This window comes from Aotus nancymaae, unplaced genomic scaffold, assembly GCF_030222135.1.
Source record: "Aotus nancymaae isolate 86718 unplaced genomic scaffold, 86718_ANA_hifiasm-v0.15.2.pri h1tg000022l_1, whole genome shotgun sequence".
NCBI classification, from domain to species: Eukaryota; Metazoa; Chordata; class Mammalia; order Primates; family Aotidae; genus Aotus; species Aotus nancymaae.
In genome coordinates, this window is record NW_026988435.1 from 42,532,724 (window position 1) to 42,656,053 (window position 123,330).

General features: G+C 43.5%; 2 protein-coding genes across 2 annotated transcripts; both read left to right on the forward strand.

Moving 5' to 3' along the window:
- The first annotated feature begins 8,977 nt into the window (after nucleotides 1–8,977).
- Nucleotides 8,978–12,639, forward strand: B3GALT5 (beta-1,3-galactosyltransferase 5). Its single transcript, XM_012445155.3, has 2 exons — nucleotides 8,978–9,062; nucleotides 9,713–12,639. The coding sequence occupies exon 2, from the start codon at nucleotides 9,713–9,715 to the stop codon at nucleotides 10,646–10,648; it is 936 nt and encodes a 311-aa protein (XP_012300578.1). The 5' UTR covers nucleotides 8,978–9,062; the 3' UTR covers nucleotides 10,649–12,639.
- On the forward strand, nucleotides 8,987–112,559 carry IGSF5 (immunoglobulin superfamily member 5). Its single transcript, XM_021669439.2, has 12 exons — nucleotides 8,987–9,062; nucleotides 20,562–20,736; nucleotides 28,677–28,777; nucleotides 45,754–45,965; nucleotides 73,244–73,322; nucleotides 75,854–76,171; nucleotides 81,441–81,740; nucleotides 90,373–90,573; nucleotides 98,231–98,255; nucleotides 102,147–102,238; nucleotides 103,448–103,527; nucleotides 111,641–112,559. The coding sequence occupies exons 4-12, from the start codon at nucleotides 45,942–45,944 to the stop codon at nucleotides 111,734–111,736; spliced, it is 1,215 nt and encodes a 404-aa protein (XP_021525114.2). The 5' UTR covers nucleotides 8,987–9,062; nucleotides 20,562–20,736; nucleotides 28,677–28,777; nucleotides 45,754–45,941; the 3' UTR covers nucleotides 111,737–112,559.
- Nucleotides 112,560–123,330: the final 10,771 nt, after the last annotated feature.

Below are 123,330 nucleotides of genomic sequence, written 5' to 3' on the forward strand. Positions count from 1 at the left end.
TGAGCCGAGATTGCGCCACTGCACTCCAGCCTGGGTGACAGAGTGAGACTGCATCTCAAAGAAAGAAAAGAATAACAAAAAAGAAAAGAAAAGCCTGTGTGAAAAGCCTTAGCATTAGCACTCCTGGCAGAAACAGCTATGGTGTGTGCCTCTGCTTTCGCAGCTGTTTGATGTAGGTGACAGGCGGACAGGAGAACAATCGAGCTTTTTCTTCTGGTTGAATTTGAGTTTCCTCTTTCATTTGTGGGTTATTGTTTGAAAAGAAGTGTATGCACATTCTCCGCTCTGTCAGCATCTTCCTTCCCAAGTTTTGAAGCGTGTCACAGATTGCTAGGAGACAGCTGAACTTTTTAAAGCTTTTTATTATGTGTGCTTGAAGACGGGGAGAGATGCTCCTTGTTGAGGGAAAAGTGCTTAGCATTTGGCAAGAGAAGATGGTGCCTGCTTCCCCGACCTTCCCACAGCTTTTGAGGCTGGTATGCAGGAGGAATATGAGTTTTCCCCGCTCCTCTCTGTGGTTGACTTTGTAGTAAAAATCTTGTGTTCTTGTGAAAATGATTGACATGGACAGTTTTGTCAATCAAGGAAAATGACCAAGGCAAGTCTCAATCATTTCAGGTGTATTTGCTTAAGTTAAGGATGGGTGCCTGGGAGACAGGTCTATGCCTTTCTCCTAAGTTGATTTTGAGGTCTTCAGTATTTACAGGGGAAAGGGCAGGATATTAAGAAATATGCAATTTTCATGTGAGAGGTGGGTAAATAGTCATTCATGCCTTTGTCTGGCTCGGTGAATCTGCATTTCTACATAATAACATAGACCATAGGGCAGAGGAAACAATCAGATATGCATTTGTTTCGGGTGGGCAAAGAGATGACTGAGTTCTGTCCTATGTCCCCCGCACCTGTGAAGATAAACTGTTAATTGACATTACCAGGTCGAACTTTAACAGAAATGTTTTAGGGTAAAGAACTTGGGGCTCACAAGGAGTTTCCTTGTGGGCAAAATATGAGGGAGGTATGTAGCTTTTCATCTTGGTTGCCGTCTTATTTAGCGACCCAAATGGGAGGCAGGCTTGCATGGCCCAGTTGCCAGCTTGACTCTTCTCTTTGGCTTAGTGAGTTCGGGGTGCAAGATTTATTTTCCTTTCACAGTTTCATTGCAAAAAGTGCGAAGGTCACAGTGATGGGAGACAGAGACAGCTTCTGCGGCTTACGGAGCCATTGCCTGACCTTGGAAACGATGGCGTATATTCCTAGAGAGAGTGAAGGAATGTCTTGTGTTCTTGTAACGCACAAGGAGGGAAAGGAAGCTGGCATTTATTAGCCTCCTGCTGTGTGCCATGAATGCGTTCATTTCATTCTCACATCGCCCTTCAGATTGGGCATTGTGATCTTTTAAAAATGAGCGCTTGGGTTGGGAGGAAGAGATGATTTGCTAAGATTATCCAGGAGTGAGTGGAGGACCCCAGCACTGGCCTCCCCAGGGTCACAAGCTTCTGCCTCTGCACCATGCTGCACTGAGTGTCTGGTTGGGGAAGGATGTGTGTTGACTGGCCCACCCCCACTTTCTTCTCACTCTTCTAATACTGCCTGGGTTGGGGGGTGGTCATGATGTCAGATGATTGGCCCAAATTATGATGCAGTCACAATCATGAGCATGAGCCCCAGGGAATGGAGGCATCAGGCATGACCTGGTTAGCAACATGCTCCCTAAGTCATGGCTGGTAGACTCCATGTCTTTCTCCCCTGGCCTGTGTCTATTCACCCTGCTGCTGATGTCTCTATTGTGCCCAAAATGACACTTTCCTGACCGTTCCCAGAGCCTTGTTTGGTATATAGGCAGTGGCCATATAAAGGCACAGTTGCCCTCTTCCTACCATGCGGTTTGGTCCAGGAACAGAGACAACTTTCTCAGCTGATGTTTTTGTTTTCTCTTCTCATTTTCCCGGAGTCTGACCCTCAGGTCTCAGCCTGAGTGTGCAAGCTTTTCTTTGCCTTTGGAGAGAGGCAGGAAATTCTCCTATCCTTGTGAACTCAGCCAGAGATGGCTTCTTTTTTTAAGTTCTTCTTTATCAAAATTTTCCCAGCAGGAGATAGTGGTTCATGATGGATGAGTTGGTTTCCTCACATCTGGGAAATAACCAGTGGGGACGGCCTTAGCAGTGGTTTGGTGTGTGTGGAGCGTCTCTGTGGCTGACACCACATGGCGTCTCTGCATTTCATATCTGTGCAAGGTGGCTCGGACATGCCGAGGTGCTGCAGACCAGCAGCACCACCTCCTGGGCTAGCTCCTGGCAGAATCTCTGCTAGCTGAGAGGCACATTAGGGGAGTTATGCTGGACTTTGGATAGAAACCTATTGTCCTTGTTCCATTTGGGGCAACCTTTGAGAAATACCACACCCCAAGGACAGGCAGTGGTCAAAAGGGGAGAAGAATAATTCACTGTCAGCATCCCTGTTAGCCCAAATGTCTCGACCCAGGGCAGATCACTTTGTTAGTATAATAGTTTTTACTCTGTTAAGCAAAGGTCCCCACATTAAAACGTTCCCAGTGAAATCTTAGGCTCAAACGCTGATCCCGCAGCCGCCCTCTGCCTCCCAGCACGGGTGGGATGCTCTTGGTTGGATGCATTTACTCTTGCCCCTTGCACGGTTGGAGTAAAGTACTTCTGAAAACATCTTTTTTATTGATTCTGCAATACTTTTAAAAATTCCATTTCAAGAACAAGAACAGAGAACGCATGGTGTGACCAAAAATCTCCCACTGGTGTGGAAAGGTAGCAGGCTGCCTTTGCAGCTTTGCTCAGGAGCTGGTGCCCTGGACAGCAGCTTCTCAGCACTCCGGAGGAGCTCCCTCTGGCTGTAATCACCCACCAGCCTCCTCTGTATGAACAGCCGGGGTGAAACTCTTGACGTTACTTCTTCCTCCACTGAATACGCCAGATTCTCTATCTTCTGAGGAATAATTGAAGTCTTAATGCAGTGTACGTAAGCAAAATTACCTAACACTCTGAAATTTTTCGTACAACAGTTTCATCTGGAAGACAGGCCATTGAAACTCAGCATTTGTGTTCAAGGAAGAAAATGTATCCAAGTCACAAAGAAGTATAATTTGGGTTTTGGAGACACGGGCAGCTTCGTTTCTCATTTGTTCATTCAGAACTCTCCACTGGGCTTCTAAGTGCCGCACCCTGTCCAGAATGATGAAAGATACAGAAAATGGTCCCTGCTGACCTTCTGGAGTTATTGACTAGTGAGGAAGGTAGGTGATATTCCAAGGTTTCTACCAAGAATTAATAAAATACAATCCCAATAATTAAAGTGATACAGTATAATGCAAGGTGCTATGAGTAGCTAATAAGGAAGTGAGGATTAAAGGTAAGGAAGAGTTAGCTGAGCAGAGAGGGAAAGAAGAAAGCAAAGCCAGGAAAGAGCAGGAGGGTCAAGAACTGAAAGGGGGCTGTGTGCAGTGGCTCGTGCCTCTATTCCCAGCACTTTGGGAGATGGAGGTAGGCGGATCCCTGGAATTCAGGAGTTCGAGACCAGCCTGGATAACATAGCAAAAACCCGTCTCTACAAAAAATACAGAATTTCACTGGGCGTGGTATGCATGTCTGTAGTCACTTGGGAGGCTGGGTATGCAGCCACTTGGGAGGCTGAGGCAGGAGGATTGTATAACCCTGGGTGGTGGAGGTTGCAGTGAACCAAGATGGCACCACCACACTCCAGCCTGGGTGACAGAGTGAGACCCTGTCTCAAGAAAGCAAAAAACAAAACAAAACAAAACAAAACAAAGCTCCATACAGCTGAAAGGGAATAAGGATGTCCTGATGGTCGAGAGGAGGCAGGGGAGTCACCTGGAACAGCAGGACATTGCCAGCCAACTGAAGGAGTCTTTGGTTCTCATCTTAAGGATTGCTAAACTTGTTTGTCAAGAAGAAAATCTCTAGCCTTGTAGAGTTAAGATGGCTTCACGTAGCACAGTTAAATCTGAGAGCTGGATATTGCTTCCATTGCCCCTTGTTTAGGATGCCTCATTTAAATTGAAATCCAGCAGGCCAGTTTCTAGAACGATCATACTCCCTTGTTTTAATAATTAATTAAATATTTGGTTCTAGGGCCTCAGTCTCCCAAGTGGCTGGATTACAGGTGTGTGCCTCCACGCCCAGGTAATTTTTGTATTTTTTGTAGAGACAGGGTTTCGCTGTGTTGGCCAGGCTGATCTTGAATTCCTGAGCTCAAGCGATCCCCTGACCTCAGCCTCCCAAGTGGTGGGATTACGGGCGTGAGTCATCATGCCCAGCCTCTTGTTTAAAATCTTCCTCTTCCTCCCCCAACCCTTTGCCTGTGGTTTGCATGCTGAATTCCTGTCACTCTCGAATTCTTCATGGATACCTTACTGAAGCAGCCTAGAGTCTAGGGGTCTACCAGTAGGGCCACAAGCTTCTGGAATAATCTGGGAGAAGATGTTCTTTGGGAGAAAGCACTTGTCTTTATTTCCAGGGTGTTTTATGTGGGGTTAAAGATACCAACTTCCTTCTATTTCTCTAGTTATAGACAGTTACAAAGGTTTTACAAAATTTTCAGGGTTTTCTAATATGGCTGGTTGCACAGAATAATCAACAGCCCTATTAATGATGTTCTGGTGATCCTCTTTTGCTGTGGTATTAATTTGTTTTGTTTAGTTTTGGGTCAGAAGAAAGACCTCAGTGCTTTGATTCTTAGCTTATGGGGTAATCAAAGGCTTACTTTTAAAAAAAGTCCATTGTAGACTGGCCTTCCTAAATCTATGAACACCATATTTTGGCACTGTGGACAAAGTTGTTCAGTAAAATCGTTCAGTGTTATTTGAGTTATTAATCAGAAAAGAATGCATCAGAGATTTAAATGCATTGGGTTATAAAAATACTGACTGCTTTTGGCTGCTCAGAGATTGGGAGCTGCAAGTAAATGTACAAGTTAAACAAAATAAAACAGAGCTTCAGCAGGGGTAGATTGTAGAGTGAGGTGAGGGGACAGAGCCTGAATCGGGGCCAGATCCTCCTAGCATGTCCACCTTCTCTTTATTGTCTGAATCCGAGTCCCAAGGCTGGGTGAGGTGTTCTCCATATCAGGGGAGAATAAGAGTCTAGGAGGTGGCTGGGCGCGGTGGCTCACGCCTATAATCCCAGCACTTCGGGAGGCTGAGGTGGGTGGATCGCAAGGTCAGGAGTTCGAGAGCAGCCTGACCAATATGGTGAAACTCCATCTCTACTAAAAATACAAAAATTAGCCGGGCATGGCGGCGGGTGCCTGTAGTCCCAGCTACTTGGGAGACCGAGGTAGGAGAATTGCTGGAACCCAGGAGGCAAAGGTTGCAGTGAGCCAAGATCATTGCCACTGCACTCCAGCGTGGGTGACAGAGTGAGACTCCATCTCAAGAAAAGAAAAGAGCCTAGGAGGTTAAGTGTATCCTCCCAGCCTGAGGCGCAGTGGATAGGTTGGAAGAGCGCAGCACTTCCGTCTTGTGGTGAGTTCTGGGGGGCAAGTCTGGCCCTCCATACAGTTGAGGGAAACCCCCATGGCCACTCTCCATGACCAGTGCCATACCGTACACAGCAAGTGCTCAATAAATGCTGGGAGATGATCTTTGCTGTGGACTGAATAGTGTCTCCTTAAAATTCCTACGTTGAAGCCCTAACTCCCAAAGGGATGGTGATTGGAGATGAGGACTTTAGGAGGTGAGTGGGCTCAGTGAGGTCCTGAGGGTGGAGGCCTTGTGATGGGATGAGAGTCCCTGTGGGGAGAGGCACCAGGGCTGTGTCTCTGCCATTGTGAGGACACATCTGCAGGAAGCCCGGAAGAGGCCCTCGCCAGAACCCGCTGTGCGCTCTGCTAGCACCCTGATCCCAGACTAGTCTCTAGTGCCGTGAAAAAATACATTTCTGATATTTAAGCCACCCAGTCTGTGGTATTTTGTGGTGGCAGCCTGAGGTGACTAAGGCAATTCTGAAAATGCCTTCCAGGTCTAAATTAGTCAGTTCTGAGACCAGCGATCACGTGTACAAATCCCTGTTGCTTTCCTCCCCCGTCACTTAGTTTGATTGGAGGCTTCTCTGTTATATCGATGAATGGGATAGAGAGGCCTTGTCGGACTCCAGACTCATGGGCCCACAAAACCCTGACAAGGACCGTGGACCCCTTGATGTCTTCTGCCAGAGTCCACACTGCTCACATGCTCCTCTAGGCCGCTCTGAGCTGCCCTGCCTGTCTCCAGCCTCCTTTCCCAGCTTTCCCTCTGCACACCGTGCTGTTTCTGGAACCCACAGGGCCCTTCTGGATTCCCTGCCTCTGGCCGCTGGCCTCCCTGAGGCAGGTCTCCCTGAATATCCACAGGTGGGACCTCTGTTCTCTCCCCTGACCCGTTAAAGAAAAGCCAGAGCTGGACAGGAGGTAGAGGGTGAAGACAGATTCTATTCAGGAACTATTGCAGTTGGGGAAGGAGACCTCAGTATAGAGCCAGGCTGAATTCTGAATACAGCATGGACAAGTAGGCAGCCCAGAAGCAGGCGGAAGGCTTGGCAGGTGGAAAGTTTCTAAGAGAAGATCCCAGGGGCGAGGAGGATTCTGGCTAAACCCACCTTGCAGGAGCCAGACCAGGGTGGCCAGACACCAAGGGTAGAAGATGAGAAACTGATCAGATAGTGACGGGGGGATCTGGAGGCAGACCAGTGTGGCCAGATACCGAGGGTGGAAGATGAGAAACTGATCAGATAGTGACGGGGGGATCTGGAGGCAGACCAGGGTGGCCAGACACCAAGGGTGGAAGATGAGAAACTGATCAGATAGTGACGGGGGGATCTGGAGGCAGACCAGTGTGGCCAGACACTGAGGGTAGAGCATGAGGAACTGATCAGATAGTGATGGTGGGGGATCCTGGCCAAACCGACTTTGCAGGATTCCTGCTAAAACTGGGCAGTGCACAGACAGACATGGAGATGCAAAGGTGGAGGCCTGGTTGGGATGAGGATCCAGAGCCGCCCGCCTGGAGTCTCTGTCAGACCTCACGCACCACCCTGCTGTGTCGGGCTCCAGTTACTGCTTGGCTCATGCAGTGAACCCTGAACCCCGCAAAGATTTGTCATCATCATGGAACCCCCTAGCACCTGGACCCTCCTGCCCCAGGGGAGGTGGTCGAAAGAGGCTTCCTGAGGCAGTGGAAAGGCCTGGGATGAAGGTGCAGGCTCTGTTCCTCAACTGAGGGACAAAATAAAACAAATGCAAGTGATTTCTCTCGGTAGCCAAGTCACAAGTGCCACTACCGTGGGTCAGGGCTCCCTCCTCAAAAATTCCTATTGAAGTCCTAACCTGCACTATCTCAGAATGTGACCTTATTTGAAGGTGACAGCTGCAGGTGACATGAAAGTCCTTCCAATGGGGTGGGTTCCTGCCTTCACCGGTCATCTGTAAAAGGTGGGCACAGGCTGCTCCCGACGCTGCGTGGCCAGGGCAGTGCCTCATGGAGCTTCCTGTGGCTGCAGCAGCAGCATCTGTGAGCTTGAAAGGGGATGATGAATGAGACTTCTGTCCACAGTTCTTGGTGGAGCTGCCATGAGCAGATGGGAAAGGCTGAGAAGGAAACCATTCCTCCCTGGGTGGGGATGCTTGAAATTCCCTTCTAGCCAAGGGGAGGCCACAGGCACCCTGTTCACACCTGCATGCCGATGCCAGTGCCTGGCTCGCTGGTGACCAGCAAGTGTCCCAGCTGAGCCAGGGGCCCTCTCCTGTGGTCCTGGGCGAGCGGCCACAGGATGCCAAGGGATGGTTCAAACATCAGTTAGATGGGGGGAGTGGTGGAAATAGACTTGACAATTTATTTTGCTTAGTAGAAAAATTTTAAAAATTGTCAGCTACTTTCACCATTTTAAAATAAGATTAAAACATGTATTTTCAAAAAAAAAAAAAAGTAAAAATGTGCAGCTCACCATGTCCTACTTCTGCCACCCCGGTGGAGAGTGAGCTGGTTCTAGAAAGCTCCATTATTATTTCATGTTGCTTTTGGTGAACGTATTTAGAACAGAATTTTGACAATGAAATTTTGAGGTGCTCTTTTGGCCATCACAATAACCAGGTCTTGGCTGGGCACAGCGGCTTGGCCTTGTAATCCCAGTGCTTTGGGAGGCCAAGGCAGGGGGCTGCTTGAGCCCAAGAGTTTGAGACCAGCCTGGGCAGCATAGTGAGACCCCGTCTCTACAAAAAATACAAAATTAGAAGAGTGTGGTGGCATGTGTCGATGGTCACAGCTACTTGGGAGGCCGAGGCAGGAGGATCACTCAGCGCAGGAGTTCAAGGCTGTAGTGAGCTATGATTGTGCTACTGTGCTCCAGCCTAGAAGACAGAATGACATCTGGTCTCTGAAATAAAAGTAAAATTAAAAAACCCAAACCAACCCTGTTTTCACTCTGTCAGTTTCATTTCTTGCTGTCCTTTCTGCCCTCTCACCCAGGATAACATTTCAAAGGTGTCGCTATTGAGTTAAGAATTGGATTTATTCTCTGTGTTAGATTCTCTCAGCATTAACTATATATTCTGTTATGTAAATAAGATAAATTATCAGGGTAAGAGGTTAGATTCTAATGTATGAGTTTACCGTGTCTCTTTAAAAAGCTACTAGGTGCTATCCTAACTCATTAGGCCTGAAGGATTCTGGAGATTGGCGTATTGTTACTGTTTTGGACTTTGTTTGCCTCGATCATACCCATTTTACAGATGAGAAAAGTAAGGCTGGGATTGGGGCTCAAATTCATGCTCAAAGTCACATAAGTAGGTGGGAAGGTGACACGATAGACACAGTAAACTCTGAAGGCCTGCTAGTAAGGCACGAGTGATTTGAATGATACTCTTTTCTTCTTCTTTTTTCCTAGTGATTCCTGACAGAATCGTCATTTTTGGTAAATAAACCAAGCCCAGAACCTGATAAGTGTGGACCATGCTACGCTGACAGTTCTTTGAAACAAATTTCCTCTTGGCATTTACACTGTGGCTTTAACTTTCAAACAGAGGTTCCTCTTACCCAGCAAAAAGTGAGTTATACGCTTTCTTAATGTTATAACGTTACCATGGATGATCCTGAACCTGCCGAGGATAGCAGAGACGGGTGGGCAGAAGAGGAAAGAATCAGATCAGAGACTGTAAAAAGTCACGTAAAAAAATAATAATTCTGGCAGAGACGGAATTTGTAGGTACTTGTGCAAATCAGAACCCTAGACTTGCTTCTTTTTGGGAAGGGAATGCCACTTAATTAGATCAGGGAAGAATGCAGGCAGCCCGTACATTTAGTCCACAATGCGTGCTTTCCAGACTTGCAGCTTGTCTATTTGTGCTTCATCGTGGAGTCATAGAAGGGCAGAGCTGGAGGACCCAGTGAGGGGCCTGGTCCCATCTCCTTACAGACAGGAAATCCGAGACTCCCATACACGAACAGCTGCTGGCTGAGAGCCAGGACCAATGCCCAGAATCTCTGAGCTTTTTATCGTACACTATGAAGTGACAGATGCTAGCAGATGTCACACCTCTGTGCTTAACCGTTTAACCACAGCACTGGACTTCTGTATTCAGTGAGGTTCTAGAGTTTCCAAAACACGGGTCTCCTCTCCCATCTCAGCTTCCTAGCATAAAACTAGACACATCCTCATGCTTTAGAGGTCTATTCATTGGATTTTGTTCCTTTCAGATGGCTTACCCGAAGATGAGATTGATGTATATTTGCCTTCTGGTTCTGGGGGCTCTTTGTGTGTATTTTAGCATGTACAATCTGAATCCTTTCAAAGAGCACCCCTTTGTTTACAAGAAAGAGTACAGGAGTTTCCTTAAGCTCCCAGATACAGACTGCAGGCAGACACCCCCCTTCCTTGTCCTGCTGGTGACCTCATCTCACACACAGTTGGCTGCGCGCATGGCCATCCGGCAGACGTGGGGGAAAGAGAGGACGGTGAAAGGAAGGCAGGTGAAGACATTCTTCCTTCTGGGGACCACCAGCAGTGTGGTGGAAACGAAGGAGGTGGACCAGGAGAGCCAGCGACACGGAGACATTATCCAGAAGGACTTCATAGATGTCTATTACAACTTGACCCTGAAGACCATGATGGGCATGGAGTGGGTGCATCACTTCTGTCCTCAGGCGGCGTTTGTGATGAAAACAGACTCAGACATGTTCATCAATGTCTACTATCTGATCGAACTGCTTCTGAAGAAAAACAGGACAACCAGGTTTTTCACTGGCTACTTGAAACTCAACGAGCTTCCCATCAGGAAGCCATTCAGTAAGTGGTTTGTCAGTAAATCTGAATATCCGTGGGACAGGTACCCGCCATTCTGCTCCGGCACGGGCTACGTGTTTTCTGGCGACGTGGCGAGTCAGGTGTACAACGTCTCCGAGAGCGTCCCGTTCATTAAACTGGAAGACGTGTTCGTGGGGCTCTGCCTGGAAAGGCTGAACATCAGACTGGAGGAGCTCCACTCCCAGCGGACCTTTTTCCCAGAGGGCTTACGCTTCTCCGTGTGCCACTTCCGGAGAATCGTGGCCTGCCACTTCATCAAGCCCCGGAATCTCCTGGACCACTGGCAGGCCCTAGAGAATTCCCGGGAGGAAGATTGTCCGGCTGTCTGAGGCGAGCCCAGAGGCACATCTGGACAAGTTTCAGATAAACTGTGGGGATAGTTTTTGCAAGATTTTGGAAGGAGTGGGACAGAGGGTGCTTTTTTTAAGTGCTGAAATCCACGCCAGAATGAATGTCGGTGTTCATGAAGCCACTGAGTAGTTCCCACTTGGTGTCCCAGGCAATAATAGACCCCGTCTCTTGGGCGCGCACACTCTACATACTGTTTGACATCCACCTGCATTTCTGCATTTCAGGGGCCAGTATCCTATGACATGATGGGTGTTACCATCCGAATTTTACAGGTAAGGAAACAGCTGCTGAGAGGTACAGAAACTTGTCCCAAAGCTCACAGCCAGCAAACATAAGAGCAAGAATGAAAATCAAGCACTGTTGGAATCTGACTTGGACCACTCCAGCATGCTGCCTCCCTTAGGAGGGGACAGTGATGATGACACCTCTGAGCCAGCATCCTTCTGTCCCTGTCCAGAGTCTCCTGCACCTCAGCTCCCAATCCTTGTGCTTTTTAGAGCTAAGCCTGGGATGACGAGACTCATCCCAGCTCCCTCATTCATGGGGCTGGATGTAGCTGGGCACCAAGTCCGTGTTATGGGCTCAGTACTCAATGCAACCCAAATTTTATCCCAGGAAATGTCCCCACAGTGGATGCAGCTCACACACTGAGGAACGCCAAGCTCTGGGCATTACAGCGTTCCTGAAAATGCATAAATTAGGCTCAAAACCACTGCAGTCTGACCTGCTATGCAGACTGCCCACACTGCTGACCTTCTTAGTGAGCCGGATGTCTTTTCTGCGCCATCTGCTGCACTCTGGTTTCTTCACCTCAGCTGTCCCTTGATTTCAATCAGTGGGGACCAGCTGCTGCCCCAGGAACACTGTAGGGCTCTCAGTTCAAACTGAAGGGCAGTTAGACTCAGACACGGTTCACGCGGGAGTCTGGGAGCCTTCTGGGAATTCAGCTGGATTTACGTCAAGATGCTCTCAAGGACCCTTTGGACACAAAGCCCCAAAGAGGGCCCTGGTGAAGCGGGGTGTTCCTGTGTCCGCTTCCCAGGCCTGACCCAAGCTCATCTTCATTGCGTTTCTCGTTTGGCCGAGGAACAACTGAACTTTGCGGTTTGGTGTTTAGCCTGCAGTTTACTCCGCTGCCTCCCGCCCAGAGGTTCGTGCGAGCCTGTCCTGCAGGGTTGTGTGAAACCAAGGCACTTCTTTGCAAGAGGTTTTGCCCAGTCAGCCACGGTCACGTGACATGCAAAGCAATCTTGCTGCTCATTATAGAAATGATTGTTTTATTTTTTTATTTTTTACTTTACCAGGCATTACTTTGTACTCAGAGAAGAGGCCTCACATGGCTGTGTCACATATAAATGTTGGACTAAACTCTTACTTGAACTCAGGAAAAGTTACTTGCTGCAAAGTAGTTTTGACCATGTTCCACTGCAAAAGTAGGTCTGGCGTCCTATTTTGCATACCATTTCTTGTGTCTGGATTAAGCTGCTTCTTTGCAGGTGTGTTTCCTCATCCTGGCTGCTCTGAACACACTGGGTCATGTTCAGAAAAGCCTGCTTCTCAGGTGGAAAAAATCAGGGACTGAGCTTGTCTTTCAAAGCCCAGATTCAAGAGCCATGCCCCTTGGTTCCAAAGGATGGGCTGCCTCTCATTCTGAAGATGACTGTGCTTTGAGGGGGAAGAAGTCTGTTTGGCAGTAGGGTTGGATCTGGGTTTCGTGGTCTACCTTGTTAGGTGTGTGTCTGTGTGGCCACTGGTCTCAGTGGGTGAGGCTGGTCCACCTCTGTGTGGCTGGCCCTGGGTCTGGCCTTCACCATGTCAGCCCATGGCTTCCAGCTCCAGGGACGAGTGAGGACAGGCGTGGGTCCTCCCTACTGCTTCTGCGTGTTCTTAAAGGATTTTCTTTGAAACCCATTGTTTTCCCCACTGTTTTTCTTCCTCCCCTTCCCCTTCCCCTTCCCCTCCCCTTCCCCTCCCCTTCCCCTCCCCTTCCCCTTCCCCTTCCCCTCCCCTTCCCCTCCCCTTCCCCTCCCCCTCCCCCTCCCCCTCCCCCTCCCCCTCCCCTCCCCTCCCCTCCCCTCTCCTCCCCTCCCCTCCTCTTTTCTGAGACAGGGTCTCACCCTGTCACCCAGGCTGGAGCATAGTGGCCCGATCTTGCTGCAGCCTTAAACTTCTGGCCTCAAACAAGCCTCCTGCCTCAGACAGTGTATAGTTGGGGTTACAGGTGTGTATTTCTTTATACAATAAATAGTTCTTTTTCTTTAGGAAAACATTATTTCATGACTCTAGAACTTGAAGGAAACTTAGAGCTCATTCAGTCCTGCCACCTGTTTTATGTGGGACGCAAACAAGGCCCGGAGAGACCTACTGACTTGCCCAGGACTTCCCAGCTAGTTGGTTGCAGAAGGCAGGTTCCAGCTCAGCGTGGGTTTCATGGTGCTGTCTTGTCTGCATGTGAGAGTGAGAAACGATGGGAAAGCCTGAGTGAGGAAGAAGAACCTCCCCTTTAGTTGAGTCCCCTGACCTGTCCTGTCCTGGCCAACCCTGTCTTGAGGTCATTCAGGTTTCCAGGTGGCGGCCCCAAAAACGTCTGGCTTCAGAAAATGAACTCTTCAGTCCAGCCCACTTTCTGCATCTCCCTTTCTAAAGCCCTTGCAAAACAAGCCCGGGGCTCAACATTCGTACCGTGTGTGCGTGTGTGTGTGTGTGTGTGTGTGTGTGTGTGAAAGGTAGATGGAGACAGACAGATCCAAGTGTGTGTGTGTGTGAGAGAGACAGATCCCGAGTGTGTGTGAGAGAGATCCAAGAGTGTGTGTGTGTGTGAGAGAAAGACCCGAGTATGTGTGTGTGTGTGTGTGTGTGTGAGATGGACAGACAGATCTGAGTGTGTGTGTGTGAGAGAGAGAGTTGAATAGAGACAGATCTGAGTGTGTGTGTGTGTGTGAAAGGTAGATGGAGACAGACAGATCCGTGTGTGTGTGTGTGAGAAAGAGACAGATCTGAGTGTGTGTGTGAGAGATCCAAGAGTGTGTGTGTGAGAGACAGATCCAAGTGTGTGTGTGTGTATGTGTGTGAGAGAGATCTAAGAGTGTGTGTGTGTGTGAGAGAGAGAAACAGATCCGAGTGTGTGTGTGTGAGAGAGAGAGAGATGGACAGAGACAGATCCGAGTGTGTGTGTGTGTGTGTGTGTGTGTGAGAGAGAGAGAGGGAGAGACAGACAGATCCGAGGTTCTAATTAGAGATACCATGCTCAGTGGAAGCTGGTTCTGATCAATGTCAACTGCCCCACACGTATCCCTGAAGGGCAGTGAAAGAGCGAGGGGCAGTTTTATTACCTGGGATGCACAATAGCAGGCAGCCCCCTGCCTCAGCTGTTGGGGTGGCAGGGTGGAGTTGCGGGCCTCACTTGTTCTCACCTTTGCACCATCAGTCACACATTTGTTATATGACAGCCATGTGCCCCGCACCCCCGTTCAGTAAGTGAAGCCAGCCACAGGTGTGGTCCACAGTCACATCCTTCAGAGATGTTCCAGTCATCTCTGAAGGATGTGACTCCAACTTTCAGGCGGAGCACTTAGAAAGTGTGCAATAAAGTGAAATAGATCAACCAGCCTATTGAGTATGGATGCATTTTTTACAAGCAAGAACTGGGGAGGCAATATTATTTAGAATCCTTGATACACAGTTCCCAAAGAAAAAAAATCCAGGCTTTGGTGACTCTCATGGGCCCTCCATGCCAAGAGCCTATGGCTCTGTGATAGAGTAAATAATTAACAAGCCTGATTTAATATAGCAGCTGCCATGTACCCTGATTTTAAAAATAGATGAGACAGTGTTTACATCTTCTCTACGTTCCCCATTCAGAAGAGTCTTAGTTTGCTCTGTGTTGCTGTAACAGAATACTACAGACTGGGCAATTTATAGACAATAGAAATTAATCCGGCTCATGGTTCTAGAGGCTGGGAAGTCCAAGAGCATGGCACTGGCCTCTGGTGAGGGCCTTTGTGTTGTGTCGTGGTGGGCAGGAGGGCAAAAGAGCAAAACTTGCTTTGATGAAATCACTCTAGCAATGACGGACGCTCCTCTGATAATAACATTAAATCCTTCATGACAGCAGAACCCTCCTGACCAGTCACCTCTTAAAAGGTCCCACCTCTCAACACTGTTGCACTGGGATTAAGTTTCTTTTTACACATGCACTGTGGGGGACACATTCAAACCGTAGCAGCAAGTATTTGCTTTCTCGTAACATTTTTATAAAGAATTCATTTTCAGCGTTTGTTACATCAGAATGGACATTATAGCAATTTCCATGGCTGTGTCTCTCCTGGCAGATTTTAAAGTTCCTCCAGCCTGACTCCTCCCTCTGTTTGGGTCTCTGGCATGGTGCCTGCTGGAGAGTAGATACTTGATAATTATCTATAGGGTCCTAACGGGATCTCCCAAAGGTAGTATTCAGGCACCCTCAAGGCAGCTCTCATCACTAGAAAGAATGGTGGCCTGGGAGTGAGCTATAAGGTTCCTTCAAACACCAATTCCTGAAGCATCTTTTATTCATTATTGTTGGGACTTGTTTTTATTTCTGTTTCATTCTATATGACCCCAAATCTCTATATGAACACTAGGAAGCTTTATCATGGGCTGAGGTGTATCTGAAGTAAACTCTCAGCTGTGTCTCTGGGATATGAAAGGTGCTTGCATTCTCTGTTGGGAATGTGGAGAGAAGGATTTGCAGCATGTGGCCCCGGGAATACAGAGGCACGGCATGAGTTTCTGTTTGTTTTCCTGCTGTTGAAATATGATGCTAGGAATGGAGCTCTTGCTCTCAGATTGGCCTTGAAGCTGAAGGGGACCTGTCCACGCTCCGCACAGGAGAAAGAGCCACGCCCAAAGGAGGAAGCTGGAGTGCATCTTGGCACCTGCCACTCAGAAGACTGACAAACAAGAGAATTAGTGTTTAATTAATTTAAAAAATGATCTTCCTACTTATCAGACACAATCACTTTTCAATACGAGCAGAAGAATGAACTCCACAGCCAAATGTAATGTTGTGTGTCATGCTCTTCCCATCATCTCTTCTACCTCCATTCTCTGGTCAAAGAAGTGCAGAGTTGAGTTGGCCAGTGTGGCATGGACCCAGCCAGGCTCAGACCCTCCCGCTGGCAAAGCCAGCGTTAGGCCTGTTGGCTCAGGGGTCCAGTCCTTTAGTCCCCGAAGAGGTAAGCCAAAGACACAGTGATACTCTCAGTTCAGTTCTGCTCCAGAAAATATCAGATGGGAAATAGGTGACTTGTTTCACCTGCTCAAATAAGACATCAGTAAAATCTACCATGACTGGAAATTACTTAATGCTACTGGAGGAGACTTTGTGGTCAAATTTTGCTTTTCCTAAACGACATGAAATTAAATTTACATGTCACCGGATGATATTTGGAAGTGTCATTTCCTTATATGTTAGGGGCTGCGCTGGACTCTTAGGCTATCATATTTTGGAAATGGGTGTATGTACTTATTATCAGTTAATAATCATATTTATTTTTAATAAAAATTAAATTATGAAAATAATGCACTTAACTGGGTGAGTTCTGGGTTGTAGACTGATGTGATCATTCACTCTTCCTGAAAGTCTGGCAAGGTGTGGTCTAAACTGGAGAGTCCTTTTGTTTTTACATTGATGTTTTCTATATTTATTTTGTATCTGGAAAAATATTTTTTTAAATATATTTTGATTTTATATGTGTAGAAAAATATATTGAACAATGTTGACATGCTTATTTTTTTAAGAGTTGGGTACTTCTTGATCCCCTTGGATTGTGGAAGCAAAGCAGTGGGACCCTACACTTCAGAGTCTTGTGGGGTGGGGCAGTGTCCATTGAGGTGTCCCGTCGGGAATGACAAGTCCAGGGTGGATTATAGGGCGGACATCCTTTGGAGTTTTTCTCCTCTCAGGTCTATTTTAACTAAAGGCTACCATTTAAGTTTAAGAAATCAAGTCTTGTGAATTGACACGATGGTACTTCCAGAGTCTTTGATGATAACTTGTCTTTGTGGTACAAATTGGCTCCTGGATCTTTCAAAGTGTCATTTAAATGGAAATAAATGTCTGAAGCAGATGTGTATTTCTGACTTCATCATGCATGTGTCACGGTTCCTGCAGTACTGCGGGCCTGGAAATCTCTGCCCACTGAGGCTCCTGGCAGCTGCATCCAGGGCCTGCTCAGAAATGAATCCGGAGTTGGAGGCGGCAGGGGAGGGAGGGGTGCAGCGCTGTGTGTGGGGAAGTGGTGGATCCTGGAGGTGGGTGGTGGGGGGTGGTGGTGGTGTGCCTTCAGAGAATGAGGGTCCCTCCAGCTCCCTCCCCATCAGCTGGCCTTGCCCGCCACTGTGGCAAGGTAGGGGCTGTCCCTGGTCCCTGGGAGGCTGGTCCCTTCTCGCTGACTGCTCCTTCCTCCGGGACTCCATGCCCACCATCATCTCCTCTCCCCCAATGGCCACTCCTCCCTTCTAGAAACTTCCACAGCACACAAGCCTGCTCTCACTGCCCACTCACAGATGACTTGCTGGACTTCCCTCTTTTCTAGTAGTGCCTCTCTCTGTCTTTTTTCCCTTAAGGCTAAAGCTCCTCCCAAGAGCGGCCTCCCCTCTGCTGCTCCCTTTTCCTGAAATAGCTCTGGGGGCCACATCAGCACTTGTGTGGGGTCAGCACCGTGTTACCCTGGGTACTTGCCTGGCTAGGCCTTGGCAGCTTCTGGCACTGGAGCCTGCCCTGTTCCCTCCCACACCCTCCTGGCTCCACGACATCACATCTCAACCTGCGGCCTTTCTTCCCCTCCCAGCAGCTCCCTCTGCGCTTTTTGGCTCATTCCACTTCCTCTTCCCGCCCTCCCCCGGTGGAGGCCCCAGCTGAGACCTGAGGCCTCCTCCCCGCCGCCAGCACTGCCTCTCCGTCGGAGCACCTGCCTCTTCACATTCTTTTTGTTTTAGGGCTATGAAGGCTTCACCATTTAGCTGAAAAGAGATGCAACAGGAATTTATCTTCCCACGGTCCTGGAGGCCAGATGTCCAAGATCAAGGTGTCGGCAGGACTGGCTCCTCCTGACGCCTCTCCCCTTGGAGTGTGGATGGCGCCTTCCTCCTGTCTCTGCACCTGGCCTTGCCTTTGTGTGTGTCTGTCTTCGTTTCCTTTTATATTTTATAAGGACGCCAGCCACACTGGATCTGGGCCCACTTGATTGACATCATTTTAACTTTACAAGGACCCTGTCTTAGGCTACCGGATGTTGGAACATCAGCAGATGAATTTTTTTGACAGGGGTCACAATTCAACCCGTAACATCATGGGTTTCAGTTCCATCTCTATGTTGATGGCGCCTAAACATGGCTCACAACTTCTGACCTTTCACTGAATCCCAAACCCAGAGCATAATTTTGATGTAAAATGGACAAAGCTGAACTCTTATGTTTCCCCATCAGACCGGCCTCTCTGCCACCTCGATTATGTCTGCTGCCAATGCCTTGTGCTCAGGAGTCCTCTGTGGTCCTGTCTTTCCTCCAGGTCCTGCAGCAGCAGGTCCCGAGCCTCCTCCTTGGAGAAGAGCCTAAATTGGGCCACTTCCACTGTCCCAGCCCCCCACCCAGGCTGCCATCATCCCTCACCTGCACTTCTGCGGGAGTCTCCCTGTGCGTTCTCGGGATCGTGTGTGGACCGATCTGCACAGAGTGCTCTGAAATGCATGAATCAGATCATGGACCACTGTTGCTCGTCCTTCTAAAAGTTTTTATTTACCTTCAATGTGACTGTGAGGTCCTTACCATGACTCCCAAGACCCTACTGCCTCTGGCCCCTGAACGCTCCTGCAACTCCCCACCATACCTGCTTTTCACCCGAGCCAGCACATCATGGCCCTTGCGCCTTCCTCCAGCCACCCCAGCCCCTCTGGCCCGGGCACTGTCACCTGCTTCCCCAGGACCTTCCCATGGATGCCTCTAATGCCATAATAGGGTGCCACAGACAGGCGACGTCAGCCACAGACCTCTGTTCTCTCACGGTTCTGGAGGCTGGAGTCCATTATCAAGCTGCCGCAGGGCTGGTTCCTCCTGAGGCCTCTCTCCTGGGCCTGCAGATGGCATCTTTTCCCCATGCCCTTGCAGGGCTGTCCATTTTGTGTCTGTGTCCTCATCTCCTCTTCTTACAAGGACACCTGTCTGATAGGGTCAGGGCCCACCCTGATGACCTCATTTTACCTTGATTACTTCTTTTTTTGAAGCAGAGTCTTACACTGTTGCTTGGACTGGAGTGCAGTGGTGCGATCTCGGCTCACTGCAACCTCTGCCTCCCCAGGTTCAGGTGATTCTTCTGCCTCAGCCTCCCAAGTAGCTGGGATTACAGGCACTCACCACCGTGTCCAGCTAATTGTTTGCATTTTTAGTAGAGACAGGGTTTCACTATGTTGGCCAGGCTGGTCTCAAACTCCTGACCTCATGATCCACCTGCCTCGGCCTCCCAAAGTGCTGGGATTACAGGTGTGAGCCACCGTGCCAGGCCAATTACTTCTTTAAATGCCCTATGTCCAAATTCAGTCACATGCTGAGGTACTGGGGTCAGGACTTCAACATATGGGGGGGATGCAGTTCCTCCCAACAGCCCCCCTCCTCTGTGAGTGCTTCTTGCGCCCTCCCCTTGTTCCTTCAGTGTGCTCTGTTTTCTTCATGGCATTCATCCCTGCCCACGTTTTACTGGGCACTTACACATCTCCTGTCTCTCCCCACAAACTGTAAGCTCCATGAGTGCAAACAGAGCCTTCCAAGCTCCATGGCATTTACACGGCATTCACAGCAGTCCCTCCCACCCAGCAATCCATTTTTTTGAACAAATGATGAGCCTGTGGTTTGAAGGACTTGAGCCAGAGAATGTTTGACTTTAGGAACTGGAGGGTGGGCCTGTGATGGCACCGACCAGGTCTACCTGGCTGGGGGGCTGCTGAGTGGGGCCCAGCCAGGAGGGTGTAAGGAAAGAGAGCAGTGCCTGCCTCCCACCATGCTGTGTCTTGGAAGAATGGATGTGGGCACACATTTCATGCTATTTGAATAGCTTCTAGAATTATCCCCCACTTCACAACAGACACGAGTGGCCTGCATTCGATTGTTTAAAAAGTCAAAGGAGAGGCTGGGTGTGGTGGCTCATGCCTGTAATCCCAGCACTTTGGGAGGCTGAGGCGGGGGGAATCACGAGGTGAGGAGTTCGAGACCAGCCTGATCAACATAGTGAAACTCTGTTTCTACTAAAAATAAAAAAATTAGCCAGGCATGGTGGTGTGCACCTGTAATCCCAGCCACTCAGGAGGCTGAGGCAGGAGCTTCGCTTGAAGCCAGGAAGCAGAGTTGTGGTGAACCGAGGTTGCACCACTGCACTCCAGCCTGGGCAACAGAGCGAGACTCCGTCTCAAAATAAATAGAAAGAGAGAGAGAGAGAAAGAAAAGAAAGAAAGAAAGAAAGAAAAAGAAAGACAAAGGAGAAATAAACCGCAACATTAACCATTCCCTTTGCACGGCCTGATGATGTTCTGTAGCCACACAGAGCAATGATTGAACAAAGAAATGCCCTATCATTGCTACGTGGTCCTTATTCAATTGTGTTATCCTGTGAAGCAGAACCATCAGGTAGGTAGAGGAAGGAATTGCTTCTGCAGAAAACCACAAAAACAACACATTGAAGACTGTCTTTAGGATTGTAGGTAATTGCAGTTCGCATGTTCAGACTTATGGCCAGTGCCTCTGAACCACGACGAAACGTTCTTTTCATCAGGCATTCGTGGCCAGGAACATTGTCTCGGGCAGGCCTCTCCCAGCTCTCGATGACAGATGCGTCTGTTTATTCTCTGGTTGTTTGAACAGTGCTGCGGCCTGCAGGCTTTTTCGGGGGCACGGTCCTTTGTCAGCGCAGATGGAGACTGGAGCTCGGTAAATTAGATTCCCTTCAGTGATGAGAACCTGGCTGCACCTCAGTGAAGAGAGTATTTCTATCAGTGCTTTTAGCAGTGATGCTTTGCGTGATGCCTGCTCATCTCAGGTAAGAAGCAAAAGCGTCAGACAGGGGAGAGACTCTGGAGCGCCCCTGGCCAAGCTCCCTATTGTACAGAGGACAAAAGGCACTGGCAGCTGCCTTTTCCACAGGAGATGGCATTGGAAACAAGGCCTTCCTACTCATGTCTGTAATTTTAGCTGTTTCTGGATATTGAATGCCACAATAAATCATAGCAGGCAAGATGTTATGTTGAAACACAAAACCTTGACTGGGCGTGGTGGCTCAAACGCCTGTAATCCCAGCACTTGGGAGACCAGGGCGGGCGGGTCATCTGAAGTAAGGAGTGAAACCCTGTCTCTACAAAAAATACGAAAATGAGCTGGGTGTGGTGGTGTGTGCCTGTGATCTCAGCTACTCGGGAGGCTGAGGCAGGAGAATGCTTGGACCCGGGAAGTGGAGGTTGCAGTGAGCTGAGATCATGCCACTGCACTCCAGCCTGGGCCACAGAGCAAGACTCCCATCTCAAAAAAACAAACAACTAAAAAAGCCCTTTCTGTGTTATTTGCTGATCCTGCCATATGTCAGAGGAGACCATAGGTGAGACTGTATGTAAGAGAAGAGAAAACCTTTCCATCCAGAGGTTCAGAAAGTTTACATTTTTGCCCAAGTCACACAGCTAGAAATTGACCCTAGAATTTTAACTTCAACTTTACTGCATTAAAGCCTAGAATTCAAAAATAGACCCAAGGGTGTACATCTTAAAGGAAGCATGCTGTAATGCCATGCTCAGACTTCTAGGCGTGTACTGACTGGCACTTGCTCAGCATTCATCAACACATTTTGGCTGGATGCTTATCATGCACCAGAGTTCCTGCTGTCAAGAACTTATTTTCTGTTTAAGAAAGTGGTTTGTAAACAGGCCTTTACAATGCCACATGATACGAGTGCAAGTGGGTGCACAAAGAGACGGCACTGACAATGTTCTTTTTTCTTTCTTTCTTTCTTTTTGAGATAGATTCTTCCTCTGTCCCCCAGGCTAGAATGCAGTGGTATGATCTTGGCTCATTGCAACCTCCACTTCCCAGGTTCAAGCGATTCTCCTGTCTCAGCCTCCTGAGTAGCTGGGATTACAGGCACCCACTACCATGCCTGGCTAACTTTCGTATTTTTGAGTAGAGATGGAATTTCACCATGTTGGCCAGACTGGTCTCGAACTCCTGACCTCAGGTGATCTGCCTGCCTCAGCCTCCCAAAGTGCTGGGATTACAGGCATAAGTCACCACACCGGGCCTCTGATAGTGTTCTTCAGAGTCCAGGAGAGCTTCCCAGAAAAAGTGAAGTCTAACCTGAATCCTAAGTAAGGCCTAGTCACATGGGAGGAGAAGGGGGCTCCAGGGAGAGAGGCCAGCGTGTGGAAAGAAGCAAGGGGATGGGGAGCTGAAGCAGGGAGCTGGGGAAGGAAATGAGGTTCAACACAGCAGGAGCACTGAGTCCAAAGCGATGGGATGCAGAGATGAGGCTTGTTGTGGACTGAATGTGCCCCTCTCAGATTCATATGTTGAAGCCCTGATCCCCAGTGTAATGGTATTAGGAGGTGGGGCCTTCGGGAGGTAATTCAGTCGTTGGGTGAAGCCCTCATAAGTGCAATAAGTGCCTTTATAGGAAGAAACACAAGGGAGATGACCTCTTTCTTTGCCATATGAGGACAGGGCAAGAAGGCCGAGAAGGCGACTGTCTGCAAACCAGGAGGGGTGGGTACCACAGCGTGCTACAGAGAATACTAAGGACACAGGGCAAAAACTCTGGTGGCAGAAATCCAGGCTGGTTTTAGTCTTAGCCCTGGACCTTGAACTTTAAGCAAGAGACTTAATCTCTCTGAGACTATATCTCTACAAAATTTATTTTTTCATCACCAAAATAAAGATAACTATCCTTTCCTTACCTTCCACCCAGAGCCACTGTTGTCCCTTAAGACCACCTGTACATAAAATAGAAAAGTATCCCTCTCTTCTGGCTCTTCAGCTGAGTGTCCTTGGGAAGGGGACCTCCTGCATGAGTTCAATGATGGCTGCATGAGTTAGCTAATGCTGTGTAATGAATTACTGCCCCAGCAGCTTAAACCAACATTTATCATTGCAGAATTTCTTTGAGACTCTAGACATGGTTATTTGTGTGTCTCTGGGACAGGGTTTTTCATAAGGCTGCAAAGTGTTGGCTGGTGTCTCATCTGAAGGTTTGACTGGGGGTGGGTCCTCTTCCCAGTGTTGTTGGCAGGACTTAGTTCTGTATTAGTTGGGACTCTACCAGAGAGAGACAGAACCAGCAGATGTATTTCTATCCATATCTGTATCTACCTCTGTGTCTTTATTGCAAGGAATTGGCTTGTGCAATTACAGTGGTTGGCTTGACAAGTCTGAAACTCACAGGGCAGGCCATTAGGAAGGGCAGGCTGTAATCCTTTTGATGCTGCAGTCCACAGGTAGAATTTCTGATTTCTCGAAGGAGCTGTAATTCTGTTTTTTAAGAACTTCTCGTTGATTGGCTTAGGCCCACCCACGTTATCCAGGATAACCTCTCTTGTATAAAGTCAACTGACTGTAGATGTTTACCACATCTACAAAACAGCTTCACAGCAACACTGAGGCTAGGGTCATATCAAATCATGGGGACTGTGGCCTGGCCATGAGGACACAGCAGCCTGATCATTACAGGTTCCTTGGTGGTGGGGGTAAGGGTGTGAGACTGAGGCTCTCAGTTCCTCACTGGCTGTCAACAGAGACCATCCTCAGCTCCCTACCAGGTAGCTCCCCACACTCAGCTCTTAACATGACAAGGCCCATGCCACAGTCTTCTGTAGCTGGACCACGTAAGATGCAATGACATCATGTTTTTCTTGTTGTATTCTACTCGTTAGAAGTAAATCTCTTGGTCCCACCCCTACTTGGGGCAGAGGATTGCTTCAGGGCCGTGAGTAGAAGTCTGCAATCACAGTGGCCCTACTCAGTCATTTCTGGGGAGAGTATCTGAGATGATGTGTGTGAAATAATTATGTGAGCCTGTATTTAAATGTTAGCTAGAATCACAGGAAATTGTTTATTTTTCACCTACAAAAATGGCTCACCAAATGTAAATGATTCTAGTAAAACAGGGGACTGAGAGGGCATAAAATGACTTTATGATTTTGGGGGGCACCAGACAAGAATGAAATTTTGGCTCAATGGTAATTAAAACAGACAGAATCTGGGGGTAAACAGGGGAGAGAGAAAGAGAGAGAGAGAGAGAAGGAGGTGGTTCCGATTGTACTAGGTTTACATTGGGCTTATTTTTCTTTCAATCTATTGTCTATCTATTATCTATCTATCTATCTATCTATCTATCTATCTATCTATCTATCATCACCATCATCTGTCTGTCATCTATCTATCTGTCTATCTAATCTATCTTGTCATCTATCATCTATGTATTGATATTATGTATTTTGTACTGGTCAGATGTTAGGCTTTATCTGAGCATACAGTCATGCACCATGTAACAACATTTTGATCAAGATGAACTGCCTATATGATGGTGGTTCCATAAGATTATAATGTAGCTGAAAAATTCCCATGGTCTAATGATGTCATAGCCATTGTAACATTGTAGCTCAATGCATTTGTGGTGATGCTGGTGTAACCTTCAGGGCTGCTGGTTGTATAAAAGTCTAGCACACACAATTATGTGCAATATATAATAGTTGATAATGATAATAAACAGCTGTTAGTGGTTTATATATTGACTATACTATGCTTTTTATCTCTCAGAGTGTACTCGTTTACTTATATTAAGAAAGGTAACTATAAAATAGCCTCAGGCAGGTCCTTCAGGAGATGTCCAGAAGAAGGCATTGTTGTCATAGAAGATGACGGCTCCATGCATGTTACTGCCTCTGAAGACCTTCCAGTGGGACAAGATGTCCAGCTGAATGACAGTGATATGGATGATTCTGACCCCGTGTGGGCCTAGGCTAATGTGTATGTTCGTGTCTTAGGTGAGCCTAGGCTGATGTGTATGTTCGTGTGTTAGGTGGGCCTAGGCTAATGTGTATGTTCGTGTCTTAGGTGAGCCTAGGCTGATGTGTATGTTCGTGTCTTAGGTGGGCCTAGGCTGATGTGTATGTTCGTGTCTTAGGTGGGCCTAGGCTGATGTGTATGTTCGTGTCTTAGGTGGGCCTAGGCTGATGTGTATGTTCGTGTCTTAGGTGGCCCTAGGCTGATGTGTATGTTCGTGTGTTAGGTGGCCCTAGGCTGATGTGTATGTTCGTGTCTTAGGTGGGCCTAGGCTGATGTGTATGTTCGTGTGTTAGGTGGGCCTAGGCTGATGTGTATGTTCGTGTCTTAGGTGGGCCTAGGCTGATGTGTATGTTCGTGTCTTAGGTGGGTCTAGGCTGATGTGTATGTTCGTGTCTTAGGTGGCCCTAGGCTGATGTGTATGTTCGTGTGTTAGGTGGGCCTAGGCTGATGTGTATGTTCGTGTCTTAGGTGGGCCTAGGCTGATGTGTATGTTCGTGTGTTAGGTGGGCCTAGGCTGATGTGTATGTTTGTGTCTTAGGTGGCCCTAGGCTGATGTGTATGTTCGTGTGTTAGGTGGGCCTAGGCTGATGTGTATGTTCGTGTGTTAGGTGGGCCTAGGCTGATGTGTATGTTCGTGTGTTAGGTGGGCCTAGGCTGATGTGTATGTTCGTGTGTTAGGTGGGCCTAGGCTGATGTGTATGTTCGTGTGTTAGGTGGGCCTAGGCTGATGTGTATGTTCGTGTCTTAGTTTTTAATAAAACAATTTAAAAAGTAAAAAAGTAAAATTAAAAATATGAAAAGCTTATAGAACAAAGATATAAAGAAAATATATTTTTGCATTTTTGTCTATGTGTTTATATTTTAAGCTAAGTGTTATTACAAATGAATTAAAAAGTTAAAAAAATTAAAAAGCTTATGAAGTAAAAAGGTTACAGCAAGCTGAGGTTAATTTATTATTGAAGAAAGAAAAATATTTTTTATAAACTTAGGATAGGCTAAGTGTCAGTACACTCTATGATGTTCTCACAACGAAATTGCCTAAGAGCACATTTCTTAAAGCACGTCCCAGTGGTTATGCAACATGACTGTATTTAAAATGCAGCACAATAACAGTGCTTTAGAAATGTTTTGTCTGTACCTTGAGAAACACATTTGTTCTAAATTTGTAGCATACTTGCCTGTGAGATAATAGTAGTAACTGCGTAAGTCAAAAATGACTACCCATAGATGGTGCGAAGGAACGAGTTGGATAGAAGAGTTAGAATCTAAACCTCACTGAGAACATCTTGTCTTGAAAATTTGACTCTGTAACAATATGAATATTTTTACGATTATACACCAAAATAAAAGAGTAATTTCCAAAGTTTATTGAAAAAAGCAAAATAAAACAAATGAACTTCACTGTGTATTGGCTTTGTAGCATAGTAACACACTGTTGCACAGCATTTAAAGTGACTTTAAAACACGGTACCTTGCCTATGCTTAGCAAGATAAACCCTAAAAACAAAAAGAATGGCAAAAAAATATTTACAGCTCCTTTCAGGGATCTTGTCTGGTGTGGCAGAGTTGCTGTGATCTTTCCTAGACTATTGGTCTGTAATGTGAAATGAAGCAAGTGAGTAATTGTGCTGAGAACGAGAATGTTCAGTGTTGCCGAGAGGAGATGCAAATGTAAGATCTATGAGGTTAAATAAACACTTTGTTGCTCTGAGTTTTTGATTTGGCAGTGTCAGGCTCCACTCATGATGTAATTTCTTTCTGTCGTAGAAATATTTCCTTATTTTTGTCTAGGCTACAGGCTAGAGACAATGAATAATCCTTCAGCAACGAAGACTCACTGTCCATATTGTGATCTCTAAAAAAAAAAAAAAAAACCAAAAAAACCAAAACCCAAAAAACAAAAACAAACACAAAAAACCAAAAAACAAAACACACAACCTAGAGATCCTTGAAGAAATGGCTTATTTCAGATTTGAGGTAGAAATTGGAGAAGATGAGCCCGGAATATGTTATCCTACCCAAAAGCAGACAAGTCAACAAATACTATGGGATCATGTCACAAAGACTCAGGGGCCTGTAGTCTATATAACAAGCCTGTAGTCTTATTATAATAAGTGGTAATAAGAATAATCATGCCAGGTGCGGTGGCTCATGCCTGTAATCCCAAAGCTTTGGGAAGCCAAAGCAGGAGGATCACTTGAGCCCAGGAGTTCAAGACCAGCCTGGGCAACATAGTGAGACCCCAATTCTATAAAAATAAAAAAAAACTTAGCCCAGCATGGTGGCACGCACCTGTGGTCCCCGCTACTTGAAAGACTGAGGCAGGAGGCTCACTTGAGCCTGAGAGTTCAAGGTTACAGTGAGGCATGATTATACCACTGTACTGTATGCTGGGCAGCAGAGCAAGACCCTGTCTCAAAAACAGACAAACAAACAAACAATAGTCACTGCATTGAAATCCATTAGTTGTTTAATGTTACTAAAACACACACACACACACACACACACACACACCAGTCATATTTAGAAAATATCAGGGGACAAATTCACTATTTTTAAAAGTATAAACAAAAAGAGTATAACATTTATCCTGATTTTCCTTTATAAAATATACTGTACATCAGGGATTGGAGAACCAGAGCTTGAGAGTCATATTGGACCTCCTGCTCTGTTTTTGTGAATAAAGTTTTATTGGAACACAGTGGGTTTGTCTGTGGCCTCTCTCACACTATGGAAGTAGTTGCCACAAAGACCATATGGCCCACAGAGCCAAACATATTTACCATTGGGCCCCACTGTAGGTTGAACCCTGCCTTAGGGTATCTATATATTTGACCAGGGCAGCTATCCTTTTTAAAAAAATAATTTTTATTTTTAATTTTTGCTGGTTCATAGTAGGTATATATATTTATGGGGCACATGAGATATTTTGATATAAAGGGAGCTATCTTTTAATAGCTGTATTGAAGATAATAAATAAAAAAGGAGTGATAGAATATCACCATCTTCCAACTCTTAATACAAATAGGGGAACAAATTAATAATTATAAATGGTTGCTAATATTGAAAAGAGAGACAACCAGATACTAAGGGCTTTCTGATAGAATTGCATGATACCACCTGTAGTACTCTGTTTTCACACTGCTAATAAAGACATACTTGAAACCAGGCAATTTATAAAAGAAAGATGATTAATCAGGCTTACAGTTCCACGTGGCTGAGGAAGCTCACATTCATGGTGGAAGGCAAGGAGGAGCAAGTCACGTCTTACATAGATGGCAGTAGGCAAAGAGAGAGAGCTTCTTCTGGGAAACTCCCCCTTATATAACCACCAAATCTCATGAGGCTTATTCACTATCATAACAGCATGGGAAAGACCTGCCCCCATGATTCAATGACCTCCCACCAGATCCCTCCTACAACACATGGGAATTCAAGATGAGATTTGGGTGGGGACGCAGCCAAACCATATCACCACTTATGAAGCATTCTTGCAAAAAAAAAAAAAAAAAAGAGAGAAGTCAAACTGCAATCAGGTCAGACTTCCATATCTAACTATCCATCTACAGGAAATACAGGGGACAGAAGAATCTCTTGACTGACAACACACTCAGGCAATCAGCAAAGTCCCAGATGGTGGGAAACTACAGGACAAACAACTCAGTTTCTTCCACAAATAGAAAGGAAAAGAGAATGCAGTGGTGGGATGTGGGGGGCTCTTGTGGATTAAGAGAGAAAGAAAGTGACATTGTGAGCAATTGCAATTTATGGCTGTTTCTTATCTTTTGATTACAACACAAATACTCTGATAAAACATTTACCAGTGGAGAAATTAAACACATTCTAGATATTTGATAATATCATGGAATTACTGTTAAATTTTAGCTGTGATAGTTGTGTTATGGTTGTGTTTGAAAGAGTTCTTATCTTTTACAGATGCATACTGGCATATTTATGAACAATAAAATGTCTGGTATTTGCTTCCAAATAATGTGACATAATTGGAAGGAAGTGTGTGGGTGTGTCAATGAAGCAAGGTAAGTTGATAATACTGAAGATGGCTAATAGTTATGTGTAGGGTTGTCCTACTATTTTCTCTACATTTATATATGTATTAGCTTTCTGTGGGTGTTGTAAGAAATAACCACAAACTTCGTTACTTAAAACAAGGTTAAATTCATCTTACAGTTCTGTAGATCAGAAGTCCAACGTGAGTCTCATGGGGCTAAAATCATGGTGTCAGTGGGTGTCTTAGTCTGTTCTGTGCTGCTGTAACAATACCTGAGGCTGGGTAATGTATAATGAACAGAAGCTTATTTCTAATAGTTTTAGAGACTGTGAAGTCCACGATCAAGGGGCTGGCATCTGGTGAGGGTCTTCTTGCAGTGTCATCCCATAACAGAAGTTGGAAGAGCAAGAAAGGGTGACAGAGAGCAAGAGATCAAACTCAAAGCCTCAAGCCCTTTTACAATCAACATTAATCCAATGAGAGTTAACCGATTATGAAACAGTGTGTGTTTCCTCTACAAAATTTGAGACTCTCGCAACGAGCAGGGATGTGTATCAAGTCATATGTCTTTGCTCTATAGTCTGACATCAATATATCTTACTTTCTTATTAAGGGCTCTTATTGCCATTAAAGAAAAAATATTGCTTGGCAAAGATTAAAATAAATAGAGGCTAAACAATATTTGTAGCTTGTGAGAATCATAAAGACAGGATAATAATATAACTGGATTAGAAATAAATAATATAACTGGATTAGAAATAAATAATAATATAACTGGATTAGAAAGATAAGAGTGTGTGTTAGAGGTTTGCCCTGTTATGGGCAATTATGCCTAAAGAAAGCACGCTGTACTTGTTGCAGCGAGATTGGCGAGATGTAGGTAGCCCCATTCTGACTGTGGATGGCAGCATGGCTTTCCACCACAGCCAGGGACAGAGGGCACAAGGTGAGCCAGGTGACCTGCAGCCCTTTGACTGTGTCAAAGGGGAACCTCTGCTCAGTCAGCCATTCAATTTACAACCCTTGGGTTAAGACCTTTAAAAACAAAATAAATGGTAAGAAAAATTTCTCCCAGCAACAGTGCAATAAACTGACAATTAGAGTAAATAATCTAACATCTTACGTTTGTGTACTGTTAATGACTTACAAAGCACATTCTCTTCTTGTGCCTCAGGATGACTCTGAGAGAAACTCCCATTTCCTGGGAGGGTGCATAGGATTCGCCCTTATGTGCCTTCCTGGCTTTACTTGGCATTCCACTTTCTTCTCCTTGTTTGTCCACTTACAGATAATGCTTTGGCAAATTGTTCTCCATGCAGAGTGTGTTAAGCTCAGTTCATAACTCATGAACTCCTGTAGGTTTCCCAGCTGCCCTTGCAATTAGTTTGGGACCAACTCCTACTGGCCGTTGACTTAAGATAGAACGCAATTAAGAGCCACTGTGCCCTGTCCATCCTTCTCCCCACTGAGCTGACCTTGGAGACTGTGTATTCCCGTTGACCGTGTAACCCACAACCTCCATCGGCCTTAGGAGTGAAAAATTAGCCTTTCCTGTGTGAAGCCACTGACATTTCAGGGTTTATTTTGTGGTTTCACCATAACATACCCTATCCTGATTAATAAAATTACTTACTCTCCAGCCTTTCTGAGTGTATCATTAAGAGATGTTTGTAAGAATCCTTAGAAATTGGTGGCTGAAATTGGAATGCTGAAACACTCCAGAACACGATCAGTGTCATTTCTACTTTTAACTTTACATGAGTTTTCCCACAGGCAGAATTTAAAAAAATAATTCTTTTTATCAAAATCATACATTTACATATTGTAAAACGTCACTGGTGCTATGAGGCTTATGAGTACAGACAGCAGCAGCTCTCTGCCGAGCCCTTGTCTCCCAGGGCTGATTCCTTTCTGCCATTTCCTCTGGCATTTAGGTCTATATTTCTAAATAATACACTTATCCTGCTGTTCTTGTTTTATTGTTTCAGACATTTTCCATTGGCTTTCTGCTACTGCAGATGGGGATTCAGCCACCTCGCCCCCCTTACCACCACTGCATCTCCCCCATCTTATTTTATCACAATTTTTGGTAAATCTGAATTTACTATTAATTATTTATAACCACGAAAATATTGCTCACTGCTAGGACAAATAGTGTGCTACGATTACATATTTTTTTTTTCTGTGAAAATTCCTCTTTATTTATTTATTTATTTATTTTTGAGACGGAGTTTCGCTCTTGTTACCCAGGCTGGAGTGCAATGGCGCGATCTCGGCTCACCGCAACCTCCGCCTCCTGGGTTCAGGCAATTCTCCTGCCTCAGCCTCCTGAGTAGCTGGGATTACAGGCACGCGCCACCATACCCAGGTAATTTTTTTGTATCCTCTTTATTTTTTATTTGCTTAGTTTGTGTAGGTGGCCATCAGCAATGCTTCCCTCCTCATTCAAGTGCCTATCGATTCCAGTTTCCGCATGGCCAAAGGTCATGGACCGTTTTCTGATTGGAGCCCGTGCTCGTGCTCATGGCACTTGCTCTTCCTCCGATGGTCGGGTCTGGCTGGGTTGCTCCCCAGCTGCCATCCTGGATCCCATGTCCTGGAGTCCATGTCTTTCTTCTTTTCGGGTTAGACTCTTTTGTGAGTGGAGCACATCCTTTTGGAGTTCCCAGAGAAAGGGTGCATGAAGGTAAAACTTTTGATATCTTGCTTCTGTGAAAATGTTTGCTCATATTGCTGTGGATAGTTTGATAGTTTGGATTTGGAAATGGAGTTGAAAATAATTTCCTTCCCAGTCCATCTCTGGAAGCACACACTGGGAGTGGTTGTCCTTGAGGAGGAAAGCAGGTTAGTGATGGGGTGAGACTCACTTCACCGTATAACATTTTGTACTATTCAACTTTTAGAAACCATTTGTAGACTCTGTTTTATGAAACTTAAAAAGACATTAGTAAACAGAAATCATGAAAAATATTATCTCAGAGCCACAAAATTAATGGAGATTTGGAAATTTTAGGGAAAAGGAGCACATGTGAACCAAAGTTTGGGCATCAAAGATGGAAGTAAATTTGTCTCCAACAGTCTTCCTATGTTCTGAAATTCTTACTGCCTTTACTGTTACCATTGCCCTTACTCTCCCTAACAATGCCACCTGAACCATTTCCACAGGAACCAGGGTGCTTTAAGTGGGCTTTCTTGGACTTTCCTAGTTCAACTGAATAGCAACTCTGCAGAAAGGTAGGCATCTCAGTGGACAATGCAAAAGAAGAAAGCTGAATTAGGGCCTACCTGTAACAGTTACATCATGTTACACAGAACTCAGAGTTAAACGAACATATGAAAGGGACATGATTCAACCTGTATTTTCTGTGAAATGCTCTTTTTGTTGTTACATAGTGTTTTATGTGTTTGTGGGATATTTTTGTTGCATGAATAGACTGTGTAATGATCAAATCAGGGTACTTGGGGTATTGGTCACCTTGAGTATTTATCATTTCTATGTGTTGGGAAGATTTCAAGACCTCTCTTCTAGCTACTTTGAAATACACAGTACATTGTTGCTAATTATAGTCTTCCTACTCTCCTGTTGAACATTAGAACTTATTCCTTCTATGTAACTGTATGTTTTTATCCACTAACCAACCTCTCTTCATCCCCGTCCCACCCGTACAACCCTTCCCAGTCTCTGGTATCCATCCTTCCACTCTCTACCTCCATCAACTTTTTTAGCTCCCACATACGAGTGAGAACAGGTGGTATTTGTCTTTCTGTGCCTGGCTTATTTCACTTAACATAATGAATTTTGGTTTCCTCTATGTTATTGTAAATGACATAGTTTCATTTTTTTTATGGCCACATGGTATTTCATCGTATATAATACCACGTTTTTAATGTGATATGTTTCTCATTATAAAAAGCTCTCAAGCTTGTCCTTAGGCATTACACATTTAAAAACATCTATCCATCAATCTATCAATTTTATCCTGTCTGTCTATCCATCTACCTAATCTATCATCTATCCATCCACCTAATCTATCATCTATCTATCTGTCTATCATCTATCTATCTGTCTATCATCTATCTATCTCTCTATCTGTCTATCTATCTGTCTATCCTACTCCCTGCCATGTTCGAGGCTTTTAAATTATAGAGATAATCTTTGCGAATCCATCCTGCTTTTCCCAATAATTGTGGGGGAAAATGGCCAAGGAGGAGCCTTCAGTGGACACAAACATAAAATAATTTAAAATGTTAACAAAAGGTAAATTTCCATAATCTAGAGAGAGAGAGTGGTTCTTAATCTAGAGAGTGGTTCTCAGCTCAGGCTGAAGATTATAACCACCCAAGGACCTTGAAAAATACTGATGCTTGGGTCTGTCTTGAGAGATTTTGATTTAATTGGTGTGGTTACATCTTGAACATTAGAAGTGTTAAAAGCTCTCCAGGTGATTCTAATGCTGCCAGGCCTGAGAGGCACTGCTCTAGGGAGGATACTGACCTCTAGAGACGGAAAATGAAAGCGGTCATTATTATTTCTGATGGATCATGGACACTCTTGTCTTCATATGCTTATTTATTCAGCAATACAGATTTTCCATTAGTTTTTCTCCCATTTAATAGACTTTATCTTTTGGAGCAGTTTTAGTTCACGGCAAAATTGAGAAGGTGCAGAGATTTCCCATGTACTCCTTCTCCCCCTCCATGGATAGCCTCCTCTACTATTGATGGTCCCCAGCAAAGTGGTGGTGCATTTGTTATAATCAATGAACCTACACTGACACATCGCTATCACCCAGAGTCCGTAGTTTACATTAGGGTTCACGCTTGGTGCTTCATACATTCTATGGGTTTGGACAAATGTATAACGACATGGATGCACCTTATCACATCATGCGGAATAGTTTCACTGCCTAAAAATCTTCTGTGCTCTGCCTATGTATCCCTCTCTCTCTTCTGGCCCCTAGTAACAACTGATTTTTTAAATAGTCTCCATAGTTTGCTTTTTCCAGAATGTCATATGATTGGAATCATACTATATGTAGCCTTTTCAGATTGGCTTTTTTTTTCCACTTAGAAATGTGCATTTAAGTTTCCTCCCCATATTTTTGTGGCTTGTTATCTCATTTCTTTTCTTTTCAGTACTGAGTAATATTCTGTTGTCTTGATGTACCCGTTTATCCATTCACCCATTGCTCAAAGTCTTGACAATTGTGAATAAAGCTGCTAGCTATAAACATGTATGTGCAGTTTTTCTGTGGACCTAAGTTGTCAGTTCTTTTGGAAAGACAGCAAGGAGTGTGATTGCTGGATCATACGGTAAAAGTGTGTTTAGTTTTGTGCAAAACTGCCAAGCTGTCTTCCAAGACAGTGGCACCATTTTGCATTCCCATCAGCAATGAGTAAATACTCCCATTGCTCCACTTTCCCACCAGCATTTGGTGTTGCCATTGTTCTGGATTTTGACCTTTCTAATAAGCGTGTGGTAGTATTAGCTATTTATTTACTATTTGTTCGATTTTTTAAACTTTTATTTTAGGTTCAGGGGTACATGTGCAGGTTTGTTATAGAGGTAAATTGCTTGTTGTAGGAGGTTGCTGTCAAGATGACTTCATCACCTAATAAGCATGCGATAAGCATGACACAGGATAGGTAGTTTTTCGATTCTTACCCTCCTCCCACCCTCCGCTCTCAAGTAGGGCCCATTGTCTGTTGTTCCCGTCTTTGTGTCCATGTGTACTACATTTATAAGTGAGAACACATGGTATTTGGTTTTCTGTTCCTGTGTTAGTTTGCTTAGGATAATGGCCTCCAGCTCCATCCATGTCACTGCAAAGGTCATGATTCCATTCTTTTTAAGGCTGTATAGTATTCCATGGTGTATATGTCCCATATTTTATTTGTTCAGTCTACCATTCATGGGCATTTAGAGCGATTCCATGTCTTTGCTGTTGTGAATAGTGCTTCAGTGATCACATATGTGCATGTATCTTTATGGTAGAATGATTTATATTCCTTTGGGTAGATACCCAGTAATGGCATTGCTGGGCTGAATGGTAATTCTGTTTTAAGTTCTTTGAGAAGTGACCACATTGCTTTCCACAATGGCTTAGATAATTTACATCCTCACCAGCAGTGTTTAGTCATTGTTGGATTTAATTCCTACTTAAAAAGAATGCATGCTAAATGATCTCCAGACTTAATTAGTGTTGTGGTTTTGGCATTATTTGTCTTTCATCTACTTTTTCACATTAAACAATGAAATATACACAAAACTTGAAACATCCGTACAGTTTAATGAATCACGATAAGGTGAGCACAGGAAACCATAACCTGATCACCCAGCACTTAGAAGCTTCTTTTGTGCCTTGCCTGAAAAATAACTTCTGACTCTTTTGATAATAAATTTCTTGCCTTTATAGTTCTGCCTATGCATGTATTCCTAAACAATCCAGTTGTTTGCTTGTATTTAAAAAATTGTTTAGCTTTGTAGCTGTAGTTTGTGCATCACTGTAGGATGTTCCATTGCATGAATATAACATAACTGACCCTCTCTATTGTTGATGGACATTTTCGTTGTTTGCATCTATTGGCTGTTACGAACGATGTGCTTCAAACAGTCTTGGTGATGCACCCAGTGCCCAAATACACTAATTTCCTCAGAGCATATGTTCCCAGTGTGGCGTTGCTGGGTGTGCATATTTTCAACTTTAATACAAAATATAAATGAAGTTCCAGATTGATTATACTAACTTAGCCCCACAAACAGTATATGAGAGGTCTCATTGCTTTAAATACTCCATAGCACTTGGTATTTCCAGTTCTGCAGTGTTTACCAGTATGGTGGGTGAGTAACAGTGTTTCCTTGTTTTAATTTGAGTTTCCTCAATTAATAAAGAGACTAAGAATATGCAGCAAATGCTTCTGTTGCACCATGTTACATCCCCTTGGCTCACCATCTATTTCATAGGTTTTATTTGGTGTTCCTTTTCTTACTCCTTGAGGTGGGTTCTCAGCCCATTCATTTTCAGCCCGTCTTCCTTCCTTTCTTTTCTTTTCTATTTTTTGAGACAGAGTTTTGCTCTTTGTTTCCCAGGCTGGACTGCAATGGCAAGATCTCTGCTCACTGCAGCCTCTGCCTCCCGGGTTCAAGTGATTCTCCCGTCTCAGTCTCCCAAGTGACTGGGATTACAGGTGCCCACCACCATGCCTGGCCGATTTTTGTATTTTTGGTGGAGATGGAGTTTCACCATGTTGGCCAGGCTGGTCTCGAACTCCTTACCTCAGGTGATCCACCCGCCTTGGCCTCCCAAGTGCTGGGATTACATGCATGAGCCACTGCACTCGGCCACCCTTCTTCCTTTCTATCTATGTATTCAGGGCTATGTGTTTCTTCCTACACACAGTTTTAACTGCAGCCCGCAAGTTTTGATATGTGGTATTTCCATAAACTTTCATTTAGGTAATGTTTATTATCGAACCAATGAGGATTTCTCAGCTATGTGCATTAGACCACATTTGTTTATTCATGATATTTATTTTTACTATTTTTCTATCTGCCTATTCTATCAATTACTGACAGAAAAATGTTAAAATTCTCCCACAAGTATTGTGGATTTTGCTTCATATGGTTTGAAGCCAAGTTATTGGATATATATTAATTAGAAAGAGTTATATCACGCTAGTTGGCTGAGCATTGCATCACTGTGAGTGACCCATTTTAATGCAAGCAATGTTTTGTGCCTTCCACTATTGTTGATTTTAATGTATCAGCTTTATCTTTCTTACTTTTTGCATGCTGTATTTTTCCTATCCTTCAATGTTCAACCTTAGTATATTCCTATAATGTACATGCATCTTTTGTAAACAGCATACATGAGATTTTGTTTTCTAATCCAATAGTTTTTATACCTTTTAACTGGAGCATTTAATTTGTTTACATTTAATACAATTATCGACATATTTGGTTTTCACATTATTTTGAGCTTTGTATTTATATTACTTGTTCTGTTTCCTTTTTTCTCCCATCTTGATTTATTTTGAGTTTAGCTAATTATTTTTTTCCCTCTAATAGTTTGGAAATTGTGAACTCTGGTTCTGTTGCTTTAGTGATCACCCTGAAACCACACACACATACTTCTTTGATAAAAATCTAAAGTTAATCAATGCTTTATCCTCTTCTCGGATAATACAAAGAGATTAAACATGGCAATCATAAGTATTCTCCTCCTGACACGAGTTAATGTTGTTGTATATTATAATTCTCTCATTTTAATCCCACTAATTGTTATTATTATTTTATAGGTAATGTTTACTTATCTTTGCCCATCTCAGACCTTCCATCTGGGATTGTTTTCCTTCTGCGGAAAGTACCTTCTTGAAAATTCATATAGAATTAGAAGTTAGCAGTTGTTTTCTTTTAGGATGTTGAAGATTTCATTCCAGCCACCCTTTGGCTTCCATTGCTGCTGCTGAGGAACCAGCAGAAGCAATGGTCTAATTGTTATTTCTTTGTTTTAAGATTTTTTTCCTTGTCTGATATTCTGCATTTTCACTATAGATATGGATTTATTTTTATCTACTCTTTGTGGGAATCATTGGACCTCTTGAATTGCTGATATTTCTAAGGCTGTCTTTTATAATTTGAACTCAGGGAGCGTGGGTGTCTTGAAATCTGTATCTGAAGTCTTGCAAGTCTGTTTTGCCATTTGTTATTCTTCTCCACAGTGCCTTGTGTCCTTGTGTGGTTGACTTCCTTTGGATGCTGATCATTGCTCTGAAAATTATCTGTGGGATTCTCTGAGGCTTAGGTTGAAAGTGCCTGCCTTTAGCCCTGAGTTTCACTCCCTAGGCACGTAGGTGCACTATCTTTTGGTACAATTCAACTTCACAGCTTAGGTTTCTTGGAATGCTCCAGTGTGGTAGATCTGGGCTTCAGATCTGCCAAGCACCTGCCCACTTTCGGACATATTTTCTCCTTTTTCTTCTTTCTTTTTTTTTTTTTTTTAATCTTGCACCAAGCACCAAAGGCAACATTCTTCACAGCTGCTTGTGTGTGAGAGGAAAGAAGCAGGCTCACCCCAACCCTAATTGTGGAGCTGTGTATGGTTGCAATGAATGTGCTAGGATCCTAATAGACTCACACACGTTGGCAGCCCTGAGTGTTCATTTCTGTTCCTCCCAACCCCGTGAATCTATCAAAACACAGCTTAATCTTGCAATCTGGAATGGCTGAAGGTAAAGGGGATCAAACATTTCGTTGACTTCTCTGGGGTCTTGCTTTTCTTCAGGTCTTGGTTTGGTCATTCATCACTATGTTGTCAACCCTTCAATGCATATAAGAAAATGTAAAAAAAAAATTAGCATTTACAATTACTTCCAGAAGATGATTGATCTCAACAATTTAGCCCAGTGTTGTTCAACGGTATGTTCTGTGGGGTTGGAAATGTTCTGTATTCGAGCTCTCCAATGTGGTAGCCACTGCCTTCTATGGCTATTGAGCACGTGAAATGCAGCTAGCACACCTCATGAACTGAAGTTTTTATTTTAAAATGTACATGGCCACATGTGGCTGTGGCCACCATATTGGACAGTGCAGCTCTAGTTCATGAGCAATTATCAGAAATGAGAATGTCTTTATTCTTTAGATTTCCTCTGGTTGAGCAGATAACTGTCTGCAATGCATCTAGCCCAGCTGCCAGAATCTTGGTGAAGCATCATGGTTTTCTTTGTGTTTATTTAAATTTCCTATTCATATAGTAAGGCTGTATTCTTTGCATAGAACAGAAGAAAAATTTTGTTTTATTAAAAAATTATTTTTTTATTTCGAGACAAGGTTTTGCTCTGTCACCCAGGCTGAAGTGCAGTGGCATGGTCATAGCTCACCGTACCCTCAAACTTCTGGGCTCAAATGATCCTCCCACCTCAACCTCCCAAAGCACTGGAGGGAAAATATTGTTTTAAATATCACCACAATGAGTAGATAGAATGCCATTTCTTAAGATGAGTCACATCAAGGATAGGAGAGAGACATGCTTTGTGGATTTTTTTGGTGACAGACTTTAATACGATAAACTACAGTTTGCTTGTCATTCCAAGGCCAACCTCAACGACATAATAAGCCCTGTACTTAGTCTTCGAGAAATATTTATCTAGAGAAATATAAAGAGGAAAACAACAAAAACATGAACGGAGTAACTTTCCACCTGGCTGGCTGCTTCCAGCGCTCACGCGGTGCAGGCAGCAGTAGGTGCACGGAGGGGGATGATGACGTGTCCCGCAGCGAGTGTCTCCCCCAGTAGTCTCAGGAAACGCTGTTGCTTCCTGCCAGGAGAGGACAGCGGCTCGAGGGCAGGGTTCTCGTCTCACGCGTTTGTTCCACTCTGCAGAACCAAGCTTGAACTGTACTTGATGTACCACGGGTGCACAGAAAAGGTTTTCTGGATAAAATCATTTTGGTGCCATTGTCTTTTAATTATTAGAACATCAAAAACAGCACAGAATTGTTATTTCCTCCAGTATTCCGGAGGATCCTGCGCTTGGCAGTACAGCAGCTGGCTCTGGCTTGGCTACAGTCTCCTCCCTTCTTGCTTCTCGGGTAACAAATGCTCACCTCTGTTGACAGCATGATCTAGTGTTGGCCAATCAGAGTGCCTCACTCCTCCCCACCCCAGAATTGTTCCCGGGTGGCAGCTTCATGCAAGCCCAGATTAGAGTCCTTCTTTGAAGCTGTTCTTACCAGAATCTCAGGAGGCCCCCATGCGTCTCTTGGGGAGCTACAAGAGTGGGGCCAGCTGCTTTCCCCCGTGGTCCTTGCCGTTTGGAGAAGGCCTCTCAGGAGAAGGAAGAAGGACACCAAGCAGGGAGACGAGAGGTTCGGGTGATGGCAGAGGAGGGACCCCATCGCTGAGGTCCGCAGAGCAGTCCAGGTTCTCCAGTTCTTCCAGATCTTTGAACTGCACTAGAATCCTTTCGACAAGGTAATTTTCTGTTATAAATGATCCTTAATTAGGTTTCTGCCACTTGCAACAAATATCTTTTATCCTAAATTGTTAAAACGGAAAGTGTGTGTGTTGGGGGCACATTTTCAGGGGAAAGAAAATTCCCACCAGCTTCGGAATCAGCTGAGGTGGCGTAAGCGTATCTTCCCCGTGTTCTTCTAGTGCAATTCTTTTGTCCCTCTGTTTCTTTGATAGTTTTTAGTGGACATCATCTTAAAATTCAAATACCAAATTCATTTCTCATCCAAGATGAGCTGTGTCACAAATGAACAAGCAGAGTACCAACAATGTGATTTCTTTTTCTTTTTTTTTTTTAAATAAAAAAACCAGCCGGGCGCGGTGGCTCACGCCTGTAATCCCAGCACTTTGGGAGGCTGAGGCGGGTGGATCACGAGGTCAAGAGATCGAGACCATCCTGGTCAACATGGTGAAACCCCGTCTCTACTAAAAATACAAAAAATTAGCTGGGCACGGTGGCGCGTGCCTGTAATCCCAGCTACTCAGGAGGCTGAGGCAGGAGAATTGCCTGAACCCAGGAGGCGGAGGTTGCGGTGAGCCGAGATCGCGCCATTGCACTCCAGCCTGGGTAACAAGAGCGAAACTCCGTCTCAAAAAAAACAAAAAAAAAAAAACAAAAAAAACCAGAACTTCCAAGGTACAGAAAATAACACCACCCTGTCCAAATTTAGGGCCACACTGTCATCAAGGGATAATCAGTCTTCCTTCCTCCCTTCCCTTCACTTCCTTTCCCTTCCCTTTCCTTCCTTTCCTCCCTTCCCTTCCCTCCTTTCCTCCTTCTCTCCTTCCCTCCTCCTTTATTCCCTTCCTCCCTTTCTCCCTTCCTTCCTTCCCTCCTCCCCTCCTCCCTCCCCCCTCTCCTTCCCTCCCTCTCTTTCTCTCTCTTTCTCCTTCCTTCCTTCCTCCCTCCCTCCCTCCCTTTCTTTTCTGTTCTTTCTCTCCTTTTCTTTTCTTCTTTTGATATGAGGTCTCACTCTGTCACCCAGGCTGGAATGCAGTGGTGTGATCTCAGCTCACTGCAAACTCTGCCTCCCTTGCTCAGGTGATCCTCTCACCTCAGCCTTGCAATTAGCTGGGACTACAGGTGCATGCCACCGTGCCTGGCTAATTTTTTGTATTTTTAGTAGAGAGAGGGTTTTACCGTGTTTCCCAGGCTGGTCTTGGACTCCTGAGCTCAAGTGATCCTCCTGCTTCAAGCTCCCAAAGTGATGGGATTACTGGTGTAAGCCACCATGCCCAGCCCAGTTAATAATTTCTAATGCTATAAAAGCCTCTTTCTAAGTGTAAATACATGCTTTTGTTTTCATCTGGGCCATATCATTCCAACTTCTGGAAAGTTTTAGTTCAAGTTATGGATGTCCAAGTATTTATTTTCTTAATAATCATCATTAGCACTCATTCATTCATCCATCCATTCATTTTCCATTGAGTTCTTATCCATGGCAGGCAATGTCCTAGATTCCGAGGATACATTGTAAACAAATAAGAAAATGGACCCTGGCTCTTGTATAGTACACAGAGTGTTATGGCTAATTTTAGCTTGGATTATGAAAGTATAAACACAGTTTCATTTTAGTCAAGAGGAAAATATGGCTGGAGGATGATCATTCATGGGCTTTATAGGATAATGTACAGTCTTCTTCCAGCTTTAGAATGAGAATTCACAGGATTACTGCGTCACCCAACCTCACTAAATCAAATGAAGTGTGCGTGTGTGTGGGGGGCGGGGGGTGGGGGAGCGGGCGGCTCGGGGGAGAACCAACCCAGGGACGTTATTAAAGTAAAATTTTATGTTCAAGTCGTTCTCATTCAGTTCATCACCTTGCAGTGCCATCTGGCGGTTAGAATGAAGGAAAACATGTCAACCCATACTGATAATCGTAGGAACCTGGGAACTGTGTGGGCTCCCGTGTACAGGGTATCGGGAGCGTCATGCACTAGAGTCCCCAGTGAGCACCTGTCTCAGTGCTCAGTTCAGCCCCTGGGGAGGCACCATCCAGCCTGAAGGTCCCCTGCCTCATGACTCAACCGTCCCCTAATACAAACACCGCACAGGTGGGGTCCACAAGTCCCCACCCCTTACCACAGCTTAGACTCATTTGTTTGTGTGATTTATTTTATTTTTACTTTGTTACTAGCTACTCTAAAAATGAGAATTTTTTCATTTCTTTCTTTCTTTTTTTTTTTGTAACTAAGTCCTGCTCTGTCACCCAGGCTGGAGTGCAGTGGTGAGATCTCAGCTCACTTCAACCTCTGCTTCCCGGGTTCAAGCAATCCTCCTGCCTCAGCCTCCTGAATAGCTGGGATTACAGGCGTGCACCACCACACCTGGCTAATTTTTGTATTTTTAGTAGAGACAGGGTTTCACCATGTTGGCCAGACTGGTCTTGAACTCCTGCCCTCAAGTGATCCACCTGCCTTGGCCTCCCAAAGTGCTGGGATTATGGGCGTGAGGAGAATTTTTTCTTGAAAAATTTTTTTTTAATTTTAGGTTTGGGGGTACATGTGAAGGTTTTTTTTACATAGATAAACATGCATCATAAGGGGTTTGTTGTACGGTTTTTACATCGCCTAGGCATTTAGCCCAGTACCCAACATCTTTTCTGCTTCTCTCCTTCCTCCCACCCTCCCCACTCAAATAGACCCCAGTGTCTGCTGTTTCCTTCCTTGTGTTCATAAGTTCTTACCATTTAGCTTCCACTTATAAGTGAGAAAATGTGGTATTTGGTTTTCTGTTCCTGCATTAGTTTGCTAAGGACGATAGCCTCCAGCTCCATCCATGTTCCAGCAAAAGACATGATCTTGTTCTTCTTTATGGTTACATAATATTCCATGGTGTATACGTACCACGTTTTCTTTATCCAGTCTGTCAATGATGGGCATTTAGGTTGATTCTATGTATTTGCTATGGTGAACAGTGCTGCAATGAACATTTTTGTGCATGTGTCTTTATCCAGTCTGTCACTGACGGGCATTTAGGTTGATTCTATGTATTTGCTATGGTGAACAGTGCTTCAGTGAACATTTGTGTGCATGTGTCTTTATCCAGTCTGTCACTGACGGGCATTTAGGCTGATTCTATGTATTTGCTATTGTGAACAGTGCTTCAGTGAACATTTGTGTGCATGTGTCTTTATCCAGTCTGTCACTGACGGGCATTTAGGCTGATTCTATGTATTTGCTATTGTGAACAGTGCTGCAGTAAACATTTGTGTGCATGTGTCTTTATGGTAGAATGCTTTATATTTCTCTGGGTGTAGACCCAGTTATGGGATTGCTGGGTCGAATGGTAGTTCTGCTTTTAGCTCTTTGAGGAATCATCATACTGCTTTTCACGATGGTTGAGGTAATTTACACTCCCACCAACAGCATATAAGGATTCCCTTTTCTCTGCAACCTTGCCAGTATCTATTATTTTTGACTTTTTAATAACAGCCATCCTGACTTGTGTGAGATGGTATGTCACTGTGGTTTTGATTTGTATTTCTCTCATGATCGGTGATATTGAGCTCTTTTTCAAATGCTTCTTAGCTGCATGTATTTCTTCTACTGAGAAGCCCACTTTTTAATGGGGTTGTTTTTCTCTTGTAAATTTGTTTAAGTGCCTTACAGATGCTGGATGTCAGACCTTTGTCAGATGCATAGTTTGCAGATAGTTTCTCCCATTTTGTAGGCTGTATGTTTACTGTGTAGTGTGCTCCAGCTGCTGAGGCTAGTGGGCCCGACAGGGGAGTCATTTCCACTGGCAACACCCCAGGCCAAGCATTATTCTCATGGTCACAAAGCAACCCTTGGCAATTCAACGTGTGGAAACAGTATCTTCATGATTTAGCTTTTGATTGAACTTTTTTTGGTCTTAGCCTTTTCAAAAATCAACTTTATGCTTTAGAATAGTTTTATATGTACGAATATAGTATGGGTCTGCAGTCCCCAACCTTTCTGGCACCAGGGACAATTTTTCCACGGACCTGAGGTGAGGGGGTTGGTTTCAGGATAAAACTGTTCCACCTCAGACCATCAGGCATTAGATTCTCATAAGGAGCATACAACCTAGAGCTCTTATATGCACAGTTCACGATAGGGTTCACACTTCTATGAGAATCTGATGCCACCACGGATCTGAGAGGAGGCTGAGCTCAGGTAGTGATGTGAGCAAAGGGGAGTGGCTGTAAATACAGATGAGACTTTGCTCACTCACCTGCCACTCACCTGCTGTGAAGCCCAGTTTCTAACAAGCCACAGACCAGAACCAACCAGTCCATGGCCCAGGGGTTGGGGACTCCTGGAATAGGAGGTTCCATGTCATCCATACCCAGTTTCCCCTATAATTAACATCTTACATAGTATGGTGCATGAAAAACTTCAGACAAATCTCAATTGAGAAACATTCGACAGGATTCTTGGCCAGTACTGCTCGAAACTGTCCTAGTGTCCAGAAAGCCCTGAGAGGTTGTTACAGTCAAGTGGCGCCTATGAAGACATGATGACTGAACGTAATGTGGTGTCCTGGATGGAATTCAAGACAGGAAAGGGGCATTGAGGAAAAACTCAGGAAATACATCTGAATAAGGCATGAACTTTGGTTAACATTCACTTGTCAGTATTGGTTTTCACCAGTTGTGACATGTTTAACATACTAAGGTAAGGTGTTAATAACAGGGGAACTTTTAAAAATAATTTTTAATAAAAGGATTAGGAGTTTCAAAATAATGGGAATTCAGGAACAAACCCTACAAAACCACAATCTGCCAGCCTTTTACCCACCCTTTATATCAAAACATGAATGAGAGTCAATCTTTTATAAATTTGCTTTATTATAAATGTATGATGATCTTAATGTCACTGGGCAAAATAGTCATTTATTAGAATAGTTCAAACTCACTCTTGCAACAAAAGAAACCACATTCCATCAAGACACAGGAAAAATTAATGCAGGGATTTAGGAATGCTATACTTGCTTCTCTTCAACTCTAGCAGCGGAAGTTGGAGAGTTAATAACAGGGGAACTGATGGGGGAGATACATGGGAATTCTCTGTATGATCATATTAATTTTCCTGTGAATCTAAAACTACTCTAAAATAATTTCATTGAACAACAACAAAAAGTCAGATACTTCAAAACAAAACAAACAAAACCAACCACAGCCACCTAAAGTGAACGGAGCCTTATGTCACGTGACCGGTGGATTGAACTGCAGGTGGAATAACTTAACCTATAGAAAGAGACATTTTAAACTGTATCTTTCATTGAAAGAAAAGCTTTCCAAATGGGAGATTAGATTAGTGAAGCATCTTACAAACTTTATCATAAATATCTGAATTAAAAGATGGTACAGCACAGTGAGAAGAATACAGGGAGATTCTGATGTCAATGTTAGAGACAAAACTCTTGGCCTTCCAATGGCATGACTTTTGGAAATATCATGAGATCTTTAGAGCCTGTTTAGTCCCTTTAAAGTAAGTATAATACCCACTTCTCACCTTTGTGGGACTGATCGAATGAGACTACAGGTACAGCCCCCTACAAAGTTCCTGGCACAGGAAAGCAATCGTTTCACTTAGGTAATTCTGAAATTTGTAAGACAGAAAACCAAGAAGGGCAGCTGGAACTCTGGGCACCAGTGCAAGTTCAGGTGGAAGTCCTGCTTTTTCTGGGAAGCCTCCTTTCTGTTCTTAAAGCCTTTCAACTGATTGAATCAAGCCCACGCAGACTATCTGGATAATCTCCTTTACTTCAAATTAATGTTAATCACATCTACAGAATGCCTTCCCAGAAACACCCTTATTAGTGTTTGATTGAATAACTGGGGACTAGAGCCTGGCCATCATGACACAGAAAACTAGCCATCTGTCTCTCCATCCATCTTTCCTTCCTTCCTCCCTCCCTTCCTTCCTCCCTCCCTCCCTCCCTCCCTTCCTTCCTTCCTTCTGTTTTTCCATCCATCCTTTCTTCTTTCCATCCATCCACCCATCCATCTTTTATTTCTTGCAGGTTGTTGGACTGAGGGATGAAGTTTCTAGCTGGCTGTTCAGGAGAGTCTGCCTTCAGTCTTGATTCCTTGCCATGTGGACCTCTCCAACATGACCACCTGCACCATCCAAGTGCACCTGCTGAGAAGGGAATAGAGAGATTCTGCTAGCAAGACAAAAGCTGTAATCCCATGGAATCACAGAAGTGGCATGCCATCACTTTTGCTACAATCTGTGAGTTAGAAGCAAGAGAAGCAAGTCAGAAGTCCCAGCCCAACTCAAAGCAAGGAAATTACACAGAGTATGATTACTGGAGGCAGGGATTACTAAGACCATCTGAGAGTTTGCCTGCAACAAGGAACTTGGAATTCAGAAAGGTCACATAGTGGGTCAGTGGTAAAGATTGTGTCACCCTGACCTCACTGAGACCTGACATAACTATAGGGGTAGAATGTATTCCCTAAAGCAAGACACAAGTATTAATTTTGTTCCAATTAGTGCCAGAATCAGGATCCTGACTGACATACCTCTTCTTTGTGAAAAAAAAAAAAAAAAAAAAAAATGAAATCGGAAATGAATCTTTAAGAAATTAGCTGTTGATTGCATGAAATTATTAAACAAATTGCCTGGATCTAAAAAAAACCTTTGGGCCTGGCATGGTGGCTCATGCCTGTAATCCCAGCACTTTGAGAGGCCAAGGTGGGTGGATCATTTGAGGTCAGAAGTTCAAGACCAGCCTTACCAACATGGAGAAACCCCATCTCTACTAAAAATACAAAATTAGGTGGGTGGGGTGGTGCATGTCTGTAATTCCAGCTAGTCGTGAGGCTGGGGCAGGAGAATCACTTGAACCTAGGAGGTGGAGGTGCAGTGAGCCGAGATTGTGCCATTGCACTCCAGCCTGGGAAACAAGAGTAAAACTCTGTCTCAAAAAAAAAAAAAAAAAAAAAAAGAATACATTTCTCATCTTGTTTTGCAGGAGGTGTACACATTTGACTAAATTCTAGCCACTTTGTTATGTGGGCTTCTTGGAAGATTCCTTATAGTTGATATGGTTTGGCTGTGTCCCCACCCAAATCTCATCTTGAATTTCCATGTGTTGTGGGAGGGACTCGGTGGGAGGTAATTGAATCATAGGGGCAGGTCTTTCCCAGCCAGTTCCCTGGATAGTGAGTATGTCTCATGAGATCTGATGGTTTTAAAATGAGGAGTTTCTCTGCACAAACTCTCTCTCTTTGCCTGCTGCCATCCATGTAAGAAGTGACCTTCTTCTCCTTGCCTTCTGCCTTGATTGTGTGGCCTCCCTACCCACGTGGAGCTGGAAGTCCAACAAACTTCTTTCTTTTCTAGATTGCTCAGTCTCGGGTATGTCTTTCATCAGCAGCATGAACATGGACTAATACACTGGGTGATGAGTTGACCATCACGTTCTTTGTAGATTTCCTTCTTCTTGCTGCAGGCACCAGCTGGGCAGTGAAAGAATATTGAGAACAAATTTTTATGCTGAGGATGGCAGAGGAGAAAGATGAGAGGAGTCTAGGCTTGAAGACATTGTGAAGTGGTCTAGGACTGTACCTCCCGACTTCTTTGTGCGAGAGAGTAAAGCCTTACATGCATGAATCTGTTATTTCAGGTTTCTTTTATAGAATTCAGCATTTGAATTGTCTGTGGCTGAAATGAATCTGGATACAACAGAAACTATTTACACCCTAGAGAGCTGTGCTAAAGAAACTATTTGCCATCTCATCAGGCTGGCAAATGACACACAGTTGCTATTTATTGGACAGATGCTATTCTCCTCTCTGCTAAATGTGACCGATTTATCTATTGTGATGTCTCGTCGTTCCAAATAAAGAGATCAGGATTCCCTTGCCCCATGGCTGTTTTACAGAGTCTGCCTTGCCCATCTGGCATGTAAAACCCTGAAATGTAAAACTCTGCTATTTGTAGGAGTGCCAAGATGTTTCAACATATTTTAGATATTTTTTGGAAAGTTGTAAAACACGGCTAATATAGGAAATGGTAGCCGTTCATAAACACTACTTAGTGTTCTTCGCTTCAGATGTCACTAGACTTACGTAGATGGAACTGAGATACTTTCCTTTTTTCTGTGTAAAGTGAAGCCCGTTTTTTCCCCCTCCAACATTATAGACACCCTACAGTGGTTTTCAGCATTTAAAAGCAGTAGGGCCTCTTTCTTTTTGGATTTGGTTAAAATAAAAGGGCTACGGACAGTCTTGAAATGTGAATGAAACCCCAGGTTTTTAAACTTTTCAGCAAATCCGAATGAAGGCAAATTTCCTCCTTCAGAGACAAAACAGGCCTTAATCTATGAAACCTGACTTTGAAGCAGATGACAACTTTTCCCACAGGTGGTGCACCAGTACTTCTAGGAGACACAAACACCTAATTTTGATCTTATTTGTTCGGATTTCATTTTAACATGAATCTGGAAGAAACATAACTAACACATCTTGCTCATAATTTTATAGCTCTTACTGTTTAGAAGGAGGCCTAACAGTAAGTTAATTGTGGACCATTAACAGTTGTTAATTATGTTTAAGCAGGAGATCACGTGAAAGAATAATTCAGTAAATGTTGGCTGTGGGTGACTGATGGAAGTTTCAGAGGCTTGACTGGAAGGTGAAATTGGGGCGAGGTGGCACACAGCATGGCCTCAGGAACCTGGGATCCAGCCGCCTGCAGCTCCCAATGGAGGCGAAGTCATGGAGGGTCCCAGGGAGTGATTGATGAGTGAAGTGTCTCTCCACCCATCTGAGTAACAAGAGGTGGGCCTTGTGATTTTCCTCCATTGTATGTTGTCTGGTTTCTAACCTCCTCTCGTTACTGTCAGTTTTAACTGTGTGTGTATCTATGTGTGTTCAGCTCTCATGGGCAGGGTGGCAGAACTCTCTAGGGTAGGAGGAGAGACCATCAAGACAGACCTTGATTCCTAAGTGTGGACTTTGAGAGCGATTTCTCCATCATTTAACCTGTGGGTTGCAGCATTTTGAAAAGCTAAATTCAGAAATTAGATGGAGACCTCTAGTGGAGGCCTGGGAGAAGAAGGACTGGAAGATCGGAGTCTACAAAGGCTGGGATAGTGGCATGTGGACGGGCTGCCTGGAATGCACAGAAGTCACACAGGCCTCTGTCTCACATTGGGGCCCACGAGGGCCTCTGGGTGCTGCGTCCGGTAGTGCTAGCCAGTCTGTCCTCAGTCACCAGTGCTTAGGCTGTGGCTGTGGATGGAGGAGCCGAGATGGCAGGGGTGGGCATGGCCCCCTCACCAAGGCTGATGCAGCTCCTGCCTCCACTGAATGTTGTGTCTACCCGATGTTGCCAGCCCCGGGGGACCAGCAGTCACTTGGTAGCAAGCTCATTACATCTGGTCCCTTCAGTTGCAGCTGGAGGTAATTTTCCCTTACTGGAATTGATACCTGCTCCTAATACAGATTTGCCTTTTCTGCCTGCTCTCCTGCTAGCACCCTCATCTGCGGGCCTCCAGGAGGAATGACATCTCAAACGGAAACCTGCATAACATCAGCCCAAACCAAGGACCCATTTCATCGTCAGAGAGGTGTGCCATGAATGCATGACTGTGGGATCTACCGCTTTGACCACATCTGGATGACTTGGAAGCTGGCAGCCTACATGAACAATGAAAGAGCCTTTGATGGCTCAGCAAATGTGCCAGCTCAGGGCTGATACTCCCTGGGGTTAGTGTCCAGGGTGGCCACAGTGCCATAACAACGGCCAATATGGTGCTGAACCTACAGCCTACATATAGTGCTTTGACACCAATTGTCAGGACACACAGGTCTGGAAACCAAATCTTGGAAGTAGGATTGGCTGCTCTCCTCGTAACTCCTAGTGACTCAGTAGTAGAATTTTGCTTCCTGTCCCTGAGAACTTACGTTCCACAGGACTAGAGATCCTGGTTCCTGGGACGAAGCAGGGTAGCTTCTGCTGAGGTTCACAGTAAAGGTTCTATTGAACCTGAATATGACTACTGCTGGGTCCCTTTGGGCCTGTTAATGGATGAACAGGCAAAGAAAGAAGTTACTCCATTATCTGGGGGCAGATAATTCCACTTCTCACTGGGGATATGGTTGCTGCCAGGGGACTGAAACACAGCTGAGACCAAGGAGATTGTTGGTGGCTTCCTCTGGTGTTTGCAACTCTGGGGATAATGATGCCTGGGCAATGCCAGCAGGGCCTGATAGACACAAGGCAATCAAGAGCTCAGACCCTCAGCGGTAAAGGGCCAGCCAGTGCTCAGGCAGGCGGCCCAGACCAGCATAAGCGCTGACAGAGAGAAGTCTAGGATGGGCGGTGGAGGAGGGAGATGACACATCCCTGGTCACCTGCGGGTGGCGTGCCCACCATGCCTTCTCTATGGAATCGTTTGGAGATGGTGGCTGGCCATGATCTTGCAAGCTTAGTGACAGAACAGTCTGAGAAGAAACAGGGTTGGACGGCTGCAGACCCGTGTGGTGCTCTGACTCACGCCCTCCTAGTCTAACCTCTAATTTCAGCAGGAACTGGGGTGTGTTTCTGTTTGTGTTTAAGACACTGCATGCTCATAGCAGCTTACCTCAAGCATGGGGGGCAAGGTTTTACTTTCTTCATCAGGATTCCTCTCTTGCCATTGTTGAGATTCAGTCGGGGTGGCTGGCAAAATATTAGGGAAATATTAGGGAAAGTTAGAAGATAATAGTCTCAAACCTTTTGGAAGACCAAAAGGTTTTAATGGAACGGGCTGAAGGCAGGCAGTTCTTAAGTTAGAGTATTAAGTCATAGGGTGAAGATTTAGGGATAATAAAAGCTTCCCCAGTCAAGTCTGTCTACTCCACATCGCTTTGTCTCTGTTTACTCATGTAAACTTTCTGCTGGCCTCTCAGGGGGAGGTCGAAGGGGAAATTACCTGTTAATGGTGTTTACTCTGGGCCCTGGAACCAAGACCTTTTATCATTCATAAAACCACTCTTTTAACCATGTTAATTATCCACAAGCATGTTGACGGAGAACCTCTGTTATTAAATCTATACTGAATAAATGTGAGGAGGTACAGGGAGTCATGATCGGTTAGCTGCAATTGCCCTGTGAAAGCAGTTGACCACCAGCCCTTGCCCACTCGAACTCACCGTACTGGGTATGAGTGCATTCGTTCACCTGTGGTTGAGCCAGCGTCTGCAGGACAGACCTCTGCAGGTGGTGACCAACGTCTCATGCCATGAATGGGGAAAGCTCAAAACTCTGGGAGTTGACATTCCTAGAGAAAAATGCTGGTGAGGAAAGGCTCATACCTCCTGTGTTTTGGGGGCACTGTTCTAGAGCCTTCTGTGCACGTCTCAGGCTGTCTAAGCAGAACGGAGCACCCACTGTTCACAGCAGTTTCCTTGGCAATATTGTTGCTTTTTCCTCCCCAGTCTCACTGTTACAAGTTGAATTGTGTCCGTGAAAAGATATGTCCAAGGCCTAACCCTGGGTATCTGTGAATACGACCTTATTAGCAATTAGGATCTCTGCAGATATAATCAAGTTAAGATGAGGTTAGGCTGGACTAGGGTGGGCCCTTCATGCAGTATGACTGGTGTCCTTATACAAAGACAATGTGAAAACACTTGGGGAGGGCGCCGTGTGATGGTGAGACAGAGTTAGAGATCGGAACGATGCAGCCTTAAGCCGAGGAGCGCCAAGGTCGACAACGAATACCTGAAGCCAGGGAGAGGCCAGGGAGGATTCTGTCCTGTGGTTTTCAGAGGGAGAAACACATCTTGATCTTGGACTCCAGAAATGCGAGGGAACGGGTTTCTGTTGTTTGACCTGCCCAGTGGTGGTCATGGCAGCCTCGGGAGATGACACATTCACTTTCTGCTTCCTCTCTCATGATCCCTGGGGTCGCCTCTCCAATAAACTGCCTGCTCACAATCCATGTTTTGAGAATTTTCTTTATTAGAAACCCAAGCTAGATTAACCCCTATGCTGTGCGAAGCAGGATACACTGCTGCCTAAATGAGACTTCAGTTTTTGAGCGAGCTCTTTTCTGGGAGATAGTTAATCATAATTACGTTTACCATTCTCTGACCACCTGTTGTGTGCCTGGCACTTTACAAACATACCAGATCTAATCTAGTATAATCCCATGTGGTAGCTGCTATTATCACTATTTTATAGAAGAGAAACTGAGTCTGATGGAGGTTGAGAGACTTGCACTATTGTCAAACCAAATCGACATTCTTGTAAATACTAGGACCCAATCTTTGCCGGATAATTACTTTCTCTATAGGCTCCAACTTTTCTCCATGTATCCACCTGGATTAGTTGATATCTAGGCTTGGCTGCTGTGACTAAGACCAAAATATCAGTGACTTAAACAAGATGAAAGTTTATTTCTCTTTACAGAAAGCTACATATGGGGCAGCCCTGCTCCTCAGGGCCCACGAGGGCTCAGATTCCTCCTGTCTACTTGCTCTGCCAGGTGTTGTTTTTGGTGGCTTAATGCCACTTCCTCTCTCCAGCCAGAGAAAGGTGAGAAAAGCGAGAGAGAACAGAATTCTCTTTCACTGCAGGATCTCCTTACATCCCACTGATTGGAATTTCTGCCATGACCATGCCTAGATTCAAAGGGTGGGGTGAGGGGAGGGGCTGGGAAATGCAGTCCGCATCCTGTGCCCAGCTAAAATGTAGGGATTCAGTTGCCATAGCAATCGAGGAACATGGATATGGGGGCACGGCAGCTGGCGCTCACAGGGCACCCTTTGCCTTTGACAGTGCATCGAGCATTATGCAGAACACGAAGAGGAGCACATTGTGGTCTCTGAATTCAGAAGAAGCAGACAGCAAAGGTGAAGTTTCCTTGCAGGTGGAGATTGCCACTTGGTCTACAGAATGATGAGAACACCATGAAAGGCAGAGCACAGATATCCAAGTGTGATCGGACAGCAGGTCTTGGCTGGGAGCATACACAGAATAAACAAATAAATAAGTAAAGAGGGGAAGGGAAAGTAACATTAAGATAGTTCAAGACTGGAAATACAGATCTCCTAAAAAGGAGTCTTTTGAAGTCTTGGGATACTACAGAAAGATCCCAGTGACCACTGAGCCTGGTTTTGATTTTTGAAGGAAATACACCGGTTGAATAAAGCAGTGTGACATGAGAGAAAGGAGACCAGCAAAGGTGAATGGGACACCAGCCTTTCAAGGACTTGTGCAGAGCAATTGGAGGAGGCGGGAGCTCGGCCAATGCTGCGGATCGGTTTCCTAGGCTGCTGTAACAAAGCACCACAACCTGGTGGCTTAGAACAGTGGAAAGACATTCGTTTGCGGTTCCAGAAACTGTAGGTTATAAACTGAGTGTGGCAGGGTCACGGCCCCTCTGAAACCTAGGAGGGAAGCACCCTTCCCAGCGTCTTCCGGCTTCTGCTATACCCTGATGTTCCTGGGCTGGTGGCAGCATAATTCTGGCCCCTGACTCTGTCTTAACATGGTGTTTTTTTCCTGTATCTCTTCGTGTTGCCTTTTCTCTCTGTGCCTCTACCTCTGAATCCAAATTTCCCCTTTTTATAAGGACACCAGTTGCGTTGGATTAGGGCCCACTATAAAGACCTTGTTTTAACTTGATTACTCTATCGAGACCCTGAGAATCTCCAAATAAGGCCACATTCTGAGGAACTGTGGGTTAGGAGTTCAGCATGTCTTTTTGGGGGGTCATAACTCAACCCATACCAGCTTGCTTGATGGATATTCGTAGCTGAAGTCAAAGAAAATTTAATTCTCATCCTCAGAAGCAAAAAAGCTTTCACAACTAAAGCCAACAGTAATATCCAGGGAGTTCGTCTCCTGAGCAACGACCAGCCCTCTGCACAGCATGAATTGCCAAAAAAGGCCAGCGTGGTCATTCGTCGGCCACGCACAGCTGTGATGGGCAAGCCATTTTGACATGCCAAAAATGAGAATTCCCCAGTAAAAATAAAATAGAGTAAATTAGATTATAATGTTCCAAAGGCAATTTATGCTTTTTTGTGCTTTAGGATTCATTTTCAAAACACGTTTCATTTGTCTTGGAAAATCCAAGTTCACGCTCAAGGCTTCTTTTAGTTTGCTTTTTGCCCAACAATTAGTGCGCAATGCATGGGGTAGTCACTAAGCGGGAACTCCTGGCTTAGAACCAAGAAACCCACAGAAGGTCCCCAAAATGAGTGCTTTGAAAGACTGTGCACGTTTTAAAGCCCTCTCACCCATCAGCAAACACCACTGTTTCTCCATGGACAAACCAGTGTCCTGACAAGGTCTCCTGTCCCCTGGTGGACAGTTGATACCATTGCAGTCCTTGATTCACCAAAATCCTAGGAAGAAAGCAGGTTAGAACAATGTGTCCTTAAGGTTGCAAGGGCTGTTTTTCCCCTTGGGTAGGAATGTCACATTGTCACGTAATGGTCTCATTTAAGTTATCTTGGACATCAGCCACATTACTAGAGACATAATTAGCAATTTTGGAATGAGGATGAGCCGCAGAAAATTTGCTTTCTATTTAAACCACCCCAAAGTTACAGTGTCACTAATACAGTGACACCATGCCCAGTTGGAGGTCCAGGCTGCAAAAGACTTGTAGCTGTTATTTATTAGACTGGGAGGCCTGAGAGATTGCTTGCCTGGGATGTCTCTGGAAACGGGCCATCCTCTCCCACTCCCCTATCACTTCCCCTCATAGCCACAATTTGAAGATGTGGTGGTGTTATAAGATAATCTAAGAGAATCCCCCAATTCTTGCAAACTCCTCTGTTGAGAGGTCTGTTTATGGCAGTTTATTTTCAGATCTATTAAGAGGTCTAAGTCCCCTCTCCCTGAATCTGAACTCTGTGACTGCATGGCTGATAGAGTACCTTGGGTGTGGCTGTGGTATAAGTTCTGAGGATGCGTATCCTTCCGTATCCCCTTCCCTTTGCGTATGGGAAAGTCTGGAATGCAGCACTGTCACTTGTGATTTAGGGCAAAAGGGGGATGATTTGAGTGGGCCTAGTCTAATCACATAGACATTTTAAAAGCAGTTTTTCTCCAGCTAGCAGCAGACAAAGAAGTCTGATTTGAAGCAGGAGGAGAATAGGGCACATTGTTGCTGCCTTTGAAAATGGAGGGGCCATGTACCAACCTAAAGTGCAAGTAGTTTTAGAAGCTGAGAGCAGCCCCTAAATGAATTCAGCTCACAAACTGAATGACCTTGAAAGTGGAATTGTCCTCAGAGCCTCCAGAAAAGGACTCTTCGGGCTAACACCCTGATGTTGGCCTTATGAGACCCTACCTAAGAAGAGAACCCAATCAAACCTTCCCATGCTTTTACAGAACTGAGAGATAGTAAACAGGTATAGTTTTAAGGCATGGAATTTGTAATAGTTTGTTATGTGCCGACGGAAAACTAATACAGTAACATTGTGCTCAATTCTAGGTCCAGCCTGCAAAAGACTTATATGTTTTATTTGTTTCTTGGGGCAGTTGCTCCTGGAATCCAGCAGCCATGCTGTGAGGAAGCCCAAGCAGCCCCACAGAGCGGTTCATGTCAAATAGAATAAGACCCTCAGCCCAGCCACAACCAAGCTCCTAGTCAATGGTCAGGACTGACTTTCCATCCTTGTGAATGAGCCACCCTGGAAATGAATCCTATAGCCCCAGCTGATCTGTTCCAGCTGACTCTGTGTGAAGCAGGACAGCCATCACCACTGAGCCCTGCCAAGATTCCAAAATAAATGTTTGTTCTTATTTGAAGCCACTAACTTCTGGGGTGGTTTTAAGAGAGGGCACATTTTCTGCTACTCATCCTCATTCCAAATTGCTAATTATGCCTCTAGTAATATGGCCAATGTCCAAGATAACTTAAATGAGACCATTACGTGACAATGTGACATTCCTACTCAAGGGGAAAAACAGCCCTTGCAACCTTAAGGACACATTGTTGTAATGCTTTCTTCATAGGGTTTTGTGAACCAAGGACTGCAATTGGCAGAAAACATTTTTCAAATTCTTAGATACAGGCGGATTTATCAACTTTGTACCCAAATATAACACACTCATGAAAAGGATAATAAGCAATGCTGTTGAAGGTGTGGTGAAATAAGCCATCTCTGACACAACAGCCAGGATTGTAAACTGCTATAATTCTGGAAACTAATTTAACTCTTTCAGTAATTTTTAATTGAGCAATTTTTGACATATAATTAAAAGAGCTAAAGAATCTAATTAAGATATAATTCCAAGCTGGGAGCAGTGGCTAATACCTGTAATGCCAGCATTTTGGGAGGCTGAGGAAGGTGGATTGCTTGAGTTCAGGAGTGTTAGACCAGCTTGAGCAACATAGTGAAACCCTATTGCTACTAAAAATACAAAACTGAGCTGGGTGTGGTGGCTTAGGCCTGTAGTCCCAGCTTCTTGGGAGGCTGAGTTGGGAGGGTCACTTGAGCCTGGGAGGTCAAGTCTGCAGTGAGTCATGATCACACCACTGCACTCTAGCCTAGATGACAGAGTGAGACCTTGTCTAAAAATTAATTAAAAAATAATAATAAAAAAAGAATGCAGTATTTGAAAAAAGAAAAAAAATGACACAATACCAAAGACAAAATAAAAGAAAAAAAAGTAGCTCTCTATGCTTAAATAAAATCATCTCAGTATTATTAGCAATATTGAAAAGTGGCAAACTGCATAATGCTTTAACCACATGGGTATTCTTATGATGTATTCAAAATGATATTTTATTTTGTATCATAAATATAGTGTATCATTATGAAGCCATTAAAGCAATGTTCATGAATGGTTTTTAGTGGGTATGCAACAATGTTTATAATGTAGTGTTAGATTAAAAAGGATATAAAGTTGTATATACAAATTATATTCTACTGTAAAACACATGAAAGTATATATGGGTGTCTAAGTAAAATGCGTCTAATAGCTAAAGTGGCACAACTTAGTGTTTAGTAATAGTTCCTTAAATACCTGATGGTAGATCCATAAAACATAATATTGTTTAGTGACTTAAAATTATTTCATAATAATACAGAAACTGATGGAAAAATATTTAGGCTACTTGGTTAAGTGGGCGTATTAGCTTCCCAGGGTTGCCTGGGAAGAGCTCCAGAATTAGATAGCCTCAAACAACAGAAATGCACTTTGCCACCGTTCTGGAGGTCAGAAGTCTTGACTTCACAAGTCTGATATCAAAGTATTGGCAGGGCCATGTTCCCCTTGGAGGATCTAGGGATGAGTCTTCCTTGCCTCCTCCTGGGTTTTGGTGGTGGCTGGCAATTCCTGGCCTTCCCTGGCCATCATGCTAATCTCTGCTGCTTTTGTTACACAGCCTCCTCCCTGTGTGTCTTCACAATGTCTACCTTCTGTGAGTGTCTCTGTGACCAAATTTCCTCTTCTTATAAGGATACCAGTCATATTGAATCGGGGCCCACCATCCTCCAGTGTGACCTCGCCTTCATTTAATGAATTACATTTGCAACGACTCCATTTCCAAATAAAGTCACGTGCTGAAGTTCTGGGTAGACAGAATTTTGGGTGAATACTGTTCAGCCTAGTGGATGAAGTGGGAAAAACAGATTTTCAATATAAAATTACATATACTACTTCAATACAAAGTTTAAAATGATACCCCCCCACACACTCACACTCATTATAGTATCATACAGAATAGTTTTGCTGCCCTACAAAATCCTCTGTGTGTTACCTATTTGTCCCTGTCTCCTCTAACTCCTGGTAACCTCTGATTTTTTTTTTTTTTTAACTGACTCCATGGTAGCAATTGCATTTTCCAGAACTGATTCTAAGGGATTCATTAGGTGTATTCTTTTTGATTCAGTGTTGATGGTGTTTGCCACCACTTGTAATGGCAGAAATTGAAAACAACTGAATTTCATCTGTGGGAAGCTACTTATAAGTGATGTTATTAAATTGATGGGATTACACTTCATCACTAAACGTAATGTAATTACTTATACGAAGCAAAGGTTTCTTAGTAATATCTGGTTGTCAAACAGTAGGTAAAATATAATCTTTTTTTTTTTTTTGAGACATAGTCTTGTGCTGTCACCCAGGCTGGAGTGCAGTGGCATGATCTTGGCTCACTGTAACCTCTGCCTCCTGGGTTCAAGCGATTCTCCTGTTTCAGCCTCCCGAGTAGCTGAGACTCCAGGTATGTGCCACCACGCCTGGATAATTTTTGTATTTTTAGTAGAGATGAGGTTTCATTATGTTGGCCAGGCTGGTCTTGAACTCCTAGCCACAAGTAGTGATACACTCACCCTGGCCTCCCAAAATGCTGGGATTACAGATGTGAGCCACCATGCCTGGCCAAAGTATAATCATTTTTAAAAAACAAATGTATGCCATACTGTTAACAGTGTTTGTGTCTGTAGGATGTGTCTGTTTTTAAATTTTCCTCCTTTTCTGCTTTCTTTCTTTTCCTAATTTTTCTATAATGACTATACATCACTTTTGTAATAAAGAAAATCATAAAAGTTAGTCATTAAAAATTCATAATGCTTAACTGTGGGTGCTATTGAGATTACAAATGGTTCGTATTTTCTTCTTTTTATTAAGTTGAGCCTCTTAGGCTCAGTTTTCTGTTGAAAATTGCTATTTCTGCAGATTAAAAAAAGTTAAATATTGGCCCTTTAAATTAGCCTCCTTTTAAAAGTATTTTCTAAATATTCTACAGAAATCATATGCCTAAATTCCTCATATACCTAAATTTCTGAAATTCCTCAAAAGCCTCCTGTTAAAGCATTTTTAAAAAGATAACATCATGGTTCTCTTACAAATCTAAAATAATCACATGCCAAGCATTTAAGTCATGAATGAAGGGACAGGCAAGATGCTACAAGACATTCAATGGAGAATTCAGAGAATACGCATGTAGGTGTCATCATGGACACTGAAAGATTTACAAACTGAAGCAAAATTGGTCAATACCTGCAGGGCAAACATCGATGACATTTCCCTCAGAGTTCACTTGTATTTCCAGGTATAAAAACCATTCGTATTGCTCTCAACTTCCTATAGCTTAGAGTTAGAACTCCCTTAAGGGCAGCTCAGGCCCTGTGAAATCAGATAACTCCACAATCTTTGCCCATTTCAACTTCTTTTTCACAATTTTCCTGATGTTCCTTTTTACACCTGAAGATAAAAGGCGAACTCTTGACTGTGTGCTTGGGTCTGGCCCCTCTGTGGGCTCATCAGGACATACCAGCCTCTTTAACTTCCTAAGGGGTCCCAGGCCCCCTGACACCCACCCTGCTGCCTCAATGCCCATCGATCTCTCTGCCCTAAGAGGTGGTCCTTCCCACGCCCCATGATCCTACCCACTTAAGGCCTAACATCCTCCTCTCACCTGAGCACAAACCCACTGTCCTCAGGGAATACCAGGGCCTCTCTCCCTCCAACAGCAGCTCCTTCAAAGCCTAGACTGTGATTTGAATTACAACTTGAGTATGTTTTAGGTAAGTCTGAACTTTGTGATTTTCAAATAGCATAGGCTAAGAATATTAGTAAAGTCTTTCTTTATGCAAAAACTTTGAAATAGTGCAAATCTCTCAAATTACAAAAAAAAAAAAAATACTCCTCAAAGCAAAAGTCTCTCCCAGGACTGTACATTTTTAAAGCTGCATTTCCAAAGAGTTGTACATAGGGTTTTCACTCTTGCCCCAGTGTGGCCTCTCTGTAAGTGGTCAATAGAAACCTGGGGTCACCAGGTGGGGGGCCCTGTACTTGCTACTGAACTTCTGAGAGTGGCTATTGCTACGGCATAGGTATTGCTGTTAAAGCACTCATTGTTACAATAACTTAAAATCTTCCAGAAACCCTAACAATATTCTCTGGTAGTGGTGCTGAGGCTGAGGCTGGGAGTCTTGGTGAGGGGAGTTGGATGGGATTGGTGTTTTGTGGGCCAGCCCTCACAACTTCTGCTGCCAAATGATACTCTAAACATGGCGACAGAGGCCAAGAGAATACAAAGCACACAGGGCAAAAATGCACTGACCTGAGTTCTATTCCTGTGCCACATTGTTCTGGAGTTATTTGAAGTTTGACTTAAGCTAGGCCTGCAGAGACATGGCCCATGGGTAAGATGCTATAGCCCTGTGTATATTCGTGAGATAATTTGACTAGTATGTTATCTCCCTGATCTGTCTGCTTTGTTCACCATTTTTCTTACCAGCTCCTAGTAGGAGAGAAAAAAAATTTCCTCTTGTTTGTGTTAAAAAAAACCAAAACCCACCACTCAATGTGCTTTTTCCTATTCTCCTATTCAACACCTTAACAACCAGCATGGACTTCTGGCTGGGGTTGGGGTTCTCCAACGCAAATTGGCAAGGATGGATTTCTCCCCACCACCAAGTAAGCAATCAGCTCTGCATTGGACACTGTCTGGGTGTCCTCCAATTCCATTCTGACACTGTCTACTTGGAGAGAGCTCAGATCTCACAGAGCAAGGGCTCTGTTACACAAGGGAGAACCCCTCCCCACACTTTGCCACCAACTGCAAGTCCAGGCCTCCAGAACTTCTGACCCAATGGCTTCAATTTGGAATTCCCACAATCCCTTCTTTCGGCTCGATTCATTTGCTAGAGTGACTCATAGAACTCATTTTTGGTTTGATTCATCTGCTAGAGTGACTCATAGAACTCAGGAAAACACTTGTTTACACTTAGTGGTTTATTATAAAGGATACTACAAAGCATACAGATGAAGATGAAGATACGTAGGGTGAGGGATGTGGGAAGGGATGCGGAGCTTCCATGCCCTCCCTGGGTGTGCCGCCCTGCAGGAACCTCCATGTATTCTGGAGACGTCATTGGATAGGTATCACTGAAGCCTGAACAACTGTGTTGAAATGAGATTGGGCAAAAAGGGTTTTGTCTAAACCCAGTAGGGCCTGTTCGTTCAGATTCTTCTGGCCTCTCTCTGCAGCATTCCTTTCTCCAAGTGATGGGGCAGGACCTTGTCTGGAATGAGGGTCTTATGACCCACAAGCAGGCTAGAGTTCTGCTGTGTGAAGGTGAAAGGAGAGAAGAAGAAGGTCAGAGAGAGAGATTCTGTTTACTCAAGGGAGTACACAGAAGGGCCATGGGAGTTATGAGCCAGGAATCATGGGTGAAAACCTATTGCGTGTGTATATATCTGTATTGTCTATAGCTATTTCTATGTATATAATACAATTCTACCCTCTTACTGTATCATCTATAGCTATTTCTATGTATATATCACACTTCTACCCTCTTACATTCAGCAGCTGAATATTAGTCTGTTTTCATACTGCTGATAAAGACATACTCAAGGCTGGGAAGAAAAAGAGGTTCAATGGGCTCACAATTCCATGTGGCTGCGAAAGCCCCACAATCATGGCAGAAGGCAGAAGGCACTTCTGACATGTGGTGGCAAGAAAGAATGAGAGAGAAGTGAAAGCAGAAACCCCTTACAAAACCATGAGATCTCATGAGACTTACTCCCTACCATGAGAATCAGTTCATTTTTCAAATGGACTTCATATTGCATTTTTCTTCTGATTCAGCTGAGGTAGAGTGACAACTCCTAAATGTGTGATATTTTCAGCTAAGTGCTAGTGTCCAAGGACAGGCCCCGGTGTGTGATGCTCCCCTCCCTGTGTCCATGTGTTCTCATTGTTCAACTCCCACTTATGAGTGAGAACATGTGGTGTGTGGTTTTCTGTTCTTGTGTTAGTTTGCTGAAAATGATGGTTTCCAGCTTCATCCATGTCCCTGCAAGGGACATGAGCTCATCCTTTTTTATGGCTGCATAGTATTCCATGGTGTATATGTGCTGCATTTTCTTTATTCAGGCGATCACCAAAAAGTCAGGAAACAGCAGATGCTGGAGAGGATGTGGAGAAGTAGGAACACTTTTACACTGTTGGTGGGAGTGTAAATTAGTTCAGCCATTGTGGAAGACAGTGTGGTGATTCCTCACTGATCTAGAACTAGAAATACTATTTGACCCAGCAATCCCATTACTGGGTATATACCCAAAGGATTATAAATCGTTCTTTCATAAAGACACGTACACACATATGTTTATTGTGACACTGTTCACAATAGCAAAGACTTGGAACCAACACAAACAGGTTTTTAGGAGAAAATATTACCTACCTGGGTCGACCTACCTGGTGCAGTAAAGCCAAACACTGACATGGGGAGAAAGTGAGGCATTTATTACAGGGCGCCAAGCAAGGGGAATCAGACAGCTCATGCTGAAGACCCTGACTCCCAGTTGGTCTACAGGTAAGGATTTTTAGGTGTGAGGAGGTAGGAGTTACAGGCAAAGCTGTAAGTCAATACTTGGAGGCTATACACTGGTTTGGCCTGAGAAGGTGAGACATCTCCAAGAGGGGGTGCTCACAGGTCATGGGTGGATTCAAAGATTTTCTGATTTGTGATTGGATAAGAAGGTGAAGCTTTGTCTAGAAAGCTCATGAGCATGACCTCCTGTAGGCCCTTCAGGAAGAAATTTAGAACAAAGACCAGTGGTATGAGTTCAGTCCTCAGCTCCCACTTATCTGAGGTCTGCCAGCATGGATGGCATTTTTCATTTGGTGAGGGTCTGAGTTTCTGAAAAACAACCCAGGGACATACATTATGATGTTATCTTTAGTTTCTTCAGGGATCCAAACATCTTGTGACTGTAATATCTTTGGCAATTGTCATAAGCTATTGTCTTTTTGCTTATTAAGTTGCTCATTTACTTCTCAGAACTAGCCAAGTGCCTAAAATTTCCCTTAAAGGAACTCAAGATTTTCCTTCATCCATGCTTAGGATGGGCAGGGGGATGCCCAATAAGTCCCTAAGAGGGGTCCTTGCTCCATCTCAAACAGACGGGAAATAAGAAAGTTGCTGATAATATTTGCCTCTACATGTGTGAATGGTCTTTCTGTCTTTTCAAGGTCAAAATATTCTCCTGGAGAAGGGATTGAGGGTAGATTTTATTCTTATTCTCTTTTCTGGGAGTGTATCTATCCCAAAGAGGAGATTAATGGAAGACTTATCTCCCAGGAGCTTCTGCTTTTAGTCAGATAAGAGAAGTTTTCTATCTGTTGAATCTCAAATATCTCCAGCTTACAATAATCTGTATGCCAAAGCGGCATGGTTTGGTGTGGTATATTCTGATCCCCTTTGTAAACCCACAGTATCTGAGACTGGTGGTGTGATCTCGGCCCACTGCAACCTCTGCCACCCCGGTTCAAGCAATTCTCATGCCTCAGCCTCCCTAGAAGCTGAGACTACAGGCGCACACCACCACACCCAGCTTATTAATTTATTTATTTAGAGATGGGGTTTTACCATATTGGTCAGGCTGGTCTTGATCTCCTGAGCTTGTGATCTGCTCGCCTCGGCCTCCCAAAGTGCTAGGATTACAGGCGTGAGCCACCACGCCCAGCTAATTTGTTAAGTAGAGATGGGGTTTCACCATGTTGGCCAGGCTGGTCTTGAACTCCTGACCTCAGGTGATCCTCCCGCCTTGGCCTCTCGAAGTGCTGGAATTACAGGGATGAGCCACCACGTCCGGCCGGTGTCAATCAATTTAGAAAGCTTATTTTGTCAAGGTTAAGAACGTACCTGTGACACAGTCTCAGGAGGTCCTGACAACATGTGCCCAAAGTGGTCAGAGCACAGCTTACTTTTATACATTTTATGGAGGCACGAGACATCAGTCGATGTGTATAAGATGTACATTGGTTACATCTGGAAAGGCAGGACAACTGGGGGCTTCCAAGTCATAGGTACTCAGAGACACACGGTTGCATTCTTTCGGGTCTTTGATCAGCCTCTCGTTGAATACACAATTTACATGTGAGAGAGGGGTAGAGCAATAGTCACTTATGCCTTAGTGACCCAGTGAATCTGTATTTTTACATAAACAATAGGGCAGAGAAAGCAATCAGACACACATTTGTCTCAGGTGAGCAAAGGGATGACTTTGGGTTCTGTCCTTTGCACTGAACCTGTGAAGATAAGCTACAATTTACATTGCCAGGGTGAAATTCAACAGAACTGTTTTTAAGGTAAAGATCTTGAGGTCCACGAGGAATTTTTCTCATGGGCAGATCGTGAGGGAGGTATGTAGTAGCTTTTTCATCTTTATAGCTTTCTTATTTAGGAATAAAACGGGAGGCAGGTCTGCCTGGCACAGTTCCTAGCTTGACTTTCTCCTCTTGGCTTAGTGATTTTGGGGTCCCGGGATTTATTTTCCTTTCACATCTTCAACTGGAAAAAACAGCATTCTCTGCTTCCTCTGACCCCGTTTATTTGCTTCTTGGTCTTTAAATAAGTGAGCTATATCTTCTGTTAGTGCCTAGTATGTGCAGACATTGTTGACTCTGAGTTCCCTGACAAGATTATCAAAAAGGACCATTTAAAAAGCAGAGCTTTCACTGGGTGTGGTGGCTCCCACCTGTAATCCCAGTACTTTGGAAGGCTGAGGCTGGAGTACTGCTTGACCTGAGGAGTTCATGGTTGCAGTGAGCTGTGATCGCGCTTCTGCACTCCAGCCTGGGTGACAGAGAAAGATGCTGTCTCCAAAAAAAACAGCAGACTGTTCAGTATGGTGCTGAGCATCAGGATCTTGGGAGACAGTCTTCCAGAACTGTCACAGTGCTCTGCAAAGCCACGTTCCTGTGTTCACCTCCCAGCACTGGGGAGTAGGGAGTTGGAACTCTGCCCTACCCACCAGTCCTCAAGCAAATGCCATGGAAATTGCAGTTACTTCTAATGGCTGTCTCATTCCAGAGGACTGCACCCTCAGGACTTTTTTCTTTCTTAAGAGAGTTTGTTCTTGTGGACGTCTGGGTGCCTGGCTGGGAGAAGGAGCCAGTTCCACCAGCCCATGGGCCTTTGCTGGAGGCAAGGTCAGTCAGCCAGGCAGCACATTTTGGACAGGAAGGATCTGTCAGCCTCTAGCTGGTGGAAGAGGACCAGCCTCTGGGCTGAGCAGGGCCTTGACTCCAAAGGACTTGGAAGAGGAGGAAGAGGGAGTGGAGGCCAGAGTAGAGAGGACAGACGGACCCTGAGGCCTCTGCATTCCCAGCCTGGGGCCTGGACTTCCTGTGTTTGGCTGCTGTGTGAGGCTGGCTAATGATTAAGAAGGAAATATGCACTTTGAAGAGCTCCCTGGAGTGGGAGGCCACATCTGTGTTTATAACACAGCCTGGGATGCGACAGAACCATTTGGTGAGGAACTTCTGGTTCTGGTGAGGAACTTCTGGTTCTGGTGAGGAACTTCTGGTTCTGGTGAGGCAGAATCTCAGGACTCTCTAGTGGCCAGACAAGAGTGTGTTTCTACATTTGTGTGGAGAGAGGACAGCAGCCACGAAGAAGCCTTTAGGAAATACAGCTCCTTTGCTGAAGCCCTACGGAGGGCTTACCTGTCATCTGGGGTAAGACAACTCCAGTTTGTGGCTCTCCTGTGACAGGTGATTGTCAAGTGAGTTTCTCCACAGGGACCCTCAAGTCCCGCACAGGCTATTATCTGGGTTTCTCTGGAAAGTGTTGGACATTTACACACATGATCTTCGCTTTCCAACTTCCATAGAGTTAAAAACCACAAGAGTGGGCTTCTCTGAGAGTTCAGAAGTTCCAGATGGTTTCTAATCAGTGAGTGTCACTTTCACAGTGAACTGTTCTCAGATGGGCTGAAAGCTGAGACTTGGCTGACATTTGGTAGAGTGAGGGGGTCAGGATTCAAATAATAGGAAGTTTTAAAAAATGCTTTTATTGACTTAGAGGGTACAAGTGCAGTTTTGTTACATGGAGATATTGTGCAGTGGTGAAGTCCAGGCTTTTGAAAATGACTGACTCATGACGCCTCCAATTCACTGGACAAACTTGTAAATGCCTTTTCCCCTCTCTAATGAGAAGACTTAGGGAAAGTAGAATTGTCCTGAAGTCTCCAGAGGTTACGAGAAGGCAGGCCCTGAATGCAGGATGCACAGAGCTGGAGTCTTCTGAGTGCAGGAGAGATGCCAGCGCCTTTCTATTGAGCCGAGGTGTCGAGGGAGCCCCTAAGTGGGAGCCACTAAGACCCTTGCCTGGTTTTTGTTACAGCTATCTTCTTTTTTCTTTACTTTTAAAAAATTTCAATAGTTTTTGGAGTACAGGTGGTTTTTGGTTACTTTAATGGTGATTTCAGAGATTTTAGAGCACCCATCACCCGAGGAGTGTATACTGTACTTAATATGTAGTCTTTTATTCTCACCCCCCTTCTTCCCTGAGTCCCACTTCTAGCATTCTTATACCTTTGTGTCCTCATAGCTTAGCTCCCACTTATAAGTGAGAACATATGACATTTGGTCCATTCCTGAGTTACTTTACTTAGAAGAATGGGCTCCAGCTCCATCCAAGTTGCTGCAAAATACATTATTTCATTCCTTTTTCTGTGGCCGAGTAGTATTCCATGGTGTATATATAACACATTTTCTTTATCCACTCATTGGTTAACGGGCATTTAGGTTGGTTCTATATTGTTGCAATTGCAAGTGTGCTGCTATAAACATGCATGTGCAAGTGTCTTTTTCCTATGATGACTTTTTTTCCTTTGGGTAGATACCCAGTAATGGAATTGCTGGATTGAATGGTAGTTTTACTTTTAGTTCTTTAAGGAACCTCCTACTGTTTTTCATAGTGGTTGTACTAATTTACATTCCCAGCAGTGTAAAAGTATTCCCTTTTACCACATCCACACCAATGTTTATGGTTTTTTCTTTTATGATCATTCTTGAAGGAGTGAGGCAACATCTCATGGTTTTAACTTGCATTTCCCTGATGATTAGTGATGTTCAATATTTTTTCATATGTTTGTTGGCTGTTTAAATATTTTCTTTTGAGAAATGTCTATTAATGTTCTTTGCCCACTTTTTGATGGACTTATTAGTTTTTTCTTCTTGCTGATTTGTTTAATTCCTTGTAGATTCTGGATACTAGTCCTTTGTTGGAGGCATAGTTTGCAAATATTTTCTCCCACTCTGTGGGTTCTGTGTTTACTCTGCTATTTCTTTTGTTGTGCAGAAATTTTTTAGTTTAATTAGGTTCCATTTATTTTATTTTATTTTGTTTTTTGCGTTTACTTTTGAGGTCTTAGTCATTAATTCTTTGCCTAAGCTAATGTCTAGGGCATTGTTCTGATGTCATCTTCTAGAATTCTTATGGTTTCAGGTCTTAGATTTAAGCCTTTCATCTATCTTGAGTTAGTTTTTGTAGAAGGTGAGAGATGGGGAATCCAGTTTCATTCTTCTATGTATGGCTTGCCAATTATCCCAGGACCATTTATTTAATAGGGTGTCCTTTCCCCAATTTGTGTTTTTGTATGCTTGGTTGAAGATGAGTTGGCTGTAAGTATTTGGCTTTATTTCTGAGTTCTCTATTTCTGTTCCATTAGTCGATGTGCCTATTTTTATATGAGTACCATGCTGTTTTGGTAACTATAGCCTTGTAGTATAATTTGAAGTCAGGTAATGTGAAACCTCTAGATTTGTTTTTTTGCTTAGTATTGCTTTGGCTATGTGGCCTCTTTTTTTGGTTCCATATAAGTTTTAGGATTGTTTTTTCTAGCTCTGTGAAGAATGATGATGATATTTTGATGGGAATTCCACTGAATTTGTAGATTGCTTTGGGCAGTATGGTCATTTCCACAACATTGATTCTTCCCATCCATGAGCAAGGCACGTGTTTCCATTTGTTTGTGTTGTCTATGATTTCTTTCAACAGTGTTTTGTGGTTCTCCTTGTAGAGAACTTTCACCTCCTTGGTTAAGTATATTGCTAAGTTTTTGTTTGTTTTTGCTGTTGTAAAAGAGGTTGAGTTCTGGATTTGACTCTCAGCTTGGTCATTGTTAGTGTATAAGTGCCACTGATTTATATGCATTGATTTTGTAACCTGAGACTTTACTGAATTTGTTTGTGAGATCTAGGAGATTTTTGGACAAGTTTTAGGGTTTTGTAGGTATAGGATTATATCATCAGCAGATAGCAGTTTGTTTTTGTCTTTTCCAGTGTGGATGCCCTTTATTTCTTTCTCTTGTCTGATTGCTCTGACTAGAACTTCCAGTACTATGTTGAATAAAGTGGTGAAGTGGGGCATCCTTGTCTTGTTCCAGTTCTCGGGGGAATGTTTTCAACTTTTTCTCATATAGAATGATATTGGCTGTGGGTTTGTCATATATGACATTTTTTTTAGTTTGAAGTAAGTCTCTTCTATGCCTATTTTGGATTTTTTTGCACGTATTGAGATGATCATATGGGTTTTTGTTTTTAATTCTGTTTATATGATGTATCACATTTATTGACTTGCATATATTAAACCATCCCTGTATCCCTGGGATGAAACTCACTTGATCACGATGTATTATATTCTTGATATACTACTGGATTCTGTTGGGTAGTGTTTTCTTGACCACTTTTGCATCTACGTTCATTAGGGATATTGGTATATAGTTTTCTTTATTTGTTATATCCTTTCCTGATTTTGGTATTAGGGTGATACTGGCTTCGTGAAATGATTTAGGGATGATTCCCTCTTTCTCTTTCTTTTGGAGTAGTTTTAGTAGGATCGGTACCAATTATCCTTTGAACGCCTGGTACAATTTAGCTGTGAATACATCTGGTCATGGACTTTGTTTTGCTGGCCTTTAAAAAAAATTGCTTATTCAATTTCGCTGCTTTTTATTTGTCCATTCAGGGTTTCTATTTCTTCCTGATTTAATTTAGAAGGATTGTATGTTTCAATGAATTTATCAATTTCTTCTAGATTTTCTAGTTTGTGCACATAAAGCTGCTCATAGAAGCCTTAAATGATCTTTTGTATTTATGTGGTATTGGCTGTAATAGTTCCAGTTTCATTTCTAATTGAGCTTATTTGTATCTTGTCTCTTTTTGGATAATCTTGCTAAGAGTCTATCAATCTTGTTTGTCCGTTCAGAGGACCAGCTTTTTGTTTCATTTATCTTTTGTTTTTTTTTTTTGTTTCAATTTCATTTAGTTCTGCCCTGATCTTTGTTATTTCTTTTATTCTGCTGGGTTTGGTTTTAATTTGTTCTTGTTTCTCTATTTTCTTGAGATGTGATATTAGATTGTGAATTTGTGCTCTTTCAGGCTTTTTGATGTAGGCCTTTAATGCTATGAACTTCTTTTTTTAGCTCTCCTTTTGCTATATCCCAGAGATTTTGATACATGTTTCACTATTATCATTCATTTCAAAGAAATTTTTAATTTGCATCTTGATTTCATTGTTAACCCAAAAATCATTCAGGAGCAGATTATTTAATTTCAATGTATTTGTATAGTTTTGAGTATTCCTTTTGGAGTTGATTTCCAGTTTTGTTCCATCGTGGTTGAGAAGATACTTGATATAATTTGGATTTTCTGAAATTTATTGAGACTGCTTTGTGGCCTATCATATGGTTTATCTTGGAGAATATTCCATGTGCTGGCAAGAAGAATGTATACTCTACAGTTGTTGAGAAGAATGTTGTGTAAATATTTGTTAGGTCCATTTGTTCTAGGGTACAGTTTATGTCCATTGTTTCTTTGTTGATTTTCTGTCTTGATGATCTGTCTACTGTTATCCGTGGGGTATTGAAGTCCCCCACTATTATTGTGTTGCTGTCTATCTAATATCCTAGGCCTAGTAGTAACTGTTTTTTAAATCTGGGTGGGTGCTCCAGTGTTAGGTGCATATAAATTTAGGATTGTAATATCTTCTTGTTGAATTAATCTTTTTATCACTATACAATGTTCTAGTTTGTCTTTTTTTTTTTCAACTGTTGTTGCTTTACAATCTGTTTCATCTAAAATAAGAATACCTACTCCTGCTTGCTTTTGGTTTCTATTTGTGTGAAATACATTTTTCCAACTCTTTACCTTGAGTTTATGTGAATGCTTAGGTGTTAGCTGAATCTCTTGAAGACAGCAGATATTTGGTTAGTTTTCTTTGTTTTCTAATCCATTCTGCCATTTTGTTTCTTTTAAGTGGCGCATTTAGGCCATTTACATTGGGTTAATATTGAGATGTGAGGTACTGTTGTATTCATCATGTAAGTTGTTACCTATATGCTTCTATTTTTAATTGTGTTACTGCTTTATAGACCCTGTGAGATTTATGCTTTAAGCAGGTTCTCTTTTGGTGCAATATCAAACTTTCGTTTCAAGATTTAGAACTCCTTTTAGCATTTCTTGTAGTGCTGGTTTGGTAGTGGCAAATGCCCTCAGCATTTGTTTGTCTGAAAAAGACTTTATCTCTCATTATTTATGAAGCTTAGTTTTGCTTGTTACAAAATTCTTGGCCGACAATTATTTTGTTTAAGGAGGCTAAAGATAGGACTCCAATCCTTTCTGGCTTGTCAGGTTTCTGCTAAGGAATCTGTATGGTTATTTCCCACCAACCCTGAGCAGACACTTGCTCCCTGTTGTTTGTGTTTGAGCTTCTTGCTGTTGCCCCAAACAGAACATTTTCTGGCACTTTTAAAGATTCCATTATAAAGCTATTTATGAGAGTCCAAAAATAAGGGGCTAATTAAGTGAGATCTCAAATACACCAATTTTTTTTCTGAGAGGACTAGCTTGGTGAGTCCTGGCTGATCTTCTGAGTGTGTTTGCCTCTTGTCAGGATAGGAAGGAATTGGTGGGTGGCTAAATCTTGTCTATTTAATACAATTTAATAAGACTAAAGACTTCAGGAAAAAAAGATTTTTCAACTAAGTGTGGGTAATTCAAGTCTGCTTTAATGAAATGAATGAGAAGTTAAATCTCAAGTCCTATTCGACCACCCCATAGGGATATTAATGAACAATATCTGGCATACGTCTTTATTTAATTAAAGCAGCTCGTCTGATTTCAGTTAAACTTGAAATCAGCTTTATGACAGTGTTCCAACTGCATACACCCTTCAAATGCTATCCTTTCTCAAATCCATATACGTAGTAACCTCACTGCTTGATTTCTGGAGCTCTAAGGGTGTTTTTGCACTGCCTGCCCTGTGATTCCGCTAGACTCTTCTTTCATACAGAGTTAAAATACAGATGACATGTGAGGATGTTGGCAGAATGGAGTGTGTTGGGTAAGTTAAGCAATCTGTTCTTAGTCTGTTGCCTGACTCTACCCATTTATCAGGGACTAGAAGTCTTTCCTAATAGACCCCAATCTATTACTGCATCATTTCCTATAACACTGGGTTCACACTTGGCAGTGACTACTTTTGGTAAAATATGTAATTTTTTATAACTAGATGACACAATTTCTCCTTCATCCTCTGCTAGAGCCTGGCATTCCAGGCAGACTACTTGTGGAGTTGTGTTAATCAAACCTTGACAATTAGTAAATGATTTATTTGACACTTCATAATTCTAGATCTTGGATCAATCTGGGAAGGCTGTGATTTCATTTTGGTTTGTGTACAGCTGTCGTACAACTTGCTACTGAGGCATATTTGTAGGGATTTGCTGATAAATCGTAGATTATTGAATAATCTACGATTATTCAATAATAATCGTATTTGTAGGGATTTGCTGAATAATCGTAGATTATTGCAACAGGCTGGGTCCCACAATAGAATGGTGCTGCAGCACAGGTATTTCGAACCTTAAATTACGGACACGAGTAGTTATAGTTTAGGGCACATGTTGAATTTTGCTTTTCAAAGACTTCAGAGAAACAAAGGGGTATAAACTCCACATTCCTTCTCAAGTCTGTGAATACCCAGTAATGCACTTAAATGTTAAATGTGGGTCATGAGCCCGAGCATTTCTGCTGTCCTTCACACTGACTCTCTGGGTTTCATTCAGTAACTTAGATGAGATGCCCACAGGTCAAGGTGTGGCTGTTGTTTTCCCATCACAATTTCAGTTCTTGTATTTATGCTTCTAGGTTGGCTGGGGGTCTGCCTTCTAGGGCCTGTCAGGAAAGAAAGGGGACTGGAGCCCTGGAGGTGTGTGTCAACACATTATAAAGTCTCGCCTCAAACCTGGCACCTCATATTCTGGAGGAATGGGTGGATGAGGCTTGCAGGGCTGTGGAATGTGTATAGATACCAAAGCTGAAATGAGAACCATCCAGGTCACTGGACTCCACACATTGGTGCTATGGAGGAATGTTTGAAATAAAGAGACCCTTTCCTGAGGCTAAGGAGTGTTTTGCAGGTGGTTCATGACATGTCTAGCATATAGGTGATCTAACCCTGAATCTTCCAGGAGGACACATCAGTGCTGGTGAGTGCCTTGGATAAGCCTCTTCTAGGGGGGAGAAAAAAGCAAAAAAAAAAAAAAAAAAAAAAAAATGCAAAGGTGGAGGGTGACCAAGAGGGCATCAAAGAACAAGGAGGGGTTGGAAGGAAGGAACAAGAGGTGTACATGGCAGAATCCTCATGTGCTGTCAATGGGCTGGCCTTACCTATGTATCCTGACTTCCCTGAACTCTGACCTCACCCCTTCCACGTGCCTCGCGCTCTGCCTCAGAGCCTTCTCTACAGTTCGTCAAGCCCAGCAGGTACAGTCCCTGCCAGGGCCTTAGCACCTGCTGTTTCCTCTGCTGGGAAAGTTCTTCCTGCAGGTGTCCAATGCAGTGGGTGTGGTCTCACCTCATTCACTGTGCAGGGTGCACCTTCCCGGGGCCTTTCCCCGACGACCCTGTTTGAAGTGGTAGCTGGTCCCCCTCCTTGCCCTATTTTTCCCCACATCTATTGCCACCTTCTAATAGGCTATATCATCTATTTATTCATTTGGTTGCCTGTCTTCCCTTTTGAGAATGTGGGCTCATGAGGGCAGGAGTTTTTTCTCAGTGATTGAAATGAATGTAATAAGTCCATGCTCTGCATTTTGATAAGTACTTCAGGGGTAAGTCTACACCATCTATATCCCTTCGTGATGCAGGTGGGCTTGTGGGTGGGGTAAGATGATTTCATCTAGTGATTCTCAAATTTGACCAGGCACCAGAATCACCTGGGGGGCTTTTGAAATCCAAATTTCTGGGCCCACCCCATGGGTTTCTGATTTAGGAGGTCTGAGATGGGCCCAAGAATGTGTGTGTGTGTGTGTGTGTGTTTTGAGATGGAGTCTCGCTGTTGCTCAGGTTGAAGTGCAATGGCGCCATCTGTGCTCACTGCAACCTTCACCTCCTGGGTTCAAGCAATTCTCCTGCTTCAGCCTCCCAAGTACCTGGGATTACAGGTGCACACCACCACACTGGGCTAATTTTTCTATTTTTAGTAGAGACAGGGTTTCATCATGTTGACCAGGCTGGTCTCGAACTCCTGACCTCAAATCATCCACCCACCTTGGCCTCCCAAAATGCTGGGATTACAGGTATGAGTCACGTACCCCAGGTGAGGCTGCCACTGTCCACACTGAAATGTGCAGATCTAATGTGTCCACAGGCACACACCAGCTGCGGGAGGTGGCACAGAAGACTTCTGAACCGTAGATGCTCATCAGTGATGGGCTATTACCTGCTTGCTTTATTTTACCAGGGCCAGGAAGAACATATGGAGATGCAGGGCTGCAGGAATTCTGTGCTGACCATGCTGGTCATCCTGGCTGGGCTGGCAGGTAGGGATCGCCTGAGCTTGGTGGGCTGTTCACTGACGTCCACTTGGGGTGTTGGGGGAATTTGGTGTTTAGGGTTGGATGCCTCTTGTTTCATCTGAAGGTCAAATCAAAGTCAAGGAGGGGTGCAGCTCCCTCCTCCCTCCTTTTCACCTCCCAGCTGCAGAAGACGGTTATGTGGCCTGCACAGATTGTATGATTTCCATAGTGACATGTGTAGCCTCTGGGGTACATAAAGAGTGGCCTTGGAGTGAAATAAGTTCAGCACTTCACACAAGGCACTGGAAGGAACTGTAGTTTCAGAGGGATACTTATCTGTTGGCGTTGTGTGACCCAGGCTTCTCACAGGGCAAGGCTGGGGCTCACCCAGCCCATCATCCCCACACTCACCCTGCTGGGCTCTGTCCACTAGACTGCCAGGGACCGAGGCAGGAGTGCAGGAAGAGTGTGGTTATTACAGCATGGACCCTCGAGGCACAGACTGGGCTTTTTCTCCTCTTCTTAACATGCAATTCAGAGTCCATGGAAAGGGCCCTGTGGCTTCCCTGGGGGGAATTGTTTCTAACTTCCATTTCTCAGACTTAAAACAGAAATCAAAGATCAAAGAGATCTTGGCTCAGAAAGGCTTGCCTGAGGTCAGGGAGAATACCTAATCTGAGTTGTGTTTTAAAGTCATGCTTTTTTTTTTTTTTTTTTTTTTTTTTTAATCACGTCCAGGGACAAAACGAAGAGCAGTAATCATGTTTATCCAAACACTGGCTTAGCCGTAGTGAACTCTCTCCTTCAGTTCTGCCTCTCCCAAGCCGGTGGGCCCCTCCTTGACCCTGGCATCCTCGTTTCCTGGTCCTGCTTCCACAGGGGCCTGTTCCTGGTGGCGACTTCCTCCTTCCCCTTCACCTGTTGTTCTAGCAGGGGCAGCTCTGCTCCCACAATGCACCTGAGTACGCAGGTGAAGTGCTAAAGTGCTACTGCGTGTCCAATGGTGTGATTCCTCCCCAGAAACCTTTAGGACTGTAAGGATAGTTTTTCAGAACCTGCCTTGCCATTTTTCTTTTCTTTTTTTGAGACAGAGTCTTGCTCTGTTTCCCAGGCTGGAGTGCAGTGTCACAATCTCAGCTCACTGCAAACACCGCCTCCCGCGTTCAAGTGATTCTCTGCCTCAGCCCCCTGAGTACTGGGACTATAGACATCCACCACCAAGCTTGGCTAATTTTTGTATTTTTAATAGAAACGGGGTTTTGCCATGTTGGCCAGGCTGGTCTCGAACTCCTGACCTCAGGTCATCTGCCCGCCTTGGCCTCCCAAAGTGCTGGGATTACAAGCGTGAGCCACCATGCCCTGCCTGCCTTGCCATTTGACTTTACAAGGCGGAAGGAAAGGGAGGAGCTGCAGTGTTTCGGGCTACCTAGTGTGTGTGATGGCAGGCTATTTGGTTCACCCACGGGGATCCCACAACGGCAGATGGTAGTAGGACATGCTGCAGTCTCACTGATGTGGCGGGCACAAACGAGAAGAAGCCACAGTATGTGGTCTGCCAGGGCGTCTTCTTGCTATAAACTCTGAATGACATCAGAAGGGAAGAGTATGAAATTCAGAGTGGGGAAGTCTGAGTTTGGGTCCCAGCCCCACTACTGTGAATGCAAATCCTGGGATGTTGCCAGTTGGCAGAGTTTTTTTTTTTTTTTTTTGAGACAGGGTCTCACACTGCCACCCAGGCTGGAGTGTAGCGGCACAATCTTGGCTCACTACAACTTCTGCCTCCTGGGTTCAAGTGATTTTCCTGCCTCAGCCTCCTGAGTAGCTGAGATTACAGGGGCCCACCACCACACCCAGCTAATTTTTTGTATTTTTAGTAGAGATGGGGTTTCACCATGTTGGTCAGGCTGGTCTAGAACTCCCAATCTTGTGATTTGCCCACCTCAGCCTCCCAAAGTGCTGGGATTACAGGTGTGAGCCACCGTGCCCGGCTGGGCAGAACTGGTTTTTTATGGAGGCTCTGAGGAAAGATATTCCATGCCTGTTCCTTAACTTCTGATGTTGCTCCAGTCCTTGTCATCCCTTGGCTTGTAGCAGCACCACTGCAGTCTGCGTCTGTCCTCACATGGTGTTCTTCTCTGCAGGCCTCTGTGCCTCAAATCTTACTGTGCTATTCTCTTATAGGAACACCTGTGATTGGATTTAGGGCCCATTCTAAACCCAGGTTGATTTCATCTTGAGATCCTTACCTAATGAATCTGCCAATACCCTATTTTCAAAGCTTTCATTCTGAGGATCCAGTAGACATGAGTTTTGAGGAATACTTTTTAACCCAATACAGCTGTAGAGCTGGGGGAAAGGAGGGCACAGCAGTGGCTTCCACTAGAAGCTCCTGGTCTGCCCGGGAGAGCTGGTGTTAGGAACCAAAAGACACAGAGTCTGAGCCACTGGACGGACACTGTGGGGGTTACCTCCGGTAAATACAGAAAGGCTACAGCACACAGTTGATTTATGGAGATCCATTCACTTACCAACTTGAAAAACTGGCTGCTTTCCAGGTTCTGGATCTGGTTATGGAGTCATAGAAGGCCCCCAAAACGTAACAGTCCTGAAGGGCTCCGAGGCTCGCTTCAACTGCACTGTCTCCCAGGGCTGGCAGCTCATCATGTGGGCTCTCAACGGTATGGTGGTGCTGAGCATCCGGCCCATGGAGCCCATCATCACCAATGACCGCTTCACCTCTAAGAGGTATGACCAGGGCGGGAACTTCACCTCGGAGATGATCATCCACAACGTGCAGCCCAGTGATTCAGGGCACATCACATGCAGCCTCCAGAACAGTCTCCTGCATGGGTCTGCTTTCCTTAAGGTCCAAGGTGTGTATGCAGGTGGTTTCCAAATGCAGCGTCTGAAGTCCATCGGGTTAAATGTCAGAGGGCAGGAAGGACCTTATAAAATTCATGCCATGTATGATGGCAGATGTGGTCTACCTTCAGCTGGTGTTGACCTACGATTATTCTGAACTGATGAATGCTTTGTGGATCCCAGCAGACTCTCCCCAACATATTTCTGTACCCTGCTCCCAACTACAGTGGGATAGTCATTATAGTCAAAGTTTTGTGTTCTCCAAATATATCAAGTCATTGAGAGAAAAGAAAAGGGTAAACAAAATTTATAATAATAGCTGATTTTTCATTTTTAGAGTTAATTTTGGGGTGCTGAAGATAATGTTACATAGTAAAAAAACAAAAAAGGTACTTTACAAAGATTTGGAATAGTCTTACCAAAATTTAATCACTTTGCATTCTTTAAAAGCGTGTTTATACTCCATTTAAAGATATAGAGTTCCTGATTTCTATGGCAGCATTTCTTATAAGAGAAGATATTATATCTTAGAAATTATTTCTTATATCTATGTATTTACTTGTCAGGAAGAAATTCCCAAAGATTTTGTCCATATTCATGTTGCTATCAAATCAGATTTGATAACATTTGGTGGAGACACGTCTACCTATTTCTGTTTGTGTTTTAAAAAATGATTTTTTACTTTAGAAATTTAGCTAAATTGGTGTGTATCTAATTTTGTTTTCAATTTTGCGTAGTTTAATTAGGGACACAATGATATTTTCTAAATAAGTGATTTTATAAGGCTATTTAGGACTGTTGGCCTATTTTGCATGACCAGATTCTTATTATGGTAATTTGTGATATAAGGGAAAGAATACAGGAAAAGAGAATCAAAAATATAAATTCTGGTTTTGGCTTCATCAGTTGTCTATCAGAGAGACCACTGAGATGGCTCAATTTCTTCATATTTAACCTGGAGATGAACCTTCCCAGCCCACCTCATGGGCTTGCTGTATGGATCAGGTGAAAAAATGACTAAGGATGATTTGATGACTCCAAAGTCCTGTCTGATTCAGCTCCCTGCACATTAAGTTGGGAGCCAGAGTAATCTAGTGGTCAGGAGTGCAGACTTGGGGCTTGGCTGCCTGGGTCCATGTTACTGCTTTATGACAATGTGTGACCCTGGACACAATTACTTAATGACGTTGAGTCCTAGTGTCCTCATCATGGGCTGCCGTGGTGTCAAATGAGTAGGTCTATGTAAAGCCTTTACCGCCCCTGGCTTGTAGCAATCATTGTACGGCCGTTTGCTATTATTTATTGTGCTCCCAATAAAAGCATGCCATTGTGTTGGGTATTTAAGAGTGACTCAAAGAGGAATAGAATAAGACACAGTTCCTTTCTTTTAGAAGCTCACAAGAAGAGTGCATAATGCAAGCTACACAAATAATAGGGATGCCCGCCACCCAGATGCTGGCAAGTCAGATGAAAAGACAAGGTCGGGTTCCCATCGGGAGGGGAGCTGACAGAGTTGGCAGAGCCTTCGTGGATGAGTTCATGGAGAAGGTGCCATTGGAGATGTGCTTTCCAGGTCTGCAGGTGGTAGACAAAATGGGAAAGCAAGAGAGGAGGGGGCATGGGTGGGGAAACACAGGATCACAGGCGTGGCTTCTTATTCCTGTACTTACGACACATCACATTCAGAAACCATGTGGTTTTGTAGCATCTCTTCCCAAAGTTACAAGTCTACAAATTTGTCTGAATACCAATAACATGCCTTTTATATGTTGGTAATTACGGTAGTTTTTGGTTTTAATACAGATGGAAAAGCAAGCATCTAGAGAAGGCAAAGACTTCTCCAAGATATTGCGAGAGGAACCCATAGAGCTGGGACAGAACTCCATCCTGGTATCCTCGTCTTATTGCTCTGAATGGCACTTAGTTCCTAGAGGAGCAAATGTTCTCCTAGCAACAGCGTCTCCCTCAAGGGAGAAAAAAATCTTGAAAAAAGAGGAAACAACCATGAATTATTCTATGATTTTTCCCCCTTCATTATATGTCAACAAAATAGAGATAACATAACTCCAAATTGAGTCATCTGAAATCCATGTGAATATCCTAGTATCACTTTTGTGTACAGTGTTTGGCATGCCACTGCAAGACTTTTATGAAAGCCAGTGGGGAAAAGTGGAATCCCAATTGTATACAGAAAAAGGAAATCCTGTAGGTTGCTGATCTGGTCCACTTACTGCCTTATCCACCAACTAATAGTCACGCACCAAACTCTAGACCTCTTGTGTTTTGAGGGCCTCAAGGACTTGAGTTCAAGAGCTTCTATTATTAACTGAGGCAATATCTTTCTTCCCAGCTCTGTCGTCTTAAACCACCCCTCTGTCAAACAAAACAACAAACACAAAACTCTTTAGACTTTAGGGATAAACCCTTTCTCCACTCCCTGTTGCATTTACAGTAGCCCTTAAATTAGCAAAAGTGCCTCTCTTATTCCAAGGGAACATTCGGGAAGGAATAATTGGGAAGCTAACATTTCAGAATAAAAAAGTCTTTCAGAGCTGACCCAGTTCACTGTAGTCTGGGGACTCCTAGGTGTACCCTTAGATCCTTTCAGGGTGGTCTGTGAAGTCATGATTGTTTTCATAATAATATGAAGATTCATATTTTTGCTGCCTTTTTCACAAGTGCACAGGAGAGCTTCCCACTGTACATTGGGAAGGTCTGCATGACTCAGCAGACCAGCGTTTTCCAAATGACTGAAGTGTAACAAAATCATGCAAGGGTAAAAGGTCCATTCAAAGTGCCAGATAGTGCAGTGGATTTTAATGTAACAGAGAATGAAAGTTCTTTGATAGAGTTTGAGATTCCATTGTGTAACAAACATTTAAGAAACCTCAGCTGGTAATGGTGGCTCACGCCTGTAATCCCAGCATTTTGGAAGGCCCAGGTGGGCAGATCACTTGAGCCCAGGAGTTTGAGACCAGCCTGGGCAACATGGTGAAATTCCATCTCTTAAAGAAAAAAGTGCCAGGCGCAGTGGCTCATGCCTGTAATCCCAGCACTTTGGGAGGCTGAGGCACATGGATCACCTGAGGTCAAGAGTTTGAGAGCAGCCTGACCAACCTGGAGAAACCACATCGCTACTAAAAATACAAAATTAGTCAGGCATGGTGGTGCATGCCTGTAATCCCAGCTACTCGGGAGGCTGAGGCAGGAGAATCACTTGAACCCGGGAGGCAGAGGTTGCCGTGAGCCAAGATCATGCCATTGCATTCCAACCTGGGCAACAAGAGAGAAACTCCATCTCAAAAACAAACAAACAAAACAAAACAAAACAAAAAAAAGAAAAAAGAAAAAAGTAAGCTTTGGTAACAGTATTCAAGAATATCCACGACTATCTGAGAAAGCTATTGAATACTCCTCACTGTTCCAACCACATATCTGTGTGAAGTCAGGTTTTCTTTATATCCTTCAAACAAAGCAGTATATTGCAACAGACTGAAGAAACAGCTATGAGAATCCAGTCAGACATTACAGAGATTTGCATAAGTATAAAATGTCACTCCTCTTATTTTTTTTTTTGTTTAAAAGTGTAAGGTTTGTTCTTGCCGAGTTTAAAAGGAAGAAACTGAGGCCACACAAGAAGATCCAATATGAAAGGTTTATTCAGGCTCCCGGGCGAGGTTCTGAGGTCTGACAGGAGGGGCCGGAGAAGTTGCACGGACTTCTCTCAGATGTGGGGTTTTATAGGGAGTGAAGGAGCTCGATTGGTTGTGGGAGAGCAGGACTACTATTGGGTAAGGTTACAAGCCTTTGTTTGCATACAGGACTTGGTTGCTATTGGTTAGAATTACTCGGCTGCTATTGGCTAGAAAGACTCGGCTGCTATTGGCTAGAAAGACTCGGCTGCTATTGGCTAGAATCACAAGACCCTGCTTGCATACTGGGTTCTTTAAGGGAAAGCCAGGCTGTTCGAGAAAGGGAAAAGGGAAAAACCCGAGCATATCCGAGCTTTCGGAAAAAGGGGCGGGGGGAATGTGCGTCTGAGCTCCCGGAGAGGCAACCGGCCTTACACAAGGTGTAATTTATTTCCATGAAAATGTTAATCAAAATTAACACATAACAAATTATTTTAAAATATATATTTAAAATAATTGTTTAATTTTAATTTCAAATATAATTATTACTAGATAAAACCCACATAAATGAAAGGTCTTTGGAGTCCTCAATGATATTGAAGAGTATAAAAGGTATGAAACCAAAGTGTTTGAGAACTGCTGAGCTGGTCAAACTATCTAATTCAGTAAGCACAAAAACAGAGCCAAAAAAAATTCAGTGACTTGCCCAAAGGGATGACAATTTTCTGGCAGAGCCAGTATTGAAAACAGATTTTTTGATTCTTAGTCCAGTATTCTTTCCATTATGTTGTGTGGCCCAGAGTTTCAGCATGTTTTAGCTTGGACATTTCTCTCTTTCTCTCTCTCTCTCTCTCTCTCTCTCTCTCTCTCTCTCTCTCTCTCTCTGTACATTTCACTAAGGCTGTGTCTTTACTGGGCCCAATTCTCAGGTTGTTTATTAATACCTGTGAAAACAAGTATTATTTTCATATGCGTTATTTGCAGTGTGAACACTGACCTATGCAAGAGTGTTCTTAAAAATAAAAAATAGCTTATCTAAGCTATTCTGATACATGATTTGGGTTAGTTATTTCTGTAAAGATTAGATTGGATTTTGATTTAATTTGTAATGAGAAACCTATGCTAAAGCACATAGGAAGTTATGTTTAAGACTGAAATAAATAAAATGTATCTAATTGACCAAAACTCCTGGGGAGGCTTGTGTCCCACCCTGGGCTGTGTCCTCCTCACAGTGAGAAGGTGAAGCTCGTTTCTCTTTTTCCCTTCACTCCCTGGGCAGCCCAAGGTAATTTTGTAGCTCACTTCAGGGACTGCATAGCTTCTTACGGCATGCACTCCCATTTTTGTTTCCCATATCATTATTTCCCCCTGGTTTCTGATTTTTATGAAGCATTTTCTATGTAACTTTGTGTTTTCTTGTGAGCAACATCACCTTCTTCAGAGACCATGGCAGGTGTACAAAAAAGACTCAGATAAAATCTGAGTTAAGATTTCCTAGCAGAGATACAGCCTCTTTGGGCTTGGGAAAATAGGTCTCACAAAATGTGATTTGAAGCAAAACTTTAAAAAAAAAAGAAAAAAAAAAAGAAAACCTAGAAGTGAGAGGCACAGTCATGTGTTCAGTGTGTTTCTCTCTTTTCTTCTTTAGTTATGGGAGAGTTGTTCATTCCCAATGATAATCTTGTAGTCGTTGAGAATGAACCTTGTAGAGTTACTTGTCGAGCCTTGAACTGGCCCCTGCTCCCGGATATTTTCTGGGAGCTCGGTGCCCTGGTCAGCCATTCAAGCTATTATTTTGCTCCGGAGCCCAGCGACCTTCAGAGTGCAGTGAGCATCCTGGATCTGATCCCACAGGGCAATGGGACTTTGACTTGCGTGGCTACCTTGAAGAGCCTGCAGGCCTCCAAGTCTGCAACTGTAAATCTCACTGTGATGCGGCCTCACCGAGGTAAGTGAAGACTTTCTGCTTTATATGAAATGAATGATGGTTTCATGCTTAAATCTTATGTAGAATGCTGCTTCATCCACAATGCCTGGAGCAATCATATGGCGACTTTGATTTCGGGTAGGGGTGATAAGGTCAATCACATCTGCTGTCAGCTTCGTAACCTGGTACCCTCATTGGCTTTTAAAATTCCATCTTAAAGCTTTTTGTCTCTTTTTAAAAATAACATTTGAAAACTATTTAGAATCTTGGCAATTGTTTATCATCAAAGAACATCAAGTTTGGAGACAGATACTTGAATTAAACATTTTTTCTCTAGCTTTTACCCACCATTGTTTCAGTTCTATCCCACCCCCGAGCCAGTATGAAGCAGGTCCTCGTATTGGAGGAGAGAGGAGGGTGTTCAGGTCTTCCTGGATTTCTTCCAATCTTAGTGGAACTATAATGCTTCATTTTTTTTTTTTTAACCCAGCAAATCCACAATGTATTTGAAAGTGTCAAGCCTAAATGTATAGTTTAACTTGACTAAGTGACGTAACTTTAAAGCTCAGATCCCCCTAAAGAATCTGCTGTGGGATTTTTGGCATACCAGAAACTCTAACCACATTCCTTGAAAGGGCCCATACAGCCTGTGAGCTTTGAGTCAGCCTGGACAGGGTGGACCAAGGGTGCTGGAGATCGACTTGAACTTACCATTTTACAAAAGAGGAAGCAAGGTCTGGAGAAATTCTGTGCTTCCCTCTGGGTCACATGCCACAGTGGTAGAGCTGGGCCTAGAAGCTGAGAAGAGCTTTTCTTCTCATCCGAAGCTTTTCCCACCATGACAACATCTTCACCTGAGATCTTCCAAAGTTCAGAACAAAGCCACAGCCACAGCCAAGTAATAATAATAACAACAATAATAAACAGCACTCTACCGCACTTACCAAGTTATCAGGCACTGTTCTGAGCACTTCTCAAATATTCACAGAATTAACCTGCTTCACAGCTCTATGAGTGAGTGTTGCTGTTATTCCTATTGTAAAGGCAAGGTGACAGGGACAGTGCTGTTGGGATTTTGCCCACGTCTGTAGAGGGAGTAAATGACAGGGCAACCCCAGGCAGTCTGTCTCCGGAAACTGCTCATCTGGAAACACTGCCTGCTGTGTGAGCAGCCACGTGGAGGGCATATGAGGTCCCGTGGCTGTCGTAACAGGAGACCACAGGCTTGGTGGCTTAAACAAGAGAAACGGATTTTCTCCCAGTCCTGGAGGTTGGAAGTCTGAGATCACAGTGTCAGCCAGGCTGGTTCCTCCTGAGGGCCGTGAGGGAGCCTCTATTCCTTGCCTCTCCCCTTGTTTCCTTGTGGTTGCTGGCCGTCTCCCACCTTCCTTGGCTGGTAGAAACGTCACCCTCATCTCTGCCTTCAACTTCACTTGGTGTTCTCCCATTTTTTGGGGTCTTTTCTGAGACAAACATTTTTGAACATTTTGTACAGGTTGTTTTTGCAAGATGCCTCTCAATTTGGATTTGTCTAAAATTTTCAACATACTTTGATTTAGGCTACATATTTTTGGCAAGATATAGGTAATGTCATGTGGTCACAGGATGACAATTTTCACTAACATGGGTCTAAGTTTGACCCTTTGCTGAAGGTGGCATACCCTGAATTTATCCGTCATAAAAGTACATGTTTTGCCTTTATAATTAACATGTAATCAGTAGATATTGTGGGAATATCCTGTTTACCCACAGTCTTTCGCTTAACAAAAAAAATTTTTTTTTCAAACTTTTATTTTAAGTTTAGGGTTATACATGCTGGTTTGTTATATAGATAAACGCACAGCACAGGGGATTGTAGAAATTATTTTATGACCTAGGTACTAAGCCTAGTGTACCCATTAGTTATTTTTCCTGCTCCTCTCCTTCCTCCCACCCTCCTCCCTCAGATAGACCCCAGTGTGTGTTGTTACCCTCTATATGTCCGTGAGTTCTCATCATTTAGCTCCTACTTATAAGTGAGAACATGCAGTATTTTAGTTTTCTGTTCCTGCGTTAGTTTGCTAAGGATAGTGACCTCCAGCTCTGTCCATGTCCTTCCAAAGGAGATGATTTTGTTCTTTTTTCACCTACTAACTTTTACATTCATCGATAAATCATTGCCTGAACCAATGACCTCTATGGTGGTTGTAAGGAGTGGTTTTCTGCTTCCGTTATTCTTTCTGTGTCTAGTAACTGGCTTTCTTTTGTTAAACAAGAGACTTCTCTCCTCTTTCTTCCTTTTTCTTCTTCACAGTGTTAGTAGGAACTCAGTTTTGTTCAATACATTGTAATCTGTTCCTGTCATTTTTCATTTTGACACTCAGATTGCTCCAGACTTGAGCAGTGTCCCTTCAAGCTGGTGCTGGCGTCCTTCCAACATCCCCCTATTAGTTTTCGAGCACCTAAACCCATAAGGTCTTCCAGACTCATTTTGCATTCCCAAGTCCCTGCCTGGAATCAGTCATTTCTCCAGGGAGCTAACCTTAAATATCAAAAGTTAGTCTACTTAAATATGATAATATATAGTCCAGGCTTTGAAAGGGAAGGTTTTTAAAAATTCCATTAGCACCAAATGGAATAAAATGGACCGTTTAAAGCATATATCTTAACAAGGTAATGATACAGCAGGAGCTCTGGCCTGATTGATGGTACCTTAGATAGATGGATTTTAGCGACTGGCTTGCCAGCAAATGTTTTCTTTTTATGGTGGAAGGGAAAGGGAGCAATTTCTTAATTTCCCTTGATCAGGTTTAACTCAGCTGAATTCTTCTTAGACCAAGACTGGTGCCTTAATGACAGCAGCCAGGGGCATGACGGCTGGGAGAGGGAGGCCCAGTGGAGGCTTGCAATGAGTCTAACTTTACTGGACTCATTTGGAAAAGGGTAATTTGTTTCTAAATTATTCATCAAGAGCCAGTGCAGCTGGTGGCTGGCTGCATGTTGTGTGTTTTATGTAAGTTTTATTAGCTGAAGACCTCATTGCAGCCTTGGCTGGCAGGGCTGGTGACCAGACGAGGCTGTAAGGAGCACAGCCAGGTTTCCAGAGAGCCAAGAGTTAAAGCGGCTGTGCGCATTCAGGCTTCTTCAGGAATCAGATAAACATCAATTTTTCCACCCATTTCCTAAAAGTGCAAAGCATTTGTTTTAATTTCTGAAATGGTCCCTCCAAGTCATCGAAAGAAGAATGATGTCAGCTTTGGAAGCCTATCCAATCAGGGCAAGCCACGGGGTTGTAGGAAATACTTTCTGGTTTATAGTTCAAAAGGTTTCTTTAGAGAGAAGCATACTGGGAGGGCTAACGCTCGCTTCAGATCTGTTTTTTAGAAATTGATTTTCTTAACTACAGAAGTGATACAAACCTCGAGCACTGCTGATGTATCCAGAACTAGAGAGAGGCTCTCTCACCCCATCTTGGGAGATGCACTGTTAGAGCCATCTGCCCCTCGGGGTGGTTTTCTTTGTGCACTTATTTGTGGGTAGATTGTGAAATGGTTAACGTGAAGCAGTGTTTTTAGGACACATGAGCACCTTGTAGAATGTAGTGATCCCTGGTCATAACCTTACTATTTTGAGAAATGGCAATTTTGGGCACAGAGAAGTGTAGTAGAAGTGACAGTCCTGGGCCTTTCCTGTGGCACTGATGGTGCAACTTTGGGCAAGTCAGCAACCTTCCGGGCTCAGTTTTCTCACCTGTGAAGTGGGTGGGAGAAGAATAGAGAAGTTCTCTCTCCCGGCTGTGGGTCAGAGCCAGCAGAGGAAGCTTCTTCATAAATAGGTGGAGGCTCAGGTCCCTCCTGGGGGTTTAGTTTCACTGGTTCTTGTGGAGCCTGGGAATTGCAATTGTAAAAAAAGTTCCCAAATTACTCTAATGGGCGGCCAGGATTTGGGGGCTACTGAACTAAAAAAGTCTCTAAGGCCTGGGCTTCCCATCCAGCCTGATCAAGCGCTATGTCTATACAGACTTGGACATTATACAGCCTGGGTTCCAATCCCAGCTCACCCAATCACTAGCTGTGTGTTCTGGGCAAGTTACTTACCCTCTCTGAGCCTCGATTTTAGAACAGTCCTTGCCCCAGAGCACACAGGACTGGAGAGGAAGTGATTGTTCTCATTTACAGTGTTAATTCGGAGATCTCCTGTGTCACCTCTCATGGGCACAGAGGTGTGCTTTGCACACGATCGATGGTGATGACATTTGGTATTAATATGTACCTGGCACATGTTGGTGGTGATATTTTATGTTAATACATTTAGTTTCAAGAAATTCTATACCCTTTTAAAACTCTATGCATTCCTTTGAGAGCATCTGGGAAATGCTATTTTCCTTTTCTTCGTAGATGGGGAAAGGACGATCTCCAAGCAGAGACTAAAGCACATGGTAAAGTCAGTCATGGGGCCCTAACAGGCACACAGAGGCGTGAAGGAGCGTAGGGAGACAGGCAAGCAGCGTGGACCTTGGAGCTAATCTTCCTTAGTCACTGAGTGTGGGTTACTCAGGTATACTCATCTGCTCCAGCAAAGCCGCCATTCCCCTTGAGCCAGGCACACCCACACCCTCCATAGGGTACAAGGCACAGACCAGCACCCCACTGTAGACTTTATGCAAATATATTTAGATCATACCTGGGCCCTATTTTCCTCAGAAGGATTATTCTACATTGGAGACAAAGCATGGCAGTATGGAAAGATACAAGCCAGGGGCTCTGTGGCTTCCTGTTCTGGGCTCCCTGCGCCGTTTACTTAATTCGTCTCCCTGAGTGTCTTGTCTGCATGATGAAAAGATTGGATTGTAGAGAGATCATTCTAAGAGTCTGTGTTTTCTGTCCACTGTCAGATTTCTGATTTGTCCATAATATATGGCTATGATCTATTTTTCAATCTACAGTAAATGTACTCTTTTTAAAAAAATTAGCCACATACTAAACAAAAATATCCACGCATGTGTGTATACCTATGGATATATATACACACACACATATATATGGTATATATGATAAATTTGAAATAGTTATAAACATAAGAAAGGTCTATCTGTGTGTCTCCAGCACTAAATATGCCTCTTGCTGACTCGTACATTATTAAAGCACCATGTGCTTTAATCTCTATTGGAGATTTGGGTTTCACTGGATTAAAGGGAGACCTCAGTCTCACCCAGGCATAAAATTCCTTGGAAAACCTACCTTCCAATGGAGGGTGGTCACAACAAATAAGAAGCGAAAGAGTAAGTGATGTGGTTCCTAATACCAGCTGCCATTTTGGTCAGAGTTTGGGGCTTTTAACTGAGCGCAGGCATCACTTTCTGGACTTTGTGGTTAAATTAAGGGACAAAAGAGTGTTTCAAGTCCCTCTGGCCCTCAGTCTCTCCCTTGATTCAGTCATCACCCCCAGCAAAGTGTCCCTTCCCTTCCGTTAAGCATGTACTCTCTGAAAATAAGGCAGGTTCTCTCTGTGCTAGATTAGAGGAAACGTAATGTCCAGACTCAAGAAGGTTGGCACACTCGAAAGTCTGCTGATAGGGAGTGTGCGAGTAAGTTAACAAGCATGCTGTCTTATGCCAGTGGGAATTTCAAGCCTGTCTCTTAAATCTTGAGCCAGACCTTAATGGTTAACCTCAGTCAGTTCCCTTTTAAGAAAGCTTGTTACGTTTGTAAACTTCAGTTAGTAAGAGTCCATTAGACTGGAAAGAGGATGACCACTGCCATCTTGAACCTGTGTGTTGTAGCTTACGGCATTCTCAGAACTTGTACACACACCCCCGAACAGCCTGGTGGGACAGGAGTTGTTATTGGCAAGCGAGCCAGAGCCAAAGGTAATGCAGCAAGAAATGCTGGTCATGAGATTTGACTGGTTCCATCCACAGGAAACCTGAAGCTCTTACTGAGTCACAAAGCTCCCACACAGTGGTCCAACTTTCAACTCAGGACTGCGACGATCATTGAGGCAACTCTGGACTTCATCGTTTTGCTATCACACCCGTGGGAGGGAGAGTGTGAGCGCATCCTGTCATGTTGTGGGTAGCGTGGGTGGTGTTCACATTTTGGCTGCACGCAAGGGATTCCCAAAATGTGGGTCACCAACTATCTGCATCAAAATCACTTGGGGTATCATTCCAGATACCCTGACTTTGTGTCCCTGGAGGCGGGCTTTGAGTCTGCATGTGCAGTGGTATTCCAGGTGATGCTTGCGATTCTGCTGTCTGTGGAGCAAGGGGATAAATGTGCTCGATGCATGTGAAGGGTCTGGCTTGTGTTACTGCTTCAACTCTGGGGGTGGGAAGGGTGTAATCTATTCCTTCCTTCTTCACCATTTTTGGGAGAACCCTTTACAAGTCTCTATCTGTTCCAGCTCATCTCAGATGGCGGGAGATGTGGAGATAGCATTAGGAAAGTAGTTTGACTTTCTTATAATCCTACAGTTCTGCTCTGGGCATCTTACTGTGGGGAGAAAGGTGATCCCTAGATCTGGTTCAACTGCAGCTGACTGCCTGGTGCATAGACTTCTCTTCTCCATGTAGTCAGAAGAGAACTGTCTGTTAATCTGTCTCTTCATTCATTCATCTATGCACTCATCCACCCACTCACTCACTCATCCACCCACCCATCCACCCACCCATCCATCCATCCATCCATCCTATATTAGTCTGGTTTCTCTAGAGGAACAGAACTAATAGGATATATATATATATATGTCTCCTGGCTGCACTGGCAGCTGATTAGATGGTGCCCACCCAGATTAAGGGTGGGTCTGCTTTTCCCAGCCCACTGAATCAAAAGTTAATCTCCTTTGGCAACACCTTCACAGACACACCCAGGGTCAATACTTTGCATCCTTCAATCCAATCAAGTTGACACTCAGTATTAACCATCACATATCCGTTGTTCCTAATGTGTGCTTGGGATGTAAGAAAAATGAGACATGGTCCTTGACCTTAAGGGGACTGAGTCCCCAGTTTAGACAGTAGCAGGTATATATAGGAATAAACAAAAGCAACAATTGACTTCATAGACATTTGAGATGGCAATGAATATGAGATGTTAAAAAAAAGGAACTGTCAAAATTATTTGACATTTCTTAGAAGGAAAATTTAAAAATCCATCTCAGGTAATACAGAGAAGCTTTTCAAGAAGGGCAAAAGACAAGTATCTTTTTATATTGTATAATTCGCCAAAGCACAGAGTTCTCTGAATTTAAGCACTTGTTTTTAGACATGTCTGTGAGTTATTCTGCAATTGATTCCTTGCTAGCCCATGAGTTAGCACCAAGGTAGTTGATAATTATAGACACTAGTGCATGAATGATTATCTGTAATCACTCCTGCAACTTATTCTGAGCGTTTAACTTTGACACAGGAATAGCAAACTACTATTGCAAGGTCAATTTTCAAGGAAAATTCTAAGGAAGAACATCTAAGAGCTGATTTTCAACTCTAGTCTCTGGTTCCAAAGTGGTGGATGGCCACTGAGTTCAAAGCAAACCCCATGTTCCTTCATAGGAAGTCTACTGTTTCAATATTCTCTAATGACAAGTTTCAATATTTCCTAAAGAAATAGCATGTATTTGCATTAAGATACCACCCAAGCATGCAGGGTTGAGTGACAGCCTTTTGTTAAATAACAATTCACAATTAAACAGATCAACTTCCATGTGTGTGGTTTGACTTCAGAGTGGTGCAGAAGGGAGAACTGCTGAATGAGGACCCTCTTGGGAACATCAGTGTAATTCCCATACTGTCCCTTTCTGTGATGATAAAAATGTTCTACATCTGTGGTGACTGAGCACTTGGCTAGTGCAACTGAGGCACTGAATCTTTAATGACATGTATTTTTCATTAACTTAAATTTGAATTTGGATAATCATGTGAAGCCACGGCAGCTCTGGCTAAGACATGGTGGAAAAGACTCGAAATGGCTTTTTCCTCTCTCCTTCTCTCCCCACGTCCGTCTTGCTTCCTGATTGCTCTGTCTCACCTTACCCTTTTGTCCTCTTACCTCCAGCTACTGGGTAAAATAAGAGGCCAATGAACACACTAAGGAAGGTGCCTCCTGAAAAGCTATGGAACAAGCAATTGCTGAGTGAGGAATAAATTTGAGGGTCGGGGAGTTGGATGGGGCTGGGGTGAAAAGCCATGAACCACAGTTCCTTTAGAAGTGACCCTCCCTCAAAATGTCCTGGTTTTCTCTGGGCTCTGGACTCCCAACGAGTGGGGACATAGAAGGGAGAACAAAACGTCTTTATTCCAGTCTTGTCCAGCAGTAGTGCTCAAAAGTATTTCATGATTAAATAAAGGATGTCAAATGTGACCCCCACTATGCCAACCTTCGGGGTTATCTACCTGCCTTATCTACCTCTCAGGGATATCAGAGACATTAAACAGCCAACACGTGAACTGGGTTACTAAGAAGTTGTTTACTGGCAGAAATAAGTATTGTGATGGAAGGTACTGTAGAGTATTGAAAAATTAAACACATTGAAAGAAACTTGTCCTATGACGGCTTAGCTGTAGCAGGCTGAATAGTTATAATATTACTAGGAAACATAATGCAACTTGTAACGGGGCAGACTGTGGGATTCGAGGCAATGCCAGTATCACTAAAATGTATTTTTTCTCCTTTAGATGCTGGAGGAGGCAGAGGTAGCTATCCAGTTTTTTTACCAGGCTTGGGTTTTTCGTTGCCTAATTGGGCCAACGCTGCACTTGGACTATCAGGCGCCCTGCTCCTGACGCTGACGTGCGCCCTCACGATTCGCTGCTGCTGCCGCCGCTGCTGCTCCTGCTGCTGCTGCCGCTGCTGTTGCTGCTGCAGAAGAAAAAGAGGTGACTTTTTTGTTCATTTAGATGTGTATATACTTTTGAACTTTTGGTATAAGCAGTTGAAGTTAACAAACTCATCAACTCTTCAAAAGATAAGTGAACAACATCACTTTCCCTCTATTAGAACGCTATTATAAAAAAGACAAAAGATGTAATCCCAGCACTTTGGGAGGCTGAGGAGGGTGGATCACGAGGTCAAGAGATCGAGACCATCCTGGTCAACATGGTGAAACCCCGTCTCTACTAAAAATACAAAAATTAGCTGGGCATGGTGGCGCGTGCCTGTAATCCCAGTTACTCAGGAGGCTGAGGCAGGAGAATTGCCTGAACCCAGGAGGCGGAGGTTGCGGTGAGCCGAGATCGCGCCATTGCACTCCAGCCTGGGTAACAAGAGTGAAACTTCGTCTCAAAAAAAAAAAAAAGACAAAAGATAGCAAGTGTTGGTGAAGACATGGTTGCACTGTTGGTGGGAGTGTAAATTGTGACAGCCCCTATGGAAACAGTATGGTGGCTCCTCAAAAAATTAAAATAGAACTATCATATAATCCAGCAATCCCACTACTGGGCTGTGTTCAAAAGAAATGACATCTTCATATTGAAGAGATGTCTGCATTCCCATGTTCATTACATCACTGTTCACAATAGCCAAGATATGGAATCAACCTGTATAGATCAGTAGATAAATAGATGAAGAAAATGTGGTATACAGACACAATGGACTAGTAGTCAGCCTTCAGAAAGAAGACAGTCCTGTCCTTTGCTGCACCCTAGAGGAACCTAAAGGACATTATTCTAACTGAAATAAACCAGACACAGAAAGACAAATATTGTATGATCTCGATTGTAGGTGGAATCTAAAGCAGCCAAGCTCATAGAAACAGAAGGTAGAATGGTGGTTACCAGGGAGTGGGAATGGGGGCTGGGGAGATGTTGGTCAAAGGGTACAAAGTTTCAATTAGACACGAAAAATAAATTCTGTAGATCTATTGTAGCATGAGGACTGTAATTAATTATAATGTATTGGGTACTTGAACATTGCTAAGAGAATAGATCTTATTCTCACCACAAAATAATGAATATGTGAGATGATAGATATATGAATTAGCTTGATTTAATCATTTCACAACGGGTACATAGCTCAAAATATCACACTGTACACTGTAAATACATATAATTGTTATTTGTCAGTGAGTTTTAATAAAGCTCAGATGAGACAACAATAGTAAAATAAAAACCAAAACAAAAGATGCATTGGCTTTAAGAGTTCTTCAAAGGGACGGCGGCAAATTCTTAGAGAAGAAAAGGACTTTTTTTTTTTGAGATGGAGTTTTGCTCTTGTTACCCAGGCTGGAGTGCAATGGCGCCATCTCGGCTCACCGCAACCTCCACCTCCTGGGTTCAGGCAATTCTCCTGCCTCAGCCTCCTGAGTTGCTGGGATTACAGGCACGCGCCACCACGCCCAGCTAATTTTTTGTATTTTTAGTAGAGACGGGGTTTCACCATGTTGACCAGGATGGTCTCGATCTCTTGACCTCGTGATCCAACCGCCTCGGCCTCCCAAAGTGCTGGGATTACAGGCGTGAGGAAAAGGACTTTTTTAAGGAAGAGGGTTGCTTCCTTGGGGCTTGATGCAACCCCTCAGGAAGACTCAGATCTTCATGCTCTTGAAAAGATGATTGAAGTAGCACCTTTCTCACCAAAGACACTGATTATTGGATTTTTGTGCTTATTTGTAAGGATATAGAACTATTACAGTGTCATTTAGATGCTATGGTTTTTTAGAATAATATCTACGTATCTGAGCACATTAAAAGGTTCCTATTTTGAAGAATTTTAAATCTCCCTTTGTAGGTGAATGTTGATAGAATGGTAGAAAGAAAAATAAGATCTTCTGTTAATAAAAAATAGTACTCATACAATTAATAAAAATAATTCCATATTTCTTTAGAACGAAGTTCTCTGAGATACTCCCACATTGTATGAAAGCAGTAGGCTTGCTTTGGGTTGGGATCAAGGGTGGGGTGGGCACATGAACACTGGATGGGCTTGTCGTAGAATTGGGCAGTTTGTGACTTCAGAGGCCTACGGACGCTTTATCATGAGAATGCTCCAGGACCTTCCGTGTGCTGAATGTGTGTATGTCCTTATATTTCTTCCTTTGGTTAAAAATGTCACGTACTCCTATTTGAACATTTTCTTCAGTTAGATTATTTTTCTTAAGATCAGAGTTTTGATGTTAACTTACATGTCAGTTGACCTACATTTTAAGTTTTATTAACACTAACTGCCACTCAATGTGTGTGTGTAACTTTGTGTGTGTGTGTGCGCGCGCGCGCCAGGCACTGTGCTAACTCTTTTACATGGAGTATCTCACTAAAATGCATGGTCTAGCCTTAACTTAGCTAATGGTCTAGTCTTAGCTCCTCTATGAATTTGGTTTGTGATTGGGCGATTCACTCTGTAGTACAACTTAAAATAATTTCAGACACGTGAATATTTTCTTATATTCCCTTCTTTCTTACATGAAAGGCAGTACACTACAGATATTCTTTTGCATATCAATCCATGTCAGTTCATTGAGATTCTCTTCCTTTCTTATTACAGTTGCGTGGTAATCCTATTGTAGATGTACCATGGTTTATTCGACCATTCTCCAATATGTAAGCATTTGGATCATTTTTGGTATTTTGCAATTATAAGCAATGTTGCAATGAATAATGTTGTGTATATTCATATTTATGGAAGTGTAGCTTTTGGGTAAAATCTCAGAAGTAGGATTGCTAGGTCAAAAGCTAAGTGTGTATGCCAAATTTCCCTCCAGAAAGTTGTACTATTTGCATGCTTACCAGCAACACATGAGAATTCCTGATTCCCCACAGCCTGGCCAACAGGGTGTCACCATACTGTTTAGGTTATGCCAATCTGGAAGATAAGTTAATAAGAAATGGTATCTCAGCATAGTTTTGATTTTATCTTACTATAAGGAGGTTGAACTACTATTCCATCTTTTTGTACGGTTGAGAACAGTTTTTATAACTTGTCTATGTGTTTTGCTCATTCTTTTCTCTCGCAGATTTTTGGGCTTTTTACTTCCTTTAGTTTTAAGAGTTTCTTTTTATGTTAGGACTGATGGCCCCCTTTATCTGCGTTTTGAGTCATAGGAAGTCTTTTGTTATATAGCAGTTTTTTTTTTCTGGTGCTTATATTTTATATGGTTTCATTTATTTGTCTTTAAAGGTTTCATTCATTCTCTGTGTGTATGTTGTATTAATCTAACTTTGTCTTCTTCCAAATGATGAAGCAGTTATCCCAGCAGCGTTGAGTGAAATCTCCGTCTTTGGCTCGGTGGTTTTATCATACACCGATTTCCATATGCACTTAGGTCCCTTTCTGGGCTCTCTATTCTGTTCCATTGGTCTGTTTGCCTATTCATGAACTTATACTGCACTGTTTTAATTATAGAAGCTTTACAGTATGTTTTAATGTCTCTTCGGGCAAGTCTGCCTTGTGGCTTTCCCTTTTAGTGGTCTCCTGGCTAGTTTTGCATGTTTATTGTTAAAACTTGTTTATTTTTTAAAATTGTGGCAAAATCTACATAACATAACAATTTCCATTTTAACCATTTTTGGGTATACAGTTCAGTAGCAATAAATACATTTAGACTTTTGTGCAACCATCACTACCATCCATCCACAGACCTAGGTTCATCTGGCAAAATAAACTCTGTATCTATCAAAGAATAACTCCCCATTCCTCCTTTCCCCCTGTCCCTGGCTACTTTCTACTTTCTATTTCTACTTTCTGCTACCATGATTCTACTTTCTATCTCTATAAATTTGACTACTCTAAGTATCTTATATAAGTGGAATAATGCAGTATTTGTCTTTATAAGTGGGATACAGAGTGATATTTTGATATGTGTATACAATGTATCAATGATCAAATCAGGGTAATTAGCATATCCATCATCTCAAACATTTATAATTTCTTTGTGTGGTGAACATTCAAAATCTCCTCTTCCAGACTTTTGAAAACACAATACCTTATAGTTAACAATAATTCACCTTACAGTGCTGCAGAACACTGAAACTTTTCCTCCTATCTAGCTGTAACTTTGTGTTCATTAACCAAGCTGTTAATGAACATATGATTCCACCATGAAACAGATGAGCCCTGGAAAGCATTGTGCTAAGTGAAATAAATCAGGCAAAAAAAAATTTTTTTTGAGCACATTGAAGCGTAGATTATAATTGTGGGGATCAGAGGCTGAGAAGGGGAGATAACATCTGATTCCAACAATTACAATCTCTGCTTCAATGTGTTCAAACTTTTTTTAGCTCCCACATGTGAGTGAGAACATGTAGTATTTATCTTTCCGTGCCTGACTTATTTCACTTAACGCAATGCCCTCCAGGCTCATCCATGTTGCTGTGAATGACATGATTTCATTCTGTTTTATGGTGGGCTAGTATTCCATTGTGTACATGCGCCACATTTTCTTTATCCACTCATCTGTGAATAGACATTTAATTGATTGCATATCTGAGCTATTGTGAATAGTGCTGCAATAAACATGGGTGTGCAGATGTCTCTTTGACATACTGATTTCAATTCTTTGGGATACCCAGATTGCCAGATTGTATGATAGCTCTAATTTTAGTTTTTTTTTTTTTAAACCTTCATACTGTTTTCCACAATGACTGTACTAATTTACATTCCGACCAGCAGAATATAAGAGTTTGCATTTCTGTGCATTCTCATAAGCATTTTTATTTTTTGTCTTTTTGATAATAGCCATTCTAACTAGGGTGAGATGATATCTCATTGTGTTTTTGATTTGCATTTCCCTGATAATTAGTGATGTTGAACATTTTTTTCACATATCTGTTGATCATTTACATGTCTAAGAAGACATTTAAATTGAGAAATGTCTGTTCAACTTATTTGCTCATTTTAAAATTGGATTTGTTGTTGTTCTTGCTGCTGTTGAGATGTCTGAGTTCCTTGTATAGTCTGGATATTAATCCCCTATTGGATGAATAGTTTGCAAATATTTCCTCCCGTTCTATAGGTTATATTTTCACTGTTGATTGTTTCTTTTGCTGTGCAGAAGCTTTTCAGTTTAATTTAGTTCCATTTATCTATTTTTCTTTTTGTTGCCTGTGATTTTGAAGACTTAGCCATAAAATCTTTGTCTAGGTCAGTGTCCTGAAGGATCTGTCCTATGTTTCCTTCTAGCAGTTTTGTAGTTTGGTGTCTTATATTTAATTCTTTAAGTTTGAGTTTGTTTTGTATCCACTGCGAGTTTATTTTTCTATATGGTAAGAGATGGGGTCTAATTTCATTTTTCTGTGTATGGATATCCAGTTTTCTCAGCACCATATATTGAAGAGGCAGCCTTTCCCCGATGTATGTTCTTGGCAACTTTGTAAAAAATCAGGTGGCTGTAAATACGTGGATTTATTTCTAGGTTCTCAATTCTGTTCCATCTGTGATATACCTTTATTCTCTGGGAAGCAGAAATTGAAAGGCAGTAAACTCCTGTTGGACCTAAATTCGATGGGAAATTGTTTTTACCTGGGAATTATTCCATGTGCCATACATGGGTTAGTCAAAAGGAAGACACTGGATTTTAAAGGAAAACTACTAAATGACTTAGATTTTAATAGAGATGTTACAACAGATTGCTCTGAACCTTCAGATCATTATTTCCAACATGAGCTATGTGGAGTAGCTGGAGAAATTCTGGTTGTTTGTACATCCTGGTCCCCTTCAGCTTTTGTCTGTTTTATTCTAGTCTCATAAGAAGACTAACTAGGTTGTCGGCCTACACGAGATATGTTGTAATAATTAAATAAATTAATATATTAAAAGTTTCGTGATCCATCTTAGATTTAATATTTTCTTTAAGACTGGGGTTGGTGGCTCACACCTGTAATCCCAGCACTTTGAGAGGCCGGGGCAGGCGGATCACCTGATGTCGGGAGTTCAAGGTCAGCGTGATCAATGTGGAGAAACCCCGTCTCTACTAAAAATACAAAAAAATCAGCCGGGTGTGGTGGTGCATGCCTGTAATCCCAGCTACTTGGGAGGCTGAGGCAGGAGAATTGCTTGAACCTGGGAGGCAGAGAGAATTGCTTAAACCTGGGAGGCAGAGAAAATTGCTTGAACCTGGGTTGTGGTGAGCTGAGATCACGCCATTGCACTCCAGCCTGGGCAACAAGAGCGAAACTTCGTCTCAAAAACTAAAAAGAAAAAAACCATTTTCTTTAACTTTGAGATGAAAAGCCCATATATGAATGAACTGTACCCCGTCTCCGCCCACCCCATTCACGGTAAGTCCAGATAAGGCTATGAACAGGGCTGCCAAAGCCTGCTTACAGTGCCCACCTTCCCCACCAGGTGTGATTCACAGTGGAAATTATACTATACCTTCACGTAAGTGTGAAAGATGAGTAAAGGTCTGGATTTCTCCATGATGATGATTTCAATGCTTAAAAAATACTAAACATCAAAATTTTTCAAAAAGTATTTTCTGGTTCTCTGCTACTACCCAGAGATTTCTCAGGAAGCTGCCTGGTTAACTGACCACCCGGGAATGGCTGAGGTTCTACTTACCCTGGCCTGGGGGCTTTGGGATGGCAGCATTCTAGAGGGACCCCAGGCTCGTTTCTTATAAATTGTCCTTACACTGGGGACATTGGAGGCTTTCCCCTGTTGCTGGAGGGCATTTACCTATTACCTGATAGTCTCTTTCCTGCAATCCAGATAGAGTTGTTTCAGTTTGGGATGTAAATTGGCAGCTGTTATTAGAACTGAACACAAGTGTGAACGTTATCTAAAAACTAAGGAAAATTAGTGTTTAAAAAATCTTAGTCAAGTCTGATATATAGAAGACCTGGACAAAAAAGATCACAGGCTTTTGGGACAAAAGTTTGGAGACTTGACTTGTGGCTTTTTACTCCCCATCTTCAAATCCTAGATTCCTTCTGGTCAGTCCATGATTGACTAAATCCATTGACTGAAAATATTAGCAATTTAATGACAGTGTTTTTTTTTTTTTGGTGGGGGTGGGGGCACAACTGTATGAATTGATACCTTTGGTATCTATTGATTGAAAACGTATCTTTGAATTAAAGAAACACGGTAATATTAATATAATAGTGTCTAGTCTGTTAAAAATATAATATCAGTAACCCCTACTTTTGAGTTATTGTAACAGTTAAATGAGCTAGTACTTTGTACAGAGCCTGCGTGGTGCTGGCACACAGTAAGAACTAAATGAAGAGCAGCAATGATTGGTAACACAGAACATCTCTTTTTGGTAAATGGAGTCTTTATAATCTCACTAATCAAATTCAATATGCACGAAGTAATAAGTAAATAACCTCTAAGTGCCTGAAATATAGTAAGTACTGTATAGTCTATATTTCAGGTAGATAGAAGTTATTTATTTTTCTGGTAGTTAACAGTGAATTCTACTTTCCTCTGCCTAGAAGTCACTTGATAATTTGGTGTGGGAAAACTTAATAATATCCTTTGGGTCACAAATACTAATGTTAGGTCTGTTAAAATAAGGGAGCCTATACAAATTAATGAGACTCAATTTTTAGAATAAGTATCCTGATTCTTCTAATGTAATTTTGTTCTTTTTTGCAGGAATTCGTATTCAATTTCAAAGAAGGTAAGTTTGAATCCACAGCTATTTTCTGAAAACAAAACAAAAAAACTGAACAACAACAATAAGAAGAATACATACACACAGCTGAGGGCTTTTCGGATTTATGTTATTTAAAAACACGTATGCCAATCACAGACTCATAGTGCAACATTAATTGTGGAGTGAAACAGGCGGGTTGCCACTGCCTACCTTTAACTTGCTCTGGTTCGCTTAGGGAAATGGAGATTTTCTTAGTGTCTGGCATTTGCAGCTCTTTCCACAAGAGGACACTGTGCACCAGGACTATCATCCTGCCTGCTTTGGGCAGAGGCCGGGGCCACCAGCAGAGGTCCTGCTGGGATTTGTCGGGGAGTGGAGAGCAGTGAGCCAAGCCGGCTGCCTGCAAGGCACTTAAACTGTCCAGGCAGACAAATTAGGCAGTGTTTGGTGCTCATTCAGCCAAGGCGAGTGGACAGGACTGAAAAATTCCTTTCATCCCCAGGCTGCCCAGCAGTAGCTGCAAGCACTTTTAAGGTAACTATGTCAAGGACTTAAGTAGCCAGTAACCCTTTTAAATGTCTGCAATATTAACACAGCCATATGTGCACCAACGGGATGGTTTTTTAGACAGCCGTTGTTTGCTGTGGGTAATATAACAACACATGTAGTTATCGGTATTTTATTAGCATATTTACATTTTGAAGTGCTGAGATTCTACAATACGCTTTGGCTACATTCTGTGAATGAATGTGCACGGTCACCCTGTGGCACACTCTATCCGTTCTCCCTCTGACCCCAGCCGTGGTGAAGGTTGGAGAGAGAATTCCACAAAGCAGCAATCTGAAAATATTCCGCCTTTGAGGCCTGACCTACGGCAAGGAAAGAGGAAGAAAAATGGGCCCTGATAATTATTCTGGCATTTTTCTCGATTGCTACTACTGGCAGAAAGGAAGCCTGCACTCTTGGTTCACTGTTGTTGACTGTGCCAACATCTTCCATTTCTGTTCTCTGGGGTCTTAGGTGATTTGAAAGCACAGTAAAGTGAGCAATAGCTACGTAGGATAATGGGTAGAGAATAACAACAACTACAGAATAATGACACTGGGAGCATGAGAATAGCTGGTATATCTTGAGTGCCTAATGTACACGCCAGCTACTCACTGCTCCACGCTTTGTAGGGATTTTTTTTGTCAGAATGTGAACTGGGCGGACTTGCCTCAGGCTTTGGGCCCTTCATCTCTATGCAGCCCTTGAACTTAGGCCAGACTGCGTTAGGCCCCAGAGGGACAATGGGGGTTGCCCACTGGATAATCCAATCCCACTTGCTTTCCTCTTTCATGATGTCCGTGGTGCTAGCTCCAGCTGCTCAAGGACTTCTTTTGCATTGAAATAAATAAGTTATATATATGTGTGTATTTGTGTATATATACACATATTATATATATACATATACATATATACATATGTGTGTATTTTGTGTATATATACACATAGTTGTATGTTATAGAAAAAAATCAATGCATGCTTATTTTAGAAAAAAAAATATAATGATAGGTTAAAAAACTCACCCACACTGCTATAGTTCTGAAGTAATTATTGTTAACTAATTGTGTATGTATCTACATGCTCAAGTGTTCATATATATACTCAAACATGTGCACACAAAGCATTTTGTGAAATTTAAATCATAGTAAACATTATTTCATAGCTTGCTTTTTTCACTTGCACATTCTGAAGATTATTTCTGTTAACAAATACTTGCCCAGAGCATTTTTGTCTTATTTGTTTGATCGTTTTAGATAGAACTATATTATAAGTATGGAGAAGTGCACAAGTTACAGGTGTGTAGGTTAATCAGGTTTCACAAAAAGCACGAATGCCTGGGCTTGATGGCTGAAATTCACAGCCAGAACATCCTCAGCATCCCCAAAGCCCTCTAGACCCTCATCAAATTGCTGCCTACCCCTCCTCCCCAAAGGTGACATTCTTCTGACATCTTGTGCACTTCCCCAGAGAGCAGGTGCATATTAACTGTCTATCGGTGGTATCATTTTGTGTATAGTCACTTACGTCTGCCTTCTTGAGCCTCTCACTCTGAGACTGATCCATACTGTGGCACGTGGGTGTCAGTGGTTTATTATTATGTAATAATATTACATTTGAGGCACATATGGAATTTATTTTTACCTTTTGCTTTAAATGGGTGTTTGAATAGTTTTCAGGTTGGGACCAATACAAACACTAGTGCTCTGGCCAGGCGCAGTGGCTCACTCCTGTATTCCCAGCACTTTGGGAGGCCGAGGCGGGTGGATCCCTTGAGCCCAGGAGCTTGAGACCAGCCTGGTCAACATGCAAAAGCCCCATCTCCACAAAAAGTACAAAATTAGCCAGGCATGATGGCGCTTGCCTGTAGTCCCAGCTACTCAGGAGGCTGATGTGGGAGGATCGCTTGAGCCCAGGAGGCAGAGGTTACAGTGAGCCAAGATCACACCATTGTACTCCAGCCTGGGCGACAGAATGAGACCTCGTCACAAAGAAACAACAACAACGAAACAGGAACTACTCTGAGCATTCTCGTAGGCATCTTTTGGTGAACATAAGTACTCATTTCTCTGGTTCTGTGGGGAAATATAGTCGGCCCTCTGTATCTGCAGATTCCACATTCATTGATTCGGCCCTCTGTATCTGCAGATTACACATTCACTGATTCAACCAACTATGGGTCAAAAATATTTGAAAAAAATACAACAGTAAAAAAAATACAAAATAAAGAAGCAGTACAGTAGAACAACTATTTGCAGAGCATTTACATTGTATTAGGTATTATAAATAATCTAGAGATGATTTAAAGTATATGGGAGGATGCACGTAGGTTATATGCTTACGCAAATACAACACCATTTTATATCACAGACTTGAACATTCCCAAATTTTGGTATCTGCAGGGGTCCTGGAATCAATCCCTAACAAATACCAAGGGAGACTCTATCTAGTCCCAAAAGCTGGGCAAGAAGGTAGCATATGTTCAGCTTTAGACGGTACCACATTTTTCCAGAGAAGGTGTACCAGCTTATGCTCCCACCAGCAGTGCGTGAGCGCGCTCATATGTAATAATTTTGACAGGCGGCATGGAATTCCATTTTAGAGAACTATTATCGTTTATTTTACTGGCCCCTCTGCTTAGGCATTTGGTTGTTTGCACTTTGCCTTTATAAATAGCTCACGAATCAGCATTCTTTCAAGTACATATTTGCACATATCCTTAATTGTTTCCCTAGCGTACATCCTTAGAGGTCAAGTATGACTATTTTGAATTCTTTGGCTATCCATTGCCAGACTTCCTTCCAGCCTCCAAACCCTAGGAGGCTGCACCAACCTTTGCTTTATTTCAGGAGTTGGCACAATTTTTACATAAAGGGCCACCTAGTAAATATTTTTAGTTTTGCCAGCCATATGGTCTCTGTCACAAGGACTCAACTCTGCTGTGACAACATGACTGTGGCTACTTGTTTAGGTAGCCATGGACAATATGTGAGCTGACTGGTGTGGCCGTGTTCCAGTGAAACTTTATTTACAAAAACGGGGTGGGTCAGATTTGGCCTGTGGGTCCTAAGTTTGCTGACTGTTGCTTTATTTGGTGAATGGTTTCTGAGAGTTGAGCACCAACTGGGGAGTGGGGTCCATGGGCCATGACGAACTTTCATCTCTCCCTATAATGGGAACATGTGAATAGGCAGGTGTCTATACCTGCCACACAGAAGCCAGCGACAGAGCTGTAGGCTTCCTGTGTTAAGTTCAATGTGTAAACATACTCTTGAGTGTAACCATGTGAACTACATAGGTATCCATTGCCAATTAACACTTGGCAATGTTAATGTCAACGACTAACATGAACATAAAATGGTCTAATTGTAGGAAATCTGAAAAAGAGAAGGAAAAAAAAGAAACCGAGACAAAAAGTGGAAATGAAAACCCTAACTACAGTTCAGATGAACCAAAGACCACAGGTGAGTAGACGTGAGGGGTGGTAGAAAGACCTGGAAAAGGGGGAGCTGGAAGAAGGGCTGGCTTGCTAGATGCCAGCTGCACAGGGAGGATCACTTAGCAATGGTGATTAATATTTTTTGGATACATTTTAGAAGAAGAAATTCTAGAACGAGGAATATTCTAGGAGTAGGTTAACACTAAAAACCCACCTATTTGTCTAATGCTTAAAATAAAGTGAGGAAGAACCCTGAAAGCTTTAAATTTTTTTCCCATGCTTTCTTTTTTGTTTAAACCCCTCTACATTAAAATATGTCGGGGGTAACTTCCTCCCAAGTTCAACTAGAGTCAAGTAAGAAATCTGTTCCCCCGGAATGTAACAGGGTGTTGGGGAATGCTGGAAAACTAGACCCACTTTTGGAGAGTCTTTCTGTAGTATCTCATTTTCTTGCCATGAGACAATACAGAATGGCAATGGGGTGGGGGCCCCTCTAAGACAAACATCACCAGGAAGCAGCAGCACTCGAAATTTGAAAGACGACGAGAGGGGAAGGCTGAGCACACCCTCCTCTGCAGGATGAGATGACACTTGCCCTCACAGGCTGCCACGAAAACCAAATTCCATGGGAAGGTTTTTAGCCAATCAGTTCTTGCTGAGCGGGCTACACACCTTCTTTTTCCACTAAAATTGGGACTCTACTTTTGGCAGCCCCATTTTTTTTTATTTTACCACGGCTGCCTCCCATATATATTCCAGATTGCATCTTTCAGATTTAAAAAAATTCCAGAGAGCATGGACTATTTCCTTTGATAATCTGACCACAGCTTCCTGCAGTTTCCTGTTAGTAAATATTTATTCATTAGTATTTTGAGCAATTAATTATCTCGATGAAAATCACAGCCCAAATCGAACATCTCTGTCTCTTTTATCTCCATTTGTCTGGCATTTATTGTCCTTGATCAGCTACTGAAGCTTTAGATCATTTTGTCTCTGGGTGAAACTAATGTGTCGAGAAACAAATTGATTTTGAGTTAGTTCTCCATATTTTTATTTCTTTGAAAAAATAAAGTTCTAAAGGTATGTGATCTCAAGGGGACTTAAAAAAAATGTTCGTAGTGAAAGATTATGCCAGGGGTACTACTTAAAAGCAAATATGTTTCTTTATCAATCAAAATCATTAGACCACTTGGTTTTTGCCACTTAATACCCTAAAATTGTTCTTCTGTTGCAGAAACTGATTCTCTCCCTCTTAAATCCTGTGAATCCAGCGATCCTGGACAAAGAAGCAGTAGCTGTGGCCCTCCTCAACAGGTGATTTAGACCATTTCCCCACCTTTTGGAGTTTTTTTTGCCATTTAAAAATTCTTATCCTGTGGTGAGTGATTATAAAACGGTGCACGTTGCATATTCATGATGGTGGCACGTGGCTTTTCCTCCCCTTCACATCAATTGGTCAGCGTGGAGAAACGGGGCTGAGACATGGACCGTTTCTTGCTCTCAGTAGCAGTGGCTCCAGGATCAAGGCTGGTTCTGGGGAACAGCTCTGTGTTCACGTTTTGGGAGGATGTGATTTGATTTGGGACATACCCGCCTGAGTTGGCATAAGAGTGAGCAGCATATACAAAGTCCCGTTTATTCTCTTCAAGCCACCTTCTCCCAGGACTCAAGTCCATCTTGGTCTCCTGGTTACCCTACTCCCACGTGGTACTCATCTGTACTTGGACCCTTGGGGTCTTTGGGCTCATAGAAGGATGTACTGGGTTTGAGGATCAGGACAGGGAAAATGTGATTTGCTCTGCATGCAAGTTCTATGCTGGTAAGCTTGAGGGCTGAAAAAATCCTGTTGGAGTTAGAAGTTTAGGGGAGAGAGGATGAGTCCTTGATGATGGCCAGAACTGCTAAGAGGCTGGAGGTGCCATTGACTTAGATAAGGTATGTTATGGGTGGAGCAGATTGGGGGGAAGCTCAGACGTCTAATTTGGAGCTTGTAGATTCTGAGGCCTCTATTAGATGTCCACATGGAGATGCTGAATGTGTTGTTAAATTCACCAGTCTGCAGTTCCAGGGAGAGATACTAGCTGTAGATACTGGTTGGCTACTTGGCAATGTTTTGATGGGAGCGTCTTTTCACATGATGCTTCACTTAAAGAAAACAGTCAACTGGCAGCCCTGAGGACTTAGTATGTTAATTTGCTGGTGTGGAGTCAACATTGGTTATTGTACATGAGTGAATTAGAGTTCGTTTTATATCCCAAATAATAAATTAGGTAGAATATTTATAATCAACACCCTTTTCTGACCTGCACAAATGCAACTGCGAACAAGAAGTATTTCAAGGCGATTCTGTGATTGTGTCCCTAACAAGTAGAGATGTTATCTTCTTTTACCTTTTGGAAAAGGCACACTTGCAGACTGGGTTTCAGATAGCACACTGGGCCAGGTGGGTTGGATTTGTTCTGCTAGGAGCTGCTTTACCTGAGGGGACGGTGCCCAGCAGGTACCTGTGCAGCCTCTGATGATTCTTTCTTGGCACAGGTATTTACCTGAGTTTCCAGGCAGCTCTGGGCAATAACATTCCTCCCTGATATTGGGACTCAGCTCAGTAACATACATCTTGCCAGTGATGTGTGTTTTTCAGGCCTGTAGGGAGGAAGGAAGCTCTGATTGATGCTCAGTCATGTACTGGAAAAACCTAAGTGATACTATTAATATTAGTGTCAACACAGGTAGCCAGACAATAAGACATATGAGGGGTCTGGGGCATAAAGGAAGCTGTGCCCAAGTAACAAATTGTTAGCTCCTGGTACAAGTTTCAATGACTTTCCTCAGGCTGGATGTCAGAAAAATGGAGAGGTAATGTTTTTTCCATCGGGCTGCTCTCTTTGGCACATACATCTTTTGATGCATTTAATTTGGAGCTGGAAGGGATGATGATGCAACAGGTTTGCTTCAGATGGACCAGCCTCTGAGTAAGAGGTGGCTGTGGAAGGGAGTAATTGCTGGGCTGTGAGCGATGTTGCATGTCAAGTCTTCCATGACTGGGCCTGAGTGGGCGTTGCAAGCTAGAGAAGGGGCATGGCTGGCCGAGGGGCTCTCTCCCACCCCAGCTCCAAGCACGGACACCCAAGAGCACATTTAAGCCAACCATGATTTCCACAGCCCTTCTGTGGTTATCTTTGTCTATCAAGTGTGTTTCTATCAGACAAACCAAAGTGTTCAGCTATGGGGTTGTGGGGAGGGTATATGTTGGGAGGAGATTCAGAATAGGTCATGCCATATCACTCTGTATGAGATACATCTAGCATGAATGAGGAGGAAGGGGAATGCTAGGTGCATTTGGATACCCGAGTGGAGAATGACGTTTCGGAGCTCGGAGTGGATGCTTCTTGATGCTCGTAGCGTTTTTTTGAACATACACAGGGAGAGAAACTTAAGAGGTTTCTGCTACTGAAACATGTACCCAGCTAAATAATCTATTGGTGGAAAAAGAACAGTGACTCTCGAGGTGCTGAGCCCTGGGGACTGGTAACATATATTCCCGTTTCTTATTTCCTGAAAGGTTTGTTGTCTTCTAGGGGAGCTGGGCACCTCATCAGAGAGCAGGCAGACCCTTAAGAAACAAATCAGGACTCTAGGAAGATGAATTATCTTGGCCTGGGCTAGAAACTAGTGAGGCTTATTAGATAACTGGCTCTTTCTACTCATAGTGTGCCTGAGTAACAAATCATTAGCTCCTGCTACAAGTTCCAGTGACTTTCCTCCGGCTGGGTGTCAGGAAAATGGAAAGGTAATGCTTTTTTCCATCTAGGACAAAGGATTTAGGACATTTAGGATTTAGGACAAAATCCTAAACAAGAGGTCTATCTTTGATTATGACCAAGGAGGGACTTTGCAGTCATGGGCCCAGACACTGCCTCCAGGTTGCCCATTTGGAGAACCTGGATGCAGGATTACCACGGGCCATGTTTCCTGGGAAGCACTTAGAGAAGGAATGTGCAAAATGGGCCACAGTGGAAAGGCTGGGCCTGGCACACGATAGTTCCCTTCCATTTCCTTGGTCCAAAGAAGACATAGACCTTGTGGTCAACTGGCCACTTGAGAGCTGCCAGAACGGCCAAGCCACAGCTTGTAGGAGCAGTCGAGGTGACCTTGGCACAGAGGTTCTTTTTAAGACTTTCCCAGAAGAGACCCTTCAGCCCTGCCAGGTCTGTGTCACCAGGTTCGTGCTGTGTAGGCTGATGAGGAGCTCTGAGGAGCTTTTTTTTTTTTTTTTTTTAGCTTCTTTATCTTTTTTGAAGTCACTGATAGAATATCACGGAGAACAGGACAGAGCACAAAGACAGAATCCCAAGGCATGTTGTAGATTAGCCTGGTCACCAATCAACATTCTCGCTGCGTAGCACAGTGTTTCAACTGCTTACGACTTTCTTCAAGTTTATTATCTTCTCTCTGCAACTGCGGCTCTCAGACAGAAATCCAGTTCTCCAGAGACTTCCGCTTCCTGTTCTGTCCTTGAGAATGTCTTCACTGTTCTGAATTCCTTGGTCCAAGGTGTGAAGACAATGCAACGTGTGCCTTCTTTTCTCAAAACCATTCTCCATTCTGCAATAAGCCTTGTTCCCTGGAGGGCCTAGGAGAGGCAGCTGAGAGCTATTCAGAGCCCCGTCTCAGTTTTCCTTTCATCCCCCGCTCCGCAGGCCTCAGTATGGCTCCAATTTGTCAGTCTCCTGCACTGCTGCCGGATGTTCTGCGCACACAGGCCTCTCAGGTCCAGAGCTGGTGCCCAGCAGGGCTCCTGTATGAGAAGCTGGCTTGTTAGAGTTCAGGATTGTTGACTACAGATTGCGCTATTTTGCAGAAACCCCGCATGAAACTCAGGTCCTGAAAAGCCTGTAGATTAGACTAAAAGATCTCAAGCTGGGAGCCAGCCCGAAGCAAACGCTTTTCCGATCGTGGTTGCTGAAGAGCTAGTTGGGTCAGATAAATGGCCTGTCCGTGGAGACACGGCACACACAACGGCAACTAAAGCTGCTGCTTTGTGTTCATAGATCGCAGAGCAGGATAGTCTTGGTTTTGTGAACAGGACGGCAACGGCTGATCACAGACACTCACTCTCTGTTCATGCTGCATTCTCTGCTGAAACTAGTGATCTGTCTACACTCAGCATTTTCAGGAGGTCTTACCTGACGGTTGACTGTTGACTACACACAAGCTAGTCCAGCATTTCTAGGTGCTCAATAAACAGTTACTCATTAGAGTGGAGAATACCTTCCATGCCCAGCATTACGCTGTCACAAGCAAGATGCTATAAGGTACATGGATGTTCAGATAAACAAAGTTCCTTTGCTGTTTTTTTTTTTAGATGGAGTTTTGCACTGTCGCCCAAGCTAGAGTGCACTGGCAGTGGGGCGATCTCAGCTCACTGCAAACTCCGCCTCCCGGGTTCAAGTGATTCTCGTGCCTCAGCCTCCCGAGTAGCTGGGATTATAGGCACCTGCCAGAATGCCCAGCTAATTTTTGTATTTTTAATAGAGATGGGGTTTCACCATATGGGCCAGGCTGATCTCAAACTCTTGACCTCAGATGATCTACCCACCTCAGCCTCCCAAAGTGCTGAGATTACCGGCATGAGCCACCGTGCCTGGCCTTTTAAAAAAAAGTTTGAGGCATGGTCTTTGTTGCCCAGGATGGAGTGCAGTGGCACGATCATAACTCACTGTAACCTCATATTCCTGGGGCTCAAGGGATCCTCCTGCCCTAGCTTTCCAAAGTGCTAGGACTACAGGCACTCGCTGCCATGCCTGGCTAATTTTATTTATTTATTTATTTATTTTTGTAGGGATCGTTGAGGGGGTGTCATATATTTGCCCAGGGCGTTCTTAAACTCTTGGCCTAAGCGATCCTCCACAATGGCCTGCCAGAGCACTGGGATTATGGGCATGAGCCACTGCACCTGACCCCGACTTCCTTTGCTCTTAATCCCAATCAGCTGTGACAAAAATATGGTTAGATCACTACAGATGAATGTTCAACCTAAAAATAACATCATGTTTTGGGTCATTGAGAAAAGTTAAATAATTTAATATCAAACTACCATTCCACTCCTTTGTGATATGGGCACTTTGGTTTTCTTCGGGGGCCCATTGCTTAAATATACCCCCAGGATGGGGAAATCTGACATGCCAGGGTTGGCCCACAGAATTCACTGATGAGGCCCTTGGGAAGTCCAGATTCACGGTCCTTACCTCTAGACATCAGGACTCAGAGTGTTGAGGAGGTGTTTAAGCAGCTCTGCTTTTTAGGACAACTTGATGTGGCTAGGCTTAAGAGTTATTGATTACCTTACAGGAAGAGGGGAATCAGGAGTTTTGGAAAGGAAAGAGTGGCAGGTCCCCAAGCAGCAGTCTGCCTCCTTCCTAACTTTACCCTGCCCGACGGGTACTCAGCAATTCCGCTTTCTCAGCATCCTGAGGCCTTCATACTAGCCTGTGCTTACCCACCTGGAGGGGGCTCTACTGGGGTTGATGGTGCTGATGCTCTTGCTCCCTCTGCTGGGAGTCAGCTGTACTTCCGTGAGGAGAGGAGTGTCTGGACCCTGGGTCCAGAGTCTAGGATGGCACCCAGCGCAGGTGGTGTACGGCGTTAGGAGGAGCAGCAGGTTTCCAGGTTACTTGTGCCCCCACCTTCAATGTCACAACGCTCCATCTCTCCTTCCTGAGTGGTACACATCTGTGTCTATATCTCAAGCTTCTGTGGGTCTCTGCATTCGGCATCTTTGTGGTGAATCCCTCAGCTCAACTCAGCTCAACTTAATAACATCCAACAGTTACTAAAACAGAAAACTAGAACTTTAATATTTTAGGAAAGGGCAGAGAACCCCATTTATTGCTGCCCCAGCCTCCCACAGCTCCTGCCCCTTTGGCATCCTTTCGGTTAAGGTCCAGCATGCCACAGGTACACACTGCCGTGGAGACCAGCAAAGATGAGACGCAGTGGTGAAACCTTTTTTCAAACCCTTAGTTATCTCCCAATGTTTTCAGTGCTGGGAGTCCTTAGAAAACTTCAGAAGGGTGGAGGCATGTCTCAGGAGCAGTGTCATGGGGGGACAGGCTAGGGCTGGAGTTTTGACCCAGCAAAGGCCAAACACTGTGGCCGGGAGCTATGGGGACAATGGCGGATAGGCCGGTTCCTCAGGAGGATGCTGGGTTGTAGACAATGGAAAGTGGCACCAGTTCCTAGACCTCTTGGTCCCCAGGCTGCCTGGAGCTCCCTCTTCTGCTCATCTCCATCTCTAAGCCCCCTCTCCTGCCAAGTTCTTCCCTGAATATGGGACTTTCTGATCAAGAAACGGGACAGTCCTAGTTCCTGCCACCACCTGGCAGAAATGGTGGATGTATTTCCTGAATTCTCTATTCCAGTTTTCCCAAAGAATGCTTGCTGAGTGTGGAGGTGCGCCCAGCGCCTATAAATACCTCTGCCTGGGTACCCTGCCGGCATAGCAGCAGCTCTCAGTACAGCCCTGTGCCGGGGGCACACTGGGTTCTTGTTAAAATGCACACTCTTGGGCCTCCGCCAGACTTTCTGGATCAGAATGTCTGGGAGAGAGGGCCAAAGAATCAGTATTTTTATCACATTCTCCAGGTGATCTGCTTTGAGGAATTTTCTTTTTGTCCCAGTGTGAAAACACCACAGACATGTATAGCGTTGTTTCTAAGGGAGTGCGTTCCCTGACTCCTAGAAGTCTTCCTACAACTGTGCATTTAGAATTACTTGTACCTGGTGTCCCTGCTCCACTGACCTTGCTGCAAAGCACAGAGAAGAGTTTGAGATGCTTATGGTGGTGCCGTGATGAAAGCCAAGTGAAGGGTCTTGACACCAAATGTTCCACTGTCCACGTGGCACCCTACCAGGGACACTCTTATGTAAACCTCCCATGTTTTAGACAGATTCTAAAGCATACTGCATTCAACATAAATGAAAAAATAGGATCCTAGACTGTAGAGAGCTTGATCATGCATTAAATTGTAAGAAGGGTCAGAAGGAAAAAAGAGATTTGATTTTCAAAACTGACATATACAATATGACACTTTTCTTCTCTGATTATTTCTCTGACGACTCAGTCTACAGTTAGAATATGTAGTACTGACATTGTTTTCTAGACAAGAGTTTCCCTGTTGGTGAAATATAATAAATTTGGGTGTAACCGCAGCTAAAATATGTTAGGGTAAAAGTAATAAGTAAAATTAGAAATTCTTACTAAAATTTACAGTCAGTTACTGGGAAAGGCATGCTTTTAAAATTTTTATATGGAGCCAGGGGATTTGCAAATGTTTTGTATCTTGGTGAATAGTTAAAACAAAGAATCCTCCTTTTCCTTTCCTCGTCCTGTGCCTTAACTCACTGTCGGTACATTTTTTGGTTGTTTTAGGCAATTCTCTGTCTCTGTCATTTTTGGAAGGTGGGCATATGAACAAACTTGAAACCTGAATTAAGTCTTCCCCACAAGTTACCCCTTCATTGAGATAAACAGAAATACATGTTTGATAAATTTAGAAAACAGCGATGTTTGCACAACCCAGCCGTGAAAATGAAAGCAAACAACAGTAAAAGTCTCTAGTATGTTTGTGGAAGAAGGCACAAATCTCACAGCATTGCTGACGTAGTTCCATCCACTGTCCAGTTTTCCTGTGTTATTGGGAGTCAACAAATTAAAAGCATGAGCCAGAGTAATTCTATCCTCAAGACTTACTAGCATTCCATCGCAACGTGAATAATTTATCACTCCCGGTTACATTATTTAAGATGTTAAATGCAGCTACTGTGCCCTGGAACCTGAGCTGCCACTCTCAGGATTGGCAGGAAAAAACGTGTTGCACACATTTTAATAGGGCAATGTTATTAGGCAGGCATTGGCCACTCTGGAGGATTAAATGGTTTGTTTGAGATCACATTTCTGAATGAGAACGGGGATGACTGTGTTTCTCCCTGATGGGGAAAGGAAACAGATGGGTGATCTGTCTGGAGTCAATTCTTCAAGTTTGTCCCCCTCCTCTAGAAGCAATGCATGCCCTTTAAGAAGTTTAAAAATATTTTATATTTTCATAAAAAATTTAGCCAGCAAAGCAAGAACTTCCATAGGAAAATTGAAAAACAAAACAAAACAGTAAGTCATTGTGGTAATTTGCCTTAATAAAAACAAACACTGATTCTTGGAATTGGATTGCTCTTTAGGGCCTGAACTTGGAAAACTTCTATATTGTGTGTTATTGGAAATAATGAAAGAAAGGAAGAGCTTATTTTAGCATTTCTACTCCTCTCTGCACCTTACTTTTATCCTAACAGATGAGTGAAGCTTCCTTTTCAAGTGTACATTTTACAGTGATCTCAACCCATTAAATTGACTTTTTTCCTCCTCTGTTGCCAGGAGGCTGATCAATGTCTGCCCAGGCCAGCAAATCATTCACAGGCTTCTTTTAATCTGGCCAGTCCTAAGGAGTTTAGGAATGCAACTTCAGTATAGCAAAGACTTCCCCAAGCTACACCGAACACTTGTCTGACAATTTACAACATGGTGACGGCATCCTTCCTTTCCATCCTGAGACTGGCCTGCAGCTCTGCCAACATTACCTGAACAGGAGATGTCGGAGTCATCAGAACTGATACTTGACAGTGAAAGAAGGAATCGATTTTCCCAGATTTTAAAGTAGAATGTGACTTTTAAAAGGTTTCAAGGTTTTTGTGAATTTCATGAAGTTACTAAGTAAAAGCTGCAAATTCATCATAATTTTTCTCAACACTCGACACTCCCACTTGTTAATCCAACAAATGGTAGATAAAAGTCTGCATTCTACCATAACTTTAAAAAGTTTTGATTACCTTAAAGCATATAAAGATGATATTTATGTATATTTAATATGCAGGGGTATTACTACCTATTATCAGTGAAATGTGAGTATAAAATGAGGATCAACCAGAAGTCTACAGTGGACTCTCAAAACCGAGCTCAGTTAAAGTAAGATTCAATCCTAATATGGAGATGCATGTTCCTTAATACCTCATGAAGTATTTACATGAAGACATTCATTTTTATCTGTCCCTTATCAGACTTATTTGAATCTCCTCAAATGAATTACATGTGACTTGTGCTTTGTAGAGTGTGGGCCTCACCTACTATGCATACCATGAAAAAACTGGAAATGGGCATTGTAGCTTTTAATTAATAAAAAGGAAAACACTAAAAAATGTGCATTGCCCTTCTTAACTCTTCACTCTTCAGGTGGTAGTTTAAAGAATCAGTGTTCAGGAATCAAGTCTTTTCCAAGAAGAAAACAAGAGCCTTCGGTTAAAACCCATCCCATCTTCACATTTATCTTTGCTGACTGTACATTCACTTCATTTAAAATTAACATGAATGTTGTTATGAAGAATGAATTGCTACCTTTCCCAAATATTTTTCTTTTTCCATGTAGAAACAGTCAGTGAATTTCACTGCCCATTTTACCCCTTCATATTTAACCTAGAGGCAAGACTGTGATTTGACCGTGCTCTGAACTGATTGGTGCAGATTTCTATGCTGGTTATAATTAGCAACAGCTCTGAGCCCCTCAAGCTCAACCATGCTATTGCTAAAGCAGAATTTAACTTTTAAAATGTATCAGGATTTTAGTGAATTCCTTACAAATACTTAGTAATAGTTGCAAATTTGTCATGATGTTTCTCATCATTCACTCCTGCTAGCTAATCCAATAAACGGTAGTCTTACACTATCATGATATATAAAATACTTTAATGATCTTAAATCAGATTCAGCCCCTACCCAGCACCTTCCTGTAAACAAGAAACTAACTGAAGGAGTGTATTAGTCTGTTCTCATGCTGCTAATAAAGACACACCCTAGACTGGGTAATTTTATATATAAAAAAAAGAGGTTTAATGGACTCATGGTTCCACATTGCTGAAGAGGTCTCACAGTCATGGTGGAAAGTGAAGGAGGAGCAAAGGCACGTTTTACATGGTGGCAGGCAAAAGGGAACTGTCCTTTAAAAAACCATCAGATCTCATGAGACTTATTCACTATCATGAGAACAGCACGGGAAAAACCCACCCCAGTAACTCAGTTACCTCCCACTGTGTTCCTCCCACAACATGTGGGGATTATGGAAGCTATAATTCAAGATGAGATTTGGGTGGGAAACAGCCAAACCATATCAAGGGGTATTTTCTGGCACCCTGTGGAGCCAGGCATGTGTTTTGATTGGCTGATGCTCATACTGTATTCATTCTGAGTGGTCAGTGCCCATACAATATCAATTCTAATTGGGTAGTGTTCATGCCTTACAGGTTGTCATCTATTTTGAATATCATCTCTGCTGAGAGGATCCTGAAAAAAAAAGGTCATCTCTTTTAGGACCATGTTCCTAATGTGAGAAAATTGGCTGCTTATATTCTTGGAAGTAGAATTGAAATGCAAAATCTCAAAAACCCATAAATATTGCTATATCATATTCCCAAGAGTCTTTTCAAAGGAAAAAATTGCCAATTCAACTGGTTAAAAATGAGACTCATTTAGTGAACTAATTTCTTTATTCCCTGCCAATGTGGTTCTGTTTTTCCACTACAATCCTGGAATGAATACAAGAAGAGAAAGACAAGAAGGTTCTTGAGTCTCTTTAGGCAGAGCTAATGGGTGAACGCCAAACTCTTCACTTAATAGTTTACACTCCTTAAACCACCACAGAATTCGGATCCTAAGATAAGGCAAATGCCACGTCATTTATGCCTTTTGTAACTTTTACAGCACCTGATATACTGCAAGTGTTCAGTAAATATTGACATCAAACAGGTCAATATTAAGAAAGGCTATATATTAAATGCAAGAAATATTTGTCATTTGCTTGCTATAAGAATAACATTTGTGGCAATTTTGAGAGTCAAGGGGGTTGCATATAAAATATAATTGAAATTTAAGTTTTGAAATCTGGAGGACAATGGCAAATCATTTCCATAGAAGTTCCTCCAACTTACTATGTGCTTGTGAATCACACTCAAAATACGTTTTCATTTATCAGATTATGGGATTTTTTTTTGTGGTGTCACTTATGAATAAGTTCTTCCTACTGAATCTTACTCCAGGAGTAAGGTTTCTCAAAGAGATGTCCCGGCCAGTGTGTATTTCACATTAGGTAGATACGTTATTTGAACAGAACTATCTAGAGCTGCCCTGTCCAATACTATAGCCACACGGTGCTATTTAAATTTACATTATTTAAACTAAATAAAATATAAGATTCATTTTCTTGGTTGTACTGGCCACACTGCAAGGGTTCAGTAGCTCCATGTGACCAGTGGCTACTTTATCGGACAATGCAGATGGAATTGGTGGGTTTCCATTGTTGCAGTAAGCTCTGCAGGAGTGCTCATCTAGAGATAGCTACTTGGAAATGACCTTGATGTGTCAAGTGTGGACTCTTTTACATAAACACACAATCCGTGTTTTCTTCAGCCAGTTATGTCTGTGCACTCAGCCAGTTTCTATTTAGGAATCCTGCAACACCCAAGGCAGTTCTCAACCGAATATGGTGTTTTGCTGATGTGGTAAATTCTTATCTCACTTCTGCAATGCAGAGAGAGCTGTGGCAGACTCAGGGGGGTGGGATGAGAGGAGTCAATCAAAGCAGAACATCATGGTCAAGGTTGTTTCTCAGGAAGATGCAGCTCTCTGCTAATAAATAGGCGATGAAGGCTGTAAATTTATCTAAACAAATATCCCTCAAAGCTTTATGCCATAAAACCCTACCCAGGGAAACCATACCTGCCTATCCCTGCCAGCCGTCTTTTACTTTGGTTGGTCTGTCAGATTCCAATGCACGCAGCCAAGGCTTTTCCATAGTTTACTCAGAGTAGGACCTAAGTGGTAATGCCAATACCTTGAAGACAATGGAGAGCTCGACAGCTTCCCCTGCTCTGTGTGGCCCTGACCTGGAAAACTGTTAGGGATGCTAAAGTTTGGTTGCACATTGCCAAGAGTTTAATGACATAAAAAGGTCAATGGATGAGGCTGGGCACGGTGGCTCATGTCTGCAATCCTAGTACTTTAGGAGGCCAAAGTGGTGGATTGCTTGAGGCCAGGAGGTGGACATTAGCCTGGGCGACCTGGCAAAACCCCATCTCTACTAAAAATACAAAAGTTAGCCAAGCATGGTGGTGTATGCCTGCAGTCCCAGCTCCTCAGGAGGCAGAGGCACAAGAATTTTTTGAACCTGGGAGGTGGAGGTTGCAGTGAGTTGAGATTGCACTACTGCACTCCAGCCTGTGCAACAGAGTGAGACTTCATCTCAAAAAATTAAAAAAAAAATGGTCAAGGGATGGTTCAGAGCAAACAAGAGATGCCATGCCAGTACCTGAACCTGTACCTGTCATCAAAGTGCTTGTTGATGTCTTTGGGGAAGAACACCATCCTGTGTAAAGATGAAGGATGGTCCTCTCCGTGGGACAGATGAGAACTTGAAGAGTGCAGAGATGGGAGAATCAGGTGAGAGCAGGACAGGAAGCGAGGGTTCAGGGGAAGGTAGTGTGAGGTGAAGGTCTTGACAGGCAGGTGGTTCAGCAAGCCCGGGCCATTCCTGTAGGCCTAAGGAGCTGTTGCCATCCACTGGACCAAGAGGGCAGGGAGAGATTGATGGAGCGGTGTGGAGAGGGCCTCTGACTGCTGCTGTGGCCACACCCTGAAAACCTGGCAGGGAGGGAGTCAGAGTGATAGGGATCCAGCCATCCACTCTCTCTTTTTGGTCTCCTGCTCACACCTACCCAACCAGAGCCAGAGGTCCTGGAGCCCATCAGTGTGGTCCATATGGGTCAGTCTCCTGAGGGGACTGTGCTGGATGCAGAAGGTGGGAGGGGCAGGCAGAGCATTTAGCAAGGAGAAATTGATGAATGGAGAATGTAAAGGAGATGAGAGGAGACTTAATGATGCATGTAAAGTCAGAAGGAGGGCGTGTTGCCTGGTAGTGCTCCACTGCTTACCTTCCTTAGGAACGAAGCCATTTACTGAGAAAGGTGTGTAGGCCAAGAGCTCCACTCACTCAAAATTTTGAGTGAAAGTCATTGACGCGTTGCAGATGGGTAGGAGAAAAGGCGTACAAATTTATTTATTGTGTGTACAAAGGAGCCTTCAGAATGAAGACTCAAAGATGCAGGGGAAATTGTTTTTATGCTTAGACTTAACAATGTATGGACAGCCATGTAAAATATGATTGGACACAAAGGGTAAAACTGAATGCTAATAGACTGAGTGGGGAAATCCAGCATGACCTGTCTGTCTAGATTCTTCCTGGCTTCTCTGAGTATCATTCCTTCCCATTGGGTGTGGGGCAGGACTCACTCTGGAATGGGAGTCTTATGATCTGTAGCCAAGCAAGATAGGTCAGATAATTTCTTCACATCCAGTTTTTACGTAGAACATGTTTAAGTTTTATGGCTGGCTTTAGAGGAAAAAAAAGTTCTAGTTTCTATGGCCTGCCTTGGGAAAGAGGGATTGTATTTTTAGCTAGCCTTGGGAAAGAATGGGACTGAGAGACAAAAGGGGAGGAGAAGATCAAATAAACACTTTTGCTTCTGAGGTCTTTACTTTGGGGTATTTTCTGAGCCCCAACAGAGAGCATCATTGGGAGGAAAGGAATTTGGCTGCATTGAACTCGAGTAGCTCCCATGTTTGGTGCCCAGTTTCATCTCAGTAGAACAAGGGGATTGGATGGCGGGCCCTTGAAGTCCCTTCTGGCACATATCTTCATAGAGATGTTCACACACACACACACACACACACGCACACAGACACACTCGTCCTCACCTGACGTGACCCAGCTGTTAGGACTGAGGCTGCGCTGTCTGAATGCGTGCAAGCATCTCTTGTCCCTGGGAGGGAACTGTGTTTTTACGGATGGTAAATATTTAATTTTCACCTAGCGCAGTCTGTAAATCATGCCACAGGTGGTGATAGCCTCAGGGAAAACTCACTCTCCAACATTTATGAAGCAGATGCTCCGACCTCGTAGCCCAGACCTCTACAAAATGCAGAGTGTGGGGCAGCAGGCTGGGTCCCTGGCTGAAAGCAACCTGATCATTGTCTTTCTTCTTTTCTTGGGGGAGCCATGTCATTTATAAAAATACAATGGGATTCTGAACCTGAGGACTGGTGGGAAGATTTGTGAGAATTATTGCCCCATCGATGGTCAGACTGAGACATTCATGCCCTGACTCTTAATAGTACTGGCTTGATGCAGTTGAAAGTTGATAAGGTTCCAGGAAACTCTATGGGGAAATGCAGTACAGAATGTATCGATTATGTTTCTCTTCAGAAACCTTAAGAATGTATGCCTGCGGAAGCCCGTTTTGGAACAGGAATGTTTTCCCAAAGCCTATACCACGTTGTACCTTGGAAGTAAATCACTTGTCTTTGATTTTGCAAGCTCATAGTTGGAAGGAACTTGCCTTGAGTCTCAAATGAGACTTTGGGCTTTTGAGTTAATGCTGGAATGAGTTTAGACTGTAGGGGACTATTGAAAAGGGATGACTGTGTTTTGCAATGTAAGGACATAAGCTTTGTGGGGGCCAGGGTTGTAATAATATGATCTGGATGTCTGTTCTCCTGATACTCATGTTGAAATGTGATCCCCAATATTGGAGGGGGGCCCAGTGGGAGGTGTTTGGGCCATGGGAGTGGATCCCTCACCAATGGCTTGGTGCCTGCCTCATGGTAATTCTTGAGTGAGTTCTTGCTCTGAGTTTATGTGAGAACTGGTTGTTTAAAAGTGGGCGGCACCTCCCCCCTCTTTCTCTCTTGCTCTTTTTTTCACCATGTGATGCACTGGCTCCCCCTTCACCTTTTGCCATCATTGTAAGCTTCCTGAGGCCTCACCAGGAGCTGAAAAGATGCTGGTGTCATGCTTGTACAGCCTGCAGAAGCGTGAGTCAAAATAAATCTCTTTTCTTCATAAACAGGCTTTTCTTTATAAGCCTCAGGTATTTCTGTGTAGCAGTGCAAGAACGGACTAACACAGCTCTCACCATGGCAGCAGCAGGTGATGGAAGAATATGCCCACCCTCTTGCCTCCTCACAGTTGCATGGCATGTGTGCATCTATTTGTGTATATGTGCATGTTTGGGTGTGTTCTGCTGTGTTTGTGTGTGGATATGGTGTGTCTATGTGTGTGTCTGTGTATGTATGCTGTGTAATGTATGTATGTGTGTGTGCATGCATGTATATATATGGTGTGTGGTGTGTCTGTGTGTATGCAGTGCATTGTGTAAATGTGCATGTGTGTGTGTATAAACATATGGTATGTGTGGCTAGGTGTCTGTGTATATGATACATAGTGTGTATATGTGTGTATAAACATATATGTGGTGTGTGTCTGTGTGATTTGTCTATGTGTGTGTCTGTATGTGTGTTTGTATGTCTCTATGTGTGTGCATATATGGTCTGTATATGTGTGTATGTGGGGATTTGTGTGTGTGTGTGTGTGTGTGTCTGTGTTTGAAAAGCAAGGAAAGGAGAGAAACATTTGTTTTGTGTCTGCCACAGGGGTCAGCAAACTATAGCCCACAAGCCAAGTCCAGCCTGCTGATTATTTTTATATGGTTTGCAAACTAAGAATAATTATTACATGTCCAAGTAGTTGAAAAAAAATCAAAAGAAGAATTATAATTCATGAAATGTGAAAATTCGATGAAGTCTAGATTTCAGTGTCTCACAAGGAAAGCGTACGGGAACATGACCAGGGCTCATTCACACATGGTCTGTGGCTACTATCACGCCACAATAGCAGACTTGGGTGGTCATGACAGCAACTGAAAATGGACTACCTGGCCCTTTGCAGAAATCGTGTGCCCACCCCGGTCTTCCTCACGTGGGAACTTTTCATGGCTTACCTCATTTAGTCCCCTCTTAATCCTGTGATGCTTTTTTGTCTTCATTGTACCAATGCTTGAGGTAAGGGCAGGAACCTGGAGTCATGTAGCTTTTGACCCCACGGTGGGCACACTATCTATTCTCCCTGCCAGGTGACACCTCCCCGTGAACCTCCATCTTAGGATAAAATCTAGGCTGGGCACGGCGGCTTACATCTGTCATCCCAGCGCTTTGGGAGGCCGAGGCGGGTGGATCACCTGAGGTCAGGAGTTTGAGACCAGCCTGGCCAACATGGTGAAACCCGTCTCTACTAAAAATATAAAAATTAGCATGGTGTGGTGGCAGGTGCCTGTAATCCCAGCTACTCTGGAGACTGAGGCAGGAGAATCACTTGAACCTGGGAGGCAGAGATTGCAGTGAGCCGAGACTGTGGCATTGCACTCCAGCCTGGGCAACAAGAGTGAAACTCCATCTCAAAAAAAAAATTAAGATCCTACCATGGCTTAGGAGGCCTGGCCAGGTCTAGCCCCAGCCCAACCCTGGCTGTGCACCTGTCTCTCCCCACAAATCACACTCTGGTGCCTGTAAGGCAGAAAGTCCCTCAGACCCCCATGCCTTCCCTGTCTCGGGGCCTTGGCACTTCTGCTTGGGCACCCCCCTGCAGCCACTTCCCAGATGCAGAGGCAGCAGCTTGTTTCTTCCCCAGCATGTCCTGCGATTGTGTGAGGGCTAATTGCTGTAGTAGATCACTCAACACGTATCACTTCTGTCATAATGCTTCCCTGATGGGACTCTAATGGATACACCCTCCCTGTGCCCTACCAACCCCCAGACTGGATTAGTGCTTCTGTTACTATGTCACCTTAGGCTTCTCCTTCAATTGTGCTGATCACTAATGATATAATTGTCTGCATAATTACTTATTGGATGCTTACTTTCCTGCTAAATTCCGTGAAGGTGGGTAGGCTCCATGCCAGCCTTGTCCCCACTGTGGCTACCTAGATCAGACTATGAATTTTCTATGCAGGATACTTACAGAATGAAGGATTTTTTCTAAAAGCAGAGAGGGAACATGAAAATTGATTTTGCGTTTAAGTGGTGGTTCACATTGTTCGCAGAATCTCTCAGCTGTCTGGAACCATTGATAAGTGCACACGAGTGGCCACTTTCCACTCGCTGGCTCACCTGGTATCCCAGCTTTTCAAAACAGGGAGACACAGGCATCCTCATGTGGCTGAAAGACACACCTTTAGGGTAATTTTCATAATGTGATTTTTTTTTCTTGCCCAGGGGGTCACTGTAGAGTTGGATTTTCCCTTTGTAGAGTCTGAGAAGCATGATTCAGAGGAATGAGCCTGTAAAGAAGAGACTGAGCCTAGTGCCAACTTGCTGTGTGGCCTTGGGCATGTCACCTGACTCATCTGAGCAACGTGCTCATTGGTAAAAGACCTGGTTCTTCTCCCAGTGTGCCTACGGGTGCTTGAGTTTCTTAATGACTGACAGGTGCTCATGAACTTTTAGTTGGACGGAGGATTTCTGGATGTCCCTACAATACTTAAGAAAAGATTGCAAAACTTTCAAATATCTCCAGAGACATTGATGTAATTGATAAGCCTGCTTATCTGAGACAATTTGTCACTATAAATATTTCATCATATACAAAAATATAAAATATGTTGGTTATTAGACATGTGAGGTGCTCTGAATCTCCACGAATGCAATACCTTGAATAGCACGGGAAGGCTAAAGTTAGCTTTGTTAGGAACTTCATCAAGAATTGCTTGGCATTTTAGAAAACATATCACCAATAGCACTGCCGTTTGTAGTCTTGAGTTGATAATAGAACACACATACACCCATTTAATCTATAACTGTTGAATTTCTGGTGATTCCAAGTATAGATTTGACAACTTCATATGTCTGCTGGTGTAGTCCTATCAGACAGACACTGCATTTACTAAATCATAAACAACTTTCCTTTATATCTGCTTTAATCACATATAGTGAAGCATGTTGGAGGTTTTTTGTCTAGAAGTTTAGGTATATAGGTAAGTTCCCTAATCAATTAATTTCAGAATAGTAAAATAAGCATTGCAAAATAATTGTTATTCAAAATGAGGCTGCATTGGAAAGCACTGGAGTCTTTAGACTATCTGAATACCAATATCCTTTTAGCTTTAAAATACGTCTGCCTTTTCCCCATTTCACAATGCCACATTTGATTTCTAAAGGAGGTTTGGCAAAGGGAAAAGAGAGAAAACCCAAAATTAGGATGTTCAGGTATTGATATCTTCCTCCATCTGTTCTTCTTCTTAATGGTATATTCGCATATTTATCGAAAACTTTGAGAGCAATGGAGGAGCACTGGTGACATCAAAGCTTCTTGGGAATTGTGTTGTGCTTGACGTTGTCTTGTTTGCAAAATAGATTTTTCCAGCATAAAATGAATTTAGCATTTAGATGCAAAAAAACTTGCCATTTAACTGAGATATGGTTCTGTGTCTGCCTAGATGTAGAAAACTGGAAAGATTGTCATTCAGACTTTAAGGAGAAAAAAGCAGATTAACTACCAAATCATGGCTTTTCCTGAACCCATCAGAGAGCCAGAGAACTAAGATCAAGGGGAAATCAAGTAGCTGGCCATCCAAGAAAGGAGAATCTCTCCCCCAAGAAAAGGAAGTGCACAAGCACTGAAGCAGAACACAGGAGGGAGGCATCTGTGCTGTAAAAGGGTTTGGAAGAAACCGGCCGAAGTTTTAACAACTTGCTAAGGCCTAGTGGGACTAGCAGAACAACAGAGAAACCTCAGGGGTACCAGCCCCAGGGGTTCATGCTCACTCACAGACTCTTCCGTAGACTTCCACCAGTGACCCCTCAGAAAGATTGTGGAGGGGAGCTGGAGAGAGCCTCTTTGGTAGTGCAGGCCTATAGGGCATGATTGGCACCACTGAAGGGGTAGCAGCCCTGGGTGGCAGGGAGGAGGGGAAGAAGCAGAAAGCCCCACCCTTCTGCCTGGTGCTTCCCTCATTGCAAAAGCCTTCAGCTGTTGACAGAGGAGGCAGTGGAATTAGTAGCCTCCAAGGCATAGGAATAGACCCATTGCTGCTAAAGAAAGGCTAGAAGACAAAGTCCTCTACTCTGGGACAGAAAAGGCCCTGGGCTAGTTTATTAGTCTGTTTTGTGCTGCTATAAGGGAATACCTGGGGCTGGGTAGTTTATAAAGAAAAGAGTTTATTTGGCTTATGGTTCTGCAGCTATACAAGAATCATGGTGCCGGCATCTACTTGGTTTCTGGTGAAGCCTCAGGGAGCTGCTACTCATGGCAGAGGGTGGAGGGGGAACAGGAAGTCACACAGGGAGACAGGGAGAGAAGGAAGGGAGGTCCCAGACTCTTTAACAATCAGATCTCACGTGAACCCACTCATTACCATGAGGATGGCACCAAGACACTCATGAGAGATCTGCCACAGTGGCCCAAACAGCTCCCGCTAGGTCCATCTCCAACACTGGCGATCACATTTCGACGTGAGATTTGGAGGGGAACAAAATTCCAAACGATATCCACCAGACTCCTATTCCATCACCATTAGGATCTCCTATCCCTAGGGGAGGGTAGGAAGGCTCACAACAGCTAGAAAGCAGAGCTTGGCTTTCATGGGAGGAGGGTCGGGGACATTTAGAAAGCTGCTGGAGGGTGCCAGGATATTCCACCCTAAAATATATCTCTTCAGCATATGGATTATTTTGAGCTAAAGGCCACTGACAAGCAGCAGATGCAGAAAAAGCCCTAAAAATAGGGCAAAATTTTCTTTATGTAAAAGAAATTTACATTTAGAAAGGAAATTTCCATTTGGAAATGTGTCTCCTTCTCCCATACCAGGAAGAGGAGGACTCTTAACTTTTATCAATGGAGAAGACACAGACTTAAATTTGCACAGCAAATCTAACGAAATAACCTTTGTTCGCTCTACTTTCGCTGGTCCAATTCCCATAACTTGCCACCTTCCCTTCCCACCTCCCCCCTAGATTCCCCTAACCTCTCTTCCTTCATTTAACCTAACATGTATATAAGCCTCAATCATCTGCCACCTCCCTGAGATGGATTTTTTTTTCTTTGTGAACTCCCAAGCATTTTTCGTAATTAAAACTTTTTTTCTCTTCCTAATCTGTCTTTTATCAGTTTGATTCCCTGACTCCAGCCATTGAAC

Bases quoted from the DNA above. Each gene is read 5' to 3' on its own strand.
- B3GALT5 (XM_012445155.3), top strand. From the start codon at position 9,713: ATGGCTTACCCGAAGATGAGATTGATGTATATTTGCCTTCTGGTTCTG.
- IGSF5 (XM_021669439.2), top strand. From the start codon at position 45,942: ATGCCATCACTTTTGCTACAATCT. The intron at 73,323-75,853 runs GTAGGGATCGCC...GCTGCTTTCCAG, and splicing joins CATCCTGGCTGGGCTGGCAG to GTTCTGGATCTGGTTATGGA. The intron at 102,239-103,447 runs GTGAGTAGACGT...CTTCTGTTGCAG, and splicing joins AGATGAACCAAAGACCACAG to AAACTGATTCTCTCCCTCTT.